Genomic DNA, 127,881 nt, shown 5'->3' on the forward strand with positions numbered 1-127,881 from the left:
AGGGCGCATAGGGCACATAGGCAGGAGGTGGGGCTGGGAAGCTCAGCCCTGCTCTAACCTCCATGTGGTCACTTTATAAGTGAAGGGCACAGTGGAATAAAGGTTCTGTGTTGGTGTGAAGACCAGGGTGGATCATATCATATCGTTTATTTGAAGCACACCTATACCACTTGAACAGGCATATATGTGTCTGTTATATGCCTTCAAGTCGATTATGACTTAGGGCGACCCTATGAATCAGTGACTTCCAAAAACATCTGTTATAAACCACCCGGTTCAGATCTTGCAAGTTCAGGTCTGCGGCTTCCTTTATGGAATCAATCCATCTTCTGTTTGGTCTTCCTCTTTTTCTACTCCCTTCTGTTTTTCCCAGCATTATTGTCTTTTCTAGTGAATCATGTCTTCTCATGATGTGTCCAAAGTGTGATAACCTCTGTTTCATCATTTGAGTTTCTAATGATAGTTCTGATTTAATTTGTTCTAACACCCAATTATTTGTCTTTTTTGCAGTCCATGGTATGCACAAAGCTCTCCTCCAACACATTTCAGATGAGTTGATTTTTCCCTTATCTACTTTTTTCACTGTCCAGCTTTCACATCCATACATAGAGATCGAGAATACCATGGTCTGAATGATCCTGACTTTAGTGTTAGGTGATACATCCTTGCACTTGAGGACCTTTTCTAATTCTCTCATAGCTATTCTCCCCAGTCCTAGCCGCTTTCTGATTTCTTGACTGTTGTCTCCATTTTGGTTAATGACTGTGCCAAGGTATTGATAATCCTTAACAAGTTCAATGTCCTCATTGTTGACTTTAAAGTTACATAAACAACTATAGTTGTTAAGGGGTGCTGGGAATTGCTGGGAATTGCTGGGAATTGCTCTGAGGGGTTTCCTAACAACTTTCAGCACCCTAAACAAACTACAGTTCCTAGGATTTTTGGGGGGAAGCCATGACTGTTCAAGTGGAAAAGAGTATTTTAAATGTATAGTGTGGATGTGACCCAGCTTCTTACAGCAATAAAAATAACCCACCTCCATTAATTCCAAGAAATCACTTTACCTCTTCTCAGGGTTCCCCAAATATTCCCTATCACCACATCAATTCCCCTTCAGTGTTTATAGCAAATCCTTACTCCCCTAATAACGGTCTTTGCTATCCATTTGTTCCCCAAAACTAGTTTTTCTGGAGTTTCCTCTGCCTCTTAACCTTTACCACTAGTGGTATGTCCCATATGGTCATGACACATGAAGCATGGAAAATGCTTCAAAAACTGAGAAAATAGGGTGGTGCAGTAAAGATGGCATTATAGAACCTGCTATCTAACTCTGTGATGAATTGTTTGTTATTGTTGTTGTCATTAGCACAGAACAATACAGAAAGATTTAGTTTTGTGGATATTGTTTACTGTTATTGGTTTTGGAAATAAATGAGAGTGAACTAAAACAACCTGAGTTAGATTAGGTTTATGGAGTTGGCTTTATAATTGAGAGAATCGTTATCTTAAAATTCTAATCTGGCTCTCCAAATCCAAATTTGTGTTATTGCAAGTACCATCACAGCCTTTCATTAACCCTGGAAGATTGATTAATGCATTGTTATAGCAAACATAGAAGAGAAATGGGACTGTGCAAGTTCAACAGGTCATTTACGACACACTTTTGTACTTACACAAGGCCACTATGACAGGGGAAGTAATCATGGGCATTTGCAGGAATTTTTCCAAGGTGGGATGGGGGCAAATAAAATAAATAGTTTAAATAAATAAATGTAAGCAACATCAGATAACTGCTCGACCATTTCTGGTAAATCTGATGACTGAGTAGCTATAAGGTACCCTGGGCCTCTGAGAAATTAGTATTCTGGGTCCACCCTTCTGTTCTTTCTTAATGTTTTTTATCTATAGATAGATCTGGCATCTAGATGATGTCTTTCCACCCACAGGAGGAACCTTTTGTTCTTTCCCTGGCTTCCTCCAGCCCTTAGTTAATTAAACAGCTACTATAATCAACTTCACAGCCCTCATCTCCACTGCATTTCCCAACACACACACATAAACACCAGGATAAACAGCACTGAAGTACTTTTCAGCAATGTCATACACTACTCTAACTCCCCCCAGCAAAACTGATACATCCCTGGTTACTGCTCATAGCCCATGCTTTCGCAGCTACAGACCCACACCTTGTAATATGGGTATGATAATTGGCACTGACAGTGTATTTTTTTAAATGTTTTCAGATTTGGGGGGGATCCATTTTTGTTTGTACATGAAATAACATTTCAAGTTGGAAAGATCACTAACTCATATCTTTGCTGCTACCCTTTTATTTTGGGTAACTTTTGCCCAGTCACAGCTGCAGTAAAATCCTGGTTATCTGACTTATACCAGAGAAAACTGGCATTTAAAAAAGGCTTCAAAATGAGCCAAGATGTTCCTTTTATACACAGGTGTATCACTCTTGCCTAACTGGTTAGATCTCCTTTCCTACATTTCAGTGACTGCTGTGATTTCATTCATTGGCTAAACACAATAAAAAACACAGAAGGGAGCTACTTTCTTGCAAAACAAATGAGCAGAGCAGCACTTGCTCACATTGGTTCCTATCTCAGGTTCTACAAGGATTTTTTCTTTTTTTAATGAAATCTAGGAATGTAGGGATGATGGCTCACCTGGGGAGGCACATGCCCATCCCACTGCTTGTGGGGGTGGAAACACACTTACTGTTGTGCTGGTTCCAGTGTGTCTCTACCTCTTTTTTCTCAAAATGGGGACACACGATGCTAGTCAAACTCTGCCTCTTTTTACTTTTAAAACCTCATTGGATCTTGAGTGCGTTTTTTTTAAAAAAAATTCAGCTTCCAGCAGATTTTGCAGCTGATTAATAGATCAACCCATTTGTCTTCCAGGTGTGCTAATGCAAACTCTTTGGTGCAGGCTTAGGCAGAGACAGTGATTGGCCTAATGCTTTGCTGTGGGCCGTCCTGAAAGGTCTGAAGTCAGCAGTGGGGGAGGGAGGTGTGGCCAGCAGAGGGCAGTGTTGCTTCAAAACACAGCCAGAAAAAACATTCTGGCTGTTTTTGAAGCGACTAGTGTACCCACAGCCTGAATGACCATGACGCTAATCTGGCATTGCCTCATTTCCTCATGGAGAGAGACATAAAACCTCTACCCCTGGAAAAAAGGAGGAGATAACCACATCACAGAATGTGAAATTGTGACCTTCTTACCAGTGATGTTTAAAGATGGGGAGACAATAGCCCTATTCATCCTTTCATTAAAACAGGTGTTGCTGAACTACAACTTCTATCAGCCCCAGCAAGCATGGCCTATGGCCAGGGATGATCAGAGGTGCACTTCGGCAAACCTGGTTCCCCAAACCTGCACTTGGTTCCCCAAACCTGCAAAAGCATGTGGGAATAACAAATGAAGGGGGAGAAAGGCCAAGCATGCTTTTCCCCACCACAAAATTCAGAACATATTGTCCATATCAACTTTGTTTGGAAAACATCTTTGATAGTTGCAGATGTCCGTACACTCCTAAATTATATGTCTGTGATGTGGAGACTAAGGGTAGAGACAATCTTACTGTTGTACTGATTCCAATGCACCTCCACTTCTCTTTTATGAAAATGGGGACACACAATGCTAGTCAAACTCCACCCCTTTTTTACTTTAAACCTTGGTTGGATCAACTTGAGTTCTTTTTTTAAAAATTCAGCTTCAGGCACATTTCACAACTGATTGATAGATCAACGCATTTGTCTTCCAGGTGTGGCCAATGGAAATGCTTTGCTGCAGGCTCAGGCAGAGACAGTGATTGGCCCAACACTTTGCTGTGGGTGGTCTTGAAATGTGTGAAGGCAGCAGTGGGGAAGGGAGGTGTGGCCAGCAAACAGCAGAGTCGTTTCAAACTGCAGCCAGAAAAACCATTCTGGCTGCTTTTCAAACTAGTGTGCCCTCTAGTTGCTTCAAAAGCAGCAAGAAAGTTTTGTCTGGCTGCAATTTCAGATGTATTTATCCACGGTTGGACGCATCTCCCTTCCACACTGGTGATTAAGACTGCCCAGAACAAAGCACTAGGCCACTCACTGTGTGTGCCTGAGCCTACAGCAAAGTGTTTTCATTGGACACATCTGGAGGGGCAGCAGGGTTGATGGCCAATCAGTTTTGAAGTCTGTGTGAAACTGACTTCAAGATAAAATGCACTCATGCTGCACCATCCAAGGTTTTGGACTAAAAGAGGGCAGAGTTTGACTAGTGTCAAATGTCCCCGTGTTCAGAAAATGGAGGTGGAGATGCACTGCAGCCAGTAAAACCGCAAGTGTTCCACTACCCTTATACTTCAAGGCTGCAAGGATAGACACCTACCATCAGTGGTTTGAAGGTCTCACTGACGTTTGTACATTTGAACACATATCTTATCATTGTCAGTCTCATTTCAATATCTATTTTGGCATATTTATTTATTGTTTAGAAAAATACATATGTATAGCAATTTCATAAAAAAAGATCAGTGGGCTTACAACAATTATACATACAATAAAAAACCACATAAAAACTAAAAACCTAAATCACTGGCTAAGTATTATAGTTTTTTTCTTAATATTTATGGATTGCTGATCTTAGTATATGCGTTTCAGTCAGGATTGACGGATTATTTTTATTGTTAATGCAATAAAAGGGAGATGATGCTTTGTTTATTTTCATTATATTTGCAAAGTAAAAAATTTATAAACAGACAAACAAAAGGTTTCCCCCACCTCCAGAGTCACCATCGCCAGTAGCTCCACCCCTAACCTTTGTTTTCTGAGTGGAAAGATCTGAATGGGGATTGTTCACATGTTTGGAAAAATGCGCAAAAGTATTCTCCCAGGGCTCTTTGCATGGAAGATTCTAAGCACATTCAGCTGAATGCGCAAAGAATCAGTCTTCAGACCTTCCTGCTCAACATGGAGCCAGCAGGGGTGGGGAGACTGGGGTGAAGGCAGCACACTCCATGCTGACTCCCACATGCTTTTGAAGGATGCCTGAATAGAACTAATCACAACCGAGCATCTTGATATTTTGAATAAATGAACTGAAACATTCATCAGCAGATGAAAGGATCAATGTCTCTGAAATGTCCTCAGTGGATTAACAGAAAAGCAGCATATCCTTTATAGAATCTTTTGGAGGAATAAGTCTTAAGGGAAGTCAGATCTTTTAGATTCCACAAGTCAAAATGTAGGTCATTATCTCAATTGGAAGTGGAGAAAATATGGAACTTGGTTTTTAAAAGTTAGATACAACAGTTAATTTGGCATGGTTATGTTGCCATGGTTATAGATTTGTGGGTTTTCAATAGTGATGGGCGAGAAATTCAATTCAGTTCACATTTTAAGCTGAATCTATCAAATCTGCACTTTCTATCAATATGAGAACCAAAACACAGTCCTCCTTTGAAATTTGTTTGCCAACCAAACAATATTTACAAAAATATGTATGTTAGATGAAAGTGTACATAAAAATGAATATATGTGTAAATAACATACAAAAATGCATTATATGATGAGGAATTGCTTGCAGAATTATGTACCTTAGTCAAAACTGCCTACAAAATTGTGTTTATTAGGAGACATTCACACTAAAATGCTGGAGAGTTTTCATGATTTTTTTTTAAAAAAAATCTCAAATTGCTGCAGAAATGTAGAGAAGTGCCTTTAAGAGTGGAAAATGAGAAACTGAGAGAACCAAAATTGACAGATCTTGCCATTCCTAGTTCTCACATAGTGTGGTACCATAAAATTTCATTGGCAATTTGTGTGCCGTATTTTACATACTAGGAAATGTGTTGGATATTTTTATTTCTTAAACAATTACACGTGGTAAGCAAAGAACAAATCTTGGTGGCTCATACTTTGCTTGAAGGAAGCCAAACCATGAGCCCGAGTCTGCATGACTTAGCTCCTGGTAACATGGCAGCAGCAGGAGCACAGGAGGGGCAAAGCCACAATTTTTATATTGGGCACCATTGTCTGTCTTAGCATTCCAAGCAAACCAGGCCATGATGGTTAGACCAAACAGCCTCACCTTCTTTGGCCATCCCCCCATCCAGACACTTGCCAAGCTACCAACACAAGAGGCAAGAGTGGGTGGAAAACAAAGGAAGCTTTGGAGAAACAAGCCATTGCATCATTGCTCATTTGCAATATGACTCATGGGGTTTAAAAAAAACAGTTAAAAGAAACCATGGCTTAATGTGTGCGTTGAGCCTCCGCTCCCCCACGAGGGCCAGGGAGGGGGAAGACATGAGTTTCAGGCGCAGAAGACCCAGGAGTTGTTGAGACTCAGCAATACGTTTGGGAGGGGGAGTGAGGTTGAGTCCGGGCTAGTTTCCATGGATGGCGCAGTCTCCAAAGAGGAGAGCGTGCCACCCCCAGACAGGTCGGATGAGCCGTTGGCAGATGTTTCAGAGCGCACGTTGACTCCCCCTTTACCAAGCGGCTCTTGGGATGCTTCAAGCGCGTCACCGCCCCATGACCTCGAGCCAGTTGCTAAGGAGACGGTTCTTTCGGACGAGCCGTTGGAAGCGCGTCCCCCATCTCCCCCTCTCTCAACGCCGCGAGAAGCGGACGGGACAGAGGCAGGACTTGCGAAGGAGTCACAGATTACGATCTAAAACTTTCCCTACTTAAGACTGCAGCTCTCTGGGTTGAGCTGCTGAGTCAATTTTCTTCACACTTTGCAGAGCATGTCCAGAGTGCAGTTAGGGAATTCTAGTGAGCTAGCCTAGAGGTTTCTATGAAGTGCACTGCTTTTGATGTATCCATTACTTTAATAAAACAAGATTTAATTGCACCTGCATCTCAGCCTCGTGAATCCTGCTCTGAACAGAACAATGTGTGAATGCAGTCAGTATTGGAAGGCAATCAATAATGTGTAATTCATTTCTTTCAACTATTCCCTCCTAATGAGCCAGTAACAGAATTAATCAGATTTCTCTAGGCAAAGAAGGGAAAAAATTTAAGTCTTCTCTCCACTGGGTGGTTCATCTCAGACCCTCCTTTGTATCATAAAACACATTTGTGGATACCATCAACCTGGAACTAACTGGTAAGAGTGGACATTGCCCTTCCATAGCTTCTCAGAGTGTTCTGTCAATTATATAGAATCCTGGATGCCTGGGCAATAGTTTCTCCTCTTTCTGGATCTCAGCTGAGTCAAAAACACTTGCAAATGTTATTTTAGTGCTATCCTGAAGCTTCTGCTGGAACCTTTTCCAGCAAATTTAGGGGGGATTGGGGGTGGGCAAAAGCCAGAGGAGAAAATCAATCTATTTCCAAAGGTAAGAGAAAAGTTGCAAAAAAATTCAGGGGGAGGGTATGCCAGGAAAAGTGAGGGATGCCATTTTTTCCCCAACCATGCATTTAGAATGACACTACATCAGTCCTTTACGGGCAACCATCTGCATGCCAGCAGTGGGTAAGGCCTCAAGCACACGTGGGTAGAGGGATGGATAGGACTCTTACTTTTGTATAGGAGGATACACTCCAGCTACAGAAAACAGGCTCCTACAGCCACAGCCACATCCCTTCATCCAGCCAAGCAAGAGGCATTATCGTAGCTCAAGGACCCACTCCAGCCAGACAAAAGCATTCAGGAAGAGTGTGGAACAGGGCCAATGATAGATGTGGCCTGGGAAAAGTCCCAAGGGCCAGATAGAGAAAGCTGGGGTGCTCAGCAGGATCCCCCAAGCCTCTGGAGAAGATTTTGAGGGTGCGCATATAGGCTGCAGGAGAGAGGAAAGGGAGTTCCCATTGCCCAAGTGGAAGTCTGTGTCGCTAGCACAGCAGTGGCACCGGATAAAGCACTGTGAGGGTGATTGTTTTAAAGTGTTTTTAGGTGTTCTTAATGTTTTTATATGTGTTTTGTTATAATTTTTAATTCTATTGTTTTGCCACTTTGTTGTTTGCCACCCTGGACTCCTTTGGGAGCAAGGGAGGAAAGCAATATTATTACTTTTACTCTTAAGGCTCATCTACATGGGAGCATTTCTTCGTAGCAAATACACCGCTTTTACCTTTGTAATAGATTTGCACCGTCCGCAATTCCTGCTCAATGTTAGCTGCCAATCTGTTTTTCCCATTCAAAGTAGGTGTTCCTCTGGGAAGGATTAATCTTGTTGTTTCCTTGTAGCCCTGCTCTCTAATTAATCATTTCCACTCCCTCTGGTTGCTAGATGACCAAGCATGCTCAGTCTGTTTTACCAGCTGCAGTAGACTCCTTAAAAAAAATCCTGGAGGTGCAAATATCTGTGTTTTCCATGCCTATGACTGGTAGGATACAACTGAAATACAAATCTTTGTTTCAGCAATGTTATGCTTTTGCATACAAGTTAGGGGGGAAATAAAATAAAGCCATCATTCACAGCAACATAAAAAAGGCCAGCAGAATGGAGGAGAGCAACCAGAAGTTGCTTGTCAGCCCACAGGAAACAAAATGAAAGAAGGGAGGAGGTGATAGTGGGTGTGGGGAGGGGAATGATTGACACAACCACCTAAAAGCATCAGAGCAAATTGTCTGCAAGCACTAGAGAAATTGAGAGTTTTTTTCTCCACTTTTCGTATTATCAGTGGATTGGGTTAGTACAGGGAACTGCATGATAGCTTCTGTTTGCTGGCAAAGTCAAGTGAACCATGCAAATGTAAAGGAGATGTGAGCAGCACCAAACACACAGTAAACCACCATGTAGATGAGCCCCTATTCTTATTTCAGCCCCAGGAAAAGGTGTTTTTGTTTTCCCAGGCATTTATGCAGCACTGATTGGATGATTTTACTCTGAATATGTTTTTAATGTGTTTATGTGTTTTTATTACTATATTAATGTTTTTTATTTTTGTAAATCACTTCAGGATTTTTAGTGGTGGGAAGAAACTCAAACTCCTCCCCCCCCTTTAAACTTGAGTCTCCATAGGCCTACTCACCCTTTTAGGTGTAAAACACTCTGGGCAGTAACAAACTGACAGGCAGACAGTGGCAGCTGGTAGCTCCAGTCAGTGGAGCAGTAGAACCTGCTCTGAGTGTTAGCACAAACTTTCAAGGAGCTGTCCAAAATGCTTCAGATATGGAGCCACCAGCCGCCAAATGAATGTTTCACAGATTGCTTCCATCCAGACAACCTGTTTATTGAGCATTCTTCCTCATTTGTTTACATAAAGTTTGTGGGAAGCTCATACAAAATTGGCTGCTTGCTGAGCATTCATTCTTTCTTGTTTGTGAGTTAGATGATGTTGCATCAAACAATTGCTATCCCACATTTTCTAATGCAGTTTTCTGTCACTTCCCTTATTGCAAATAGTCCAATTCTTGGGGTGGGGGAGCAGGCATGCTGGGCAAGAGCACCAAATCAACTTAAATTGTGCAGCCTAAATTTGTCAGTGTGTGACTCAATCTGACCTAATAATAACAAAATCTGGAAGCATTTTAAGTCTGCAATCTTTTGCATAACCTAGTAAGTCCCATTGAATTCAGTGTGCAATTGAGGTTCATAATGTTTTAAGTGTGCACCTAAAATTTACAGTGTAAATGCAACAAATAAATCTTTTGTACAGGTGCGTTCATCAGGGAGCTGCGATTGACTCCATTTCCCTGTTGAGCGTACACTCAGTATCAAGTCCAGGTTTGCTTCAGTGACATGTGTGACTGAGAGCAGAACTATATGGAATGTTTGATACAGAGTGCTGCTGAAGACATAGTGAGCTCTCCCCTATCTGCCTATTGCAGCCAAATTTCAGGCACTTCCATATAACCTGTTTATTGAGCATTCATCCTGACCTGTTTTCGGGGAGATTAGATGACACTAACTATTTAATGAACATTCATTCTGATTTGTTTGCCAGGAGGTTAGATGATGTTGCCTCAAAGCAAGTATTATCCCACACTTTCCAATGTATTTCCCCATCACTTTCCTTATCACAAAAAGTCTGATTTGGGGAAGGGGGTTTGTTGCACAAGAGTTCCCAATCACCTTTATGTGAATTTGCCAGTATGTGATTGAATCCCACCCAAATATAGTGACAGTCTGGAAATGTCACTCCTGACATCATAATGTTATATCATGTTTTACATTTCCCCACCCCTTCTCCCCATCACTGGCTGCCATTAGTGGGTGTGGGAAAATGACAGGTGTATGCCAGCCTAACATTACTGGGCTGAGGCGTGGCCGAGGAGAATTCAACACAGGATTGTCACCACTAGTGGCTGGTTCCCATTGGGACTGGTAGGGCATAATGTGGGGAGGCCAACAGTAGGTGGAGTCAGAGCCAACTCTTTCTAATTTTGTTCCCATTCTCCTCCCTGATGAGTTCTACAAGGCTAACACTGAGACTAAGGAGAAGGAACAGGTTTAGAGGAGGGCAATGGGGATGATCAGGGGACTGGAAACAAAGCCCTATGAGGAGAGACTGAAAGAACTGGGCATGTCTAGCGTAGAGAAGAGAAGACTGAGGGAAGATATGATAGCACTCTTCAAGTACTTGAAAGGTTGCCACACAGGGGAGGGCCAGGATCTCTTCTCGATCATCCCAGAGTGCAGGACACGGAAGAATGGGCTCAAGTTGCAGGAAGCCAGGTTTCGGGTGAACATGAGGAAAAACCTCCCAACTGTTAGAGCAGTATGACAATGGAACCAATTACCTAAGGAGGTGGTGGGGCCTCCAACACTGGAGGCATTCAAGAGGCAGCCGCACAGCCACCTGTCAGTTATTCTTTAAGTTGGATTCCTGCACTGAGCAGGGGGTTGGACTCGATGGCCTTATCGGCCCCTTCCAAGTCTATGATTCTATCATTCTAAGTTGACAGGAAGTGCTCTTCGCCCCACTCCCTGGAGTGGTAGGTAAGGAGTCAGGCAGATGGGGGTTGGCTGAGGGCAGACTGAGCTTGGTGGGGCAGTGCCCCATTTGCCCTAATGGACCAGCCACTACTGACTGCCACTTTCTGCAGCAGTCCTATGTCAAGCATCCTGCCTCATTCCACTGTTTCATTTTCAGATCTATGAAAGGACAAATAACCTCTTTCTCAAAGCTCTTCTGAAAAGGAGCAGCCATTGTAAAGCGTGTAGTGACACTGATGAGTGAATTCTAAATGGAATTATTTTCTCATCTCATGATGAATTCACTGCAATATAATAATAACATTTAGCACTTTCCAAGAAAAGGCTTTGTTTCTGCAAACCTCAAGTGCACCGTTTGAGGAATAGCATTATTAATGAAGTGGGGGCAGGGGGAGCTTTCATGTATACTTATAACTGAAAGCTAAGAAACACTGGATGCTGAATTGATACATTGTTTGCTTCGCCTGCTTGTGTAGCCTGTACCAATTAGATTATATGAGCGTAGCAGTCTTTTTGCATGCCTAATTCTGCAAAGGCATATACTAGAAAGGAATAGAGAAGATCCTCCAGGGAAGAAAAAAATCAATGACATAAAAGGTATAGAAAATGTGGAGCACATTCATGCAACAGATAGTAACAAACATTCTTTGTGCAGAGAATAGGTATGCATGATCAAGTATAGTCTAAAGATCCATTTTGAATTCTCTGCTCCCAAATATGATATGCTATGGATGCAGTACTGTACACACTTCCCTGGGAGTAAGCCCAACTGAACACAATGGGACTTACTTTTGAGTAAGCAGGTATAGGATACTGCTGCTGCCCATTACCACCACTGGGCAAAAAGTGTTTGAAAAGTGTTTTCATATTCTTCCTGAAAGTTACTAGTGATGGAGACAGAAACACCTCACTGGGGAGGGTATTCCACAAATAGGGAGCCACCACTGAAAAGGCCCTGTCACAGGTCGGCACCAAACCAGCTCCCTGTGGTGGGACCACCAACAAGGCCTCACTTGCCAATTGTAGGACTTTTATATGTTATTTTCACCATTTTTATGCACACTTTACCTAGTATGTGCATTATTTACACATTAGATGTCTGGAGAGCTACATTGCAAAATTCAGAGAAGTGCACATTTCAAAGGATGGCTGTGTTTTGGTTGACATATTACTTTGGAAAGTTCAAATTAGGTAGGTTTACCTTTAAAGGCAAACTGTATCAAATGTTGTCCTTTATCCCTAGTGGTATGGTATATGTTCTGCATATACCATATGCAGATTCAGTTAGTCCTAGATTCAATCCCCTGCATTAAATTGGGTAGAGCCACAATGAAGAATATCTTTTGAGTTCTTTAAACAACCTGCCTCTTCTTCTAAGAGCCTTGATGAAATGTTCTCTATTACTTAGAGACCTTTGGTGAGAGAGGAGAGGCTGTTACTCTTGAAAGACATTGATCGTCATATTTATTGCACACAAGTGTCAAGGTGCTAGAAGCATTCACAATATATCATTTTAATTTAATCATTCTTCTGCATTAAACAATCTTCTTAGAAGTTAATACCCAATTAATACCTAGCTTAAAATGCCACCATAAAAGCACAGCAGATCACTAATATTCCAGCTGAGCAACAGTCATAGCTGTTCATGATAATTAAACTTTAAATATTATTATCTGGAAGATATCAATGTTTCATTCATTTTTATGTCAGTTTATCCACTGGCACAGTGTACAAGATGTAGAATTTACAGGGCAGTGCTCACTTTGGGGCATCATAAAGGCACATGAGGACACATTAAAAGACATATGTCAAGCACATTGCAAACACTTGCTGTGAATATCAAATATAAGCACAGAGGTAATAATTAATCTGAGAAGGTAAGACTTTGTTGGTGTTTAGCAAACTCTACCATCCAAGCCACAACCTAGATAATCTGAAGTCAGGGTTGGCCCAAGACATTTTGCTGCCTGAGCTGAAGGAGAAGATGGCAGTTCCCCATTTCATGTGCAGAAGCCAACTGGATTAGCAATTGAATCTTACTTCAGCGCTTAAGGATAGCAGCCTATCTTAGGGCATGCAGGACAGGTCATGTGGCATACATATCTCTGTCCTCCAGCACCTTGTCACCACTCTCCACCCCTCAGCACCTGCTGCCTGAGGCAGCTGCCTTACTCTGCCTAATAGTAGGGCAAGCCCTGGCTGAAGAACTCAGACATAAGCAGATCGATGGCCATTAACAAAACAGGTTGCAGATAAAGATGGGAGAATTTTATAAATCCTACACTCTTCTAATATTCAGCCATGGCATACAGGATATTAGAAAGAAGTGAAATTGTTGGTGGGGAAGGTATATACAGTTCCACAGGGTATGTGGTCCCTCTCATCTGCTGGAAGTGGGGCAAGAGCAATTCCTGTTTGGGATCTTTTGTTTGTATTCCAGAAAGAAGACAGAGTTGGGGTCCTCCAGGGGGCTAGGCTTGCCTACCTTCACCTGCCCTCTCCTCTACCTAACTTCCTTCCGTTGTAAACTGATATGCTCAGGGAAGCTGACCTGCCCCTCCTTCCTTTGTCTTTTTCTTTGACTGTCCAAGGAGAGAGGAGACATCTCTGTCTTTGCTCTCTCTCTTGAGCCATGAGGGCAATACCTCCAACTTAGTTAGCTAGTTAGAACTATGTATGCCTTTCCTATCTACTATGTATTTCTATAAATCAAGTAGCCTTTTCTTATTTTACTAAGTCTTGCATCTCAGTGATTTAAATGCAGGGTTAAAGCTTGCTTCTTAGGCAAATACACACACTGGAACACACAGCTCGGACCACTTAGTTACTGTCCATATACATAACATCACCTCTTCTCCAGACACAAGCAAATCTGATAGTTGTGCATCCAAAAGTTACGTTGCACCATTTGTCCTCTGTAAATTACCAAGGTCTCAGAAGCTTAACTTGTCCTACAGGTCCAAGGAGGGAGAGCCCCAGGGAGACGGTATCTTCTTAAAGGCCTTGAATTTGAAGAAGAACTTGTAGCTAGAGCCTTTTCCCCCCACTGACTAGCGTTACTCCCATATCACTTACAGAAAGAGAGAGAAACTGGCCTTGTTCATATGAAACAATAAACCACGGTTAATGGCTTATCAGAATTAAACAGTGCCCTACTGCACACTGCTTGATCACTCCTGCTTTGGTCCAAGAGAAAAAAACAAGCCATGAATCTTGTGGCTTGTTGCTACAACCAAACCCAGGATCATGGTTTGTTTCCCTTGAAGAGGGATGAAAAGATCTGTCCATTTCAGTTCTCTCAGTTTCTCATTTTTCCAATCTTAAATTCAGTTCTCCACATTTCTGCATCAATTTGAACTCTTTTTTTAAAAAAAACCCTCATGAAAATTCTGCAGCCTTTTAGTGTGAATTTCTCAAAATAAGCACATTTTTATGTTTTGATTAATGTACACATTTTTGCAAGCAATTTCTCCTAACATAATGCATGTTGGTAATTTTCAAGTTATTCATTTTTATGCACGCTTCCCCTTAATATTTGCATTTTGGTAAACATTCTTTGGTTGGAGAACTGTACTGAAAAAATCAGACACGTTTGAAGGATGCCTGTCTTTTGTTTCTCATGTTATTTTCGAAAGTGCGAATTTGACAGAGTCAGCTTTATATGTAAACTGAATCAAATTTCTCCCCCATCCCTGCTTCCAACCAATCATGATAATGAAACCATGGTTTATTCTTGGTTTGTTGATCATGGTTTATTAGGGGAAAACAAACCTCGATACCATTTCTGATGTACCAAGAGGTCAAGGCTTCATGGCTTCTTGTTGCTCTCACTTATTTATTTGTTATTTGATTTATATCCTGCCCTTCCTCCCAGCAGGAGCCCAGGGCAGCAAACAGAAACGCTGAAAACACTTTAAAACATCATAAAAACAGACATTAAAATACATCCACTTGTGCCAGTGGATGATGAATTGAGATGATGAAGTAATTAAGTCTCCCTTACATCCAAGCTTCTTTCTCTCTTTGTAGCTCTCTTGGGGATGGCATTGACTCCTGAAGTAGCCAGTCACCAGCTATCCTGACACTGCATATATTCACAGCATGTTATTTTCACTTTGGTAATTGGCCCTAAAATGTCTGTGCTGATGACCAGAATTATTTGTTTTTGTTTAAGTCTAGAGTGAGGGTATCTTCCAAGTCAGTTGTCTGCACACTTTCCACCAATAATGGAAGAAAGCTGAAGTTTGCGTTGAGTGACTATAATGAAGAGGTAGTCAACATGATGCACCCCAGATGCTGGACTGACTGTTGGCCATGCTGCCTGGGGCTGATGGGAGTTGGAGTCCAATGAAGTTTGGAGGACACCACATTGGCAATCTCTAATAAAATGGATTGGTGTTTTGTTAGTATCTGAATATGAATAAATAATTGGCAATAACATAAAAATAGAGAACATTATAACATTATAAAAACAGACCCCTAGCAAAATCCACCATTCAGACATGCAAATTTAGACTTGTGTGTTTTTGCATTCTTACTTCTCCGTGTGAAAGATCTTCTAGTTAAGGTTTGGCATTCCTAAACTCTGGCCAGGGAGAGTTCCTATGGAAATGTAAAATATATATTGTCAATCAAATGTACTGGAACATATTGTACACAAAAATGACACTACAAGGCAGATGCTTTGGCTGATATATATTGAAATCTGTTCTAAATACTTTCATTAACTGAGGAAATTGAGAATACATTTTGAAAAGTTACTTAAAACACAGGTTTTGATAGTTTTATAGAGTTTTACAGAGAAGTTCCTTCATCTTGGGATTGTCAGACAAATATTAATTAATGCTTTCATGCAGTCCAATGTTACATGGTGCATTCATCTAGGGTATATATCCAACTGATTGTTTTGGTATAATCTAATTAAAAATTGCAGCAAATAATTAATCACACTGGATTGGAGGACCAAAACTGCTTAGCCCTCCCTTTTATGAATATTCCTTCAGTTGAAATAGCCTCAGGTACCAGAAAAGTGCAGACTACATGGGTCACAGAAAATGAAGCATATTTATATGATAAATATCACAAGCAAAAGCAGAGATGCCAACAGGATTTCCTGCACCTGGTACACTGTATGTTGATTTGGGGCCCTGCACCTCTACCCCTGCCCTGCCCCCCACAATCAATTGGCAAGAACTGCATATATTACTAGCCCACCTCACAGGGCTGTTGCAAAGATATAAGGGAGAGGGGAGGATAATACACACAGCCTTGAGCTCCTGGAAAGAAAATCTGTACACAAGTATGCAACAACAGGCAACAAATATGTGCAGTTTCACAACTGTCAGCAAAACACATATACACACACAAAACATTTTGCCAACCTTGATAAACAAAAAAGGTTTTTATGTTTGTAATTTGCTGATTTATTTTGTATTTTATAGGTTTTTGATTTTTTGTTACTGTATATTAATAAATAACAACTAGTGATGACAAGCAGGCTATAGTGGCTGTCTGGGAGACATGGAACGTTGGGGCATTGGGGGTGGACGGCATTGCAATATCACCACTTTTTCTTAGTAGGAAGGAAACATTATTTATTTCAAAGAAGTTACTTCCACGTAAACAAAACAAACCACAGCCAGACAATTGTACTTCATTCTGTAAAGGCAGCTCACTTTGAGAGTGAATGAAATAACTTGGACACAGAGGAAAAGTGCTTAAACAAGCATACCTCAGCATCCTCCTCCATCCAGCATCAGGCTAGTACCAACAACGAGCTTCTCCTGTTTTTTCTGCAGCTGGGAGGCCCCCTCCTAAGTCCCAGGTTGGGGTGGTCAGCATTCCTTTCTCTGATTGCTTAGCAACGGTAATTTAGTGATTAAGCATCATTAGCCATGGTGCTGCCTGCCTGCCGAGTGCCGGTCCCTTAGAGTTGCCTCCATGTTGTGCTTTCTAACTTTCAAAATGTCTCGTTAACTTACTTTTTTTTTAATGAAAGCTAAGACTCTGGTGCCCCTGCTAGCTTGGGGCCCATTAATGTGTACCTGCTGTATCCCATCAGCAGCCCTGAGCAAAGGGCATGGTGGAACATATACATTTTAAAACCAATGAAGACATTGCAAAATGTTCCGACAAACAAATACAAAGAAACTTCTCTAATATTGTCCATTTTCTTTGGGTCCTTCAAGACTGAATATTCTATTGCAGTGATAACAGAAATCCAAGTTTTTTGTTTTGCTGTTTCAAAATCCTAATTACTATGCTATTTAAGGGGTGAGAAAACTGTTCTGAATTATAATCTTGTTTAGGCCAGGAATTAGATCTTTCATCCATGTTCAAGTGGGAAAGGGAAGCCAGGGGAGGTACCCAGTGGTGCTGAAAGCTCCACAATCTCATACTGGGAGGTTAAATGTACAGAGTGTTTAACTGGAAGTACTTGTCTCTGTGCCTATGAGAGTACCTAGCTATATCAGCAGTGAAAGCATTGGGGAAGGAAGGGTAAAAGGAACAAACTACACATTGAGATCTAGCAACCTGAGATTTCATTCCGTCTGGAATTTCTCTCACTAGGTAAAACTGGGCACATAAACCACAGTTTACATATATAAGATATGTGCATATTTCTATGACGATTGTCATATGCTAATAGATGTGAATGTGATTTTGGACCAGATGCTTAAAGTGCCTTCATGTTCCCCAAGATTTTAGGTGGACTTCATAATTTGCTATTATTCTATTTGTTGAATTACAAAATAGTTATGTTTCATTGCCCAGACACAGACTTCATTTGATATTCACATTCCAACTGAATGTGGCACTTTGGCTTCTTAATAGAATACATAGCAAAATTGGTTCTAAATATTTTCTTTATAGTACAGTCTAAAGTTGCAATGTAGTAGTCTTTGAGGAAAAAGCTAACACAAAGCAGCTGTGCTCCAGGACTGTGAAATAGCCCAGTTGAGCTCTGGGGAAGGGGGGGAGTGCAGGCAGGGCTGGAGATTCCTTGGTAATTGCCAGGCCGTAAGTCCTCAGCTGGCAGCTTGGCTATAAATCTGCCAGGCTAGCAAGGAGGAAACAAGAGAAGGGCAGAGGCCGTTCAAAGCTTACGTGCCAAGCCAGAAATTCAGAAGAGACGTCAGTGAAGGTCCAGGTCTAGTTTGCCGAGAGATCAGTCCAAGTCAAGGTTCAGGGGATAGGAAGACACACAGTGGTCACTCCTGACATTGTAATCAGCAACAAGCTGAAGCCAAGGTTTGACTTTTAAGGAGCAGGTTTGTCAGCAGGTGTGAGCCATCAGCGTTTTGGCCTTAAGTGGACAGGCCTGCCCCTCTTCTGCCTGACCGTCTGTTGTCTATGCTCTGCAGGTGAGGGGGGAGTCTCCTGTTCACTGTCTGCGTCTGGCTGAAGGGCTTAGCTGTGTCTCGGGTGCTCTGCAGCTGAGGGGGAGAAGGAGCTGGGTTCTCAGGAGTTTCCTCCATTTCTCCTTCTGGGTCTGCTGCTTCTGGGTCTGCTGCTGTTACTCCTGAGTCATCCTCGTCTGATGAGTCCTCTGACGGGGCCATGACACTCTTGTCCTATCATAAATTGCTTGTGAAATGCTCTTAGGCTTCAAAACTGATTTGCTGGGGAGCTCCAGAGGTGTCTGTTCCAAAAGCGCAACTTCACAGTCCTGCTCGACTCAAAGACAGAGAAGTTTCTTAAACAAGTTTGATGCTGCAAACCTGTTCCTGTGTACCTGGGAATAACTTCCATGGAGGTTCCTGGCACTTCAGTGACCTTCCAGATGATCTGTTTATTCAGCATTCATCCTCATTTCTTTGCACTAAGCTTTCCCAATATTTAGACTAGGTCTGGTCTTTATTGAGCATTCATTCCAATTTTATATGCGAGACTGTTATACAACAATGAACATTCATCCTGACTGGCAAAAAAGGATGGCATAACAAATGTAAGGGGGTAGGACATAAAAGCGTATGAAATTATGCATACAGTATGGAGAAAGTGAATAGAGAGAAGTTTTCAAAGCCATCCAGTGAAGCTGAATGGTGAGAGATTCAGGGCAGACAAAAGGAAGCACTTTCTCACATAGCACAGAATTAAACTATGGAATTTGCTGCCACAAGTAGCCAATTAGATGGTTTTAAAAGAGGATTAGACAAATTAATGGCTGATAAGGCTGGTATCAATGACTACTAGTCATGATGCATATATACTACTTCTGATATCAGCATGCCCCAGAACAGGGGTGGACAGACTTTTGACTTATGGGATCTACTGTATGTGTGTGTGGCACTGTGTGCCAGAGTCTCAAGATCCATTAGCCAGAGCCAATTACAAAATGGCAGCTTGAGGGAGGACCCAGTTGCAGTTACCTGCTGTATCCCATGATGAGCCACACACAGAGGTGACTTGCTTGTACACAATTTGCACCTGACATACTAAAGATAAGAGGTTGTGACATTAAACCCTTAAAAAAATAGAGAAAGGTGTGGTTTATTTATTTATTTAATAAAATTTAAATTATGAATAAAACAATTAAAAACAAATAATTAAAAACATATTTAAAACAATTAAAACAGCTACTTACTAACAAAATTAAAACATATCAATATCTGTGTGTCTGGATAGGCTTGCCTAAACAAAAAAGCTGTAAGCAGGTACTGAAAGGAATACAGTAAAGGCACCTTCCTGATGTCAATAGGCAAGGAGTTCTAACAAGTAGATGCTGCCTCACTAAAACAACAATTTCTTACAAGTGTGAGATGCCCTGGGCTCCTACTGGGGGAAAGGGTGGGAAATAAATCTAATTATGTAAGTAAGTAAGTATTATGTGGCACCTGTGCCTGTTCTGTAGAGTGAAGTGCTCGAATGAGCATATATGGGATAAGGCAATTTCACCAGTAAACTGGTCCCAGGCTCTTAAGGGCTTTATATACTAACTGTGGGATAGTCTCCCCGAGGAGGTGCGCTTGGCACCGACATTGTTATCCTTTCGGCGCCAAGTTAAAACCTTCCTCTTTTCCGAGGCATTTTAATTTAAGTTAACTTAATTTTTAAAATGTGTTGTAACTGATTTTAGATTGTTTTATTTTTATATGTTTTGTTGTATTATATTGTGTGATTTTATTGTATTTCTTGTGTTCACCGCCCAGAGAGCTATTGCTAGTTGGGCGGTATAAAAGTCTAAAAAATAATAATAATAGTAACACCTTGAACTTGGCCTGGTAACAAATTGGCTGTTGTTGTTGTTGTTGTTGTTGTTATGTGCCTTCAAGTCGATTACGACTTATGGCAACCCTATGAATCAGCGACCTCCAAGAGCATCTATCATGAACCACCCTGATCAGATCTTGTAAGTTCAGGTCTGTGGCTTCCTTTATGGAATCAATCCATCTCTTGTTTGGTCTTCCTCTTTTTCTACTCCCTGCTGTTTTCCCCAGCATTATTGTCTTTTCTAGTAAATCATCCCTTCTCATGATGTGTCCAAAGTATGATAACCTCAGTTTCATCATTTTAGCTTATAGTGACAGTTCTGGTTTAATTTGTTCTAACACCCAATTATTTGTCTTTTTTGCAGCCCATGGTATGCACAAAGCTCTCCTCCAGCACCATATTTCAAATGAGTTGATTTTTCTCTTATCCGCTTTTTTCACTGTCCAACTAACAAATTGCAACCAGTGCAAATCTCTGAGCAGAAGTGTTATATGCTGACAGGGTCTCGCTCCTGTTAATAATTGCCGTTTCCAGGTCAAGTGCAAGGGAAGCCCCACATAGAGTGCATTTGCAGTAATCCAGTCTTGAAGTCACCAGTGCCTGAACTACTAGGGCCAAGCTGTTATAGTCCAGGAATGGTTGTAGTTGTCTCACTAGGTGCAGCTGATAAAAGGCACTTCTAGCCACTGAGTCTACCTGGGCCTTCACTGACAGAGTTGGATCCAGAAACACCCCCAGACTGTGTACCTGCTACTTCAGGGGGAGTGCAACCCTGTCCAGGATAGGCAATTGACCAATTTCTCAGACATGGGAATAGCTCACCCACAGAGCCTCCATCTTGCCAGGTTTCAAACTCAGCTTATTTTCCTTCACCCATCCCACCATTGGTTACAATGATTACATTTTTAAATATTGTTTAAGAATACCAGTAGTTGGTTTACAACAGCAGGGAAGGGCTGTTGCTCTCATGTCCTGCCTGTGAACTTCCTGAGGTATTTGGTTGGCCACTGTAGGGAGTCGGAGTAACAGAATGCTGGGCTTAGATGGGCCTTTGGTCTCTCCCAGCAGGGCTCTTCTTATGTTCCAATATTCTGGACTCTGGATTAATTGCACAAAAGCTTGTGCCTTTCCCACGGGGAAAAAATTGAATTGTGTGAGATGCATGAACAACATACGAGAACACAGGAAGAACTTGGAAAGCCACTTATCCATACTGAACTGGTGGGAATAATATCGGAAAGCCAATACACCGCCAACTGCCTATACTATATACAGGATTAGAAGGGAGAGCTCATCTCAGCATCCAGAGCTTTTCATAAGCACAAAATTGGTTTGAAATGCAATATTAAAGGAGAAGCTCAACATGTGTTTGCTCTACTGTGAAGCTTTCCTGTACCATCTAATCGCTGCCCAAATAACTCTCTTTAAAAGTTTGGTTTGTGCCCTTCATTCAAGCAGCATTATCTCGAGTAGATCTTCCTTTCCTCTGCTATTGTATTTGAGGCTCAGTCATCATCTTATGATAAAAATAAAACTTAGAATCCTCATTCTGTTATGACTATATTTTTTCTATCACTATACATTTTGATCATTTTCTCAAGGTGTTTGAAATGACAGTTTTATAGAAATGAGCGGCTGATAAATGTGCATGATGTTCCCAAAAATGAATGGGGTTGATTTTTCTCTTAATCTGAAATGCAGTTGTTGGGAAGAGAGGATCACTCTGATGCAGTCATTCTTATTTGAAGAAAATGATATATGGCATATTAAACAAGCCCACTCCAGTACATGAAGGCATCTATGGGAAATGGACTTCCAAGCATTGGCTATTTGTTTATTTAGAGCATTTGTACCCCACTCTTCAGCCAAAAAGGCTCCCGGAGTGGCTTACATAAAATCAGTTAACACCAGTCCCTGCAGGTTACAATCTGAAAGACACAACACACAAGGAAAAAGGGACAGGGAGGGAAGAAGGATAAAAGAAACTCAGATGCCAGTTAAATAGTAGCTCTTTTAATGACCAGATGGAACAGAAACAGCTCAGTAGCAGGAAGCTCCTTGGCTGAGCTGGTCTTTAGGCATAGCTGATGTAAACCTGCTTCATTTTCCTCCCACTGAAACAACCTGCAAGTTGACAATTGATTGTGGCAGCATCAGCAGACCCCAGAGGGAAACTGAGGGACTATTGACACTTCAAAGTCCATCCCATCATAGCCATTGGGTAAAGGAGTGAGATTAAGCATCTCTCTCTCTCTCCCTCTTTCTCTCTCTCTCTCTCTCTTACACACACACACACACACACACACACGCACACACACACACGGGGCCATCTGGAACAGCATTTGAGACTTTAGTAAAGGCCAGTGAAAAGATTCACAACAAGGTTCAAAGAAATGTATGTGCTTAAAATCTCCAAGATTAAATTGTGAAAAAGTTGTATATTTTAAGAAAGCTTTCTGTTTAAAGCTCTGCCTTTAGTTTTAAGGCTCATCCAGACAACTGCAAAATGTGATACACGATCGCTTTGTGTTTTCATTATTTTTCAGTCAGATATGACCTTGCGCGCTGTTGCACTTTTCCACAGGTTAAATCCGCTCCTGGCAATACTGCGATTTGCCTTTTAAAATCGGGAATCATCAGCTGTGCCTTCAGGAGCTAGGATGTAATACGGCAGACTTTACAGCTGATGGGCAGTTACTGGGCATTTCCCCGTGCCCCTTCTCCTCATTCCAGCCAATCACGTATCTGCAGTTTTGCATGTGTGCAAATATTGGGGGGAAAGCCTGGGAAAATTGAACCAATCATTGCAATGGTGGGGTGTTGGGGGGGGCTCTGCAACTACTGCGCAGATGCAAAATTCCAAGTTTATTTTTAGCCAGCCTGCGAACTGGGCGGCCGCTCTGGGTGAGATCTGCAATTATGGTTGTGTGTAAAGCCCCCCTTTTCCCGGCTAGTCTCACTGAAGTGTGGCTGGTTGGTGCAGGGAGCCGCTTTTGGATTGGGCAGGGAATGCAGGCGAAGAGCCCTGTTGCGCTGAAGCCCATCCTGGAGATGCCATAGACTGAATTTGGGCCCGTTTGCATGTGAGGCAGATGCTCTTAATATGTATAAAGGTAGAAAAGCAGGGAGCAGGAACCCCCCTTTGGGGGGGCCCTCCTTGAGCAGTGTAGTCCCTTCCTGTATTTTTGTTAGCTTGCATTTGTGGTATAGCGCAAAAGCGGCTGTATGCTTTTCTACCTTTATACATATTACCGTTTCTGGAGATACACAGGGCTGACAATTCCACTTATTTCTCCAGAAACGCAGGTAAATGGGAGGGAGGGGTGATAGTGGTTGTGACAAGGCGTTCTCGAAAATGGAAGGGCTGGGAGCAGGAACCCCCCTTGGGGGGCCCCTCCTCGAGGAGCTGCTTTTGGAAGGCAGCTGAGTCCCGGCTTTCCAGCGCAAAAAGAAGGGAGCCAGCAGTTTTGTCCCTTCACGTCCCCTCTCCTGCTCCCCAATTGGTTCTAACCCAGATAAAATGAATTATAATTGTGATGGGTAATACAGAAGAAAACATGAATTGTCCCTGGGTGGGTTCAAACCACCAACCTTTCAGTTAACAGCTGAAGACACTAACCGATTGCACCACAGAGAGACCTGCAAGTAGCAAGTGGCAAGGAACTTCTTTACAGCCACAGGGAAATTCAAACTTTTGAGCTCTAACGTTCAAGCGCATGCGCGATATTGTACGTTGCAAAGGGGGGGAAGATTACGCATCATTTTTTTGTGAACCAATTGGCTGATGGGGGTGGTTTTACAGGCGGGGCTTGGAAAAAGTGAAAAGGATGTACGGGTCTTCCTGCTGTGTGTGTGGGCACAAAAAACACGTATTTTTTAAATCGGAAAAAAGCGGGGGGGAAAGACAGTGAGGACTGTCAGATGGCAAACCGGATATGAAAAACATGGATTATCCCACTCCGTTTGGATGAGCCCATTGTAATTGTTTTTCTTTAGTTATGGTAATAACTATAGCAATGTTATCAACACAGATCAATGATTACTTGTTCTTTTAAGCAAAGGATTTATGCTTCTGGCACATGTATACTTAGCATATTTTAGACCCATTTAATTTTGTATCATGACAGCAATGGGCAGAACTAGTGAGCTAACCAGAACTAGTGAGCTAATACAGACACTCCATAGAAATCATGATATAGGACCTGACACATGGGCGGGAGGAATATTTCCCCTCTTTCTAAATGGATCCCTTAGTAGAGGAAGGCATTAATCCAGAATAAGTTTCTTAAGCAGTACCTATTGTTTTCTTGGCTCAGAATACCATTTTTTGAATGAAGTTATATGACATAAACCTTACATTTGGGCCATGCTGTTCTTGGGCAGAGCACATCATGGCAAGACGGGTTGTAGTAATGCTCGTGCCAGAACCACCAGGAGAAATCAACCAAGGACTGGAAGTGCACACTTGGCATATCTGCCACTCAAGAGCCGTGGTCCTTTTGAGGAACATAGGAAGCTGCCATATACTGAATCAGACACCAGTCCTACCTGGAGATGCCAGTGATTGAATTTGGACCTTTTACATACAAAGTGCTGCATATGCTCTGCTACTGGTCCTATGAAAGGTCCTAGAGAGTCGAGACATTCACTGAAGGTTGCCTGAGCTACGGTGAGGAGTCATTCATTGTATCATTGGTATGAGTCATTCCGTACTGAGGCCCTTTCACCATGCCTTTCACCTCACACCCTAAGGCCCAAATAGAGGACAATGTTTCAAATGTGGAGACTCTGTGTCTGTAGGGATGGGGTGAGGGTTAAACTACCAACCAGCTTCTCATATAAGATACTAGCTATGGGGCTGAAGCCAGAGGGGACACTTGTCTAGCTCCATATCCTGGACAGTCACCATTTTGCAGCCTAATTAGAGAGTGATGGGTCAAGGGACTCTCCCCAGGTAAGGACATGGCTGTGTGACATAGCAACTGAGAAGCCACACCACTGGCTACCACTGAGCTACTATCCTTCCCAATGCTGGTTCTTAGAACATTTGGATTCCACTCCAGGAATCCCAGAGAACTGCAAGATCCTGGAGAGCATGGCTGAGAAGTTGTGATCCTGGAATATCTCACATGCAAATGAGCCATCATTTATTGCTGTGAAACGCATTTTTACAAGTCTAGGTTGCATGCACTTGTCTTGAGTGAGCCTACCATAAAACAGAGTTATCAACCCATGGCTCATTTAAGCATGTTGGCAAATGACAGCCAAGCGTAGTTAAATGCAAAAACATTCTGAGAACACTAAGGCTCATGTGAATGCTACACGGAGTATTTAAAATATCCTCTGAGCAGTGCTGAATGTTAAGGTCACACTCACCAAGTGATGCTGAGAATGCATTTTGTCTGTAATGCATCTCTCTCCCCACACCCTTCAATGGTTATTTTTTTTAAAGTCAGCACAGGATTTAGTTTGGAGAAACAGCTCATTTTCATCTGAATGATGCTCCTAAGTGGAATACCACTTAGGAAGGCATGGTTAGCCATGCCCCCCCATTTTTCGGACCACATTTTGGTGTAAGGGGTTTCCATGCTGGAAACTGAAGAACATGCATATACTTTTAAACCTCCCACTATGACAGGGGATCATTTAGCCCCTTTTCCAGGGATGTAGTTGTCTAGGGTCTTGGGGAGTCTTAGACCCCTTACATTTTTGGGGAGCAGGATCCCAACAGGGTCCCTATATGACTCCAGCATCCTATGAGCCAATCAGCATGAAAAAGAAGTGTGCTGGCCCTTGAGAAGAGTCTTCTCAGTCTTGTCCTTTCCTGCTGATTGGAGCCAATCAGAGTGAAAGGAGGTGAGTCAGCCACTGAGAAGACTCTTGTCAGTAGCTAACCCTTTCCCCTTTCATGCTTATTGGCTGCTAGGGACATCTGTTGTTGTGGGAGAAGCCATTAACAAGGATCTCATTCTCAACCCAGCAGCAAAAAAGGGGTTTGTGTGACTGTGACTATCATGAAGGGATCCTGCACTTCTGAATTTGCCACTACACCACTGCCCTTTTCTCCCTAGCCCCATCATTGCCCCCCTACCTGCTGCAACTGATCAGATCTCCAGGTATGCCAGACTGCAACCAGAGGAGGGAGGCGGGAAGCAGGATCAGGGAGGGGAAGAGCAGAAGTCGTCCCAGATACTTTTACATTCCTACCTCATTGGGAGCCCTAAAGGTATAGGACTGTCCTCTCTAGCTATGAACAGGGCTGGAGAACCTGCGGCCTTTCAGATGTTGTTGGGGCTATACCTCCCATCATTCCTGACTATTGACCCTGCTGGTTGAGGCTGGTGGGAGATGGAGTCCAACAACCCCTGAAGGGCCACACAGATTCCCCATCCCTCATCTGTTGGTTTTATGCTGAGCAGTGGGCCTATGTGTTACCCAGGTATGCAAGTCAAAGGTGCAAGTCCCTTGGCTTTTTTATCCCCAAGAGTGACTATTTGACCCGTGCTGATAGCATTGCTATGGTTACTAGGTACCATGAGGCACAATCGATAATTTCACCAACTTATCTTAAAATACTCTGCTTTTCCATGGTGGTGTTTTTCAATGCAATTGTGAATCCATGCAAGCACAGAACCCCCTTGCTGAGTCTGAAGTAGTGCCCCATATGGCTAGTTAATGGGATCGATCTTGTGCGGCTTTGTGTTTGGATGCCACTGTGAACACACACGGGATGTGCTCTAAGTGTCCCTTGTGAAAGATCAGCCCAAGAGTATTTTCTCAGAAGGAAGCCCTGCTGAGTTCCACACATCTGACTTCCAAATAGGTATGCTCAGGACTGAACACTTATAACCTCCATCCAGATGGCTGGCTCATGATATCAAATATTGTTGAAGAATAGATTCCCTTTTGTAGAAACTATAGACTGCACAGACTACTCTCTCCCGCCCACTGATTGACACAGGAAGTAAAAGCATCCCAAGCAGCTTGCTTTCAAGCTGCTAAGGTTTTTCTTTATTTGAATGATCCTGGAAAACCCTGGCGTCAGGCTAGTCGAGTGATCGTCCATGGACAAAACTGTAGAACAGGTTGGGACAGAGAGGCCTATTTTAGGTTTCGCTTCATACGACAAACTGAAGAGGGGCCAAACCTCTGTGGCAAAGCACATGGGTTGCATTCAGAAGGTCCCATGTTCAATCCCTGTCCCTGACATCTCCACTTAAAAAGGATTGGACAGCAAGTAATGGCAAAGAGATCTGCTACCAGTCAAAGGAAACAATACTGGGCTAAATGGACATATAGGGTAGTATTTAATGGTAGTCCTACTCAGAGTAGACCCACTGAAGTTAATAGACATGGCTACCAGCGGTTCATTTATTTCAATGGGTCTACTCTGAGTAGGACTAGCACTTAATACTACCCACAGTCTGACTAGTTATAAGGCAGCTTCCTCCATTGTACTGCAATGCTTGCTTGCTTTGCACGTCCATATTGGGTGCTCATGTAGTGTAATGGCTAAGCGATGGTTTATATTCCACCTGACCACCTCTACCACAAACTTCCTGAGAGAGCCACCACTTCTAGGCCCCTGCCTTGTTCCTCAGTGCCAACCTACCCTAAGGATGTACCCAGGAATCTCCTGGAAGCATAATTGAGCTTTGGCCTTCAATAAGGGTGTCAGTACCTAAAGGTGATTCCCTTCCTCGGGCCTCCTGAGCTGGTAAGCTCTGAGTGTTTGGTTTGGTAAGCCGCTCTTCAGCGCTACAGTGCCTCACCTGTTTACTCTGTGCTTCTCATGTCTTCCCCCTCCATAGACACCAGTAGTGGGGAATCTGTGTGGTCCTCTAGATGTTGTTGGACCACAGTTCCCATCAGTCCCAGCCAGCAAGGCCAATAGTCAGGAATGATGAAAGCTGTAGTCCAGCAACAGGTTCCCCACCCTGACCTGCACTGAAGTTGACCTGTGTGGTCTAAGTAGATGCATTCTTGGCCAAAACCCAACTGAATCAAATGTATCACCCCGATCCTATATCAGTGCAGAGTAGCAAACTCTCCATTCCCAAGGCCAGCCAGGAAAAACAAAGAAGCCTGATCCCTCCTCCAATATGTCAGGGAAGTATTTAGGCTGCTGAAAGAGAGGCTGAGAAGATGAGCAAGGCCCTTGCTCCCCCCCCCAGGCCTCCTGATGAGCCAAATGGCACAAGGTGATTGTGTCTTGCTCTGCCACCTGTGCCAGCCCTCTGCTTACTCCTGGCAAAGGGTGTGGGCAAAGCATGCAGCAGCTTGAGGAGTGCTGTTAACACTCTTGCCACACATCTCCTTCAGTTCAAACTGAATTTGAGAAAGGAAATTCGTCTGAGGTTATGTGTCAACACGTTCCACTTGTTAGCAAACCAGTATGTTGATTAAGCTCTCACAAAGAACGGTTCACCATTGTGATGGTTTATATTCACAGTTTTTAAAAAATGGCTTCTGAACCAAAAAGATTCAGAGTGCGTACGCACATTTTATCCTAGAATCAATGGAGATGGAGTTTTTTCTATCTAGTCCAACACACATACAATCTAGACCTGTTGTATTTTTTTTTGCCCCTGAAAAGCAATTATTGACAAACTGACATAATCTAATCAAGGGGAGAGTTTTCAAACACATATTAAGTAACCACACCTACTCATCTGGATGGTAGGATCTACAATCAATCTAGATTGAAAGCAGCATGTTGAGAACAAGCACGAAGAATTCCATATTGAGAAAGACTACATTTTTGTGCTACAAATGGGTAGGTGAGTATGCAGCCTCTCATTCTAAATCAGAAGCTGTTATCAGGCAGAATATGCAAAGCAAAACTTGCACTCAACACATGCAGTCCATACCATACCAGTAGCCATGCCAAAGATGCTCTGCAAAGCTGTTGGAATTATATGCAAAAGACAATGCTGTCTTTGGAACATTTTGGATCATGATCTACTGCCATCAACACCCCCTTTTTTCCATTGGTGATTTTCCAACAAAACCAGTGAAACACACTCTGAATGCAGAATTGGAGAAGCATCTCAACATCGCTGACAACTTATTTGAACCAGTGTTCCAGCTGAAAGCTATAGTCCTTATCGATTGCACATCACAAATTGAAATGTGTCATATGAGCGTTCAAAAAAAAAACACCACCCCAAAACCACCCTTTCATCAAGCAGTAATCACAGCAGTCAGAAACTCACTGTCATGCCAGTGTGTCACTTACAAGAAATGCACATTGTCATTGACGGCTGCTACTCAGGTACATGTCAGGTCTTTGATGCAGAGCACTGACAGCATTGTATCTTAGCAATAACTCGCTGTCAAGGGCAGAGCTATAGGTTTGATTTGGACCTGGGATTTAAAAAAAAACATTTTGAACTGGCAAGCCAGAAATACAAACTGTTGCTTATTTCTGGCTTACTGCTCATGGTTGATTTGACACAAACAAACCATGATCTAAGTCTGCACACCATGACATGCCATACATGCCAAGGCTTGGTTTGTACTGCACATGATGACACCCACAAGGGCAGAGGGAAGCCATGGGGGAGGCAAGAGGCATGCTTATGATTTAGCCATAGTCTGCAACAAACTATGACTTAGTGTGGCATGCAAACCAGCCCTTTATGTCTTGGCATCACTTTCTGAGTGATGAAGCATTCTGGTGTGTGTGGGTGTGTGTTTAAGCTCACATTTTAACTAGAAAATAGAAGCACTGCTTTGAGTTAGTTTGAAACAAAACATGCAGCGCCTTTGCTCCCACTGATTGCGGGGTACAATTTAGAAAGACAGGTGCTGTATCAGAAAAAGACAATGAAGATGCCAAAAAGTATTGGGGAGTATGAACAACATCTGCAAAAGTGAACACTTTGGATGCTTTCAAGCTTCCTGCATACAGAACTTGAATACATCACTTCTTCTTGTGAGGATAAAATATGGGCGAAGAGGACCCATGTGTGCTCCTTGTGCTCTTTGGAGGAAAGGCAGCATATAAATACATTTGACTATCTATTGTTGACAAGTGTTATGTTCCAGTAACTATTTAACTAAACATCCACCTTACCAATTGGTGTTGCTCAGTTTGGATAGCAGATCAGAGTTACATGTTGAATTCTAACATTGCAATCCTATAGCAACTAATTTGGGATTAAGCCTGAAATCCTACACACGCTTGCTAAAGTGTAAACTCCATTCAGCACATTAGGACATACTTCTAAATAACACATAGGATTGCACTGCGTGTCCTATTGAACTCAGTGGGGATTGCCTCTGTGCAAGCATGCATGCAATCAGGCTGTTACTTTGCCTGGGCTCCGTAAAGTTGTCCTTGTGTACTCTTACCAATAGAAGCTGAACTAATAAAAAGGCCATGTTCCCCACTTGATCCCTCTCATAGGAAGGCCATCTTATATAGAGTCAGACCATTGCTCCATCTAGCTCAGTACTGTCTACACTGACTGGCAGCAGCTCTTCAAGATTTCACATAGGAGTCCCACCCAGCTCTACCTGGAAAAGCCAGGGACTGAACCTGGGCCCATTGGCATGCAAAGCCTGCACTCCAGCAGTGCTCTCAATTTTTCTTGATCTGTACTCTATGCTTAAAGGCTCCTTCCATCATATAATTCTGTTATCTGATACATGGACCTGAAAATCTTTCCTTTAAGAAACATGAAGCTGAACGTTTAACTGAAGTTCATTAACAAAAATGACTAAAATGTTTAGGCATTTTTAAATTCACCACCTCCCTATGATTGGAGTCAGATTGTTATGGCAGAGCAGATACTGCATGCCTCACCCCCTGGCATTTTGGAATGGGGCTGCTGGATTTATGGGCACTCTTAGGTAGATTTCACATGTTATATGCCCCAGCTTTTGTTAGCACTCTGGCACCAACGATAATCACATGGCAAGGCATTACTGTGGGGGCTATAGGTTCCAATATTTTGAATTTAGAAAGTGGAGTTTGCCATTGTTTTGAAGCAATAATTAAAAAGGACGAGGCTTCAAATGTTCAAATTGACTATTTGCATCCAAAATGGCACTTTGGGTGTTTTATGCTGCTATAAATGACGTTTAGTCTGGAATCTACCATCTACGAATGTTGATAAGGATAGACAGCAAATGGAAGAGAGTTGTTTTTAAATCAGCCATGCATGATAGTCCATGCAGCTTTTTTTTCAATCAATTTATAGACACGGGAAATGCAGAGAGAAAGAGAATATTCCATTTCTTTTTCAGATATAGATTTTATGAGGTAGAGTCAGGCACAGCTGGCAAACCTGTTTTCACATGGGAAGGAGGGAACTAACCATAAAGGAGTGGACATTTATGTGATTGAGGCATTTAAATGTGTTCTAGCTAAGGAGAGAACTGCTCAAGATGTGGCATGGGAGGGTCCTCTCCATGCCTCTTTGCTTTCTGAGCTTGATTCAAATCCAAGGCAGTCCACTGCAGAGGAAGCATTTGGGGCTGCAATATTTAATCAACTGTCATCACTGGAAGTACTGTCATTGACTTCAATAAAAGCTGAGTTCCACGCTTATCATGAGCTCTCTGGGGTCTTTGAACGTCCCCTGAGATGAAACTAGACACAGTCCCTACAGTAAATTCCGCAGGGGCATTCAGTGGAAAGTGCTGCCTCCTAGCGTCCGCTGGCTACAACTGGCACAGGCTTTCCAGGGTAGAGTTTTCCTGGCCATATAAAACAGCCAGAGACGGAGGAATCAGACCTTCTTCTTCACTCTTCTCCTGCGGTCCCTTACCTGCCCCCTTGTCTACTTCAGCTTTTTTCCCTAACGCCTGGCCCCGCCTCCCGTCCCCTGTCCAGCTTTTTGTTTTGATTGGCGGCGCTCCTTCTCTGAAGTCAGGTCCCGTGCCAGGTTTTCACTCTTGCCTCCTAGACGCTCTCTCACCGCATCTAAGGTGGATTTTGAAAGGCTCCCCGCAACAGGCGGAGGTGGAGCGCTGGCTGCCGCTTTCGACTGGCGGTGCGAACGGGCAGGTTCCGCTTGAGAGATCCTGGCTACTGCTGGTAATGGGCGGCTGTTGATGCGCTGGAAGTTGGGTCTGAAAGAAGGCAAGAAGGCGATGGGAAGGAACTGACTTGTGCCTTGCGCCCCAGGTCCCGGATTCTGTCATGTAAAGGCGCACTGAGTGCAAAAGGTGGACTTTCCAAGGTGAGTAACGTAGCCAAGGAGGTGGTCGCGCCCGTGTCAACTTTGGGAGGGAACAGGGGTGCACTCCAGGCGCTCTAACCAGGATTCCGTCTCGTTCACTTCCGAGCAAGCCAGCAAGCATAGAATCGGGTTGCCCGACCTATGAGCCAATCAGCAGCCTCGTTTCGGATCCCTCTACAGCCCTCTCCCTTTCTGCACTCTGGGGATAAAAAGAGGGATGTTTCGCTATGTGGGGTACGAAGCGCTTTGTATACTGGCTGCTATGATTTTGGAACGTCGGTCTCCTCAGTCATCCTACCATCCAAGTTGCTGATCCTGACACAATCGAGGGATTTTAGGGGAAGGATTTTAGGGGAAAGAGGGAAGGAGGATGCTTTCTCCTCAAGGCCTCTTTCTTCCCCTGAGCATGTGCAGATTTTTAAAAAGCAAAACACGTCCTTGGCCCTAACGCGCGCGTGGTGAACCTGTGTCCTCCAAGTGTTGTTGGACTGCAACTGACCATTGACCATGCTGGAGTCCAACAACATCTGCAAGGCCACAGGTTCCTCTGCCGGTGGCTGTAAGGAGGTTCAGAAAGAGAACCTTTGAAAAGCAGAAAAGGGGAAGAGCCCGTGGAAGTGGAGGAAACGGTTTTGCGTAGGCAGTCAGGGAAGCAGATTTTTGGCTAAACACAGACAAGACTTTATAACAGTCAAGGCTGATTTGACAATGGACCAGACTGCTTGGACAGTGGAGATATTTTAATTGTTAGTAGTAAATTTCTATCTCACCTTTCCTCCCAAAGGTATTGAAGAAGAGGCTAGAAAGCCATCAGAAAGCCATCAGTCATGGCTTTCTATCCTGCAGATCCTGCAATGAGCCAAGCTTTGGGCTAGATGACCTCATAAGGTTTCTTCCCACTTTGTGATTCTATGATGGGCATTGAGTCCATCGATGTCATCAAAAGGGAAGGACTTTAGGCCAGATGTCCAGGCCCCATGCAGCAGAATAAGCAGGAAGACCTCCAAAGACAGTGGAAGTCAGTACAGTAATACACATAACTACCATCTAAAGAGGATTTGGGGGAGGGGGCTATAAGACCTTTAAGTCCAGAGTCTAAAATTACTGAACTATACTCGTGTGTTTTTTAATTCTTTGATGGGGATCATATTAGCTGAACGTAGAAGGGAAACTGCATTCAACAGAGGTCACTGTTTATTATCTCTCTGGCCAAAAGGAAGCTGGACATAGTATAAAATTGCAGAGGGGCTCCTCTTGTGTTCTGGCAGCTGAGTCACTAAGCCAGGAAGCAATCAACAGCAATATCATGTCAATTTCAACCAGCAGTACAAAAAGAGCCAAGTTAAGAATGATGTAGCCATCACCTCATTTAGATGCTGCCATTCTGACACTCCACACCTGGAGAGAATTATCACACAGTGCCTTAGCTGGAGGGAGTTCTTCAGAGTTTAATTGATGCCTATTTATGGAGGGGGGTTGGAAAGACATTTTATAGATTACATTTAAGCACCAAGGTAGGTCCCTGTCTAACTTTAGTGTTCTACTCTTCCCAGATCATTCCAAAGATCTCATTGGGCCCACCTTACGTTGTGTACAAACTAATCTACATCACAGTTTGTATATCATCACACACACACCCTGCAAAAAAAGTCCTATCATACTGCAGCCTGTGCTCCACCTGAGTAAATATACTTTACTTGTACAAAGTCCCACTGGAATCTAAGGAAATGCTATGTGTGAATATCAGATTTTCCATAGCTCAGTGGTAGAGCATCTGATTTGCATGCAGAAGGTCCCAGGTTCAATTCCTGGCATCTCCAGGTAGGGCTGAGAATGCTCCGGTCTGAAATTCTGGAGAGCTGCTGCCAGTCAGTGTAGACAATACTGAGCTAGATGGACCAATGGTTAAACTTGGTATAAGGCAGTTTCCTATGGTCTTTCTAAAGCTCTCTGGGATCAGTAAAATATATTAACCTACTGATTAATTTTACAGTGTAATGTGAGATTAAGAGAGTTGAGTACTTGGGAAAGGACTATAGCTATCTTGCATGCAGAAGATCCCAGGTTCACTCCCCAGATAGGGCTTGGAATGTCCCAATCTGAAATCCTGGAAAACTGCTGCAAATCAGTGTTGACAATACTGAGGTAGATGGACCAGTGGTATGATTCAGTATAAGGCTGTGATGTAGTGGTTGGAATGCTGGACTGAGACCTGGGAGGCCAGGTTTGAAATCCCCTCTGAGCCATGACCTGGGTGACCTTGGGCTAGTCACAGTCGTATAACCGGACATACTTCACAGGGTCTTGGTGTTGATAAAGTGAGAAGGGGGAGAACCATGTATACTACCTTGAGCTCCTTGGATGAAACATGAAATATAAATTTAAATGGCAATAGGATTAGTAGTAATATAAATTTTAAATTGTAGTAGTAGTAATGATGCTGATGATAAGATGTATGTAACAGTGCTGTTCACAAATTATGCCACCCTCAAGTGTTTTCCCAATATATAGCTCTGTTCTAAGCTAGTTTATTCAAAAATGACATTCCACTTGGTTCAATGGGACAATTTCAAGTGTGCTCAGGATTACAGCCTAAGGAAAAGCTTTGAACAAGGAAAACGCTGCTACATTGTATTTTAAGGCTGTAATCTGAACCGTGCATATTTCCAGATAGAGTTGGTTAGGATTGGGTGTGAGCCTCATAATGCTGCTTGCGCACCTTCCACTGCCACAGAAGGGACATTTTCTAGAGTTACAATATCCACAAATTTTGTGTGACATGAGCATCTCAAGGGGCAGTGGATGGAGAACATTCACTCTGTAATAAATACTCTCAGGAGTAGAATGCTGGCATTTGAGAACCACAAACCAGCCCTCTCCTTCAAATATAAAAGAGAGAGAGAGAGAGAGACCAAAAACATTTTGTAAAATGGTAACCACTGTATTCTTGTGCATTTATCTGATGCTTTACATCTTCAGCTCCTGAAGTTAGTGTACTGTAGTACTAAACTGTATTGCAAATTTAGTGAAGATACTGTGAAACTGTAGCACTGTTGTAATACGTACAAACAATCCTCCATGGAAATACATTTATTTCATTTATGATTACACTGATATCCCATCTTCCTTCCCCCCAGGAGCTTAAGCCAGTGTATGTGCTGTCCCACCCCCTCCTATCCTCACAACAATCCTGTGTGGTGGGTCAGACTTAGAAAGAGTGACTGAATCTGACCTAAGAACACCCAGTGAGCTTCATGACTGAATGGGGATTTCAACATGAGTCACTCACTCCTCATGGAACATTTGCTATATGAATTCGTTCTGATCCAGCAACAGATATAACTGCTGTAGATATAAATCCTCATATAGATGTACATTCTTATTAAGGTGCTCATGTAGGCCCTGCTGAACCACCCAAATGTGTCTTTTTTGAGGCTGATTATAATACACTTCCCCATATAGGGCAACTCATTGTTGCCAAGACAGTTCAGCCTCTGAGCAAAGGATGTGGTAAAATGGCATTCAAGGTTTCTTCCAGATTAGTAAAGCAAAGTGCATCCTTGATTTCAGTTTGATTTCTCACCTTGCAAGTATGAAGCATGTGTTTAAAAATGTTCCTGAATCACACCACAAAGGCTGCCTGAATAGCAGTGAATCAACTATGTATGTCTATCTAGAAGAAATTGTCCCTGTGGGATTTCTGTATGTGTAAAGGTATGCTAGCAACCATTTCTGCCCAGGAGATGTTGATGATAGCTTAGTTTTCCATGAAGACAAGGTGAAAGTTAGGCTATCCTCAGGCTTCTAAGCCTTCAGCAAGACCACCCAAACTCTCAGCTTCTCCAAGAATTCTGGAATGTTTCTGCAATGTGGGTATTGGCAATGATTTCGATCTTGGGGAAGTGAGGCAGCAGGCATGCAGAATTATGGTTTGAGACTGCTGAAAAGGTGGTTCTAGTGTTTGATGGATTCTAGTTTCATAGAATCATAGAATAGTAGAGTTGGAAGGGACCTATAAGGCCATTGAGTCCAACCCCCTGCTCAATGCAGGAATCCAGTTTCTTTCATTACACTGCACAGAGGTGCGTGGGGTAGGAGGAGAAGACTCTATTTTGAGCCCAAACTTTGCATTACTTATTGGTGATTATGAGACCAGACCTTGCATAGTCTGTTGATACTACATGACTAAGGTTACAAGCCTAACTCAACTTACCTGGGCGTTAAGTCCCATTGGATTCAATAGGACTTACTTCTGAAAAGACATCTCTACAATTGGGTTGTTACTCTGGTAAGAGACGTAGGATGTGTTTGTGTCCCAGTCAAGGATAATATTTCATATATCTGATGAAGGTGACCACAAGTCAATGAAAAGTTATGCCAACAGTGTTTTACACTACAGTGGCTGAGACATGGCATACAAATAAGAAACCTTCATAAATACTATGTCAATAACGGCAACTACAATTTTTAAATGTTCCCTAAACATAAATGATCATAAGACTCATCTCTCTGCTGGAGACAACCATCAGCTGTACTATGAGTTCACATTTATTTACCACCAACAGCACTTTAACAAAAAAATTATTTTATTCTGTTTTGATGGTAACATCACTGGCAACTACCTCACTCTTCTTTCATCTACACACTGTAATGACCCCCAAGGTAAACAGTGCCCATTTTCATCTGTTTCATTTTCCCTTGTAGAAAGAAAGGGTGCTTCAAGATGTGATTTAGCAGCACCCAGTCATTGCTGTTCTGATTTAAACTAGAAGTGGACTAGCAACCCTGCTTCCAGACTTCTGACATACTCTGTAGCCAAGTGGGCAGTCTCCCTTTCCTCAGCCCCAAATGTTGGAAAGGGACAATTTTCATTGGGACCACTGCATAGGGATGAAAGGATTAAAAACTAACTTCCCCTGCCCCACTACACTCCAAGTCATGATTTCCCCCTGTGTCAGTGGAGAGTAGAAGATATAAATTTAATAAATAAATAAATAAAATGGGTGGGCAAATCTGTCAATTTCAGTTTTGCTCAGTTTCTTCTTTTTCCAGTCTTAAAATCAGTTCTCCTCATTTCCACATCATTTGCAATTTTTTTAAAAAGGGCTCATGAAAATTCATCAGCATTTTAGTGCACATTTCTCCTAATATACACGTGTATATACAATTTTTCCTAATATACACACTTTTTGCAAAGCAATTTTCCTTAAAACTGTGCATTTTCATGGACATTTTACCCCAGTAGATGATTTTTGTAAATGTTACTTGGCTGGAGAACTGCACTGCAAAATTCAGAGAAGTGTGAATTTCAAAGGATGGCTGTGTTTTTTTTGGCTTGCATATTGTTTTGGAAAGTGTGAGTTAGATAGATTTGCCTTTAAATGTGAACTGAATAGAGTTTCTCCCCCATCCCTAAGACAGGGATGGGGAATCTGTGGCTGTCCAGAAGTTGCTGGATTACACCTCTCATTATCCCTGACCATTGGACATCTGGAGGGACACAAGTTACCCATCCCTGGTGTAAGGCAACACTATTTAGAAAGGGAAGGGTTAAGTGATAAGAGTTGATAACCAGAGAGGCAAGACAGACCATAGAGAAGGAATTGGCTAAAGCATAACCTAGAGAATGGCTAGAGAGCTGTCTAATTGGCAGGAACAGCCAATTATACCTTCACAACTATTCCACTGAAGTTGAGTTTTCTGAGTTCGGGGGAGGGGGAGGAAGCTGAACAGGGGGAAATGAGAGGTGCATTTTTTTCACAATGTCATGCAGATGCCCCATGAAACTTGATCAAACAGAGCATGTCAATTGAACAGTAACTGCTCAGTGTAGAAGTGGCCTTAGAAAGAGAGTGATGGAATGGAATCCCTGTGAATGATGCAGATACCCTAAGCCAACGTTATCTGTCCAGGAGGAGGACAGAATATATTACTCCATTAAAACTTCCTGCACCGCTCCTCTAACCCTGAAATATTTGCTGTGCGGCATGATCCTAACCATGTTTACTCAGACGCATGTCTCACTTTGTTCAGTGAACTTACTCCTTATGAACTCATTCAAGGTTGCAGCTTTACTCTTGGCATCTTTAACACTAAAGAAACACACATCCAACAGTGGGCAAGGTCACTTCCAGTGGTCATTCCAGTATGAAGCCAGTAGCAAAGTGCTATTTTGAACATGGTGAGATTATATGTTGTCAGCAGCATCTCGGAGTTCTGAGTCATTATGTGGACTCTAATCAGTACCCTTAAGTTATCAGGCAACATTTTTGTTTCTAGTGTAATTTAACTGAATGCAGATGAGTTGAACAACATATTTTTGCCCAGAAGGATTTAACCTAAACCTCATCAGCATGTTCAGACCAACAATGCAAATATTTCCCCTTTGTACATTCCCATAATATGCAATAATTTGCTAATTATCGCCACACACACAAAACAGACTGCACACTAAAGCAAACTCCATTTTCTTAATGATAAAGCCACAGTAAATTAAGATATTGCTAGAAGCTGGCTTAATATCAAGAATTAATAAGAATATTGAAAGCAGTAAAAAGGATTATATATTTTATCTCTTGATACACAGTTCTGCTTCAGTCACCAAAAAGTCACAAACTTTTCCAAGCATCACTAGAAATCTAATTAGTTCTTTTTGCTACTTGCAGTGCAACCCTTTCCATGCTTTCTAAAAAGTAAGTCCCAGTGAGTTCAATGGGACTTACTCCCAAGAAAGTGAGCATAGGACTCTAGCCTTAATATGTTAGCTTGTCCTTTTGAAGGGTAAAACTAGATGTGAAATATGTGATCTTTCATGAAAGTTTTGAAAAGGGCTAATATCAGACAGGGGAACCTGGGAAGGATGCAGGTTTTGGGACCATAATGCTAGGGTAAAACATACAGGTATTATAGGGGAACAAATATGTTTGCCTTGTGGAGCAAATCACAGCTGGGGGAAAGATGATTTCATCCAAGGGTAAAGCATGGGGAAGCAAGTTAAAAACATCATCCTTGAGCACCATGGTCTGAATCCAAATCTCTCTCTCCCACTCACACACACACAAACACACACACCTGCTTCAGGATGGGGTTTGCCTTGTAATCCCATGGTAAAACAAAATAGTTTTTTTCCTTCAATTTTAGCAGGGAATTCTGATGCAAACCCCTTCATAATTCAGAGGAGGTTTGCATGGAATCCTCCACTAAAATAGAGGTGAAAAAAACTCCTTTCAAATTAAAAATAGCCCTCCACTGTTCTTGAACCTCCATTGTCAGAGGTTTAAAGAGCATCATAGGGCTGCTTGCAAAGGGCTTTCAAACAGTCCCATGCTGTGCTTTGAAGTCCCAATAATCAGGTCTTCAAAGTACTGTGACATCAGGTGATTGACAAGTGGGTAGCCTCACCCACTTGTGAACCTGCTAGGTAGTTCCTGCTAAAGATCTGGCCTATGGAGTCAAAAACGTTCCCCACACCTGCAGTAGACTTTGTGCACAGATCTCCCAGATAACATCTAGTTTGGCCCTCAGACTATTATTGTCATTTAATTGATATCCATCTTACTATGTTTAAAGCAGCACCTACCCTGTGGAATTCCCTCCCCTTGAATATTAGGCAGGCGCCATCTCTGCTATCTTTTTGGCACCTTTTGAAGACTTTCCTCTTTCAACAAGCCTTTTAAGTTGAGACCTATCCCAGTCTGCGTCTGTGTCAGAATTGTTTAATATGTTTTTTAATAATGTTTTTAACCCTTTTTTAAAGTTGTTTTTTTTAAAATGTTTTTAACGCTGTTTTGTTTTAATGTGTTTTAAGATCTGTTTTTATGATGTTTTAAAGTGTTTTTAGCACTTTGTTTGCCGCCCTGGGCTCCTGCTGGGATTTCAAGATTTCAAGGTCTGTTATTCTTCCTTTTGTAATCAGAGTAGGCCCGGCACCAGAGGTCTGACAGGTAGGGTTGCCAGGTCGGAGCCATCCAAAAACCTGAGAAAATGGGGGCGGGCCCTAGTGATGTCACGGGGCGGGCCCTAGTGATGTCATGGGGCAGGCTCTAATGATGTCATGGGGCAGGCCCTAGTGACATCATGGGGCGGGCCCTAGTGACATCATGGGGCGGGCCCTAGTGACATCATGGGGCGGGCCCTAGTGATATCATTAAGCATGATACATTGTATCAACCACAGTTGCTTGGAGCATGCCATTCAAAAAAAATTCTCTGGAGATTAAAATAGAAATCTTACCTAAAATAGGGTGTTCCTAGGTCCATCTGAAGTGACAAGGTCATTCTTTCTCACAAGCTTAGGGTGATGCAAAATGGAAATGGACTGCCTTCAAGTTAGTCCCAGATAGGGTCTTCATGGTAAGCAGTATTCAGACAGAGGTGGTTTACTATTGCCTTCCTCTGAGTCTGAGAGGCAGTGACTGGCCCAAGGTCACCCAGGGAGCTTCATGGCTGTGTGGGGATTCAAACCCTGGTCTGCCAGGTCACAGTTCAACACCTTTAGGGAACATTTAATCTAGCTTCCTTGCTTCTGGCAAGAAGGGTTTACGTGCCCTCAGGCCAGCCCATTATTGGAAGAAAGGAGCCTAGTGTTGCAGAGATGTTAGATGGGAGCACAGATGGATGCTCCTGAAGGCAGCAATTATAATGCGCTCTACGTGGGGTTACCCTTGAAAACGGTCCAGAAATTACAACTGATACAAAATGCGGCGGCTCGACTACTTACGAATAGTCGCCGCCGAGATCACATCACACCAGTGTTGTTCGACCTACACTGGCTACCAGTTGTTTTCCGAGCCCAATTCAAGGTGTTGGTATTGACCTTTAAATCCCTACACGGTTTCGGCCCAGTTTATCTCACGGAGCGCCTTCAACGCCACCAATTATGCCGCCCGACAAGATCGGCCACACAGGGCCTTCTCTCAATCCCGCCAACAAAAACAGCCAGATTGGCGGGTACTAGAGAGAGGGCATTCTCAGTGGCGGCCCCCACTCTTTGGAACTCCCTCCCACAAGATCTCCGGCACGCCTCTTCCCTAAATGTGTTTCGGAAAGCCTTAAAGACCTGGCTCTTTCAGCAGGCCTTCGGGGTATCCAGGGAGGGTTAATTGTTATAACTGTAATGCCTCCTGCCCAGTTTTAATATTGTTGCTGCAGATGTATTGTTTTTATATTGTATTATTATATTTTATCAATTGTATTCTAACAAATTTGTAAGTCGCCTAGAGTGGCCATCGGCCAGATAGGCGACGAAGAAATTAAATTTATTATTATTATTATTATAAACATGCTTATTAAGGAACTAAGCCCCATAGAACTCAATAGGGCTTACTTCTGAGTAGATACGGTTGCAGCCATGTTAAGGACAAGGGAGGACATTCTAGGCAAAACAGACAAATAATTGGGTGTCCGAACAAATTAAACCAGAACTATCACTAGAAGCTAAAATGATGAAACTGAGGTTATCATACTTTGGACACATAATGAGAAGACACGATTCACTAGAAAAGACAATAATGCTGGGAAAAACAGAAGGGAGTACAAAAAGAGGAAGGCCAAACAAGAGATGGATTGATGCGGTTAAAGGCACCACTGACCTATTGGCAGATAAGCTGGTGCAATTGTTTAGTATCAGGAGTCAGACAACTGTCAGAAAATCTGTAAGTGTTCTGTTCAGAAAAATTCAGTGCTGCAAATCACCCCCACCTCACCCCAGTAAAATAAAATCAGGAATCCAGGGTATATTCTCCATTTCTGTACATCACAACACCAAGATATCACTGCTTGGGAGCTCTATGAAGAGGCTATGTAGTATGCAAAAGGCTAGAATTCTCACCCTTTTAATGTGTTTGTGTAAGTGTAATACATATCAGTATATATTGATATACACATCAATATATAATGCAATATATATCACCAAATATAACACATTGATTAAAGAGATACAAAAATTTGGCATCGTTTCCAAACATAAATAGTAAAAATAAAACTACAAAAAAAGGCACCCACAGAACATACAGGTGAGGCGCGTGCGTGAGGGTGATGATCTGATGGCCCATGGGTGGGTGGAGGCGAGCGGTGGCAGCGGAGGCTAGGCTGGGCCAGCCTGGCTCTCTTAGCCCCGGCCCGGACTCGGAGCCAGTTACCCTGGGGCTCAGGCTGCTGCAGTCTCTGGTTGGGGGCAGGGGGGCCCATCGCGGCCGCTGCCGTGGGTGGAGGCGAGTGGTGGCAGTGGAGCCCAGGCTGGGCCGGCTCCCTCTTAGCCCCGGCCCAGTCCGGATTCGGAACCAGAGCCAGTTCCCCTGGGGCTCAGGCAGGCTGCAGTCTCTGGTTGGGGTGGGCATCACACGGCCGCTGCCGTGCCCAGCATCTCAAGACGAGGCCCACGCCAGCGGGTGAAGCCGGCGGCCGTCCTCCTTTCCCAAGCCTTCTGCTGAGCCTGTAGGCTGCGTCGGCCCGTCTCGGCAGCGGTTGCTAGGAGACGGATCTGACGCGGCTTGTCAGCCTCAGCAGGAGCCGTGGAGGGCAGGCCGGGCCGGCTCCTCCTTAGTCCAGCCGGTTCTCCTGCTCCGGACGGACGGCCGCTTCGCCCCTCCTGATTGGCGCCGCTGGGGGGGTGCCCATCGTGGCCGCTGCTGCCCAGCGGCGCCCACAGCAGGAGGGGTGAAGCCGGTGGCCGTCCTTTCCGGAGCAGGGGAACTGGCTCCGGGGCTAAAAAGGAGCCTGCCCGGCCTGCCCTCCACGGCTCCTGCTGAGGCTGACAAGCCGCGTTGCCCATCTCCTAGCAACCGCTGCCGAGACGGGCCGACGCGGCCTACAGGCTCAGCAGGAGGCTTGGGAAAGGACGGCCGCCGGCTTCACCCGCTGGCGTGGGCCTCATCTTGAGACGCTGGGCGCGGCAGCGGCCGTGTGATGCCCACCCCAACCAGAGACTGCAGCCTGCCTGAGCCCCAGGGGAACTGGCTCTGGTTCCGAATCCGGACCGGGCCAGGGCTAAGAGGGAGCCGGCCCAGCCTGGGCTCCACTGCCACCACTCGCCTCCACCCACGGCAACGGCCGCGATGGGCCCCCTGCCCCCAACCAGAGACTGCAGCAGCCTGAGCCCCAGGATAACTGGCACCGAGTCTGGGCCGGGGCTAAGAGAGCCAGGCTGGCCCAGCCTAGCCTCCGCTGCCACCGCTCGCCTCCACCCACCCATGGGCCATCAGATCATCACCCTCACGCACGCGCCTCACCTGTATGTTCTGTGGGTGGGTGGTGGCGGGAGCGGGCAAGGGCTGCTGCTGCTGGAGAGGTCCCTCTCCCTCACTGTGGCGGCTGCTCAAGTCCTGCCTGCCTGAGCAGCCTGAATGATAAAGAGCAGAAGTCGGCCAGCCGCAGCCCAACGTATGCGTGGTCAATCACGCATGCGTGGCTGAGGGGGCCAATGAAAACTGGAGATCCACCTTTTTAAAACAAGTATTGCCGGAGGCCGGAGACGGCCCCTTTTTCCCTGAGTCTCCGGCCGAAAACCGGAGACCTGGCAACCCTACTGACAGGTCAGACAGTGGCCAAGGGCTCCTTAAGCTGGGAGGGTGAAGCTCCCACTCCACAATGGACGCCAGCATCAGGTCGGAGGGCCCAGCAACACAACAGTGTTGCAGATTGCAGAACAGGAGCTCTACCCTACCAGGAAACACCCCCATGCATGTAGCATGGACTTAAATAGACCCACCCACTCCACCTACCTTCCATGTTGCTGCATCAGTGCACTAGTGTCCTGCATGTGCATGTCTGTCATCATCCAAGAAGGCAGCGAGGGCATCCCTGAGTGGTTGATGCCCCTGCCACCATCTTGGGTAATGGCAAGCAAGCACACACAGCATAGCTAAGGCACTGACCCGGCAACACAGGAGGCAGATGGGACAGGTCTGTTTAAGCCCACGCCACCTGCATCGGGAGGGGGTGTTGTGGAACATGATGATGCAGGCCCAGGACAGCCTGCTGCCCAAGAGCCCAGTCATGCCTGGTGCTGGCCCTGATTCTGAGCTGCTAAGTGGTTTTATTTTTATGCTGCTAGAAAGGAAAGCAGTTCAGGCTGCGTTTTACTTTTATTGATGCGTCTTAACCATTGCATTTCACTTAATATTGTATCTTATTCTTCATTTTGTGCATTGCCCAATCTAAGTAGACATTCTAATGACCTCTAGCATGGACATTTCTATAGGAAATGATTTTACAGATATTCCCTACCTATATCAGATTCCCTCCCAAAGTTGAAGATATCAAAAATGTAAAGTGCCTACATTTCTTCAGAATCATTTTCTGAAATACCAGAATGTTTTTTAAAAAAATCTAAGCCATTTAGTTGTATCGGGGAGGTATCTCTGAATATTATGACCCAGTCTACCAGGAGAGAGTCACATACTGAAGCAGAATTCCACATGGACAGTTATGGCAGAGGCATATCTGTATCCACAACATGATGTTCATTGAGCTGGCTCAAAGCATCCTTTCAGGCCATGAACTGTTGCATACAAACAGAGCAGAATTTCAGTATTATCAAATTAGATCTCTCCTGGTTTATGGCAAGTTCATGAAGGATGACAGGGCATGCTATGATTTCACTGTCAGTGCACACGTGGAGCTGAATGCACTCCTCAGCTGCTGCTGTTCAGTGATGCTCACAGAGGAAAGTGCCTATCTTTATTGCAGGCAGCATATACCTAGTAAGATCCTCCGTGGCGCAGAGTGGTAAGCGGCGGTAACACAGCAAAAGCCGAAGCTCTGCTCATGGCCGGAGTTTGATTCCAACAAAAGGAGGAAGTCGAATCTCCAGTAAAAGGGGTCGAGGTCCACTCAGCCTTCCATCCATCCGTGGTCAGTAAAATGAGTACCCGGCATATGCTGGGGGGTAAAGAAAGGCCGGGGACGGAACTGGCAATCCCACCCCATATATATGGTCTGCCTAGTAAACGTCGCAAGATGTCACCCTAAGAGTCGGAAATGACTCACACTACAAATGCGGGGACACCTTCACCATTATATACCCAGTAGGGGCAGGTCATGAGATGGGACTGCATGGTGAGGGTGCTGCAGCTGGAGAAGAGCTAATAGGGCCAGCACAGCCAATAGCATAATTTGCCTGCAACCTCATTGAGGGCTTCAAACCACTCCCCAGTTATAATTCTGCACCATGCAACCCCAGCCTGCCTCACGGCTGTGTTAGTGACTGGTAATGACTGGGCCTCCTCCCTCATCTCCCCTCCCCCTTATGTGCACTGCCATCAGGGCAGAACTGCAGGTAGCTGTCAGGGCAGCCCGAAGTACAGAGCCAAAGTTGAGAGCCTGAGCTGAAGAACTAAGCCAAGAAGAGATAGGGATAGGGAGTCAGCACCAAGGAACATGCAAAGCTTGTTCAAACATTACACTGAACACAGGTACAAATTGTCTCTACATGTGTACATAAGAACAGCCTGCTGGATCAGACCAGTGGCCCATCTAGTCCAGCATCCTGTTTCTCACAGTGGACAATCAGATGTTCATGGGAAGTCTCATACAGGGTCTGAGTGCAACAACACTCTCCCCTCCTGCAGTTTCCAGCAGCTGGTATTCAGAAGCATGCTGCCTCCAACAATGGAGGCAGAACAAGGACGTATTGGTGGTGGAGTCGCTCTATACGTGAAAGAAGGCATTGAATCCAGCAAGCTCGAAACCCCAAAAGACTCCTCCAAAGAATCGTTGTGGGTGGTGAGATATGAAATTGAGGAAGCATCCAAACTAGGAAATGTGGTAGTAATGGGTGAATTCAACTACCCGGACATAGACTGGCTGCATATGTGTTCAAGTCATGACAAAGAAGCAAAGTTTCTAGATATTCTAAATGACTATTCCCTAGACCAGTTGGTCATGGAACCGACCATAGGGATGGCAACCCTGGACTTAATCCTCAGTGTGGACCGGGACCTGGTGCGAGATGTAAGTGTTGTTGAACCGATTGGGAGCAGTGACCACAGTGCTATTAAATTAAACATACATGTAACTGGCCAATTGTCAAGAAAATCCAACACGGTCACATTTGACTTCAAAAGAGGAAACTTCACAAAAATGAGGGGATTGGTAAAAAGAAAGCTGAAAAACAAAGTCCAGAGGGTCACATCACTCGAAAATGCTTGGAAGTTGTTTAAAAACACTATATTAGAAGCTCAACTGGAGTGCATACCGCAGATCAGAAAAGGTACCGCCAGGGCCAAGAAGATGCCAGCATGGTTAACGAGCAAAGTCAAGGAAGCTCTTAGAGGCAAAAAGTCTTCCTTCAAAAAATGGAAGTCTTGTCCGAATGAAGAAAATAAAAAAGAACACAAACTCTGGCAAAAGAAATGCAAGAAGACAATAAGGGATGCTAAAAAAGAATTTGAGGAGCACATTGCTAAGAACATAAAGACCAACAACAAAAAATTCTATAAATACATTCAAAGCAGGAGACCATCTAGGGAGACGATTGGACCCTTGGATGATAAGGGAGTCAAAGGTGTACTAAAGAACGATAAGGAGATTGCAGAGAAGCTAAATGAATTCTTTGCATCTGTCTTCACAGTGGAAGATATAGGGCAGATCCCTGAACCTGAACTAACATTTGCAGGAAGGGATTCTGAGGAACTGAGACAAATAGTGGTAACGAGAGAGGAAGTTCTAAGCTTAATGGACAATATAAAAACTGACAAATCACCGGGCCTGGATGGCATCCACCCGAGAGTTCTCAAAGAACTCAAAGGTGAAATTGCTGATCTGCTAACTAAAATATGTAACTTGTCCCTTGGGTCCTCCTCCATGCCTGAGGACTGGAAAGTGGCAAATGTAACGCCAATCTTCAAAAAGGGATCCAGAGGGGATCTCGGAAATTACAGGCCAGTTAGCTTAACTTCTGTCCCTGGAAAACTGGTAGAAAGTATTATTAAAGCTAGATTAACTAAGCACATAGAAGAACAAGCCTTGCTGAAGCAGAGCCAGCATGGCTTCTGCAAGGGAAAGTCCTGTCTCAGTAACCTATTAGAATTCTTTGAGAGTGTCAACAAGCATATAGATAGAGGTGATCCAGTGGACATAGTGTACTTAGACTTTCAAAAAGCGTTTGACAAGGTACCTCACCAAAGGCTTCTGAGGAAGCTTAGCAGTCATGGAATAAGAGGAGAGGTCCTCTTGTGGATAAGGAATTGGTTAAGAAGCAGAAAGCAGAGAGTAGGAATAAACGGACAGTTCTCCCAATGGAGGGCTGTAGAAAGTGGAGTCCCTCAAGGATCGGTATTGGGACCTGTACTTTTCAACTTGTTCATTAATGACCTAGAATTAGGAGTGAGCAGTGAAGTGGCCAAGTTTGCTGACGACACTAAATTGTTCAGGGTTGTTAAAACAAAAAGGGATTGCGAAGAGCTCCAAAAAGACCTCTCCAAACTGAGTGAATGGGCAGAAAAATGGCAAATGCAATTCAATATAAACAAGTGTAAAATTATGCATATTGGAGCAAAAAATCTTAATTTCACATATACGCTCATGGGGTCTGAACTGGCGGTGACCGACCAGGAGAGAGACCTCGGGGTTGTAGTGGACAGCACGATGAAAATGTCGACCCAGTGTGCGGCAGCTGTGAAAAAGGCAAATTCCATGCTAGCGATAATTAGGAAAGGTATTGAAAATAAAACAGCCGATATCATAATGCCATTGTATAAATCTATGGTGCGGCCGCATTTGGAATACTGTGTACAGTTCTGGTCGCCTCATCTCAAAAAGGATATTATAGAGTTGGAAAAGGTTCAGAAGAGGGCAACCAGAATGATCAAGGGGATGGAGCGACTCCCTTACGAGGAAAGGTTGCAGCATTTGGGGCTTTTTAGTTTAGAGAAAAGGCGGGTCAGAGGAGACATGATAGAAGTGTATAAAATTATGCATGGCATTGAGAAAGTGGATAGAGAAAAGTTCTTCTCCCTCTCTCATAATACTAGAACTCGTGGACATTCAAAGAAGCTGAATGTTGGAAGATTCAGGACAGACAAAAGGAAGTACTTCTTTACTCAGCACATAGTTAAACTATGGAATTTGCTCCCACAAGATGCAGTAATGGCCACCAGCTTGGATGGCTTTAAAAGAAGATTAGACAAATTCATGGAGGACAGGGCTATCAATGGCTACTAGCTGTGATGGCTGTGCTGTGCCACCCTAGTCAGAGGCAGCATGCTTCTGAAAACCAGTTGCTGGAAGCCTCAGGAGGGGAGAGTGTTCTTGCACTCAGGTCTTGCTTGCGGGCTTCCCCCAGGCACCTGGTTGGCCACTGTGAGAACAGGATGCTGGACTAGATGGGCCACTGGCCTGATCCAGCAGGCTCTTCTTATGTTCTTAACAAAGCTATCAGGGTTAGAAGCACTATCCTGCATGAATTGTCTAATCCTCTTTTTAATCTATCCAAGTTGGTGGCCATCACTGCCTTCTCTAGGAGCACCGTGTGAAGAAATAATTCCTTTTGTGTGCCCTGAATCTTCCAACATTCAGCTTCATTGGATGTCCACCAGTTCTAGCATTATGAGAGAGGGAGAAAAATATTCCTCTGTCTACTTTATTTGTTGTTGTTATGTGCCTTCAAGTCAATTGAGACTTATGGCGACCCTATGAATCAGTGACCTCCAAGAGCATCTGTCATGAACCACCCTGTTCAGATCTTGTAAGTTGAGGTCTGTGGCTTCCTTATGGAATCAATCCATCTCTTGTTTGGCCTTCCTTTTTTTCTACTCTCTTCTGTTTTTCCCAGCATTATTGTCTTTTCTAGTGAATCATGTCTTCTCACGATGTGTCCAAAGTATGATAACCTCAGTTTCATCATTTTAGCTTCTAGTGATAGTTCTGGTTTAATTTGTTCTAACGCCCAATTATTTGTCTTTTTCGCAGTCCATGGTATGCACAAAGCTCTCCTCTAATACCATATTTCAAATGAGTTGATTTTTCTCTTATCCCCTTTTTTCACTGTCCAACTTTCACATCCATACATAGAAATCAGGAATACCATGGTCTGAATGATCCTCACTTTAGTGTTAAGTTTAGTGTTATACCATGCACAATTTTATACTCTTCTAGCATGTTGCCTCTTATTCACCTTTTCTCTAAACTAAAAAGCCCCAAACGTTGCAACCTTTCCTCATAGGGAAGTTCTCCATCCCCGTGATCCTTTTGGTTGCCCTTTTTGAGCCTTTTCCAACTCTGCAATATCCTTTTCGAAGTGAGCCAACCAAAACTGTACACAGTATGCCAAGTGTGGCCTCACCATAGATTTGTATAATGGCATTATGTTATCAGCAGTTTTATTTTGAATACTTTTCCTAATGACCTCTACTGTGGAATCTGCCTAATTCACAGCTGCTGCACACTGGGTCAACATCCTTCATCGAGCTATCCACTATGACTCCAAGGTCTCATTCCTGGTCAGTCACTGCCAGTTCAGACTCCATGAGCACCTAAACTACAAGTGTTTGTGTGAAAGAGTGTATGCTTGTTGATGTGTACAGCTCAACTGTTGGGTATACAGACTGTATGAACAATGGTACGAATGTACAGCTCAATTATTTGTTTAGACAGGTACACAGACTGTCCACTCATTGAATGTAATACATGAACACCCCTACAGAAACACACTAGAGCTAGGAAGACTTTGTTGTTTGGGTAGGATCCTTCCTGTCCAGGACTGCCCAAAGGAAGTTGGCCCAGAACCTGCCTCATGTTGTCAGCTAGCTATTCCAGGCGGTTGTTTTACAGATCACCACATGGAGCATCCACACACAAAAACTGATGACAACCACCAAGTAAAAAGAAAAGTCAGAACCTACAAGACAGGGATGCTGGAAGATTATTACTATTACTATTACTCCTGCTCTTCACCAGCAGGTCCGAGGGCAGGTTACAACAGTTTAAAATTCAATGTTATAAACATTTAAAACATATTACAATAACAGGAATAGGGTGGGTCCCGAAAACATACACCTCAAGTGTGAAAGGCCAGGGTACAGAGGAGTGTGTTCAGCATTTGCTGAAAACTGTGCCGTGAAGATGCCAGATGCACCGCTGAGGGGAGGGAATTCCACAATTGAAGAGCTGCTGCAGAGAATGCCCCCTCCTGGGCCACCATTCTGCACACTTGAGGGGGGACACTTCCAAAAGGGCCACCTCTGCTGAACACCCAAGAGGTCAGTAGGGAAGGAGGTGGTCTCTCAGATATTTTGGACCTAAGTCATTTAGAGCTTTAAACACTAGTGTGAGCACCTTAAATTAAACCTGGAAATGAATTGGCAACCAATGTACCCCTAAGAACTTTAAAAATGGCTGGATAATTCTACATATTCATTGTCGATTAACTCCATATGTGCTATATATTTTAGGATGATGAAGGAATCTGGCTTACCAAAAGTGAAGCAAATAACGAAATGAACTGATGTGACTTTTCTGAGATGTGTCACATTTTCCCACTTGTCAAGGGAACTATTTTTGTCAAATCACATTGATTTACTTTTGGTTAAGTATGTTTTTTCCCCACCATCTTAAGATATATTGCATTGCTTTACAATGAATAAGTGGCATTATTCCGCCACTTTAAAAGTCCCCAGTGGTAAATTCTTCTTGCAGGAGTTTCCAAGTATTACTTCTACCACATCACATGCTACAGAAGTTGTTGTTTTGTGCCTCACTTAGTCTTCTAACTTTCAGCATTAGTTGAATGGCAATCTGTTTTGTCCTCAGCAAATAATTTAAGCATTTACAAAATAGCTCCTTAAAAAACAACTACAGTTTCTATTAGACACGGAACAGAATACTAAGTACCAACGAAAACCAGAAATGCTCTCTCTGAATCTTAATAGCTGATACATTCCAGAAAACTTTAAAACTATATTTTTAAAAAACACTGTAGAGAAAAGTGTGTTTATCAGTTGAGCAAGAAGTTCCAATAGCTCTCAGTTCTCAGAGGTACCCTGAGGGACCTCATAGTGCAAATCCTGAGGGGCTGACAGACTCTCACCCAAAGCCGCTCTCTGTGAACAGTCCTGCAGATAGAAATGAAACCACTGAAGTAAGATGCCACCTAGTCCCAACCCACAGTGCTGGTCCAGGATAATACTATGGTTGATGGTATCAAATGCCCTTGAGAGGTTGAGAAGCAGCAGCGAGGTTGCACTTTCCTCCTCCTTCTCACAATCAGGGCTATCAAGGCTGATTTAGTCCCAAAATCAGCCTTGGTTTATAAATCTGTACAAGAAGAGTGCAGCTTGAAACCTTCACACTTTGAATTTTTAACGTTTAATTAATTTGTTATGTCTTGCACTTCTGGGTTTGGTTCATCACTATTCTGCATCTCTTGTGGTAGGGGCCTCCTATTTCACTTCAGTAAGTGCAAAAACCCTTCCAGGTCTTTCTTGATATGCTCTGGTTCAGTCGTTCCTAAACGGTTTCTCCTCTGGACCACTTGAAAATTACTGAGGGTCTTGATGAACTGTTTGATGATTTCTCTGCCTGTTTGGCAATTGTAATGTGCTGTGCTAGATACTAAACTATTTTTTTAAAAATAAAACTTACCACCACAGACCACCTGAATGAAGCTCATGGACCATTGCCAGCCTTCGTTGCCAGCCTCCCAGAGGTCTTCTGTATCTTTAAAAGTTGTGCAGGGGGAAGGGAGAATTTCACCTTGTGGTTTTTCCCATTACAGTGTTGCAAGAAAACCTGCACTTGGCTGAATTTTCTCTTCTCTTAAAGATGCAGGATCGTTCTCAGGCCCTGAGCCTGGTAACCCTACTGGTGGTCCTCAAACTGCACTTTGGGAACTTCTGCTCTAGTTCATTCAGTGGTGCAGTTGCAAGTATTTCATCCAGTTCCACTTTCATGGAATATTTCAGTTGTTATGTAATTGCTCCCTGGAATGTGGACGTTCTGGCCTGAGACTAAAATCATTTCCAAATGATGCCATTTTGGATTTTTGTGAAAATAAATACTCTTATTTTATAAATATAGATAATTTAAGATGCACTGCCTGGGACTTCTAAACAGGTAGACAGGGCCAGCTCTAAAGGACGGCAAGGTTGGGCCACGGCCGAGGGCCCTGTGGCCCAGAGGGACCCCTGAAGGGCCCCTCTTTAGGGTGTGGAAGTAGCACTCCCCTTCCGCAATCCGTGGCAGAATCGCTGCCACAGATAGCACCATTTGCCTATTCCCTCTCTCCACCTACCTTTCCTGTGTTTTGTTGCTGTGCGTGCAGCACTGCCCTTAACAAAGATGGCGGCCGAGGTTTCCCTAAGAGGCTGAAGCATCCGCCGCCATCTTGGTTGATGGCAGACCTGTATGTGCGTAGCTGTTTCCTATGTTGTGCAGAAGAGACCTCCTGATAAGATGGTATCTTCAAGAGGCCCTCACCTGCAGAGTGCAGTGTTTTACTGGGTATATAAGGGATAAGACGGTCTTTCAGGTATCCTGGTCCCAAGCTATATAGGGCTTTGAACGCCCAAACTAGAACCTTGAACTTGGTCCGGTAGCAAATGGGCAGCCAGTGCAATTCTTTCAGCAGCGGGGTGACATGTTGGCGATACCCTGCCCCAGTGAGCAGTCTTGCTGCCGCATTTTGCACCAGCTGCAACTTCCGGACCAACCTCAAGGGCAGCCCCACATAGAGCACATTACAGTAATCCAACCTGGAAGTTACCAGTGCATGAACAACAGTGGTCAGGCTATCCCGGTCCAGAAACAGCCGCAGCTGTCTTACCAGCCAAAGCTGGTAAAAGGCACTCCTAGCCACCGAGGTCACCTCGGCCTCTAGCGACAAAGATGGATCCAGGAGCACCCCAGACTATGAACCTGCTCTTTCAGAGGGAGTACGACCCCATCCAAAGCAGGCAACTGACCAATTATATGAACTCGGGAACCACCAACCCTCAGTGCCTCCATCTTGCTAGGATATGCTTGCTGTTATACCATGGGCAGAATTTTCTTACAGCAGCCAGATTGCTTTGTTGTTCAATGTCGTAGAGGCCAGGTTAAATTAGAGCTCTTGCTTTACTAGCCCCTAAGATTAATAATTGCTGTGGAGATAAACTGTAAGAGCAAAGCCTTTAGGTGACAGCCTTCATCCATCTGTTCTCATGAGAGTCATACAGAACTCAAGAAATCAGATCGGTAGGAGTTAAATTTAGCTGCAGCCAATAACTGAATGTCCTCAGCCAGGCCTGCAAAGTAATAGAGGGAAGACCAGCTTCCATTCTCAATAAAGCATTAGGAGCACAGCACGGAACAGAAAAATTTGTCTAAGAAATTTAGACTGAACAACTTCCAGTGGACTTAACTGAGTGCTAGCCCAGATTCGAATCCCGTACAGTAATTGTGCTAAAGGTTTAGCCTTAAAAACCTCAAGTGCTGAAGGTATGAAATTGCCACCTTTGTGTGAAAAAAATGCATTAAGACGTTACAACTCTGTAGGGCTTTTTCACCTACATATTTCTGTTGGGCTAGCCATGCCCCTGTTGATTGAAAAACTACGCCCAGGTATTTAAAAACTCTAACTTGTTCAACTGGCTGCTTGTCCAGAAACCATCTATGGGGCCTATGACGTTTAGAGAATACCATAACCTTAATTTTGTTATGATTAACCCAGAGCTTGGAAGATTACTTTTAAAAAGTAATAAATTACAGTTACAGTTACATGGCCAAAAAAGTAGTAATTACCGTTACAATTGCAATTGCTCTGAAAGTAACTGATTACTTTTCCTCCAAAGTAATCACTACAATTACATTTCAGTTACTTAAAAAAAAACCGCCTACAAGGTGCTGGCCTTGGCTGCTGCACATCTAAGTAGCCTAAAACAGCATTAAAAATAAACAAACACATACAGAGGTAGTAGAATAATTATTTTTATTCATAAGATAGCAATGGTGGTCTCTCCGCTGGTAAGGGTGGTGGGGAGGGAGGCTGAGGCCAGTACTCAGATCTTTGCACGCCAAACCAAGTGCAACCCCCCCACTCAGCCAACCAGCATAATCTCTCTCACTTAACCACATCCCAGACCCTGCCCTGCCACCAACTAAGGGACACTCACTCAAGCAAACATTTTCCCCTCAGATGCAAAAAAGTTAAAATACTGCAAATGCAGCACAGTAGCCAGACAGGGTGGTGGAGGCCCTTTGTGTGCCAAGTGCAAACACAGTATGCTCTCTCTCTCTCTCTGTCTCTCTCTCACTCTCTCTCACACACACACACACACACATTGTCATCTTTCACCTCCACAGTTCTTTATCTCCATTCTGCTGCTGCCTCCTTCTCCTCCTTTATTAAAAATAATTGTTTTCGCTACTCCACCCCGTCTCACTCTCTGCCTCCTCCCTCATCGCCTCCTGCCCATCCACAGAGCATGAGGAAAGAGCAACACTGCACAGAAGCCCAGTTTGAGGCACATGATTTTCATCCACAAATCAGAGGAGCAGAAGACTTCCCCTGCTCCCCCCCAAGTAATGCCCAAAAGTAATTCTGGAAACGTTACAATTACTCCACAAAAGTAGTAAAATTACTCCTAGTTCTATTACAATCAAAATGTAAAGGAATTACCCACTCGTTACTCAAAAAAGTAATGAATTACAAGTAATTTGTTACTTGTAACTAGTTACTTCCAAGCTCTGGATTAACCACTAAGTATTCTTTTTGGCAATAATGAGAAAATGCTCCCATCAGTCTTTTCAAGCCCGCTCTTGTTTGAGAGAGAAGCACAGCATCGTCTGCATACAATAAGACAGAGATAGTTTTTGTAGCCAGTTTGGGGGCATGAAAGTCTGGAGATGTTAGATGCTCAGCTATGTCATTAATATACAAATTGAACAATACAGGGGCGAAATGCAGCCTTGTTTAACCCCTTTTGTCACCGAGACAGAATCTGTAAGATGTCCATCTATAGTACATCTCTCTCAGATGAGAGAGCTAATTTTTCCAGTCTTGTATGAGAGATTGAATTGAGTGCTGACTTCAAGTCAATAAATGCTGCATATAATATGCCACCTGGTTTCCTTTTTGCATATTTATCAATTAAATGGTTAAGAACAAAGCAATGGTCTATAGATCTGCCCTGCCTGAATCCCGCTTGTTCGTCAGCCAAAATAGCTTCCTCAGTTATCCAATCAGTTAATTTATTATGAAGATGTTTTGCATAGAGTTTACTAATTACACATAAACTGATTGGGCGATAATTGGCTGGGTCACATTTGGATCCTTTTTTAAATATAGGAACTATTATGGCAGTTCCCCAATCCTCAGGCATTAGCCCTGTTGAGTTAATAAATGAAAATATAATTGCCAGCAGAGAAGCTCACCAGTCATCGTTAGACTTTACAGGTTCTGGTGGTAAAAAGTCAATGCCTGGTGCTTTATTGTTCTTTAGCTGTGAGATAAGGTTCTCAACTTCGGTTACAGAAACTGGCAGCCAATCCGGTAAATTTTCTGGGACATCCAGTGTTTGGTTCTCCTTAATTCCATGGTCGAGGAATAGCAATTGATAGTACTGCTTTCATTCATTGGGACCAATAACACATAATGGAACTGTACAACTGTTCTCTAAAAAAACCTCCGATATTGTATGCCAAAAAAGGCAAGTATACCTATTGTTAGAAGCTTTTATTAGGGTTTGCCAGGCAAGTTTTTCAGATTGCTGTTTTTTCCCCTTTATCAATAGTTTATACTTTTGCCTATGTGAAACATACTCAATAAGCAAGGAGCCAGAATTAGCTTTCCTATATTTACAATAGATCCTCCTCAGCTGGCTTTTAGCCTCTTTGCATTCTCCATCAAACCAGCTAGTTGTTACTAAAGTTTTTCTTAGAGTAGTATTTGTAACTTTATTGATTAAATGATCCTGTAATTTACCCATCAAAGTTTTAAATAAGTCCATAACCTCAGTAGCTGATTTGGCTGACAAGATAGTGGCATGCATGGCTTAAAAAATCCTCAGTATATAAAAGATAAGTCAAGGTTAAGTCAACTTCTGATGACCACTTAATTCTCCTATGAATAGGGTTTTCATGAGGCTGAGAGGCAGTGACTGGCCCAAGGTCACCCAGTGAGCTTCATGGCTATGTTGAGATTTGAACCCTGGTCTCCCAGGTCGTAGTCCAACACCTTAACTACTCTACCACACTGGCTCTCAATATAATTGTCTAATTTTTCCCAAATGTTATCCACTGTAGATTTTTTTGAGCTGGGTGGTATATAAACATTAACCAGTATTAGGCAGATTTCAGAAAGTACCATAAGAACCGCAGCTGCAAAGGGATTACAAGGAGTTAAAGCTGTTATTACTACCTTCATGTTAGCTGAAATAAAACAAGCTAACCCTCCACTGGCCCTCCCACCCTTAACAGAAGGAGTGGCTGCCAGAGAATAACATCTATAACCATTAAGAAATATAGTTTCATTATGCCATGTTTCTTGTAAAAGTATAACATCAAAACAGTTTATAAAATCCAAAAATTGTCATGCTGTTTTGAACGCCATCCTGCTATATTCCATTACAGCAGTTTTAATCCTAGATTATTGAAGGCTCAGCCTCCACCTTGCTCAGAAATCCTGTCTTGTCTAAAAAAACCCACATCCATTCTTTATAATAAGAACTTTCCTTTCCAAGGTATCCATGCCATTTCCAATTTCTAATGGAGGATTACCTAACTCGGATGGAGTTAGAGCTCAATAACTCAACCAATGGTTAGAGGTTATGCTGTCTAGTTTGTAACTGACTGAACCAAATTCCAAAGAAGGTTGAGTTTGCAAATCTGCATCTATAAGTCTGAATTTCTCAGGGTTAGCTTCTTTTTTAACTGCATTTAGGTGAGATTACTTTACCATGTGTAGCTTGAAAAGCAGCTGTTCCCCCTATATTTTGTGAACTATGCTGCTGTATTTGGCTCAACCTTTGCTGTAGTTTAGCTAATTTATTTGTAATTTTACATTGTTCCTTCTCATGGAGTTTGGAGAAAGAGGATAACAGTTCATCTTCTGCTGGCTAGGGCCAATCCAACAGATCTAAATCAGAGCTGCTATGGGCTGCCTTACTTGAGTGTAAATTAATTGAGTAGCCAATTTAGATTGTCTGCGTGGCCTGTGCTCCTCCAATAGCTATTGTAAGTGGTTCATCCCACTGAATGAGATCTTGAGTTCCATCTGAACAAGTGGTAGGTTTGAGTAGAGAAAACTTCCTCCCCATGACCTCCTTTTTAGAAAGAAGCAGAGGTCTTATTGCTGTAACCTCAAAATGTCGATAAGGGACACCCCTTTTTGGACTAATTAGCCTTTCTTTTTCATAAAGCTGGGACTCGTTGAGAACTAAAAGTTAAAAGAATTCTCAGAAATTGTCCATTGGTAGAAAGTCTCTTGATTGATTTTAAGTCTATGTTTTCAGAGGAAAGGCCTATCAATAATTTCAGATGTCGTTCCGCGCAGAAGATGGAACCCCAGTTAGGGAGTGGCCCCCTATAAGGAAATAGATAAACCACTACATTGCATGGTCTCAATACCAAACTGCTCGATGGAGTGAAAGATCTTACTTCCTTAGTTTCCTTGGTTTTCTTTAAGCTAACAGGGGATACATGATTAATCTCTTCCTGTACTTCCTGTGGTGGAAGGGAGATACAGGGTTACATAGCTGCCTATCAGCCAAGCTTTCCAGTTTCTTAACAATATAGTCTAATTGATTGTAAATGGTTTCAACTGTCCGACTGATCATCAAGCACATTTCCTCAAACAGTTCATTTTTCTCATCCAGTAGCCTCTGTTCAACAATTAGGGGGGAAGACATATTGCCTATTTTCCGCTCCTCTTCAGCTTCGGGGGTGTGTGTATGTGTTCGGCAGCTTCTAAGCACAAAGGATCAAAGCGATTCTGAACTGAAATTGTAAATTCACCAGGACCTGACATAACTTCCATTGATGAAAAATATTTGTCCAGTCTACTCTGCTTGATGTTTGGCAGCACAACATTTTCATCTTCATCTGAGCTCCTGGCTCTTTTCAGTTCCCTCATACTTCTGTTCCTTTTACTGCTGCCAGATACTGCTTCCCGTTTGTCTGTTATGTCAACACAAGTTGGGAGGGTTAAAAAACAGACAAACCAGAACAACAACAACTTTGGGCTAACAAAGACACACACCCGAAACAGCATCCGTTAGCACACAAAATACAGACAAAATGCTGAGAAAACTATAAAAGTATAAAAACCAGGGGTGACTCCCACACAGCTGTAAATTCTCACCCATCTACCAGCAACTGTACTGTATAAAGTCCTAAAACACTTTCTAGGTCCAAAGATAAGGAAACAAAAATTAAACATGTGCTTGATGGACAGCTGTTTCTAACAGAACAAAAAATGGCAGCAATGTAAAGCACCAGGATAATTAATTAGTGCTGTAAAAATCTAAATCAACCTGTGGAGCTCAGGACGAAGCAGCCTCTCGTGTCACCATCTTGTGTCTCATCTTGTTTCTGCATCAAAGAGAAGAAGAGTGAGATGAGCAAGGTTGCCTTACTACAGGGACCTGCCAATATCCTGTAGCATTAAGGATGTTTGGGGTTTTTTTCTTTCTTTTTAATGGGCAGATTGATTACCTGTCTAAACAAAAATCCATGTGTAAAGAGTTGGCAGTCCATTCATCTAAAATATTAGGTCTTCTCTGGGATCCTGCAACACAAAGGGCATCACCACTCATAGGAGTAGTGAGAGATCTCTGAACTTCAGTGGGAATATGAGCTACTATTGCCTTGACAACCTGAAGGATTTTGAGAGATTATAAATCAACGTGACGACAATTGTATCTTAATAGATGCCTGTGAAGGTTTCATGATTCAATCCAGTTTTATTTTCCTAGAGGAAAAATGGCTCATTTAATTAAAAACAAAACAAAACACCAGGATGTTGCCAGCTTACTAGGTTGGCATTTTCCTAATGGATCAGTTAACATTAGGATGTTAATATGTACATTGAATGAACCGATGCAAAATCATTTTGTCAGTCATAAGCAATTGGGTGTTGCAATTCCACATGCATAAAAACGGTGAAACACAAGTTCCAGCTCTTGGAAATATGTTAGCAAATATGCGTTTAGATCGGATTTCCAAGTTTTTAACAGGCGCTTCTCCTGTATTGTTAATAGTAACCTGTTCTTTATTTTTGTGCCATGTTTATTTTGTTGGGAGTGTAAATATTGGGGTCTTTTCTTGTCTTCACTGGGTGTTATGCCACTTTGAAAATTCACTTTATTTCTAGTCAGTTATTTATATATTAAGAACATTTATAACCTGCCTTCATCTCAGTGGATCCCAGGGCACAGTGCAAGATATAGAAACTACATAAAAACTGTCATAAGTCATAAAACCTAACTTTACAATAACTTAATCATAGAATAGTAGAGTTGGAAGGGGCCTATAAGGCCATCAAGTCCAACTCCCTGTTCAATGCAGGAATCCTGACGGATGGCTGTCCAGCTGCCTCTTGAATGCCTCCAGTAAATAAAATAATCTTTTTTTATTTCAAAAGTACAGAGTACAAAAATTTACAAATAAATACAAATACTAATTCAGGGGAAAGAAGAGCTAATTATAACATCCCATAAATACAATTCACTCAAGTGTTCGCCACTTTTTGGTTCCAGGGGCACCTTCGGAAATCTAATAAATTGTTGTGGATACTACAAGACACCCATTTCACAGAAAACTGGTGAAACAACAGGCACTTATACCTATACCCCCCCATTTGAAACGTGTGAAGCCCCACATACAGTTCTATGCAAGCCTTGGCAATCAGAGGATGGTTTGATGCTTACAAAGTGCTGTGCAAGGTTCTTTGCAGGTGCTCTACATTGTCAGTGTCTGCAAACCCCCTTTCCGCCTTGCTGCATCTCTTCCTGCCCCCTGCCTGTCATCATAGATAATTTGTGGTGTAGAGCAGCTGAGCATAGCTTGACCAAAATGGCCTGGCAGGCCAAATGGGGAGGTCAGCCCACAGGCTGGAGATTCTCCACTGCCGCTATAGAAAAAGGGCAGACATCTCCAGTTAGGGCTGCGAACATTTCTCTGCCTGAAACCCTGAAGAGCTGCTGCCAGTCCGTGTAGACAATACTGAAGTAGATGAACTGTTGGACTTACTTGGTATAAGGCAGCTTCCTAAAGGCAAGGCACAACAGACTGATATATTATATTCACTAATAAGCAAAAAAAACCCTTGCAGTTTAAGAACGTACCTATGGCCAACAGATATTTCTATCACGCTTTAAAAAGCAGGGAAATAGGCAGCTATAGTGAATGCACCAGGGGAGTAGGAGACCTGACCTCCTCTCAGAGATATTGTACCACCCTGCAAATTTGTAAAAATGCAAACACCATTTGGGTTCGTCAATCCACTTACTGTGTAGCTTGGAAGAATTTGGTAAGATGTGCCTCTGAGCATATTGTGAGTGGTGGCAACACCTGCCATCTCCAAAGATGGAAAATTACATCTTTGTATGTTTGTTGGTGTTCTTCTTACTTTGCTTCTTTTTTGTGTTACTACTATTTCTACAGAGAATCTAACCCAGAAAATTGTATTTCTCTCATTATTCATCTTAGAAATCTGTGACAAATTTATTTTTATTAATTTCAAAGCCTTTTTGTTGGTCAAAGTCATATGATGGTGAAGACAGCCTTTTGTGTTTCAAACTGGAGATTATGCTCTATTTCTATTTTGGGTGCATTAACACTTGCATCTGAAACTGCAGTTTGATGTAAAATCAGACTAATTACAATATGGTGCTACTTAAGCAATGCCTCTTGTTGTTACGTGCCTTCAAGTTGACTACTAGCTGTTGGGAAAAAACAACCTTGGCCTGCCCAAGATGCATGTTTTCAGCCTGCTATGCTCAAACTACTCCACTTAAGGCAAGGTGGACATGGTCAATTAAAAACATAGAGCACACCTAAAATTTTGCTAGAATATATTTCACCTCCCACTGTTCTGTCTTGTGCAAACTGAGACACTCCTCATGTCCATTGGAAACTATTTTGCAGAACAGTCAGTGCAATTATTCCACAATTGTTTTTGGAGCTTTTTTTCAGTGTTGCAAAGTGTTGCTGTACTTCACATATTCACAGAAACAGAAGCAAAAGAGAATGATTTACTATAGGAAATTTCACTAAAATTGCAAAGTAAATCAAACATATTTAAAGTGACTATCTGAACTATATCAACTGTTTTAATATTGTTGCTTCCTCACTGCTAAAACAAGATCAACACAGCATATGTCTTGTTTCTGTTATTTGGATTGATTGCAGGTGTTTTCACCACTCACCATATGCTCAGAGGCACATTACCAAATTCTTCCAAGCAACACAGGAAATGGATTGGACTGTGAAAGACCAACCCAAATTGTGTTTGCATTTTGACAAATTTGTAGGGCAGTCCAATATCTCAGAGAGGAGGTCAGGTTTCCTGCTCCCCTAGTGCATTCACTATAGCTGTCCAATTTCCCTGCTTTTTAAAGTTTAATAGAAATATCTGTTGGCTATAGGTACGCTCTTAAACCGCAACGTTTTTTGCCTATTAGTGAATTCCTCTGCTTTTTAAAGCAGGAGGTAAGAAATGGGATCCTGTGCAAGTTTGCTGAGAATGGATTGATCATTTGCATGTTTATTGAGTTCAGTGGGATTTATTCCCTTGTAATCATGCTTAGGATAGGTAAAACTGACCCTGGGGAGGGAGGGAGGGGAGGAGGAAGAAGGAAGAGTGGAGGAAAGGGAGAGGAGAGGGGAAGGAGGGGAAAGGCAGTTCTGATCATTTGCATGCTTATTGAGTTCAATGGGATTTACTCCTGTGCAATCATGCCTAGGATAGGTAAAACTGACTATTGGGGAGGTGGAGGGGAGAGTAGAGGGAAGGGGGAGAGGGGAGCAGAAGGAGGTGGAGGGGGAAGGAGGGAATTAGAAGTGGGAAGGGGTGAAGGAAAGGGAAGGAAAGGGGCATAAGGGAGGTGATGGGAGGGAGGAGGAGGGGAGGACAGGTTTGATAATTTGCATGCTTATTGAGTTCAGTGGGATTTATTCCCATGAAATCATGCTTGAAAATGAATTGGACTACTTTCAAGTCAATTCTGATGTAAGGCAACCCTATGAATAGGGTTTTCATGGTAAGCGATATTCAGATGTGGTTTACCATTGCCTTCCTCTGAGGCTGAGAGGCAGTGACTGGCCCAAGGTTACCCAGTGTGCTTCCTGGCTGTGTGGGGATTTGAACCCTGGTCTCCCAGGTTGTAGTCCTAGGATAAGTAAAACTGACCATGGGGGAGGAGGAGAAGGAGGGCAGAGGGGAGGGGAAGGCAGGAGGAGGAGGGAGGGGCTTGGAAGAGGATGGGGAGGAGAAGGGAGGGGTGAAGGAAGGGGGAGGGAAGGGGCAAGAGGGAGGGGATAGGAGAGAGGAGGAGAGGAGGGCAGGTTTGATCATTGCATGTTTTTTTTTACTTCAGTGGGATTTACTCCTGTGCAATCATGCTTAGGATAGTTGAAACTGACCTGGGGGTGTGGGGGAGGGGAGAAGGAGGGCAGGGGGAGGAAGGAAGGGGGAGGGGAGGAGATTAGGTGGGTGGGCACTGGACAGAGGGGAAGCCCCTTTCCTTTCCAAAAGGAAAACACTGTGAACAGTATCATTCTTTTTCAGGATTTCCCCCACCTTTTTATTCTATAGCAGGCACATGTAGCCTCCCACCCAAATTTAAACTAAAACTGTCCCTGGCCACATCCACACCAGAGCTTTAGTTCACTTAGACAGTCATGGCTTCTCCTAAAGAATCCTGGGAAGTGTAGTTAGTGAAGGGTGCTGAGAGTTGCTAGGAGATGCCCTGTTCATCCCACAGAGCTTCAATCAGAGCAGCTGACAGTTAAACCACTCCAGCTCTGTCGGGGAATAGTCTCCTCTCAGCACCCTTCACAAACTACACTTCCCAGGATTCTTTGGGGGAAGCCATGACTGTCTCAAGTGAAAGAAAGGTCTGGTGTGGGTGTGGCCCCCTGATTAGGCAAACCAAGCAGCTATGAGTCTGACTTTTAGAACACTGACAATTGGTTCTTACTGAGCATGCCCGACATTATCCTTCAGTTCAATGCAAAGTTTCTTAATTTAATTAAAAATCAGCCAGGCATTTTTTTAACTTTTAAACTGCAGAAGATGAAGGTCAGAGTATGGGGCAAGGTCAGTAATAGGATTACAGGTGTTCTGTGAACATGGCTGATTTTTAATTAATTTCAACAGATTATGAGAACTCTGACAGAAAAAGGTCCAAAAGGGGTCTGGTTTTTCTCTCTCTCTTTTTACACTTTGAACTCTCGATTCTCTCTGACTGTTTTGTTTATCACCATGAAAATTTAGAGGGTTGTTAAGCAAGTGTTTCTGAGTTCAGGACTATAAATTATGTAAGGTTTTGTTTTGAAATGAGTTTATGAGAAGCATCAGAATGGCATGAGTGGTATTTTCAATTTAACATTGAAGAATGCAAAAAGTCCATGCTAACTATAGTATGCAGCCACTCTCGTGGTATAATCACTTTAGTAGTCTTGGTTCCACAATTTTAATGAGTCCAAGCAAGTGTCTAATATATTCCCAGGAGCAGCTTCTGCTGCAAGTTTCCTGGAGGTATCAGGGACAGAGAGACATGAACTTCCTGAAAGTCCCACCTTTTAATATAGAAAACATTTGTTTGGCAAATGGTCTCCACACCCCTGAGCCAGTGGGTTGCTGACAAGTCCTCAGAAGGGGTGCCATCAGAAGGGCTTGTGAAAAGCTAATTAGGGAAGCTTTGCTCATCTGAGATCTCTTCTCTTTGTGCTAATTATTGTAATGGCTGTGGGAGGGATGCCAATTACCACCTCTGCAGGGTACTTTGACAGAAAATGGGGACCTTTCTTCAGAGCATTTCACAGACATTTAAGAGAGGGTGCAATCATTAGCTAGCAGGATTTACAGGGTGAAAGCAGAGGAAGCTTTGGCTGTCTAGTGACAGACGCTGATGCATAAAGGAAATGAAACATATACACATACAGACTGCTTGGATCCAACCACATTGGCAGCGTGGCTAGCTCCTACAATAGAATTTGAATCCTAGAGAAAATGGACACTAGCCAATCATGGAAATTATGTTTCAGGAATGTCCTAGTTTGTGAAAAGCCTTCTGTTCCGTTCTAACTATTTCTGTGGTATGGTTCTACAAAGAGTTTCATCACTGCTATTTATTGTGTTTTATCTAATTTGTTGGTTTTCAAAGACTGTATTATGATTGTTGCAAGGCACTCTGTGCTCTAAATTGGAGAAAGGCAGGATATAAGCCCTGGTCAGAGGCATATGCTTTTGAACACTAGAAACCGCAGGAGGGGAGAGTGCTGTTGCACTCCGGTCCTGCTTGTGGGCTTCCTATGGGCATCTGGGTGGCCACTGTGAGAACAGGGTGATAGACTAGATGGGTCATTGGCCTGATCCAGCAGGTTCTTCTTATCAATGAAAATAAAAAAAAATAGTGACTGGATGACAAATAGCAGCTGTGCCTCCTCCCGGCCCCCTAAAAACACCACAGATCTGTGGTTTCCACTGGTTACCAGTGGGCCTTCCATGCATTCAGCAGAGCTCCCGCAATGGTGGTGTCTGACAGAAGTGGATAGGCTGGGTAGATGGACACCCCCATCCAATCCAAACACGCTCTAGCATGGTGGACAAGGAGCCCAGATTGCTCTGCCCCTCAATAATGTGCTAATGGTACTTTTGTTTGAATGTTTCATTTATGTAAATATGCAACCCATTAAAACAGCAAAGCAGTCAAACATCTTTGACTCCATCCCTCTCCCATTGCTCCCTGAAAGCATCGAGCTACTCATATGTCCAGTGTGGAAATGAATGTGAATTAGCTAGTTTAGCTTTTTCAGCCATGGTTCCAAGCAAAATCACCACCAGTAAAATTCAGAGTCAATGAGTTTTCTTTTGGCTACCCAATTGTAGCCAACATGGTGACCTCCAGATGTTGTTGGTCTGCAACTTCCACCAGCCCATCCAGGGTGGATGAAGGGAATTATAGCTCACAATGATGGAAATTATAGTCCACAATATCGGGAGGGCACCACATTGGCTACCATTTTGTTTAAAATTCAGCACTGAAGGCCACTCAGCACATTTCAATTTGACTATCTAAACCAAACGTTTAAGCTTCAGTTGTCATACTTTCAACCTGTGGGGTTTCCCCTCTCCCCCCTTCTTCTCCCCACGAAATCACACACAGAGAGAAAAGGGGCTGACATTTAGTAACTTGAGTTTATTATTAGGAATCTCCAGCTGCTGAAATCTGTGTGAAACATCATTCAGACTCTGACTACCTGAAGTGCAAAAAGCCTTAAGGCAACAAGACAATTTTCTTTACTTTGTCACATTACTATGGAGAAATGATGGCATTATTGTAACCTTTTCAAGGCAGTAATATTATCAGAGAAGTATATAACTGTGGCTGGTGCTGGTGTTAAAGGGGAGATCTCAGGGGCAAGGCCCTCTCCTAATTCTGGGAAGCAGAGGTTTTCATTTTGTCATCCACTCAGCATCTGAACAATTCCACCCATCTCAATGTTAGCTGCCTTAGTTGCCTTTTTAAGCCTCTCTGTTGTTCTGGCATTGTTCACAAAAAATGAGTCCAATCACTGTGAAAATCTTATGTATAATCTGTGACAGCAGTTACATAGATGAAGTTTGTATTCATGGGAACTCTACTTATTTTCACTCATGATTTAGATAATTTTTGTCTATATTTCACCCTGTGCTAAAAGAGGTTGTTCCAAGAGTCTGCCTCCTTAATATTATTTGATGTTCAGGGGCTATAACTCAGTGATAGAATCCACATCTAAGCATGGAGCCAAAGGAGGGAAGAGCCCTGGGTTCCTGCTGGGAGGAAGGGTGGGATAAAAATTAATTAAATAATAAATAAATAAATAAATAAAATAAATAAGAGCAAACTCAGAACCAAAATCTTCATGTCAACAAGGTTCTTATGATAACCATTTGGAGTGGGAACAGGCTGCTCATAGTTCAAAAACAGGCCTTGGGTGCTCTCAGGAAGTAGCCTGGTGAGCCAGCCTTCCTGGAAGTGGCTGTTAATGCAGCCAGAAGTTGTTGACCTTACAGCAGGTGTAGGGAATCTTTGGCCCTTCAGATGTTGAACTACAACTCCAGCAAGCATGGCTAATGGCCAAGGCTGGTGGGAGTTGTAGTTCAGCAACATCTGGAAGGCCAATGTTCCTCACACCTGCCTTACAGGATGGGGTCTCAGCCTTCTGAGGCCTAGTTGGAATCTGCTGGTTTCTTGTCACTTCTGCTGTGGCAGCTCATGGAAGACCCAGCTGATACCATGAGCCCCAAAGCAGATGTTCCTGCTGTTCTTCCTCACAGACATTTGGTCCTGAAAGGCTCCATGAGGAGTGAGTAGGGCTGCCCAGCACAGTAGGTGAAAGCAATTGTGAGTTGTCTGCTGCTGCTGCTTCTCAGGAGAAAACAGCTGGCATGCATGTGTTAACTCAGAGATGGGGAAACTGGTGTCCTCCAGTTATCGTTGGACTACAATTCCCATCATCCCCAATCATTACCATGCTGGCTGATGGTAGTTGGAGTTGAACAACAGCTATAGGGCCACAGGCTCCTCATCTTGAAATGGTATACAAGGTTAGGGTTCACATACGAAAGCATTTCACTCAAATATACCTAAGCCTGCTTCTTTGAATACTGTCATATATCCATTTGGGTTCCACTTTCAGGTATGAAATGCATTTGCTAGAGGACTAGGACTTAGCGGCAAAACAACTGCTCTGTGAGACACTCTGGTCTGAATTGTATTGTATCTAGCCAAAGGAGCCCAAATGTTATGAAAGTCTATTGTTTTTGTTTTTGCATGAAACTCTGGGCCACTGATTTTGAAATGTGTGGAGAACCAAGGCTGATAGTATAGGATAGCAGTAGCCAATGTGGTGCACTGCAGATGTTGTCAGACTAGAACTCCTATCAGCCCCAGCGAGCACAGCCAATGATCAGGAATGATGCGAGTTGTAGTCCAACAACATCTGGAGGGCACCATGTTGACTACTGCTGGTATAAGATAAGAAAACCATTGAGTTAACTCAGTAAGGCCACTTCTTAAACCCCCAGTTAGGCTTAGTTGTTTCATGTCATCTTTTAACAGTTTACTTCCCATTTATTTTCATACTTACTGTGCAGCCCTTCAGAATGTCTTTTGCTGACAGTGAAAGAAAATAGATTTAACAACTAAAAGTCTGGATGGTTTGCAAGTCAGAATAGACAGGTGCAGAGAGGAGCCCTTCTAAGAATATCTTTCCACACCTGGCTGATTCGCAGAAGTCCTCTGAGGCACTGGAGTGGCAAAGCACACTCATGGTGCGAAAGAACCTTCCTTTTCTTCACTTTCTCTCTCAGGTAATACAAAGATGGCCTTGTTTTCGCCTCCATACTGAAAACCCTTTTTAAATGCTTAAAAGATTAATGAAAGCAAGGCAGCAATCCAATCCAGGAAAACAACTCATTCCGTTTTTTACATTCATTCAGAACAGATGTGCCGACTCACAGGAAAAAAGAAGACTCCCTTTTATAAAATGTTTATTTATTTATTGGATTTATATACCACCTTTTTGCCAAGGCGGTTTACAATTTTACAGTTCTCCCCACAACTCGAAAGGCTTGTTCTCCAGGCTGCAGCACTGGATTCACCTGGGAGTAACATCCCACTGAACTGAATGGAGCTTACTTCTGAGTAGACAGGTGTAGGATTGCATTATACCTTGGACTATTTTGATTTCCTACTACCCTCATTTAATGCAAATGGCATTAAGATAAAATACAAAACTTAAATTTCACATTAAACTGCTCTCTCTCCTCCAATTCACACTTTAATCACTTCTTACAGCCACCAAAAGCTAAGGGCCCATCCATACGACTGTATAATCTGTAATGTAATTGCTTTGTGTCCTCATTAATTCACCTTCGTCCATATGACATTGAAGGCTATTACAGATTTTCACGTTAACAAATCCACATTAGAAATAACCCCGAAAAAGTTTCCTAAACCGATATCAGTTGCATTAACTGCCATGGGCTTGGAGCAAAGCTGCAGACTTTCCTGCAATAGGTGGTACATAGGCATTCCTCGTCATATGCCAAGCCCCTTCTGCTGCCCCCCATCCTCTGTCTACACCTCCTCCTCCTTTCTTACAGTTCATTCCTGCTTCTGGCAATGAACTGAGGTACTTCCTCCTTCTGGCTTCTGCAACTGTATCACATTGGGGTGTTTTGTTTTTTTTAAAAAAAACCCTACTATTTTGTGATCAAACATAAAATCAAACGTTTAATGAATAATATTTCCACAAAAGCTATTTTGTGATATTACACAAACAATTCATTGAAAACACAGAGTTTAGAGAAGGTTTTTAACTGAGCTTCTTGGGGCTGATAGGGAAAAGGGAAGGGGAGAGGAGCAAGCTCTAGTACTTTAATGTGGCATTGATCTTGCAGCCCAGCCTGCAGCAGGCAAAGCCTCTCTTTTCCTGCCCAAAACAGCTGATGGGAATGGAAGGGGGAGCTAGAAATCAGGGAACGAGAGGAAGGGGATATCAGCTTCTCTCCCGCCAGGCAGCCAGATCTCTCTCTCTCTCTCTCTCTCTCTCTCTCTCTCTCTCTCTCTCTCTCTCTCTCTCTCTCTCTCTCTCTCTCTCTCTCCCCCCCCCTCTCTGTGTGTGTATGTGTGCACACACTATAAATTGTGTTCTTTTGTAAGTTGTCCAAGCCTGAAACTGTATAAACTGGGTCCTGCCTTTGCTAACTTGAAAATAAATAAATGACAATCTCTTGCTTTCTCGCATGGTGGCTGGTGGAGGATCTAATACCATTTGGGAGGAGGAGGAGGCATGAAGAGGAGATTTGGTGGATGCACTGGGCAGAAGGAAAGCCCTTTAAAAATGGTAACAGCAGGAGATAGTGGGAAACAATCTAACACAGAACGGAATTTGCATCTCAGTTCAACAAATTCAATGGAATTGGAAGTAACCATCCTTAGTGTGCACTATCTTACATGTAACAATCCAGATGTTTATTTTGCTTGCACTTGGGGGGACATTAACATTGCCCTTTTGCACATCCACAAACCTCTGCATGTGTGGGAATTTTAAAAAAGATATATATTTCTGCGCTCTTCTGAAAAAGAGTGCAAAAACCTAATGACTGTTATGGACCAATCACTGAAAAGGAGTGGACTCAGGAGAGCAGCCATTGAGTGGACTCAGGAGAGCAGCCGATGAGGTGCGCCTGGCGCCTACACTTTTATCTTTTAGGCGCCAGGTTAAAACCTTTTTATTCTCCCAGGCATTTTAACCTATTTGTGTTTTTAATCTATCTTGGTTATTTACTTGTTTAATACTGTATATTTTACTGTTTTTGTGATTTTATTGTATTTTATCCATGTTGTGCACCGCCCTGAGAGCCCTTGGGCTGTGGGCGGTATATAAATCGAACAAAATAAATAATAAATAAATAAATAAATAAAAAGCAAAAAGAAAAGAAAAAAAGCCCGCATGTATGGATGCTTGATAATTGGGTTTTCACAATAATGCGACCACAAACAGGATATGTATGGATCTCAAGGCCACCAGTTGAATATGGAAAACGCAGATTTTACGGTTAGGTATGGATGGGCCCTAAGTGAAGAATAGTTCTCCAAATCCACCCACCCTTAAAAAAAAAAAAGCCTGGTTGATTTAAACATTATGCTATAGAGGTAAGAAAAGGAAGGGGGGGAGGTGAACACCTCTTTTTTAAAAAAAAATAAAGTTCAATGGGACAATTCCAAGGGAGTGGCCATAACGCAGTGCTGGAGCACCTGTTTTGCATGCAGAAGCTTTCAGGTTCAATCCCTGGCATGCCCAGGTGGGCATGTCCCTTTCTGAAACCCTGGAGAAATGCTGCCAATCAGCGCAGACAGTACTGAGCTGGTTGGCCCAATGGTCCGACTCAGTGTATGGCAAATTCCTATGTTCCGAGATAAGTGGGTGCAGAATTGCTGCCTTGGAGTATTGATTACAGTGCTCATCTCTCTTTGAATCGCATCTCAGGAGTGATCTTACTGGATGATCTTGGGCAAACTTAACCTCTCAGACCTTCATCTGCAGGAATACATGAACACAGTAATACCTCAGTTAACGAAGCAGATGTGTTCCAAGACATTACTTCTGTAATAGGAAGTTTTGTACCAGGGGAAGGAATAACATGGAAAAAATAGGGAGAGGTTCCTGCACCACAAAAAAGGAGAGCAGTTCAACACATGTCAGCAAACCTTTTTTTCCAAAACTAACAATACACATGTCTGAAATGAAACAACCAGGTCAGGTAAGCATTGCATACAGATCACTTAAAGGCTTTGTACACTCAAGCAGGCAGGCAAGGGGTAGTCACCACCACCACCACCCTGTGATTGCGCTCTCTCTCTCTCTCTCTCACTCTCTCTCTCTCTCTCTCTCTCTGTCTCTCTCTCTCTCTCTCTGCCACCCTCCCCTACACTTGAGCAGACATGTTTGCAGTAAACAGTTCTTCCAGGGCACCCAAAGCACTATTTACTGCAGAGGTGTTTGCGCCACCTGGTAAGGAGCACCATTCCAGCCATACATGAGAGAGCTGCCTGCAGCAGTCACAGTCCAGCAGACAAGGAGCCACATTCTAACTATATCAGTGTGTGCCCACACACCACACGCACATGGCTTAGGACCACAATACCTGATGGAACGCCTCTCCCGACATGAACCCACCCGTACACTACACTCAACATCCAAGGCCCTCCTCCGGGTACCTACTCCAAGGGAAGCTTGGAGGATGGCAACAAGGGAGAGGGCCTTCTCAGTGGTGGCCCCCAAATTATGGAATGATCTATCTGATGAGGTGCGTTTGGCGCCAACACTGTTATCTTTTTAGCGCCAACACTTATCTTTTTAGCGCCAACACTTATCTTTTTAGCGCCAGGTCAAGACTTTCCTCTTCTCCCAGGCATTTTAGCATGTGTTTTTAAATTGTTTTAAAAATATTTTAAATTGTGTTTTTAAATTGTTTTTTGTGTTTTAAAATTTGTATATTTGTTTTTAATTGCTGTAAACTGCCCAGAGAGCTTTGGCTATGGGGTGGTGGTAAGTAAGTAAGTAAGTAAGTAAGTAAGTAAATAAATAAATAAATAAATAAGACTTTGTTAAAAGAAGCTTCTTTCCTGAAGGATTAAGTAACTGAGGTATTACCGTAATATTAGTTGTGTAAATGAGAAATGACTTGAGCACTTTGCAATACAGTGTTTACATATGTATCCTCAGAAGTAAGTCCTATTAGGTTCCATGGGACTTACTCCCTGGTAAGTGTACATAGGCTGCAGCCTAAGAAACACAAGCCTGAATTTCTCTTTAGCATGTGAAATTAATGCATGGTTCTTTGGATTCGGCCTCAAGTGATGAAATATCCCTGGGCTGGGGGTAGCCAGAGTTAGTTGTGTTCTTCTGTCAACTATAGCAAATCCTGCTTCTGTATGTATTTATCTGAAGTATTTATAGAATTAAATCAAGATGGCATACAAAATACAGTTATAATAAAATCAGCAAAAACATCAGTTAAAACATCAATAAATGCTGGTTGGTTAAAATAAAATTTCATATTACAAAGGCCTGTCTAAACAATACAATTCTCAGAAGACATCTGAAAGAAGGCAGGAACAGTTCCTGCTGAACCTCTACTGGAAGGGAGGTCCACAGGGCAGGGCTTGCCGTATTGAAGGCTCAGTCCCTAGTGAAGGCCAATCAAACCTCAGGGGTGTAGGGAGCCATCAGAAGTGCTCCATCAGAAGTTCTCAGTGAGCAAATAAGACCAAGTGTAGTAATAAAAATGAAGCAAGGCCACTAGGCATTTCTGGCCAGTGAATCTAGAATGGTTTTCTAGAAAGCTTTTCCAGCCATACTCAGGCTGTGTACACATGTAGTCTTTGAAATACATAAGGGTTGTTTTTTCACAGTGCGCATTTGTACACAGCAGTTTGCAGTTGAACACACCTTCATGCAATAGCATAATCTAAAGCAGCATCTACCAACAGTGTTGTCTGTACACACAGGTGGGTGTATTTTCAAATTTCTCACCATTAGTGTTTCCACAGACTTTTTTTTAAAAACCGCAGTCTTTTGAAAGAGAAGTGGTGCAAACTGATGTGTTGATATACTGATATCCAGGGCTATATATCCGCATAGCCGTATACAGAGACGGCTGAGTTTCTGTACTCCTTCCTATTTTGCCGATTATTTATTTATTTATTTATTACCTTTCTCGCAGTAGGGAGAAATAAAACATTGACATATTGAAGGAACTGGCTGAAGAACTCTCAGAACCACTGTCTATTATCTTTGCAAAATCATGGCAGACTGATGAAGTGCCAGACGACTGGAGGAGAGCTAATGTTGTCCCTATCTTCAAAAAGGGCAAAAAGGAGGAACCGGGGAACTACAGACCAGTTAGCCTAACATCAATCCCTGGAAAAACACTGGAGCAGATTATAAAGCAGTCAATCTGTAAGCACCTTGAAAACCATGCAGTTACTAGGAGCCAACATGGATTTATGAAGAACAAATACTGCCAAACTAAACTTATCTCATTTTTTGATCAGGTAACCTCCCTTGTACACTGTGGGAATGCTCTGGACATAATATATCTCGACTTCAGCAAAGCTTGTGACAAAATGCCCCATGATATTCTGATTAGCAAGCTAGCTAAATGTGGGCTGGATGGAACAACTATCAGGTGGATCCACAGGTGGATCCAGAATCGTACTCAAAGAGTGCTTATCAATGGTTCCTTCTCAAACTGGGCGGAAGTAACAAGTGGGATACCACAGGGCTCAGTCCTGGGCCCAGTGTTCTTTAACATTTTTATTAACGGCTTGGATGAGGAGGTACAGAGCATGCTTATCAAATTTGCAGATGATACAAAATTGAGGGGCATAGCTAATACCATGGAAGACAGAAACAAAATTCAAAGAGACCTTGATAGGCTGGAGCATTGGGCTGAAAACAACATAATGAAATTCAACGGGGATAAATGCAAAGTTCTACACTTAGGAAAAAGAAACCAAATGCACAGTTATAAGATGGGGGATACTTGGCTCAGTAATACGACCTGTGAGAAGGATCTTGGAATTGTCGTTGATCACAAGCTGAATATGAGCCAACAGTGTGATGTGGCTGCAAAAAAGGCAAATGCTATATTAGACTGCATTAACAGAAGTATAGTTTCAAAACCGCATGAAGTATTAGTTCACCTCTATTCAGCATTGGTTAGGCCTCATCTTGAATACTGCGTCCAGTTCTGGTCTCCGCACTTCAAGAAGGATGCAGAGAAACTGGAACAGGTTCAGAGGAGGGCAACAAGGATGATCAGGGGACTAGAAACAAAGCCCGATGAGGAGAGACTGAAAGAACTGGGCATGTTTAGCCTGGAGAAGAGAAGACTGAGGAGAGATATGATAGCACTTTTCAAGTACATGAAAGGTTGTCACCCAGAGGAGGGCCGGGATCTCTTCTCTATCGTCCCAGAGTGCAGGGCATGGAATAATGGGCTCAAGTTTCACGAAGCCAGATTTCGATTGGACATCAGGAAAAACTTCTTAACTGTTAGAGCCATATGACGATGGAACCAATTAACTAGAAAGATAGTGGGCTCTCCGACACTGGAGGCATTCAAGAGGCAGCTGGACAGCCATCTGTTGGGAATGCTTTGATTTGGATTCCTGTATTGAGCAGGGGGTTGGACTTGATGGCCTTATAGGCCCCTTCCAACTCTACTATTCTATGATTCTATGATGGGAGGGAGTGGCCCAGCCCTGCAACATCAGTAGTCTGCCCTCCTTGGAAAAAAAAAGACCTGAGAAAACGCTCTCTGTGTATACCTGTATGCAGCAAGCACTTAAGAAGTGCATTCTCGACACAAACAGATTTAAACATTCCAGCAGAATGTGCTTTGGATTGATGACGAGTGTGGGACAGGGACAACATGGGGACCACATTGTGTGTACAGCCTCCCAATGAGGCACTTGCATCAAGCACTGAATGCACATTATCATGCAGTGTGTACATGCCCTCAGGGGAAAAAACAGTCCTTGGGAACTTGGTCAGTGGGAGAACTCCAGTCTTATTATGAGGCCAGAGTGTGAGGTTTCATTTCAAAGCATTATGTTCTTGTGACATTTCACAGTTCCTGGAGAGATGTGATTCACCAACCCCCACAAGCCCAATGTGCAGTATGTATCCAGCACTAATAACTTGCTTTTCCTTAGGGTACAGAATAACTAACCTACTAGCAACCTACTCTTTTGTGTCTTTTAAATAATGAGAAAATGGGCTGTGAAAAGGGACTCACTCAACTCCTACGTTCTAGTAGAAGACATTGAGCATGTCTAAGAATTTCAGATAAGGGGGGGTCCAAATGTGCAGAAGAGGACTGGAGTGATGTGGCATAATGAGGAAGATTCTTGAATTCAAGACAGTAGTTGTGGCACTTGTCAAAAAATAAATAGACAACTACTTGATACTTTATTGATACTGTTGAATTTTTTTATTATGTTCTGAACTGTTTTTATTATATTGTTTTATTCTTGCTATGGAAGCTGCTTTGAGATCACCTGGTGATGAAAAACGGCATACAAATATACTAAATAAATAATAATAAATAAATAAACTACTGTAACGATTACTTGTCTGGAAGAACATCTGAACAGATAAGGTTTGTTGGGTGTTATCCCTGTAATAAAGAGAACATTACTTTTAATACTAATGCTAATGTGTATGATATTTACTTCACTCAATAAAGTCAAACACTGAGTGGAATTCATATATAAACTGCGGTGAGCTCCATGGAGCAAATTATAAGGAAATAATTAAATTCCTATATTCAGTAAAGTAATCACAATGTAGTAGGTTCCCTCCTCCCCAAATCTGAAGGAACAGCATTTACTGACTCCTGCCCTCACATTGTTGCATGGAAGCCCACTGGAGCTCTGAAGGATTGCACCTCGATGCCCTCAAGAATTCATAGGCTGTGTATAGATGACAGTTTAAAGTGGATTCAATGCATCCCATGGGTGCATGTTTTTCATGTTGCCCACATGATGTTGTGTCCACACGATGAAATACCAGCCCATACTACTTTCCTCACTTTAGTTCAGATTTTCCCAATCAGTAGATAGTAAGGTAAGGCCAAAAAATCGCACCTAAAATCGCATGTTACTCAATTGTGGACGTACTGAAGCGGATTCTGTGGGTGGTTTTTTTTTTTTAACATGTGTGGTGATGTTTTGCTGGGTTTATCACACACACCCTGCTTCCATTGGCAAGGCACTTCTTGGTGGGATGCTGGCAGGAGTGGGCAAGACACACACCTTTGTGGGGGGTTTTAACCTTCAGTTTTGAGCAAATCTGGTACATCAGAAAACTTGTATCTCAAAACTTTTGCCACACACACAGGTAAACAAATACCTGCACACATGCCCACAATGAACATCAGGTTTCTGGGACTCAGGGAGGTTGAGGAAGTACTAATTGAGGGAAAGGGACAACAGCACACAGTGTCAGTATATCCTATCAAACACTATCTGGAGAGGAAACACTGACATAGAGTTCAGTTGAATATGTACATGTGTGAACGAATGTGCAGAAAAGCACACAGAGGAAAATCAGACCTTCGCGACCCACATACACATGAACACTCTGATGTGTACACAGCCATAGTCCCAGCCTATCCAGTTCCCTTTCCTTTTAAGGAAAAAACAGGTAGGAGAAACAAGCTTCCAGTCTTTCAACGGGGCATTTATAATAATTTTATAAGGAAAATATATTGGATGGGCAAAGTAAGGGATCAATGGGCCTGAATTGTTCATTCTGGCCACTAGTAAATGCTGCCCATTTGGATGAAAAAAAGCCAAAGGCACCATCCAGCCCAAATTGAGCATTTTTATGTCCCACCACTGATTTCAATGGTGCTTAACTCTCAATGGCTTACAGGCTAAATCCTAAACCTACTTATCTGGGAATCAGTTCCAGGTAATCTCCATGGAATTTGCTTCTGATCAGAGATGTGTAGAATTGCATGGCTAAATGTTCAGCTCTGGCTGGATCATGTCCAATGGAACCACAGTTCACTCTGATAGACATTTAATTCATCCCAATTCCCAGTCCTCCTCAACTGTACAGTCTCTGCCCTCGCACAGAGGGGAGCTCAATGGCTGTAAGTCATTCGGGACATGTTTATTCTTTCTTTTTTGCTTCCTTCAATTTAACACAGACACATACAATGTTTAGTTCAGCCTCCAAACTGAAGGAGTACGTAAACTGATATTTGGGAACTATACGGTTGACAAAGCAGAGCCTATAGCTTTGAAGATTAACTGCTTCCAGAGCAATTTCTTATAGTAGCAAGTTGCTTTGTACCATAAAGATCATGCCAGTGATTTATTTGCTGGTTTGCACCATATTAAAAGAATGATGCATGGTGTTTAACTAGCTAAAGGTGTTTATGGCTAAAGGTTGCATTCAATCTGCTTTTCAAAATTTAAGCTCTTCTAGGAAAAGTGCCTGTACAGAGCGTACCTTCCTACTGAGGAGCCTGCTGTGTGATCTGTGCTGGCTGTGGGCTCTTTTGTACTGAAACTTGTCACAACAGAAATGGGAAGAAAAAGGGATACTCTTCCTTTTCCCTCTCTTCCCCCTCCCTTTGATCTTCTATTTGAACTCAGTTTGAATCTATTTAAGCAGCAATCTTGTAAACACACTTACCTGGTAGTGTCCGACTTAATGCAGTGAGGATTACTTCTGAGGAGACTCATATAAGATTGCATTGAGGTGTAGTTTGAAAACTTGGTTCTTTCAGCATAACTTTGGCCTAGCCAGCTGATGATGTGTTATTACCCCCCTGAGATATCTTCTGTTTCCTATGTTTCCGTTTCGTGTGTGTTTTTGTATTTGTATCTTTATATGTTGACATATACCACCTTGGGTGCTTTAGAAGATAGGAGAAACATAGGAAGTCGCCTCATGCCAGCTCAGGACATTGGTCCATCTAGCTCATTATTGTCTACAATGACTGGCAGTGGCTCTCCAGGCTTTCAGATAGGACATACTCCCAGACAGCGGTGGCTGGTGCCCATTGGGACTGGTAAGGTGGAAGTCAGGGAGGCCAACAGTAGGTGGAACCAGAGCCAATGGCAGTCAGAGTCTTCCCCTAAGTGATTGTAAGTGAGAAGGCAGGTAGATGGGGACTGGCTGAGGAGGGTACACTGAGGTTGGTGGGGCAGTGCCCCATTTGACCTAATGGACCAGCCTCCACTGTTCCTAGCCCTACCTGGAGACACCATAGATTGAACCTGGGACCTTCTGCAGGCGCTCTACTGCTGAGGTTTCCCTAATGAATAAACTGGAAAGACGGGACATAAATATCTTAACAAACTAACAAATATGGCTGTTGTGACTATCTTGGTTTTGTTATATACAGAACAAATCTGTATAACAAATAATATTACAGAGAAAACCTCGGTTATATAGTGTGGGGAACAAATTTTATTCACAAGCTAGCTGCAGTGTGCTTTCATTCATCTTTCTGCATTAATGGCTCGCACAACACACATTTGTCTCTTTGCATTTGATTGTTGCTCACTGTTACGAAACAGCCAAGGAATCAGGAGTCTCCTGATAAATGTAGGACATTTATTGTAACAGCTGAAAGGTTTCTGTTCTTTCCACTGATTATTAACTAGGAAAAACGTTCTTTCCGTGAGGTAACATAAATGAGGGTACTCTTTTCGTTGTTCTTTCATATCATACCTTTGCTATCTGATCACTATAATATTGCTAAATTATGCATGCCACAGACCTAAACAGTAGCATCGGTGGATTCAGGAATCTGCCTTATAGAGCATTACTTACTTGTTTCCATAGGCGGCTTAATTATATATAGTCAACCGCATATCAGATTTCAATACTGAACCCTTTTAGACATAGGTATGTTGCCTTTTCTGGTCAAGTGCATCTCCAAATATTCTTCCACCCATCCTGATAGGGTCTGGGCAGAGATGGACTTGCATCTAGCAAGGTGAGGCGTGTTCTGCATCAGCATGCCCATGCATTCTACTTCAGTGCTCGGTGGGGCAAAGCTTAGGAGGCTACATAAAGCCATTCCAGCCCAACCCTGTGGGGATTTTTGGACAGCTAGTAACATCAGGAAGGAAAGCACATAACTAGAGCATTGCCAATTTTTGTAGAGGATCACCCAGAACAACAGGCCTGATAGGGATCACTGGGTGCTGCTATTATACAAATGTCTATTGATCATGAGGGAAGGGTTTTGTTAAAGAGGCCTTTATATTGTGCATCTTCACAGGGGCTTTTTATATGGATCAGAGACACTTATTCAGGACATCTAATCTTTGTAAGCCACATGGACTATGCCTCAGTTGTTGCTGCTGGCACAAAAAAGGTCAGGTGTTGATGCTGGGTCTCCCATGTTAACTTATATCACAACTACAAGTGCACATGAGTGACAAGAAGGGGATTATATCTTTGGAAGGGACAGTACTTCAGTATAGAGCACGTGCTTTGAAGTTCCAGCTTCAATCCCTAATATCTCCAGTTAGAAGGATCAGATGGGAAGGTGATGGGAGTGATCTTTGCCTGGTAACCTTAAGGGCTCTTGCCTGTCACAGTAACTGAACTAAATGGTAAAGTAGTCTCATCTTGTATAAGGCAGGTTTTTGCGTTCCTTCTTCAGGGAGGAGCTTTTCCTTTGAGTTCCAGTTTGGCAGTAATATACTAAATCAGGCATAAAGAAGAGGATCCTATGCTGATGTGGCTTTAGGGACCAATCTGAAGCACTCATTCAAAACAGAGGTTTTGTAATACTAGGCTGACTTTGTAACGTTCACAGTTGGTACTGATATCATACTAGTCCGGAATTTGCCCTGATCCAAATATCATCAGTAAAAGGTATCTGCTGCTCATGAGAATAAAACAACAACAGGTTGATTGAATTCAGTATACTGTTTCTAATAGCAGCCAGCTAGATGCCTAAGTGAACAAATGAAGCTGCCTTAACCTGAGCTGGTTTAGTGGTCCACCTATTGACTGCTCCAGGGGTGAGGATCCTCTCTGGCCTGTGGGTATGGCCCACAGTCAGGTTTCAGTAAGCCTCTAGGCCACCTTGTGCACATCAGCTTTTCAGTGGAAAGCAGTTGAGAGGGGTATGATGTTGTAGAAAGTGTTCAAAAGCTGCTGATGAAAGAAGAGATGGAAATATCTCAGCAGCGAGGCAAACTTGTGTTCCTTGCAAATACACAAAAAGTTATCCATGCATTTTTTTTCATTGCATGCATACAGTTTTTGGGGTGCACTTGCATTATGAAATTTGAGGTTTCATATAGCTGTAAAGTCCAGCTTAAAGTTCAGCTGTGCATTGACATTATTTGCCTTCTGATTTGATTACTGAGTTCTTATTGCCTTTCGCACAGTCAGGATAGATAAAGGGTGCTGGAGAGCTTTTTTTAAAAAAACTGTAAAAAAAGGTCTATGGAGAAAATGGAAAGTGAAACTTGAGCAGAATTACTAATAAATAAATGTATGCATCGATTTCCATGGGGAAAAGTGGGGGGGGGAGATGTAATGGTGTGTAGGTATGGCCCTACCCAGTCCTAGAATGTGGCCCTTGATAGCTTTCCACAAGGGTCATGCAGAACCTTGGCCGCAAAATGGTTCCTCAGGCCTTGTCTGCTCTATCAGTGGCTCTCCATGGTCTCAAGCAGAGATCTTTGTTGGGGAGGGAGATAGAAAGAGGATTCCTGGAAGCATATTGCCCCAGCCAACCCTCAGCTTATCAGATGACGGTGCCAGTGTTTCCCCTCCCCATTCTCTTCCTGAGCCTTTAGACAGCTCATGACAATTTCTGTCTCATAATTTCACATTCTGGTGCAACAGGCAAGGTTTTAGTTCATGAATCAAGCTGCCTTGATTGTTTGGTGTTTTCGAAAGATGAAATAAAGTATTAGAAATTCAATAAAGAGGAAAAGCAGAAGCCAAAAGAAAATAGCGCCTTTTAACAGAAGAGTAATAACCAAGATGTAAATATTAACTCTGATGAAAAGCAGAATGGACCTGGGGCCCTTTAACTATGATTAGCTCCAGCTAGCATTATTTTGTCCACAGCTGAATAAGTCAGATTTCCTGGTTCATGTACATATTTGTGCTTGTGATGTCTCTAAAAGCAGCAATATAAGACATGAAGTAAAAAATGCATAGTATGAGGTGACCACCATATTTAAATGTTGTTGTGTGAAATGGCTAGAAGTATTTTTGAACTTTAGAGCAGATCAGATAGTCAGATACTTTTTTAAAGTTTCTGGATTACATTTAACACAACTACAGGCATATTTACAGAAGTCAAATTCAGAATTTGAAGTAAGTACTTTGTAAGCTGTCTGAGCAGACAGCATCTCACATCTGGGTGTGTGTACAGTGCATGCTACACAGCTGGTATTCAGCAAATGTCAAATGGCTAATATGTTACAAACAGTGGTACCTTTTACTCTGCCCAAATGGCACATAGAAGTGTTATCACTCTTGTGTGTGAAGAAGATAAGAGGGGATGGGAGACACGTTTGCAGTCCTACGCCATTTGGATGAATAGATGTAGTAAACACACAATCATGGGGTAATTGGGTATGGCCAATTACCTCAGCATTTCATGCAGCAATTCCTTATAACCTTGTTATCTTTTTGACTCACTTGCCCTCCATATACATCACAAAAATCAGTCCCAGATTATCCCTCCATGACCCTGAACAAGAGCCAACTTGGAGCATGTAAATGCATACTTTAACCCATGTATATTAGTTCAATTGCCAGGTGTTGCACAGATGTGTGCCAAGGTCTGTCTTATTATTAAATCATGTCCAACTTGAAACCCAAGCTGGACTACACATGTGCCTCAGAGGTGAGAATGCAGTGGCAGGATTCTGGGGGACTAGAGTGTCCCACTTCAGACGCACATGAAGAAGTAATATTTTGAATGCTTCCCTACATAAAAAGTAAAGTAGCCCAGCAGACAGAAGGCTGGGCTAGAGCCTGTTATGACAGTATTCTCCTAGCAGGGAATGTTTTTTATATAGGGGGGAGCATTTATGGTTATATTACTCATCTGCAGTTGAAAGTGGTGCAGTTCATTCTAACTCTCCTCTGGATTCTAGTATTTCATTCCCACCATATATTCAATAAATTGTTGTTATCTCTTTATTTATTTATTGCCAAATACCAGAAAAAGGTCTCAAATCCTCCAGCCCACAGCATCAACAAGATCACCATAAAATATCTAACCAGTAAATAACTACCAGTAGCCAGACTAAGTCAAATGGCTGGGAGAAATGGCTTAACTTTACTTGGCACAGAAAGGTGACAATGTTGGCACCGGGCAGACATCCTTGGAGAGCACATTCCATAAACAATAAGCCACTGCTGAAAAGGCCTTCTTTCTAGTACCCACCCTCTGCACTTCTGCCAGAGGAGTCATGCAAATGTAAGTTATCAAAGCAAGGGATTTATCAATGGAGGCTGGTGGCTGCAATGTCAATCGGGCAATTAATCCTCTCCAGGTTTTAGTCCTGACTTTCTGGGAGCTGTCCAAGATGCTGACTAAACCCCAGAGTAGATTCACTGTCCCACTGACATAGGAGCTACCAGCCTCCATTTCATGTAAATATAGGGTATACTATTTAATTCCTGAAAGTTACCATCCTCAGCAATAGCTTTTATTTGGCAGATGCTCCATGATTGTGTCTAATACTTCACCTGCATATTAACTATCTGTACCAGCTGTCTTGCCAAATTTCATTTCACTTTTTAGTCCTCCACTGGCTCCAAATACTCTGTGCATGTATCCTGTATACATGTGCTTCCCTGCTTCAAAATAGTATGCTCGCATTTCTCCCCCCCCCCCAGGCTGAATTGCACCAGCACATCTTTATAACCTCCAACATATTTTGTGCAGTGCACTGAAAGGCTAGAGGGAATGGGGGACCTTTAAATGAATCATGATTTCCAGGATCTGTGTTCTAAAGCAAAGGCTTTTAGTCTTGCTAGTAGACAGTATTAGAAATGTGTCTGGTTGCAAATTCATCCTACAAAAGTGACACAAAAAGGTCCACCAGTGAAAAACTATGGGCAGGGCATTGGCCAGGCAAGGTCAAACTGTGATATTTAGCTAAGATAGAGAGGAGAAACGTATTAAAAATAAGCATACAAAGCCCAGTTTTGCAGAACCTCTCAATGATCTCTATAGAGTCCCCTCATAAACTTCCCCATTCATTTAAGTGGAGAAGAGTGTATGTATATGCAAAGTGATGGAGGCATGGAGATGATTCCCCCATTGATATGTGTGGAAGGTCATCTGTGCATAAGAACTCGTGTGTGTGTGTGTGTGTGTGTGTGTGTGTGTGAGTGTGTGTGTAATAGAACTCACAGAGGTTTAAATCAGAGTATTTAAATAATTACAATACTACTGGTTTTGATAGCCTCAAGTAATGATGCTAAAGTTGGTTCTGTAGTGGTTAAGGTGTTGCACTATGACCTGGGAGACCAGGGTTCGAATCCCCACATAGCCATGAAGTTCACTGGGTGACTTTGGGCCAGTCACTGCCTCTCAGCCTCATGAAAACCCTATTCACAGGGTCGCCATAAATTGGAATCGACTTGAAGGCAGTACATTTACATTTTAAAACAGCCTTTATTGCATCCTTCTCATGCAGTTGTCCTTAATTTTATTCAAGATATGGGTCACTGTGTTTAGATTTTAAACAAATGGATAGCAGAAAGATTTTAGTCATGAGATTTAAATAGCATGATAGACAGAGAATGGGAAATGAATAAGTGAAATATAGATTGAATCTGAGAGGCATAGACAATTAAAGAACTTGAGTAATTCCATGTTAAAACGGGAACATGTTGCAAGATCAAGCACTTCAGGACCTTGGAGAGCAACTCAGAACAGAATTTGGAACAGCCTTTTCCAATCTGATGATCTCTAGATTTTTGAACTACAACTCCCATCATCCCTAGCCCAGTACGGTCAATGGTCAGGGATGATGTAGTTCAACAGCATCTGGAGGGCATCCAATCAAGGAAGACTGATTTGAACAACAGAACAACTGCATATTACATTAGATATGTCTTCAAATGCTTGTTGCTTTTTAAACACAAATTGCAAGTATGGAGGCCCTATTGTTGTTGTTGTTCTTGTTTGATTTATATCCTGCCCTTCCTCCCAGCAGGAGCCCAGTTCAGACTGGAAGTTCCTGATTTGGGTTGGTTGAGGGCGGTGCAACACTTATTCAAGTGAACGGGAGTTTTTTCCCATGCAAATTGAAGGTAAGGGGACCCAGTCCTGATGGGACCATAGTGGGGTATAAATGATTAAGTCCCACCCTGCCACCCCCACTAGACTCCCAATCTGGATTGGGTCCCTACACCAGCAATGTGTTTTTTTAAAAAGACCCTGTATTTAAAACAACAGCAACATAGCTCATGTAATGTGATTTCATCTTAAAAATCCAGAATTGCATGCTTAAATTAAATGCTTAGAAAAGTGGGCATATAGGTAATACATTCATCTTGTCTAGATTATCTTGTCATCCATATTAGCCAGCCAGATGGAATGGTTCATCTGTACCAATTACCTACAATACAGAGACAGAATGATGTGTGACCATCACCTTATCCAGTTTTCTTATTCCAGATCTCAATAATGTTCAATGTGTAAAATGTTCAGTGCTAGGAAGGTTTCCTCTGACCTGGAAACCTTGTCCCATAACTCCAGATACATGAGTGTTGTTCTAACAACTCACTGGTAATGGAAAAGCATTCTACACCTATTCAAAGGCATGATCCCATTCTGTCAAAGTATAAATTCAGAAAAAACACTCACAGTGAATGCATGATTTTGGAGACTGAAGTTCCACCTTCTTAAACAGATTTCTGCAGCCTAACACTGGTGAGTCACAGCAGAAATTAAGCGGTGATGCCAATTCTCCCTACTATTCTTCCTGTGGAAAATGGCATTAAGTTTATTTATCAGATTATGTTCCTATGGGTGGGAATTAACCCCTAGGAAGTATTCTCTTCTAGATTCCAGTATATTGTTGCAAAATACAAAACAGAGTTCTAGAAAATCTGCCAGCAGGAAAGGCATATTGCCTTTCTTTAGCTAGAACTATTCATTAAACTACATTAATATTCCATTTACTGTTTGAGTTCTTATATTGAAAAAAGAAATCCAGCACTTTCCGGTTTATGGGTGGGTAAACTAAAAGCAACTCTCTGCTTTAAGATCTGACCCTCTACATGTTTCAAATGACCCACTCTTCCTCGAGAGCAATTTATCCTTTTTATGATCTTCTATAAAAAGTGCTATTTCCTAAAGACAGTACTTCTCTGGAGGAAAAGCAGAACCATGCCAAACTGCTCAACTTCAATGCATCTCAAAAAGGCTTCTTTTTTTCCCAATAGTATGCTCCATGGGGACTTGTTGAGGTTTGCCTCTCAGTTTTACTTTGAATACTTGTGGTGTGGAACCTTTCTTTTGGAGACTATCTGAATCCACAACCTATAGGAATATAGTGTCAGAACTCAAGGGTACTCTGACTTCATCACCTGGGAATTGCAGGGTGGAAATTTACGCCATGCATTACCATTATCCAGCTCTGACCAAAGGAAGGAACTGCAGGTCTGCCTGACCAGCAATGCACTCTCTTACCAGCAATAGGCCAGAGCACGTCGGGTGATACTTTCTGACCTCATGGTGCTTTTTTGGCCTTCTGCCTTGCCTTGCTTTGCTTCATGTCTGCCTCATCCAAACTATACTGTTGTGCCAAGCCCAATAAAGTAATTATTTCCTTCACAGAACAAAAAGGAACTACAATACTTTGACATCATTATGTAAACACAACGCACTAAACGTCAGGATCTCAAGGATGTTGGTTATAATTTTATGCAGGAGAGCTCAATGCTTTGATCTAAAGAATCGTATTGCCTAGTCCCTCTGTCTCAAAGACTGTGCCTCAGTGTTCGGGATTCACTCATTTTTTATTCAGTTTGCCACTTCTTAATAGCTTAACAGGATGTTGATTTTAACACTTCCTAAAATCAACATCCTTAACCCAGGTATGAATTCAAGATGGGCTTACATGACCATTTTTAACATGGCAAAATCAACTCACACACAGAGAGAGCAAGAGCAGTTTTGGCATGTTGAATGGATTGTGGGATTGAATTGCACTTACAGTGTTTTGGAATATATTCAAATTGACCAAGACATGGGAACTTGTAATCTGAGTATTGACATATCTGGTAACACTAGAACAAAAAACCATTGGAAAAGTCAATTGAGGATGATTTTACCACATCCTATGAATTGGCCACTACAGGATAGGTAAATATCAACAAGTTGCTTTCTCCTGCCTCAAAATCACTTCTGTTAAATGGAAACAGTGTTGGAGAAAAGGATGACAGGTGCCTGAACTGTACATGCTATACTAATATCAAATAATCAGTGAAATATTTTTCTGAATCAGTATGTGACAAGTAAAATCATGTGGTTATGAAATCCCTACTATTTTTGAATGATCTTTCTTCTCTGAATGTCTACTGACCCCCCCCTTTTATACTCCCAAGGTGTACTGTCTAGAATAGTATAAACCATGCTCTCCATGGCTTGCCTTTCAATTTCCTTATGGCCTAACAGTTTCCTATATTTTAGGCTATAAAGAAGGTGAAAAATGAAATGTGCGTTTACAAGCTCCAGCTTGCTTTGCAACCCATGACCAATCTACTGCTGCGTAAGGCCTTTGTAAACCATTTATCCAACAAGAGGGAAGAAGCGGCCCATTAAGAATGTTGCTGGAACATGACCCCTACAGTGCTATGTTCCTCAAGAGCCAAAAATTGAGGCTGCTAAAACCTGTTTTAGGCCCCAAAGTATACTCAGTTCAACAGCAGTGAGACTGCTGTCAAAAGAGCAAACTATAGTTTTCTGCTAGAGAAAGTGCATCATTCCATAAGTGAATGCACTTATCAAAGTGGATGAGTGCAACACTGATAGTTGATTACAGCCCTTCTGGGCACACCATTCTCAAATGGATCTTTGTGCCTTTTAAAACAGGAATAGCCAACATGATGCCCTCTAGATGATGTGGACTACAACTCCCATCATCCTCAACCAACATGGCCAATTGTCAGGGATGATGGGAGTTGTAGTCCTCAAATCTAGAGACTACCATGTTGAATTGAATTGAATTCAATTCAATTCAACCATGTTGACTAATAGGTTTGCTTCTGTGTTGGAATTACAGCAAATGCGCCATTACCCACTTTCCTTTCCTCTGCTGCTTTAGGGTTCCACATGTGGCACTCACGACATGGGGCAGAGGAAGAAGACACCTAACCAAAATGCTGGTGTTAGACTGAAAGGAGTTGCAGTTGCCACTTTTTGCCATCATGTGGTGTAAAAAGCAAGAGAGTTCATTCTGGGGCACAAGGCTGATCTATAGACCCAAGAAAGTGATCATCTCATGGGATGATCTACATGCAAGGAGCATGCCATCATCATCGTCATCGTCATTAGACTTGTTAGTCACTTGTTACCCAAAAGTCTCCAAATGACTTAGAACACTTTCTTGTTAAATTGTTTTGTTTATGTTTGCCGCTCTCAACTCCTTCAGGAGGAGGGGGGAATATAAATTCAAGAAATACTAATAATAATACTGATAATGCATGTAAAAACATAGATACATTATACCATAAAAAAAGAACAACAACACCACCCATAAGAGCCACAGAAAACTCTGGCAGCACACTAATAGCAAAACAACATAATCTCAGTCTATCAAAAGCCTGAGGAGAAAAATAAATCTCTTCCTGGTGCCGAAAAGATTTCAGTGAAGGTGCCAGGCTGACCTCGCTGGGGAGAGCATTCCACGGATGGGGAGCCACATAACTGAATCCTGGGCAGGATTTTGTAATGAGGGACAGAACACAGATGCCGCTTTCTGTTGTCATGTAACCCGTATTTTATTTTTTATTATGGAAGTCTACAGTTGGGACCTCCTGACTGCAGTCTAATACAATCTATGACAGCTGTAGCCAGCATGGTGCCCTCCATATATTTTGAGCTACAACTCCCATCATTCCTAACTATTGGCCATGCCAGCTAGCTGGGGCTTATGGGAACTATAATCTATAACATCTGGAGGGCATCACACTGGCAACCTCTGATCTAAGACAAAGCTCAGAATCAAGTTGCCTAAACATCTTATTACAAATTATCATTCCTAGCCTTGTACCAATAGTAAGTGAAGGAATAGTTCTGAATATACTATGAAAGCTTTAGGGCTTGTTAGTGAACTCTCACTCCAGTGGTCTGTGTTCAACAAGAAAAAACAGCAAACTAAAGGGCAAAAAGCATATGGCTGTCTCCTGCAAAGACATACTCAGTGGGATATGTGTCATATTAGCAATAATTAGCACGCTGCATAAGCTCCTGAAGACACTAATGAACTGTGTATATAAAAAGTAATTTTTGAGGGGAAAATCTTTAAGCTTTGCTTGAAAGCAGCTTATTATAAAACATGTATTTTTAAAGTACTGTGTCTAGATTGTTCAAAAGACTGACACCTGAATGTGAAAACATGCTATGAAAAGCATTAGCTTAAGTAAGGTTTTTCTAAAACAATTTACTTCTTTAAGACGCCAGTTGAAGTAAAAGGATTAATTTACTTGCAAAACTTGTGTTGCAGTGAAGGATGAGGTTCAGAGTTGACTCTGGTATGAACGTATTAAACATAATGTAGCTACAAAGACCAGTTTGGGCATAATAGCATCTGTACAGTATGAATACATAATTGCACAGTACAGTAATTGCACTGTACAGTATGAGTACATAAATACATAATTGCATCTGTACAGTATGAGTCTCATCACACTCATGATATGTGGGAAAATGTGCCAAGCACAGGGCTTGCAAAGCACTTTGTGCAACGCTTTCCGAACACCTGATAACCAGCTGTTTGTCAGGTGTTTGGGAAGCACTGCCCAAAGCACTTTGCAAGCCCTGTGCACAGTGCTTCCCAAGCACAGGTTGGCAAAGCTGGTATCTGCAGTGATCGGTTCATGATTGAACTCTCTGCAAGAAACTTGGTCACACAGCCGATCCAGCTGATGGGCAGTGTCTTCAGCCATGCTTTCTGTAGGGGTCAGCTTTGCAATCAAGTTCCCCATGAGGAACTCTGTCGTGCAGCCAATCCAGCCATGTCTCCACTTGCCCGCACTTCATGTCACATATGACTTGTGAGCCAAACTGGGATCCGTGCCAGGCCAAATTTGTCCTGCAGGTCAGAGGTTCTCTACCCCTGCTATAGACCCTGCTATGCAGTATCGCCATCAGTTATGTGCTCACATGGATCAGGCAGAGATTATTATGTCATTATTATTATGACATTATTATTATGTTATTATTATGTCATGGATCAGGCAGAAATTATTATGGCACAAGAGCCATGCACATCAAAGCTAATCTGAAACAGCACTGATGTGCAGAAACAACCTAAAGTTCCTCGGATTGACTAAATTATCAAAAGGTTTCCCAATTATTACTAACTTCTTTTGAAACTCTGCTAAAGGTTCTTCATCATGTAAGGTTTATTCTGCCTTTTCTGTTGTGATGCCCCAGTTGTGAAATGTGTTTCTTGCAGGGTCCCACCTGACTACATCTCTCTTTAATTTTAGATGCCTAAGCAATTCTTCCTGTTCCACCGAGCCTTTCTGCTGGGTCAGTGATGATTGTTTTATTATTTAGGCTATTAGTGCACTCTATTTTCTGAACTGTTTTTATTTAAACTAGTTGCAAATATTGGGTTTTGAAATATCTTCACTTTTTAAACATTTCCTTCATATTTATAACTTGGGTGTTTTTTAATTTTTAAAAGGAAAGTAATTAATAATGTTTTGAAAATAAATAAAACTGGAAGATCTGCCACTAACTGGCATACTTTCATCTTCCAGGAGCAAGCAGCAAACAGGAGTGAAACATGCCTAGATCTAGAAAAAATGGGATATAAAGATTTTATATTTCAACTCTGAAATATCCTTGGTGATCTTCTGGAATGGAAGAACTTTGACACTGGGCACTATCAACACTAAAGAAGACACCAATCAATTTGTGTAGGCCAGAGAAGATGAATCACACAAACTTCACTCCAGAAGCCAATGTGGCTGTCAGTTCGAAAACTGTCACTGAAAACATGCTTATTACCCTGACTCTGTCCATAATTACAACCTTGACAATGCTGCTCAACTCTTCTGTCATTTCGGCAATCTGCACGACAAAGAAGCTCCACCAACCTGCAAACTACTTAATATGCTCACTGGCTGTTACAGACTTGCTTGTTGCTGTTTTGGTCATGCCGTTGAGTATTGCGTACATAGTGATGGAAAGATGGACTTTGGGATACTTCCTCTGTGAGATATGGCTGAGCATAGACATGACCTGTTGCACATGCTCAATTCTGCATCTTTGCGTCATTGCACTGGATAGATACTGGGCAATTACAGATGCGATTGAATACGCCAGGAAGAGAACCGCAAAAAGAGCTGGAGTTATGATCTGCACTGTGTGGACAATTTCCACCTTCATTTCCATGCCTCCTTTGTTTTGGAGAAACCACCACAGTAACACCAATTCCAGCGAGTGTCAGATTCAACACAACCATGTAATTTATACCATTTACTCCACGTTTGGGGCATTTTATATCCCTTTGACCCTCATACTGATTGTCTATTACAGAATTTTTCATGCTGCAAAGAGTCTTTACCAAAAACGTGGGTCGAGCCGACATCTCAGCAGCAGGAGCACTGACAGCCAAAACTCTTTTGCAAGTTGTAAGCTCACTCAAACGTTCTGTGTCTCAGACTTCCCCACATCTGACCCAACCATGGAATTTGATAGGATGCATGCTTCAGTGAAGACCTTCGACAACGATCTGGATCTAGTTGGAGACCGTCAACAGATTTCCAGTGTACGGGAGCGGAAGGCTGCTCGCATTCTTGGCCTCATTTTAGGTGCATTCATTTTGTCTTGGCTGCCATTTTTTATTAAGGAGCTGATTGTGGGCCTTCAGCTTACCACCGTATCTTCAGAAGTGGCTCATTTTCTGACATGGCTTGGTTATGTGAATTCCCTTATCAATCCTCTCTTGTATACTAGTTTTAATGAAGATTTTAAACTTGCTTTTAAAAAACTCATTAAATGTTGGGAACACTCTTAAAAATCATCCTGGACAGTTAGAATGTGACTTACTGGCCTTAAATATGAGGGAAATAACTGAACCTGGCAACCTGTTTCAGATTTTTTGTTAGTTTGTTTGGGGTTTATTTGCTCATGCAAAGGGCTTTGCTTTGCTTGTCTTTTTAACTTCATTTCTCTTTAGCCTGTAAATCTATCCTGCTGTTTTCTACCTCTCTGTATCATGAGCATATGAGTTTCTATACTATGCATTTCAAATAAATTTTGTTACACAGGCACTCTCTCTCTCTCTCTCTCTCTCTCTCTCTCTCTGACAGCACATGCAAAATAAAGAGCCCAGTTCAAAAGTTGTGTTGATGCCACTTCTACCCCCTTCCTCCCCTCTAGCTGCCTGTCAAGCATGCTCACCCTTCAGCACGGTAGCTATTATTTACAATAGAGGAGTTGGTACACCCTTCCTGTATGCTGATCCATCCTCCATTCTCCTTCACAATGGCCTAGCCTAAAAACTACTCTCATCCAGATCTGGTGGATCTCCCTGCACTGCCTCTCCTGGTAAATACTGGCTGACATGTTGTGGCGTGTGTACCTATACACGTGCATGCACACGCACAGACACACACACACACATCAGGAGCCAAAGAGGGGAAAAGGATGAACGGAGAAGGCTCCATTGAGCTCTGTGATGATCTTCTCCTACAGGCACAAATGTGCCTATGAGAGATCATACTCTACACTTCAAACAAAAAATCTAGATAAATAGACCATAAATACATATTACGACTACATAAGGCTGGGTGTTTTTTTAACATGTAGAAATGTATTTTGTGGTAATTACAGCAGACTTTAAAACCCCCAGTCATGGGAATTATAGAACAGAAGTTTGAGGATAGCAGTAGTAAGTTCCCATTTCTGTTTTGTAATTGCCATTACTTGGGTTTTCAAAGTCTTCTGGTAATGACATTTTCCCTGTAGAACCACATTTCTCTTACAGAATGAATGAGCTGCTATGCTGTATTAAAAGGCCATGAGTGATCATTATGAGATATGCTATGCAGGTTCAAAAATTGTGCTAATTGTTCTTTACAGCTGTTTCCACATCTGTGCTGAAAGCTTTACCAATTACTATGTAAACTGTAATATTCAGTCACAACATAATCTTTGATCTCTCTGTCTCTGGCATTGCTACCTCCTTTCAAATTGTTAATTAGCATCGGGCCTAAGGCTGTACATAATTAAACAAAGAAGTTGTTTATTCTTTGCCAGATGGCTTGAGATTACCCGATTAAAATATCCATGAAGCACAAAGCCCACATTTTCTAAAAAGCATGACAACAATGAATGAAGACACGTTTCTTCCTGACTGTTCCAATCCAAACCAGTGATGAAAATTAACAGTGCAAAGTGCTGTTCAGGTATAACCTCTAAGAGTCTTATCAGATCTTCAGGTAAAAGAGTGCCACTACCACATTTAGCAAGTCCTGATTCAAAGGTAATAATAGTGTAACATCTACTTTGAACATAATGGAGTGGAGAGTAGTCTTGCAGCTGGAGGAATAGTTGTGTTGCTAACCTTACAAGGCTGCATGATGTGTACCTTGGTATAGGAGTCTTCACAAGACTCATAAAAGAGGTCAAACTGAAGAGGACCCAAACTAGAATCACTGGGTTGTATTCAACTAAGTCCTAAGTTAGTCGTGTCAATTTACTTCAGTAGGTCTACTCTGAGTAGGACTAGTGTTGAATATCATCCAGTGTCTTCATGGAAGACCTCTGGGTTATGTATAACATACAAACAACTGCACATATGTTTTGCTATAAGCTGCTTTTCTGGAAAGCCCTAAATGTTACATTTCAACCCATAAATAAAAATATTACCATCCCATTTTTAGAACCTGAATGGGAAAGGAATCAGTTGGCCACTGAAAACAGGTGTCTAGTTTACCCCCTTCTTGACGTGCCATGCTAAGGGTAGAGAACCTCAGGCCGGGGAGCTGCATGTGGTCCTCCAGGCCTTTCTGTCTGGCCTCCAAGACCTCCCCAGGCCATGGCCCCTCTATCCAGGGCACACTTTCTCACTGGTGCTACTCCATGCCCTCATAGCTGGCTGAAACTGTGATAATGGTTCTTGGATGGAGAAGGAGAGAGAATGAAACCCTCTAACTTCGGTATGGCTGGAATGTAGTCTACTGTGCAAATGTAAAACTCATATATTTTGTTCCATGCACTTTTGCCTCTAATCACACCCACCACTAACATACAGCCCCTGGAAGATTGCCCACGAGGAAATATGGCCCTCAGGCTAAAAAGCCCCCTCCCCAAAGCATCTACAGCTGATACCTCTCAACTTAGCTAGGAATTAAAAGGAATGAGAAGAAAAGCCTAGAGCAGGGTAGTCCTCCAAGAGGGCTGGGCTCCTGTAGCATTAATCGCAGTGTAGAAGAGAGGATTTCAGCAGACGCACCCTCTTCTACACAGCTATTGAAGGTAGAGGACCCCTGCCCTCATTTGCATCTGGCCAGCCTATTTGTATCTGTTGTTTTCATTTTCTCTCTCTTACCTAGGCTGTGTATACACCATACATTTAAAGCACTCCTGGGATCTGTAATTTACCCCTCACAGACCTATAATTCCCAGCACCTTAAATTACCTTTCCCAGGATTCTTGGGGGGAAGTCACGTGCTTTAAATGTACTTTAAATGTATAGTGTTTACACAACCTAGCCAATTTTTGGAGCCTTTTGCTCCAATACTTTTAACAGCATAACACTTTTATGTGTTATGTGGTATGCTGCTATAACAGCATAATACTTTTAACAGCATAATTTGCAAACATGAGCAAACATGAGCAGGTGATCATTCTTATCTCCATTCCATTAAAAACTTCACCTGCTAATTTCTGGAGAACAAATTCCTGGTAAAGGTACAAGAGCAGACCAGGACAGGCTTCTCTCCCCCTGCCTCCCTCTTCATTTGGCAACCCAACTCTTAATTCAGTTGAGGAGAGGGGAACTCCAGGTTGTCACCTGGCAACCAGATTGGTGCTCGCAGTAAAAGAAATAAGCACACTTAACAGAGTTTACAAATTTTGACAATACCACTCTTAGGCTGCTTACACACAACATTTTATTCTAGAATCAATAGAGACTGAGTACAGTACTTGTTTTTTCTATGTAGTCCACACACAATCTAGCCCTACTGCATATTGTTTTGCCACTGAAAAGCACTTCTTGACAAACTGATTTCATTCCAAAAAGAAAAACTCATTGCAGATTGATTCTGCATTACCCCACAGTGTGTCCATTTGAAAGTAGATGTAGGCGGTCCCAGCAACAGAGGATGTATCTACACCTGCACAATGATGTTGTGGGTGGGCATATACTGAGATCACTTCCTTCTTCCTTCACTTGGGGCACATGTGGGGAGGAAAAAGGGTGGATAACCTAATCAAGTGTTCAAATGCTTATCAAGTAACCACACCTACCCATCTGGATGGTAGGATCACCTATCAATCTAGATTAAAAGCAGCATGTTGAGGACAAGCAAGAACAATCCTGGACTGAGAAAAACTTTCTCCCTCTTAGTCTCAGTATTGCCCCTAGGAGACCTCAACAGGGAGGAGGATGGGAACAAACTAGAAATAACTGGCTCTACCTGTCATTAGTTCTGGCTCCACCTACTGTTTGCCTTCCAGCCTTCCACCCTACCAGTCTCAATGGCCAATGACCACCACTGGTAGCTAGCTGAAAGCAGCAGCAGCAGCAGAAGAAGAAGAAATTACATAACAGAAAGACATAGACACTGCTATATTTTTATTATGATTAAAAGATCTTTGCAATGCCAGAGAGCTATGGAGTCCAATTATATAAACGACAATCAAGCTTTAGATAATAAGATTCAGATTTTTTTCCTTGAAGAAAGGAAAATATATGGATTCATCCTGAAAGGGGAAACTAACATAGAAAAAAAGTTTCCATTGATTTTGCCTAGAAAAGAGCCACTAGCCTAATACAAACACCATCCTCCATTTGTTCAGATTCAAGTGTTTATTGATGACAGACGCTTTCTAAAGCTACTGAGAATAAGCACTGGCCCTATTCAGTTGATCAGAGCAAACAATGGCAGTGTTGGTTAATATTCAGAACCCAATCAGTTGAAATGTTAACAAGAGAATCAATATATCCCTTGAAATTCATAGCCATTAAGCCCAGGATGCAAGCTGGGATTTCTTTGGAACTGGCTGAGTGATCTCACATGAATGACCTTGATTCACAACAGCTGTTGCCAAGGAAATGATGTATGCAAAATCCTCAGTATTATATACAGACTGAGTAGCTGACCTGAGCGAAGGTGGAAACAAAGGAGTGGAAATGTCCTGCCTTGGGCTAAACTCCACAGAAGATCCCAATACCCCCAGCCAGCATGGCCAATAGAGAGAAATTATAGGAGTTGTAGTCCAACAACATCTGAAGGGCCACAGGCTCCCTGTCCTTGCTCTACAGCTACAGTTTGGGGATACAAATGATGGGACTTCATCTTTCTTTCTCATTTCAAGTATGTTTGCACATGAGGACAAAATGCCACTGTAGCTGTAGCTGCTCACCAAATTTCAGTTGGACATCTGGAGAGCCCCATGTTCCCCCATTCCTGCTCCAGAGTGTTTCAGACCTCTCCACTGGGTGACCAAAGGCAAAAAAAATCCTTTACTTTTAACTGTGGCCCAGAAAATTTCAGCAGGCACTTCTCATTCCTGCATGACATGCTGCTCATGTCAACGTTCCTTCTTTGACACAACTGTACTCTTTTGTGACTTGTCACTTTATCTCTCCATACTCCTTACGATGGTTAGGAAGCCTTGTTAATTACTAGATCAGCCTTTCCCAACCAGTGTGCCTCCAGAAGTTGTTGCACCACAACTCCCATCTTCCTGACCATTGGCAATGCTGGCTGAGGCTGATGGGAGTTGTGGTCCAACAACATGTGGAGGCACACTGGTTGGGAAAGGCTGCACTAAATGAAAATCTGAAGGCCAATCTTATGCATGGTTATTTGGAAGTAACTCCCACTGAGTTCAATGGGACCTACTCCCTAATAGTGCAGTCCTATGCATGTCTACTTGAAAGTAAGCCCCATTGAGCTTGTTGGAATTTTCTCCCAGGAAGCTAGGTTGTCAGATAGATACTTATTTGCATCAGCCACTGGCTTTTGCAATGTAAGTATAAAGGAAGATGATTGAGAGTTTGGTGGCCCAGCAATTGCAAGTATGCTTGGATGAAACAGATTATCTCGACCCATTCCAATCTGGATTCAGGGCTGGTCATGGGACTGAATTGGCCTTGGTTGCCCTGATGGATGACCTTTATTGGGAAAAGGACAGGGAGTGTAAACCCTGTTATTTTTACTTGATTTCTCAGAGGCTTTTAATACCATGGACCATGGTATCCTTCCGTACCAACTTGGAGAGATGGGTATCAGAGACACTGTTTTCCAGTGGATCCCATCTCATCTACAAGGTCGGTTTCAGGAAATAGGATTGAATGATTGTCTTTGGGCCCCCTGGCAGTTGTGCTGTGAGGTGCCACAGGGTACCATCTTGTCCCTAGTGCTGTTTAACATCTATATGAAGTCATTGGGAATGGTCATTGGGAGATTTGGGGCAAGGTGTCAGCAGTATGCTGACCATACCCAGCTCCATTTGTCTGTAACATCAGAATCAAAAAATGCCTTGCAAGCCCAGGACTAGTGCCTGGACTCAGTGGTGAGCTGGATGAGGGCTAATAAACAGACTCTGAATCCTAGCAAGATAGAAGTGCTGTGGGTTGGTGGTTCCCGAGTTCAGATAATTATTGGTCAATTGCCTGCTTTGGATGGGGTAGTACTCTCTCTGGAACAGCAGATTCATAACCTGGGGGTGCTACTGGATCCATCTTTGTCACTAGAGACCCAGGTGACCTCAGTATCTAGGAGCATATTTTACTAGTTTGGGCTGATAAGACAGCTGCAGCTATTTCTAGACTAGGATAGCCGGACCACCAGCCTGGATTATTGTAATGCACTCTATGTGGGGCTGCCCTTGAGGTTGGCCTGGAAGTTGTAGCTGGTGCAAAATGCAGTAGTGGGATTGCTCACTGGGGCAGGACATTACCAACATGTCAACCCACTGCTGAAAGAATTGCACTGGCTGCCCATTAGCTACCAGGCTAAGTTCACAGTGCTGCTTTTGGGAAACCCCTATACAGCATGGAACCAGGATATCTGAAAGATTGCCTTATCCCTTATATACCCAGTCGGTCACTGCACTCTGCACATGAGGGTCTCCTGCAGATATCATCTTATCATGACGTCAGTTCCACACAACACAGGAAATGAACCTTTAGTGTTGAGAAACCTACCCTTTGGCATTCCCTCCCCTTAAATATTAGACTGGCCCTGTCTCTGTTGTCTCATAGGCGCCTATTGAAGACCTTCCTCTTTCAACAAGCCTTTTAAGTAGAGACCCTATCCCGGTCTGCATCTGTACTGAAATTGTTTTTCAAGATGTTTAAAAAGATTTTTTTAAAAATATGTTTTTAAGAGGTTTTGTTTTTAAGAGGTTTTATAGAAGTGTTTGGTGTTTTATTGCGTGATTGCTGCCCTGGGCTCCTTTGGGGAGGAAGGGTGAGATATTAAATGACTGAAATAATAAATAAAAATATGCATGAACAACTAAGCAGGTTAATGGGTACAGAATTGCTGCTTTACCTGGAAGTTAGCCCACTGTAATTCAGCAGGGTTTTCTTCTGAATAGACATGTATAGAATTGCACTGTAACTGTAATTATGACTGTAGCCTTAGAAACATTTGCTATTAAGGTTGGAGACAGGATGTTGCGTAGGAGTGGGGAACCTATGGCCCTCCAAATGTTATTGGATTCCAACTCCCATAAGCCTCAATCAGCATGGACAATTGTCAGGGATCATGGGAGTTCTAGTCCCAACAGCATTCTGGAGGACTTCAGGTTCCTCATCCCAGAGGAGCTGGCTAGAGGCCTGTGTCTCCATATCCCCTTTTCTTCAATGTTCTACCCTTGGTTACATTCTGCTGACATGAAGGAGAGGACTACTGACCTGCATGAACTGTGGAGTTATAGAGTCTGTAGACTGGGGAGGTCTACAGACTAAATTAAACTTTGGGAGGTCTACAGACTAAATTAAACAGATCTCTAGTACAATTACAAAATAGCACAAAAAATGCTTCCTTGTAATGATTTGATCATTCAGGAAAGTGACCATTATCCCATTTCTACATATAAGGAAAATGAAATCAAAAACCTTTGGTGAAATACCCAAACATCACATACCACCAGGATAAAAAGAAGAGTGGGGAAACACATGGATTCCTTGCTCATGGCTCCCCTTACAGTCCAACAGAGTATACTGCAGGTTATCATCTCTTTATTGATCTAACCACATAAGGTTATTTTGATGCTACAATGCTTCTTTCTAGTTCTTAGAAGTAGGGCTTAGCATAAATGTGATAAAAGAATACATCCCAGACTTTTTCTATGGTCTTATTTCATAGGAAAAGCATATTTTATATAGAAACATAGGAAGTTGCCTCATGTCAAATCAGACCATTGGCCCATCTAGCTCAGTATCAGGTATGCAACAGGCAGCGGCTCTCCAGGTTTTGAGAGATAGGGGACATTCCTGGAGATGCCGGGAATTGAACCTGGGACCTTCTGCATGCAAAGCAGGTACTCTACCACTGAGCTACAACCCTTTCTGTTCCCACATAAAAGCCACCTGGAACCAAGTCTTAAAATGGGAGTTCAACATGCATTCTGCTTACAGGTTGACAACAGTTCTGCACACCACACTTTGAACTTTGCTGAATATAAGTTGGCTCATGAAACAAATGTATGTTGGGCCAGCTGTATGATCAAGTTCTATGTGAGTCACAAACAGCAGTAACAGTTCTTCCCAAAGTGCTATACATTAGAAGGAAAATTGTTTTTTCCAGAAACAACAAAGTAGCAGTGAATTGTTTTTGTTCATCATAGTCCTCATAATACAATGATCCCCAAGAAAAAAAAACTAGGATGTCGATAACTTCCACAATCACTTTATTCAACATTTCAAAAGAAAAAAAAACTTGAAAAATTCCATCTAAAATCTGATATTAATTAGAACTTTTAAAATAATAAACACAAGTATCTGAAGAATGATACAGAGTGTAAACAAACATTTTTATTGCATCTGGAGAAGTTTTTTTTTTAAGTCTTTATTTATATTGTGCAAAGTGACTGCTACAGATGTTGCCTCAATAACACATTCTTTCCCCATTGCTGTCTTTATGCTCAATGCTGATATGCACCTTAGTATGCTGAAGAACAAGGAATGTATTCCTTGCAGGAATGAAGAAAAACCAGAATGGTTATCAGCACAAAGCAAAGAGTCTAGCTATTGTATACTGAATGTCACTAATCATGCATGCGCATGCACACACACACACACACACACAAATGGCAGGAAATATATGGACTATCTATTCTTTAAGGAAGGACATGCCTTCCTTGGAGAAATAATGGATGATACCCAATTATCATTAAATTGTGCTCGAAGTGGGCCCATGGAAACTGAGTCCCTTGATTTCAAGGAGTCTGCTCTGAGTATGATTGAGTTGGATACTAACCAATATATTTGTTTTTAAAAATGTATATACCACTTACTGGAACAAAAGACCTCTAAGTAGTTTCCAGTAGCACTTTATTTTATTTGCATTGTTTCTATCCCACCCAATGACACCCAGTTCCATGGGTGGCTTACGACAAAAATAGTTCAAGAATCATCACTAAAATCAACAAATCATAATGCAGCATAATACATAAAGCAGAGAGTAAAAATCAACAAAACACATAATCAGGCAATCACACATTTAACAGAGTAAGGCAGTGTCCATGCCATACATTTAAAGCACATTTTTCTGCCCAAAGAATCCTGGGAACTGTAGGTTGTTATGGGTGATAGAAACTGTCGCTTTGTGGGAGTAAACTACAGTTCCCAGGATTCAGGGGGGTGCTTTAAATGTATGGTGTGTGCACAGCCTAAAGCTTTTTTTAAAAAAGCAGTACGGGCCTGGGGGAAAAAAAGGTCTTCTCTCCTAGTGCCAACACAGTCACAAAGCAGGTTCCAGGGGAGCCTCTCTGGGCAGAGCATTCCACAATTGGGATGCCACCACTCAGAAGGCTCTCAATAGTAGCCTCCTGCCATACCTTACTTGTAGGGGCACCCAGAGCCTCTAAAGAAGAGCCAGGGTCCAGATAGGTTCATATGGGAGGAGGTAGTCCTTCTCATTTCCTGGTCCTAAATCATAAAGGGCCTGAAAGGTCAAAACCAAAAGGTCTTAATTAGGCCTAGAAATGGACTAGAAACCAAAGTGCTTGGAATTGTAGCTCTGTTAGGGGTCTCCTAACCGCTCTCAGCACCCTCAACAAACTACAGCTCCCAGAATTCTTCAGGGTATGCTATGACTGTTAAAGTGGTATAAGAATGCTTTAAATATATGGTGAAATGTCATTTTCTCTACGCCTGCTGGCAATTGCCATTGTGATGAGTTGTGGAAACTCATCAACGTGATGGGCCTGAATTTGCTTGGCACGTTGTATTATACAACTGAACGGCACAGAATGCCAGTTCCTGTGGCACATGTAACATCCAGACTGGCTCTAAAATCAAGGTAATTTTCATTCTACTCTGAAAATTCTGAAACAAGAAAACCCAATTCCCAGTTATAAACTGTAACACAGTGCACATCCATGTTTCACTTATTCAAAACCATGCTTGGTAATCCTAAAATATTTTCAAATTCCTCTGAATTCATCCCCCCCCCATCTTCCACACAAAAACCGGAAACAATGACTAATTGATTATAAGGTAAATTGGTTTTCTGGAATGGCCATATTTTCCAGTGGTTCACAGAAATTTGTTGTGGCAGTTTTGAAATTCATATGCAGCAACTCCGACATGACAATCTCATCATAGAGGACATTTCCATACAAGGATCTTGAAGGTAGGATCAAATAATTAGGAATGTAGGGAACCTAGGAAGCTCCCTTATACCTAGTCAACTCAGTGTGGTCTACTCTGACTGACAGATAAAGCTTGACCAGATCATCTCCAGAGTGTTCAACACACAATGGTTTCAGAAGCAAAAACAATTTCCACAGCATGACATGAAAGAAATCTTGAATCTTTACAATGAAAACAGATGCCCTGTGGACTTTTCTTAGCTTCAGGCTAAGAACACACTTCCTTTCTGAGCACTCCTTCTGTTACATGTAGTAGGCAGACAGAATGTCAACATGCATACATTTTCATTCAATTTCCTTGTTAAAAGGTAAACGAACCTGTAATCAGTTTCACCACTAGATGGTGGTCTAAAACTAGCAATAAGCCAATTTAAAATGCCTCAACTGTAAGATGGATAAAACAAAATTACTGTTGAGTAGCCTCATGCCCACCAAATAGCGGGAATGGGAACAGAATAGTGGCCATAAAGTTGGGCTTCACTGAGCACACAGCAAGATCTTTTAAAAATTGGTAATTTATTTGCTTTATTTTCTTCTTCATTTTCTTTTAATAACATATTAATATTCTCTGCTGATTATGGGCTATGTTTAGTTCTTTTGTTTCTTTCTCTTTTCACATTAAATCTTTAGCCGTCATGTCATTTTGTCTTTATAACAGTGCCAAGATTCATCCTTTTTTCCTACTGATTCTACAAAAATGTTTGTGCAAACATTCTTGTATCATTATTGTAAGACTTTACTCATTATTCCCCACCTCCATCCATGATACCTTCCAGATGTGAGGAAGGGCAGTAGTGGATGCCTTCCCTCAGAAGGTCCCAGGTTCAATCCCTGATGTCTCAAGTAGGGAAGTTTTTTCAGCTGGAGGCCACATTCCCTCCTGGGCAGCCTTCCACAGACTACAGGTCAGTGGTGGGTGGGGCCAGAAGCAAAAGTGGGTAGAGCAAGGGAAATATATTTGGCCTTTCTACAGTCGGCTAATTTCTACACACACTTCTTTCTCTTCTCCATCCAGGCAAGCAAGAGACATGATCACAGTTCAAGGACACATTCCAGTCAGGAAAAAACCTGCAAGGAGGCTGTGAAGCCACGCCAGGGAGCGGCTTGCCCTGGGGAGGGAAGGTGTGGCTGGAGAGTCACAAGGGTCAGATTTGGCCCCTGGGTCTGAGTTTCCCCATCCCTGAGTTAAAAGGTTCAGGTAGACTCTGTCTGAGACCCTGGAGAGCTCCTATTGCTTGTTGACAATACTGGGCTCAGTAAAGCACTATCTCAAGGCTTTTGGTCTTCTTATGATGGCAGGATGTGCTCCCCTTATAGTAGGTCGGGGAGGGGGATCCAGGTGGCTCCCATTAGCACCATAGAGGGCAGAGGGAGATACGGTGTGGAGGGACAGTGATGTTATTGGGTGAGAGGGATATTCAACAGGATGTTGGTTGCCCCCAAACTGTATCTCCACGTAAATAACCTGGATAGCCACGGTGTCAGTCCCCCTGGGTTGAAACTGCTGCTCATGAATGCCAGGTCAGTGAATGGTAAAACAACGGCCATCCAGGACCTGATCCTGGATGAGCTCACTGACCTGGCTTGTATTACTGAGACCTGGTTGGACGAAGCTGGGGGGGTTAATCTCTCTCAGCTCTGCCCATCAGGTTTCTCGGTGCAGCAGCAGGCGAGACCTGGGGTGTGTGGAGGAGGAGTCGCAGTGATCTACCGAGATACCATCTCCCTGACCAGGTGCCCTGTCCCACAGTATTCTGGTTTCAAGTGTGAGTTTTTGTAGCTGAGTGGCCAGGACAGAATAGGGATTCTGTTGGTGTACCGCCCACCCTGCTGCTCAACAGTCTCCCTTCCTGAGCTAGCCGGGGTGGTCTTGGGGTTATTGTTGGAGTCCCCGCGGCTTATGGTGCTGGGGGACTTCAACATCCATGCCAAGGCCACCCTATCGGGAGTGGCTCAGGACTTCATGGCCTCCATGACAACCATGGTCTGTCCCAAGTAGTAACTGGCCCCACTCATGTTGCTGGTCACACTCTGGATCTTGTTTTCTGTATGGAGAAGGATGATGGTGATCTTGGTGTGGAGGATCTTTCGTTGACTCCTTTGTCATGGACAGATCACTACCTGGTTGGGTTTAGACTCACTGGGACTCAGAACCTCTGCAAGGGTGGGAGACCGATTAGGATGGTCCACCCCAGGAGCCTGATGGACCCAGATAGGTTCCTGAGGGCTCTTGGGGATTTTCCTGCCACCTTGGCAGGCGATCCTGTTGAAGCCCTGGTTGACCTCTGGAATGAGGAAATGGCCAGGGCGGTGGACACAATCACTCCTGAGCATCTCCTCTCGCGTAGTGGAGCCAAACCTGCTCCTTGGTTTACCAAGGAGCTGGCGGTGATGAAGCAAATAAGACGGAGACTAGAGCGACGCTGGCGGAAGACTCAGAGCGAGTATGACCGAACACGAGTTAGAGCCTATTTGAAGGCCTACTCCTTGGCAGTATGGACAGCAAAGAAATCTTTTTTCTCGGCTGCCATTGCATCTGCAGGGAGTCGTTCAGCGGAGCTGTTTCGAGTGGTTAGGGGTCTTTTACATTCGGGCCACCGAGAGGGTAATATACACCACTCAACAGCCCACTGTCAAGAGTTTGCACAACATTTTGCTGATAAAGTCACTCAGATTCGCTCTAACTTAGACGCTAGGATTGATACAGTCTCAGGGGATGTAACTTTGGCCCCTGCCTGTCCATTATTGATGGATTCCTTTCAATTCGTACAGCCTGAGGATGTGGACAGGATCCATGGAGAGGTGAGAGCCACCACATGTCTGCTGGACCCTTGCCCTTCCTGGCTTATAAAAAAGGCCAGAGAGGGACTGGCTGAGTGGGTGAAAGGAGTGGTCAACGCCTCCTTACAACAAGGCAGAATTCCAATGTGCCTAAAGGAGGCAGTTGTGAGACCTTTGTTGAAAAAGCCCTCTCTGGACCCCTTAAACATGGATAACTACAGGCCAGTGTCCAATATTCCATTCTTGGGTAAGGTAACAGAGCGTGTGGTGGCCTCTCAGCTCCAGGGATTCCTGGATGAAATGGAGTATCTAGATCCATTTCAATCTGGTTTCAGGCCTGGGTATGGGACGGAGATGGCTTTGGTCGCCTTGGTGGACGACCTACGCAGAGAACTGGACAGGGGAAGTGTGTCTCGTTGGTTCTGCTGGACCTCTCAGCGGCTTTCGATACCATCAACCATGGTATCCTCCTGGACCGTCTAGCTAGGATGGGACTTGGGGGCACTGTTTTGCAGTGGCTCCGATCCTTCCTGGAGGGGTGAACCCAGAAGGTGGCATTGGGGGACTCCTGTTCTACTCTTCGGCTGCTGGCCTGTGGAGTCCCTCAGGGCTCAGTTTTGTCCCCTATGTTATTTAACATCTACATGAAACCGCTGGGAGAGGTTGTTCGGGCGTTTGGCGTTCGGTGCCACCAGTATGCTGATGACACCCAACTCTATTTCTCCTTTCCACCTTCTTCCAAGGAAGCTGTCTTGGTTTTAAACCGGTGTCTGGTGTCAGTGGTGGATTGGATGAGGGTGAACAAATTGAAGCTTAATCCAGACAAGACAGAGGTGCTCCTGGTCAGTCATAAGGCAGATCAGGGAATAGGGATACAGCCTGTGCTGGATGGGTTTATACTCCCCCTAAAGACACAGGTTCGCAGTTTGGGTGTCCTCCTGGACTCAGGTTTAAATTTGGATTCCCAGGTTTCTGCAGTAGCCAGGAGGGCTTTTGCACATTTGAGATTAGTGCGCCAACTGCACCCGTTCCTTGACCTGTCTGATTTGACCACGGTGACACATGCCTTAGTCACATCCCATTCAGATTACTGTAACGTGCTCTACGTGGGGCTGCCTCTGAAGACTGCTCGGAAACTTCAGTTGGTACAATGTGCTGCAGCCAGGATGTTAACTGGGGCTGATTACAGGGACCATACAACTCCCCTGTTAAAAAAGCTCCACTGGCTGCCAGTTTGTTTCTGGACACAATTCAAAGTGCTGGTGCTGACCTATAAAGCCCTATACGGCTTGGGTCCAGGCTATTTGTCAGATCACATTGCCCTCTATGTGCCTGCCTGGACCCTGAGATCTTCAGGAGAGGCCCTTCTTTCAATACCTACATCCGCACAAGTACAACTAGTGGGAATATGAGATAGGGCCTTCTCGGTGGTGGCCCCTAGGCTTTGGAATTCCCTCCCTAGGGAGATAAGAATGACCCCTTCCCTGCAGTCCTTTCGCCAACAGTTAAAAACTTTCTTATTTCAGCAAGCCTTTGATTCCGAAGGCAGCCAAGGATAGGCCCAAAAGGATGTTATATTGTTCTTGCCAGTTTATTTTTTAATTATTCTGATTTTATGACTATGTTTTTTAATTATTAGAAACAGTTTAATGCTATTTTAAACTAGAGTTCATTTTTTAATTATATCTGTTTATACTTATTCATTTATGCATTATATGCTTTTATTTTTGATAGGTTTTTAATTGTATGTGTCTTTTATCTGGAAGCCGCCATGAGTTCCAATTTGGAAAAACTGTGGGGTATAAATAAAAATAATAATTAATAATACTTTAGATGTTCACATGATTTCTTGATCTGGCTCTGCATTTTGACCTTGCCCACATTCACACCATATAATTCTTCCACTATTATTCCATGTGAACAATCATGGCTTCCCTCAAAGAATCCTGGGAAGTGTAGCTTGTGAAGGGGTGTTGTTAAGAGACTGCTATTCTCCTCACAGAGCTACAATTGCCAGAGTGGTTTAATAGTCAGTCCTTCTTCCCAGATTCAATACATATGTTGATGCACTATTCACAGCCCAGAGTCCATACACTGTTCCTGGCAATGTCTTCCCAGGATCAAGTTGTATCTGTTTGTACTACTCCTTCATAGCTGAGAGCATCTTCAACTACATTCTGCTTTCTAGGTTTATATTGAATTGTGAATGTGTATTCAGAGACTTGTGGATCCATCTCCACAGATGACCTTTTGGGTTGTGAGTAGCCACTGTGAATCACTGTGGTCTGTATATACTGTGAATTATGTACCCAGTAAGTAGGGCCACTATGTTTTGAGACCTTCTAAAAAACTTAAAAATTCCAGTTCTTCTGCTGAATACCTAGTTTCTTTCTCATTTAAATTCTGTCCACCAAAGGCTACCAGTCTGTGTCTTTCTGCTCACCTATTTGTTTTAATGCAAATCTCAAGGCAACCTGTAAGGCATCACAGGTTTCAATAAATGGTCAGAAAGAACCTCTGAATATAAGAATTCAAAAATTACACAGATTCCCCTTCAGTGACTCAGATTTTCTTTGGTGCTCTGTTTCCCACACAGATGTGTACTTTGCTAGCTGATATAATAATGCTACCCTCTCTTTGAAATCTTTTACAAATCTATAGAATTCACAGAGACCGAGGAACCTTTGGACCTCTTCCAAAGCTGCAGACATCTTTCGTGTTTTACTTAGATCTAATTTGGAGAGATGGAGCTCCACCCCTTCCTCACTGACAGTATGTCCCAGAATATGAAACAACTTTGAGTGCCAGTGTAATGTAGTGGTTAGAGTGTTGGACTACGACCTGGGAGACCAGGGTTTGAATCCCCACACAGCCATGAAGCTCACTGGGTGTACTTGGGCCAGTCACTGCCTCTCAGCCTCAGAGGAAGGCAATGGTAAACCACCTCTGAATACCGTTTACCATGAAAACCCTATTCATAGGGTCATCATAAGTTGGGATTGACTTGAAGGCAGTCCCTTTCCAATTTTTTTGTTGCAAATACTAGTTTGAGTATTTGTTCCATGCAAGTTTTAATTCAGACACCTTTGATAGTTTTAGAATTCTTTCCAGATGCAGAAAATGTCCTCCCAAGTTTTATAAAACAAATTAAATTATCTAAATAGGAAAGAGTGCCTTCAGTTTTCAACAGTTTAGTGAAGTCAGTAACAACCCTTTGAAAGGTATTTGGAGCATTCATAATCCCAAAGGGCATTCTGCAGAACTAAAAGAGTCCACAGGGTGTGACAAAGGCAGTTTCCACCCTGACTTCTGGTGTCATTGGGATTTGATGATATCCAGATACCAAATCAAAATGACTTTGCTCCAGACATTTTGTCAAATGTGTTTACCATGTTTAGAAGTGGGTAGCTGCCTGAAATAGTTGTTTATTTAGCCATCTGTAGTCAACACTTATTGTCAGATCTCCACTGGGCTTCTTTACAAATACCTTCAAAGGTATTAGTGCATCGTGTCTAGACTTCACCACTTTATTCTGTTCCACTACATACTGCAGCTCTTTCTCATTCCTATGTTGACATGGCAGAGGTCTCCCTACAGCCTGGATTGCTGCCTCCCAAGTCAGAAGAGGTAATATTTCTTCTTAAATTGCAGTATTCATAAATGGGTAAAATACTCCAGGTGAAATCTGACCAAAACAGAACAAAGCAGTACCATCACTTCTCATGATCTGGATTCTGTACTTACATTGATGCAACCTAGAATTGCATTAGCCTTTTTAGCCACCACATCGCCCAGCTGATTCATGCTTAAATAAACAGAAGCAACATGTTTTGGTAGCTACAAATATAACTTGATAGTTTGTCTTCTTGGATTAAGTACCAGCCATAAGCCTATCAATGGCTATTAACCCTGATGACTATGTTCTACCTCCACTGTTGGAGGCAGTATGCTTCTGAATACTAGTTGCTGGAAACCACAAAAGCGGAGGATGCTGTTGCCCTCAAGTCCTGCTTCCCATAGGCATCTGTTTGATCACTATGAGAACAATATGCTGGGCTAGATAAGCTAATGGCCAGATCCAGCAGGCTCTTCTTATGTTCTTAAGGGCATGCCCTTCTTAGTGAAATAAGCATACTGTGAACACCTTGAGGAAGCATGTTACTGGCCTCACAGATTCTTCCTTGAGGCCTATCCCAATATATATTTTTGTCTTTAATCCTTAATAAACAGAGAAGCCAAATTGTATTATTCCACTAAGTTCCATCCTATGACCCATTCAGTTCCCATCTGAGGGTTATTTTCTTTCTTCAAATAATAGTCATTATTATCCAATACTATTGGGGCACATGATGCCTTACAGTAATATAGGCAAAAACAAACAGTTACCTTTCTCCTACTTCCTAATAGGAGTTTACAACTTAAAATTGTCAATGAGGGTAAGAACGGAGGGGGGAGAGGAGAGACAAGGGTATGTAGATATAAATGTGTGCAAATGTAATTATGTATATTTAAAGCTTTGATATAGTTGGGGGTGAAGATTAAGAGGACAGGTGAAAAGCCACAAATATTTATTTAAGATATATATATTAGCTTTTCAGGTAAACCTCACAGTTTACACAGAAACGTCAAAAATGAATAATAAAACAGTGAAGACAAACTACAAAGAAAATGGTTTTTGAAAACTATATCTAGATGAGGCCAAGACAGTCTTCATAGCCCTGTGATGGCATTTGAGGGAGGGAGAGGCCACCTCAGCTGGCATGTTGGGGGCTAGGTGGTAGACAACTCTCCTCCCCTCAGGGCAAGATGGAAAATGTGGGTTTTAAGGAAGGATTTGAAGGAAGAAAGTGAGGAGGTAGCACCACATACATATTCAGAGAAGGAGTTCATGCATAGGGGGAGGAAAGAAGAATGGGCAGAATTGTTTAAGGGACCATGCTTTAGTCAGCTGGGGGGGGGTAGAGTTGAAGGAATAGATGTCATGGGCAGGGATATAACGAGTGGTATTCAATGCTAGGCCTGCACAGAGTAGACCCACTGAAGTTAATGGACATGACTAACTTAGGTTCATTAATTTCAATGAGTCTACTGAGTAGGGCAAGACCGAGGTGCTGCTTGTGGGAGACAAGAGGTTAGGTGATATAGACCTGGTGTTTAATGGGGTAAGATTGCCCCTGAAGGACGAGGTCCGCAGCCTCGGGGTCATTTTAGACTCCCAGCTGTCCATGGAGGCTCAGGTGATGGCAGTGAGCCGGGCAGCTTGGTATCAATTACATCTAATACAGAGGCTGCGTCCCTACCTTCCTGTCCATCTGCTCCCTCGAGTGGTACATGCCCTGGTCTCCTCTCGCTTAGACTACTGTAATGCGCTCTACATTGGGTTACCCTTGAAAACGGTCCGGAAACTACAGCTGGTACAGAATGCGGCGGCACATTTGATTAAGAACAGCCGTCGCCGTGATCATATCACTCCGGTGTTAGGAGATCTACACTGGCTACCAGTTGTTTACCGGGCCCAATTCAAGGTGTTGGTATTAACCTTTAAAGCCCTATACGGTTTCGGCCCAGTTTATTTGAAGGAGCGCCTCCAGCATCACCAAATATGCCGCCTGACGAGATCAGCCTCACAAGACCTTCTCTTGGTCCCACCAGTTAGAACAGCTAGGCTGGTGCAGACCAGAGAGAGGGCATTTTCGATTGTGGCTCCCACCCTCTGGAATTCCTTGCCCTATGACCTTCGCCATGCCCCCTCCCTGACAAGTTTTCGTCAAGCCTTGAAGACCTGGCTATTCAGGCAGGCCTACAAGATTTCAGGGGCGGATTAGTTTTACTTGTTATAAAAGTGGGTGGTTTTAGATTAATTATAGATTGGGCTTTTGACTTATATGTTGTATTTTACTCTTTTATGTACGTCGCCTAGAGTGGCCGTTAACTCGGCCAGATAGGCGACTCAAAAATAAAATTTTATTATTATTATTATTATTATAGGGCTTAGTTGGATACAACCCACTGAAAAACAGATTAAAGCAAGACCACAGGGAGCTCTGAAGAGAGGGACAAGGACTTTTTTTTTATTTGGGAAGCCACTGAAGAGATCTGAAGAGGGACCTCACACGTAGTAATATTAACCATTATTTTAACTGAAAGGTTGGAGAAAATGGGTGGGATTCTGCAATATTGTACAGGGAAAAGAGACAATTGGCAGTGACTGAATTCAGGAAGTGAAGCAGAGAAAAGAACTGAAAACAAGGCCAAGGCTGCATTTCTTGTAAACGATGCAAATGGGGTGATGTTGTTGGCAGATATGGAGAAGAAGGCTTGAGGGGGGAAGATAAGTAGTTCAGTATGGTCATGGACATACTGAGTTGGAAACAGATAGATATTTCCAAAAGGGAGGTAAAGGTACAGAACTGGACAGACAAGAGGCTTTGGGGAAAAGATATAGTTGGGTATGATCAGCAGATCCAAATCCAGTACTTCTTCCTGACCCTCAGGATGAAGCTAGTAACCTAGAAAAATATTATTAGGCACAGGCCAAGAGAATGAGTTTTTCCCTTCTAAGTGAAAATTTTTGATTTCTAAAAATTATTAGTCAATGAGATATGTTGTAAAACAGGTGAAGACAAGAAAATATGATAGCCTTCTAGGAGAGTCATGTTATTACAACACCACTTTTTAGGTAAACAAAGAAATGTGGATGTATATGACTCACATTCTTTTAAATACACCAGGTATTTCATCCCAATGAAAGCAGTAATGTCAGTGTGATATCTATGTTTTCTGTATGCATGCTTTGATGGAGGATTTATATCTTTTTCATATCCCAGGATTATGTTAAGTCAGCAGCTTTGAAATCCCATCTACCTATGCTGATCTGGATAAACTAGATCCTTGGAGATGTTCCAGGGCACAGAAATGTAATATGTGACCAGGGAATTCTTAAATAGATCTGAGGATATGTTCATATGATTGGCTCTCAGAAACAGTCACCAAAAAACAGTGTGTGTAATAGGATCCTAGAGGATAGGTGTCAAACAAAATGCCCTGAGGTGTTATCATACCCTCAGGTTCCCAGTAATGCCCATGGAACCCTACAGCGCTCAAGACAATTCAAACGTTGTTGAGGACAATGCTTTTACTAAACCAAATGTGTTGACTTATAGGAAAGTAACATAGGTGTTTGCTTTGCTGAGCACGGAATTTGGCCCTCTGACCCATTTGAGTTTTCCCAAGAGTCATATTGTAGCATGAACTTTCATAGACAATAGCCTACAGGTGCAAGACTCAAGTGTCTGCTGAAAAGAGAAAATATGTTTCTAAAATGACAACACCCAAACTCAAATACAAAATAATTAGTTGTAAGAAAAACCTAAAAAATTATGAAGTTTCCTTTTAATTGACTTTTTTTTTTGCAGTGAGAATCATTCTTTTCCGTGTCAACTACCGCTGAAATAATATAATTCAAGAATCCAAAAATCCTAAAATATGTAACTGGCTTTTAAAAAAAGAAAAGAATGCAACATATTCCCCCACAGTTCAATTAACCTGGAATTAAAAGAAAAACTGAAGTGAAAAATTATTTCCAACCATTATAACATCCTTTTTCTTGGAGAAGATATTTATACATTAATTCACACTTTACATACACAATAAACAAGGGATTGGTTATCATGCAGAATTCTAAATTTGGTTCCTAGAAGAACTTTGGTTCCTAGAAGAAATAATGAAGCATATTTATCTGCTTCACTCAATGTGTGATGAAGTAAAGAGGAAATAAAACAGCAGGATACTTCATAGGATGTTAGCTGAAGCTTTTTTTTCCTATAAGAAAAGTTATGATCTTGCACAATATTGCTACAAAAGCAAAAGCAAAAAAATATATTCGGTGCCATCTGGGTCCATTCATAGAGGTCTTAAGATTTATGATAGTAGCAGGTACTGCAGTGACAATCTGTGTGATTCTCTATCTTTGTGCTTTCATGATTTGGAATGGGAGCCTTGAGAAAAGAAAAATAGACAATAAAATTATATGTATTAACTGCAAAAATTAGAGTCACCTTAAAGCTTTCTTTTCCCACTTAAAATAAAACCTCCCTTCAGCTATGTAAAGCTGACAACACTGTGTTTACCATGCTCTTTCTTTTATATTTTGATTTCTTTTAATGAAGTTTATGATATTGTTTTAGTTACAATGTACATTTCCTTGATATGTTATGTGAAGAGTGATGTATGAATCTTTTTATGAATAAATAAAAATAAATAGCAACTGGGAATTATTATCTAGACCCACTCTACAGTCATTTTCATCTGCAGTTATAAGTAGAGATAATCCTAAGGATCCTTCAACTGCACAGTTAGTTTCATACACCCAAAGAGACTTTGCACTTGCATTTCTTTAACAGCAGTTGCCCATCTGCATGGCAAACATGTTGCAATCTAGCTGAAACATGTCAACTAACTAACTTAACCTGTGGAAAAATGTGGCTGAGGTCAATCCAAAAGCAAGCTGTGAGACAGTATGAACAACTCTCCTGTTCAAAGGGGGGACACCCCACCCTGGGCTAGCAGCATAAGCCCTTGGGGTCCACTTAAAAATTCTCTTTTACTCCCAGGATATATAGATAATTAATGTAATGGACAAAACATACACCAATATAAATTTAGTCTAGAAATCAGAAATAAGTTTCTAGTGATGAACACAGTGAACTTCAGAAGGGGAAATTTCCCCAGAACTATTTGGATAGCAAATCACTTTATGCACTTTAATCAATGCAATCCTAAGCATGTAGATCTCAGTAAGTATAATGAGGCTTATTCCGTGCTTAAGTGTAGACAAGACTGCAACCTTGTTAATGTGAGATCATATTTAGGGTACATGTTATAAATATAGTGTCTAAGAAGAGAAAATATTTAAGAACTATTTGTTAGATTTACAGTGCTGTTCTAGACAGGTCTACTCAAAAGTAAATACAATTGAGTTTAATAGGACTTGCTCTGGAGAAAAAGGATAGGATTGCTGCCTTAGGGAGCACTCTAACTTGCATTTACAAGGGGAGTTGGATGTGGTGGATCTCCAGCTGACCTGGCTGGGTCCTGGGCTCAGCCAGGCTATGCTGGCATACATCCCTTAGCTTGGCTCAGGCGGGACCCAGCCAGCTCAGCCTAGACCAGCACAAATGGAGCCAGCTTAAGTCAGCGTAAGGCCTGGAAAGGGGGTGTGTCAGGGGAAGTGCCAAGGTGAAGGGACTTAGGCCACATTCAAGTAGTTTTTGGAGCACTCCTGCAGGTCCCAATCCAAGCAAAAGTTACACCGGGAAAAAGGCTGGTCTAAGAAAAGAAACACAACAGAAGTCAATGGAGAAAGCTTACTCCCCAGTAGGGATATTTGGGACAGCAGGCTTTTATTTTCTGGCCCCTGCGCTCAACTCCCAGCTGAGCCAGCATTCAGCCAACCCAGAGGCTCCTGTACGGTAACTGAATGCAGTGGAACTTTGCACCAATTTCTCTTGCTTCAGCACAAATTATGCTGACTTCCCCTGAGTTGGATTGCTCTGCCCATTTCTACTTTTCACCTAGGAGTTTCAAAGAAATTGCTAATCACATTAAACTAAAATAACAGAAATACGACTACAAAAAAAAGCAGAAAACTGCAGCCTCAAACTCTAAAGGTATCCTGAAACATGCAGCAAAGAAGCATCTTCTCCTGCCTTCTGTTTAGGGTCCCTTCTTCCACCCTTTGTCCAAGGCTGGGACTTAGAAGTAGAGAGTTGCAGTTTTCATCCACACAGTCCTCATGCATGTCTGTGTATTCCAATGTTATTCCAGGGTGAGGACGGAAAGGTAAATGAGCAGCTAGCCAAACCCTTATTGCATAGATGTGTGTAATAGCCCCATTACCTGTTTGAAGGATCTTGCTACGCAACAAGTTGCTTCTGATGTAATGTTCTTTGGGACTGGCATTGTCTTCTTTGACCTCATGGGAGTGGGATAAGCCCTTGAGAAACAACATCCTACACACTGATAAACAGGCCGCCCATTGAACAGCTCTGTCATGCGTGTGTTCAAGCTTAGTTTACATTCAGGGCAACCTTTGAGACACATAAAAAGAATATATTAAGGAATCAATGCAGTTTTAGGCTCCACTTGTACTTTCACATTCCAAAATATGGTGGGCTAGGCAGCATATGGGCCAGTGAGGAGGGGTAGAAAGGAATTCTGTCTTGAGCTGAACTGGTAACATGGACATCTCAATGTGCACCATCAATTCGTGAACATTCACAGCTAACAGACTTATCGAAGATGAAATGGTCTACAGCAGGGCAAAGGATCCTACAGCCCTTCAGATATTATTGAATTACCATTCCAGTCATCGCTGATCATTGGCCACGCTGGCTGGAGCTGATGGGAGTTGAAGTCCAACAGCATCTGGAGGGCCACTGGAGGGTCCACAGGAAACAAGATAAGCTTTATGATCTGATCTGATTTGGCCCTCTTTTACCAAATGATTTGGAACTATCTAAGGCTTGCTGAGATTGATCACCTCAAGCCCCAAAGGAAACCCCCCTCCCCACTTCCCCCCACTTCTCTCTCTTAAAAAAAAACTGTATTCAGTATCATGCAATTAATATTAAGAAACCCTCCTGTACTTTGCTTAAGTGACTTTATCAGCCAAAAGGTAGCTTAGGCAAAATGGTTAAATATTCAGTGGGAGCTATTCCCATGGTGTTCTGAAGTGGGGTTTTCAAGAGAGAACATATAATCACACCTCTTGGGCTCACAGGACTGGGGAAAGAAACCATTTGGGGGGGGAAATACCAGTTTAAAGTATTGAGTCATACTGCGAACCAAAAAAAGCTGATTATTTAAAATCACAAGTCAAGCGGGCAATTAAGGGCTTACTTACATACTGCAGAATATATGCCTCAGCTGATGATTAGATTATTAATAAGTAGTATGGTAAATCAACTTTTGATGTCAGTGGGGCTTAAACAGATACAAGCTGTTCATTTCCTACATCTGGAGATGCTGACAATTTTTAAAAATAATATTAACTCAAAAAATATTATGAAAAAGCCACCCCACTAAAATACTGTCAGTGTTATAGTAATTTAGTTAATGGCATGACCACTCATCTTTAATCTATTTTTATGTTATTTACATTAATAGTAATACATATTATTAACCAATACAATTAATCTAAAACAAGGTATCATATGTATATTAATTTCTTTATTCCACACCTGTGCAACTTTTTCCTTAGCTGCTATTTGTTTTATTGTATCATAATCATATATACCCCACACTTCAGAAAAACTTCCAATAAATGCAAATACAATTATACAAAGATAATCAAAACAGATTAAAAAATAATAAAATTAGCAACAGACAAAAGAGCTGCACAAAAGCAGACACTGGGCATAAAACACATGATTAAAATGCCTGAGAGAAGGAAAAGCTCTTTTCCTGGCTCTGAAATTACATCAAGGTAGGTGCTAAGTGCTGTGAGCCTCCCTTGTCAGAGTATTCCATAATAAGGGCACCACCAGAGAAAAAGCCAATTTTCTGTAGTCACTAGCCACTGTATCGGTGACACAGCAGAAATATTGGAAGAAGGGCTTCTGAAGAATATCTGAAGGCACTAGTAGGCTCACATTGAGAAAGGTGGTTCAATAGGCTAAATAATACTAATATCCAGGTATCTGTTTGAGCTTTTATCTTTCCATTTATGCACATACATTCCTCTTAGCAAGCAGGTCTTTTATTTGGATCCAAGTCTGATGTTTCATCTTTCTAATCCAAATAGCTAGAATGTATCCTGGAAGTCACACTTTGAAAGACTGTTGATGACAGAATTTTAACTCTCTTTCTCTCTCTCTCCTTTTTTACAGTGATATCAAATGAAACCTAGCCACCAAAATACCAATATTTTTCTAGAAATTATCAAAGGAAAAAACTAATCAATGTATTATCCTGTTCATAAATGTTTGGAATGAAGATAGGATATGGACAATATAGAAAAGTATACACATGAAACAGCAGTGTGTTTTCTTTCATTTTTAATATGTCATATTGCCTTAAGGTTATGAAAAAAATCCTTTTATCTTTCTGCATTAACTTGTGAATGAGATACCCCCTCTGCTGTGTGTGTGTGTGTGTGTGTGTGTGTGTGTGTGTGTGTGTGTGTGTGTGTGTGTGTGTGAGAGAGAGAGAGAGAGAGAGAGAGAGAGAGAGAGAGAGAGAGAGAGAGAGAGAGAGAGAGAGAGAGAGAGAGAGAGAGACGGGGGGGATGGAGAATCTGTCAATTTTAGTTCTCTCAGTTATGCCAGGCTCAGGGGGGTTGGATGCAGTGAATCTCCAGGTGAGCTGGCAGGGCCTTGGCTCAGCTGGGCTACGTACCAGCATAAGACCCTCAGCCTGTCTCAACCAGGCCAGACAGCTGAGCTGGGATCCAGCCAGCTCAGCTGAGACTGGCTCAAGTGGAGCCAGTAGTAGGAGGGGCCAAGGTGAGGGGTGTGAGGCCACATCCAACTCATGTTTGGAGCACTCCTGCAGGTCCCAATCGAGGCAAAAGTTATGCCAGGCAAAAGGTCGGTCTAAGAAAATAATTGAAATAGAAGTCAATGGAGAGGGCTTACTCCCCAGTAGGGGTATCTGGAAGCAGGCTTTTACTTTCTGGTCCCTGCACTCAGCTCCCGGTTGAGCCAGTGATCAGCCAACCTAGAGGCTCCTGAATGACAATTGAATGCAGTGGAACTTTACGCCAGCTTCTTTTTCTCTACCACAACGTACACCAGCTCTGCCCTGCAATTTGAAGTTTTTTTTAAAATCCTCATGAAAATTCTTCAGCATTTTAGTGCAAATTTCTCCTAATAAAATATGTTAGTATAGACAGTTTTAACTAATGTATACATTTTTGCAAGCAAATTCTTGTCATATAATGCATTTTGTATGTTATTTTCACTCATATATGCATCTTTTATGCATACTTTCCCTTAACATATGCATTTTTGTAAACACTGGTTGGTGAATTGCATTGCAAAATTCGAATAAGTGTGCATTTCAAAGGATGACTGTGTTTCAGTTCTCATATTGTTTTGGAAAGTTCAGATTTTATATATTCATCTTGAAGCGTGAACTGAATCAATTTCTCATCCATTCGTATTGTGTATGTGCATACACAAACACACATACACATACATACTATACAAACATACCACACTCCCAAATTACAAGTTTCTGTAATACGCAGTAGAATACTCCTTAAATCCAATCCTTAAATCAGAGGTAACAGTACTAACATTTTTAGTGGAGTAATGTACAAACTGTTATCCAGCCAGACATGCTAGGAGTGATAGCCGAATCTTTTGCATCCTACTCAGAAGTAAGCTCCACTGATTTCCATCAGAGTGTACTCTTGAGTAATGCTGCAATCCTTACTAGGCATCATTAAGCATCATTAAACACCCATTTACTTCAGATTAAATATGCAGAGGACTCAGATATTAGGCTGCAATCCTAGACACACACTTACCTGGAAATAAGTCTCACTGAACTCAAGGGGGCTTACTTCTGAGTAGACATGTATAGGATTGCAAAATTATTCCTCTTTTTAAAGTTTTAAATGTAATGATGCAACCCAGCAAACTGCCACATAGTTTACCTAGAACTGTACACAAGCAACTGAGAGAGAGAGAGAGAGAGAGAGAGAGAGAGAGAGAGAGAGAGAGAGAGAGAGAGAGACTTTGCAACTTCTGTTAAAGAAAAAGAATGATAACACTTTCTTTTATTTTTATTTCCGTTTTCCATGCCAGGAAATGGCATTTCTGATCATGGCACACAGATGGGGGAGGCTTAACTGGTAGATTTTATTTATCCAGATCACTGTGTCTTCTTTTATTTCAAATATTAAATGTATCTCACCTTGTGCGATAATCTCTCCATCTGGCAATGAATGAAGAATATTCAGGGATACAGACAATATGGCAAAAGTGACAGCTGCATATTTTCCATAGTAATCCATGACCCTCCTGCAAAAGAGAGAAAAACAAATGAATTTCCCCTCCAGTACTAAGCAGGTTTATGTGGAAATATGTACACTTTATATCAGTTAAAGAGGCTAGGAACTCAGCTTTAATGGTATTCTTACATTCTCTCCATGGAGCAGACACAGAGCGAAGGACTGAAGGGGAATTGTTGCAGGGGAGCAGCCCATCCACTGACAGAATTTAAAAATGACTGAAGAGGCTAGCTACTGATGTATTTGAATTGTGCTTTCTGAATGTAGTGTTGGATAAAATTGTGGTTAGTATTTTAAAATAACAATGCTGTTTTAACGTACTAAGTAGGTACAGATATATCATTACAGTGATGTCATTCTGGCCAAAATGTTGGGGTGTGTGTAGAGTAAGGATAAAGAGCCTGGTGCCCTACTCCTACTCCCATCAGTCATAGTCAGCAGGGCTAACGCTCAGGGCTGATGTGAGTTGTAGATCAACAATATCTGGACCTTAGTGGAGTCCCCACTAGTTACAGAGTGGCTAATCTGTGGTCCTCCAGTCTAGTGTGTTACAAGGTTAGCTGTTCCTAAATTAGAGGGTGTTCTACTAGGGCACTCTTAATGGTTTAGCTTACATAAACTTATGTAAGCCAAAACATCCTATTGGCTCAGACAGACGAAATTAAAATCTTTAAACTTGGTAAGGAGCTGATGTTACTACAGATTAGTTCACATATTACAGAAATTAGCAGGCATGTATATATATACTGTGTACACTACAGGGTTGCTGTAATATATGAGAACCATGTTCACCAGTTATTGTACACCACTGTTCTTCAACCTTCGGTCCCCAGTTGTTGCTGGACTACAAATCCCATCATCTCTGACCATCGGCTAAGCTGGCTGAGGATGATGGGAGTTGTAGTCCAACAACATCTGGGGGCCAAAGTTTAAAGAACAGTGTTGTACATATTATGGTTCATGATGGATGTGGACCAAGAGCCATAGATATATGTAGCATACACACAATTTAGAAAGAGATAACACTCGCTTCTTATAAGAAATACCCCACATAAACTTGATATACAGGCATATACCCGCTATCTCTGTACCACATGAAGAGGCCCTAAGTAATAGCCAAATGTAAAATCCCCCCCATGGGTGTGTTTCGGTGTAAACACCTAGACTGCAGACAGAGGAAAATGCATAAAATCATTACAACATATTCATGTAGATTTTGCAGGAGCAAGCTACAATCTAGCATCCTGCTCATGTATTATATTTCCTGCAAAATCTACATTAATATTCCATGTAGGAGCTAGGATCTGAAAAACCACAAACGGTAGTTCTACATGCCCAATGGGGCATTGATGCCAGATGAGGCAAAGGGGTAGCAGTCACATATGCCATACACACACAAAAAGGTATAGGAGTTGGATTTTTTTATATTAAAAAAGTGCCAAAAATGTCACTATGTACATGCAAAAGCCCTTGAGCACACTTAAAAGTAGTCTGTTGATCCCCGCAATACATTACAGGTTAGATTCAACTAAATCCTACTCACTGAAATTAATGAACCTGAGGTAGTCATGTCCATTCACTTCAACAAGCTACTCTGAGTAGGAGTAGCATTGAATACCACCCAACATTTTCCATTATAATATAATATAAACATTATATTATTTATCAGACACTATTTGTTATGTTTATAAATTTATTTTAAAAGAACAATTCTGATGAGCAACAGTCAGTTATTTGTATGTGAAGATTTCTAGAAAATGAGCATTGAAAAGGAGAGGATTGCCTTAGGCTGTAGTTCCTATGAACACACTTACCCATTGAAGTAAGTAAGACCCATTTAACACGATGGGATTTCAGAGTAGTCCTGTGTGGGATTGTACTGCAAGCCTTTGCAGACATTATTATTACTAATTCAGTTTATATCTTGCCCTTGCTCCTGAAGGAGCCCAGGGCGGCAAACACATCAATAATAAAACATTTTCAAAGCATTCTAAAACAGAAACATTGTAAAAACAGTTTTAAATGATCCAGGAAAAATGCTATTAAGGTAATAGGAATTTTTCTCCCTTGATTTCAGTGAGAGATCAAAACTGTGTAATTTTGAGAATATATACATATCCCTTTCTCATTTAAATGCTCACTAGTAGGACCATTTCACACATTACACAGGAGCAAGCCTGGATTTGCCATCAAGTCTACACTTGACACATAGCTGCAACAATCCCCAGCCGATTTGATACCTGTGTTTGTTGCATTCACACTTTACATGTTTAGATGTAAAATAAAATGTGTGAAGAAGCCCTGAAATATTAAAGGATGTGAGGGTTATCACTAGCCACAATCCATCCAAAGTTACTGACCTTTTCTGATCTTTTGCCCTGATCCAGAAAACTATTACTTGCATCCAAGGAACTGTAGGTTGGAGTGTTTCATGTGCAACGGGGCTTTTTTATCCTCTTCCTGTTGCAGCCTTTTGCACCTCCCAAGAACTTGCTCCTCAGAAAGAGCCGGGGAACTCCTCAGAATTGTGTGCAATAAAGCACAGGACTGCAACTGAGTGATAGCAATCTGCAGAAATTTTTTGTAAAACAAGGTGCCTTCTATTTGCACATAGAGGTTTTGGATCTGAGCTGATGAAAGTAAGATAAGACTGCACACCCACTGGTGTACTCACAGTTATGTGGAATAGGCCACACAATAGGATCCAAATGAGGAAATGCATGTGGTTATACCTGTGTTGTTATGCCTACCCTTGGAAGCAGTCTTTCACACTACCACCTCCAAAACAGCAAAATGTTACACCCCTGCAGCAGCAAACACAACATTTGGAAGGGAAAAAAAGATTTATCCACTTTAGGTTTTTTCTAAACCATGATTCCACTTCAAAGACTGAGATGCAATGCACATCCAAAAAGTTTATCACTATTTGGCTGACACAAGGTTGTGTCTTCAACAAATGATCCCGATGCTTCTTACAACACAATCCTATACATGTTATTCACTATTAGATACCACTGAGTTCTATGGGGGTTTATTAACAGGTAAGTGGGTATAGGATTGCAGAGTCAGTCTAGCAAGTGAATCACAGTATATTGTCCTTTTACAAAGATTAAAGAAAATAGATTATATGAGATTTCAAATAAATAAACACATCTATACAATTTTAACAAATAATATTACCCTTCTTTTTTCCAAACGAGGCCAGTTGATTAAGGGTCTGAAAAAGGGTTATGAAACTTAGCTGTAGCTTGTCTGTCAATGCTAGGAAGGAATAAACCCTCTGCTTTTCTTTTATACCAGCAAAATTAGTTGTATCTTCCATCTAGATTTAAGCCAATGGATCAACTGTAATTTCTGCTCATTGGCTAACTACTGCTTGATGTAATTACTGTTCCACCATACTGATGTTATCTCTTCCTTGACTCTTAAACAGATCACTTTCTGCATTGTAATATTAAAGAAAGGTTAGATGGTGGGTACACAGATCAGGGATGTTTACCTTGTAGTCTTCTCTTGCATTGTCAGCTACAGTTTACTGCCATTTTCAGTAATTGCAGTCATTAAAAAAACAACAAAGACCACAGCGACTTGACCAGATTTCCTACCAGCTTTTAAAATGTCATAGGGGAAGAATTTTTATTCTCTGTAGCCCCTTTCCATATTTCTAAAACTAGATTAACAGTAGGAAACTGGAAAATATGACTAATGACACTGATAAAAATTATCAGCATATACACCATCCCCTTTAAATTTACCTTGTTTCCACTCAGACTGCAACATTTTCTCTCCATGTTTATTTGCACTTACCTTTCTTCATTCAGAGATAACCCACATTTCAAAAGGACCTGTGCAAATGGCCACAGACCCCACAATATGCAGGCTGTGTTACAAATCCCACAATGGACCACAGCAAAGTAATGTTCCCAGTCTCTTAACCATGGTTATGACAAAGGAATTGACCCATGCATTTCCATGCTCCTTTTCTCCACTTCTTTCCTGCCCATCCAATGTGATTTTGATTTGCAGCTGCTAACCTTGGTTACAATGGACATTCTGGTTGGCATTAATGCACCTGTAATACAATGTACATGTAATGATAAACCACAAGGCCTGGAAGGGGTCATTTGCACTAGAGAAAAGAGGAATGTATGGTAGGAAATGTGTGAGCCTTAGTTCCCCCTTTCAGTCTTTTAACCAAGAGACTGTGGTCCCATTTACTTTTCATTCTGCCACTCAAAGATAGATAACAACAATATTTGCATAAAATTACCATTGCACTAAAGCACCCAATGAGAAGAGGCACCAGCAGCGTGGTTTTGCATCAAGATATCTATTCAGGAGTGATATGGAGTTTTCATTAAATGCTACTCTTGTGCAAAAAGATAAGAAAAGAGTGGTTTGGTGGCACAGAAACAGCAGGCTTGCTTTTCTTCCTGCACACTGACTTGAGGGGAAAAAATCAAGCTGGAAGAAGCTGGAAGGTGCATAAAGAAGTGCCCAAGACTGCCGCAACTGATATATAATGCAATGAAATTTGCAAGCACCTGCTAAGGCAAAAACACACTTTGTACCAGTTTAAAGAACTAAAGACCACAGATAAAAAACAGAGAGAGGACAGGAGAAGCTGAAACAGCACACATAATGAAGTGCTATGTACAAGGTAATCCCATATTATGGATGGTAGATTGCATAAAAACGGGTTACTGCAAATACTCCCTAAATAAATGCTGGCTTGATCATAAAGAGGATTTCTCTCTCTCTATTTTTAGGCCAATCTGATCCAGTGGACTGCTCCATTATTTTCAATGGAGGTAACAGAATGTATGTCTGTGCGCATTCCTTTGCATGTGCAGAACTGCTCTCTCTTCGCTCAAATTAATGGAGGTGCTTGTATGCAGCTCTACATACAAGAAGGAGCACTTGAGGAGTTCAGGATCAACATCTGTTTCTGGAACAAGAAATGTCAAGCTATTTTCTCTGCATATTGTAAAAACAAAACTCGTATATTAAATCTGTAATGTGTGCATGTGTTTTGAAAAACTCCACAAAAACATTTTGTTACTCCTTTCCATTAGAACTGACCCAACTATACAATTACTGCAGGGGAGTAGCCAATGCAGTGCCCTCCATATGTTGTGGGACTACAATTTCCAGTAGTCCAGTCAACATAGCCAATAGTCAAGGATTATGAGATTCATGAACCAACCACATCTGGTGGGTACTACACTGGCTACTCCTGGATTATATCACTGTGATTATTTCATCAGCCACAGATTTTTAAATGTAGACATTTAACTAGATTTTGGTTGAAATGGTTTCTTGTGAAAAGATGTTCAGAACTAGTGGCATCTACATGCATTTCTCATTCAGACAATGCATTTATTGACATGGATCCAGAGTATCCCTTCCATGACTCTTTCCATTCACAGAAGGGTTGGTGATTGATCCAGTAGAGGCTGCCTCTCACAGAAGGGTGGGGGGAGGCCATATGCATTGATTCCTCCTTCCCCCTGTAGCCTCCTCTGCCACCTCTCACACTATTCCAGAGGGTCCTCCAAATGGGTCTGCAGGGGGAAACTGCATTCCCCAAATCTGTGAGTAGGAGATTCCATGAGTGGAGCTCCACTCCCAGGATATCTGGATTCAAACCATTAGGTTGTATTCAATATAGTGCTAAGGAGAAAGTTCCATCAGTGGAATGTTCTCCCCCTCTCCTCCCCCATGCACCCCCTAAATCTGTTCTGGGGTTTTCCCCAACCCCCAGCACAAATTTGGGGGTGGCACAGGGTACACACAGAGGGGGGAAACCCCTTGCACTAGCACTAATATTTGTGCTAGTGCTTTTATTTAGTTGAATACCACCCATTATCTATATGAAAGCATTAGACAAGTAAGACAAATATTAATCATTCAGTCAGAAAAGACAGGGCTATATGTAGGGTATAATTCCACATATAGGTACACACATGCAAGTCCCACAGATTTTTGTGTGTCATGTTATCTGGCTTCAACCCCCCCCCCTTTGGATCAGAAGAAAGAAGTGGAGGAGGTATTGCCCAGGGAGCCATCATTCCCCATTCCAGGACCTTCTAGATTTATCTGACTCCTCAGACTCAAAGGGACTCCTCCCCCAACGCAGACCTCTCCACTCCTGCACCATAGGAGCCAACAGCTGCAGAATCCGACAATGGTCCTTTAAGAAACATTGACAGCTTCTCTGAAGGGGTGGGGCTAACAGCAAGTCCAAATCAGTGAGTCTTCAGGAGACCACTGCATAGCTCTTCTTGGATGAGTTCCAGCCAGTACTCGCCATAGTGATCTGTCCAGGGTCCTGATAGACTATTCTGTATCTTGCCTATTGTGATCATGAGTCTACTTGCTCTTCCAGTAACTGCCACTGCTTCAAACTAGCCTCCCCTGGGAGCTTTGAGCTGAGGTACAACGTGACAGCTTGCAGCCTAAGGAAACAATTTTTAAAGAAAGTTGAAGGTAGCATGATCAAGGTATTGTTACCTGTGGTGCACATACTCATTTTTGTCTAGTCAAACAAGTTTCCCACACAATAGCAAGACAAAAGAAAGGTGTTTGTACACCACAGGCAATTATTCCTTTTTTCTGGTCTCTCAAAAATTATTATTTTTCTCTAGGCTTTGTCTTTGTAAAGGCTAAAACATGTAGGTGACTATGCTTATCTTGGCAAAGCACAACTCACCAACCTGCACGTAGAAACAGGCTACCAGACATAATAGTAAAAAACCTTGTGTCTCTGCATTTGCCGATAATATACTCCTTTGACTACCAAATCCTAGGAACAGGCAACAGACAGTTTCACAGACTTGGCTTGCTTATGAACATCACTATAAAATATGGTTGTGATATTAATCCAAAATGTCTAAGTCTCATTCAGTGAGGCTATGATGGCTCTGTAGTATGCAAGCACACAACTGGCTTTCTCCACAGAACAGTGTCCTAAAGCCTCCAGGTATATCTTGCTGATTCTAATTAGTTCATTAAAATTGAGTTTTGGCTGCTTTGTGTAATTAGATAATTTGCTTATTTAGAGTTTCTTTTAAGAGATTTTTTTAGCCCATCACAAAAAGGGGCTACTCTGAATTTGGGCTAGATACAAGTGCAACTCATGCTCTGGACAGCAATCAACCCCACAGCCAAACTACCATTTATGCAGATTTATGGCTGGAAAATTCAAGTCAAATGACACATTTGTGTCTATGCCTATCATCACTTGTCCTAATTTTCTCCCTTATTTATGGTATACTTGAAAAACATAATTATCCTTTTAAACATATTTTGCTACTCGTTCTTCATTTTTGTGTTACTCAGTCTTCATTGTTGAGGAAACAATTCAAAAATTAATGCAATTTCATAAAATTCACTTTCTCCCACTTATTGTATGCTTTTTCCCTTTCCTCCCTCCCCAAGTTAGTTAAAAAGCTGCATATTGTTGGAAAACATATTTTCTGTACCTTACAATAAACCTATGTGTGAAGAACATTTTGGACCATAAGAAATTTTTATACCAAGTGTACATTCAATGATATTAAAGACAGATGTTTGTGTTAGAATAAATTATAAGCATAATAAGAGTCAAAGTTAACCACATTTACAATTCATTGATTTTAGTGGGAAAGAGTTAAATACATGCTTAATTTTTTTTCCCTTTAAAAATCAGCAGGGCTCAAAGTGCTTAATTTTAAGTGAAGAGCACCTAGTGGTTATACTCTTGACATTTTGTTACTCTCTTTGCTATAATAACTTCACAATTTCATTTTAGAATTATTTATTGCTTTCTCCATTTTATTCCAAAAATCCACTTATGAATGAGGAATGTTATGTATCTAGCTTTTCATTTGCACTCCTAGTGATTTTGTTTTTCCCTGCTCAATGAATGTAATACTCTATTCAAATCAATATTCTTGTAACAGGCACTATACCTGCAGTTTTCAATCAGTGACAGAACAGTGGGGGAGTTCAACTCTCTCAAGGCTTCTAGCTTACAGTATTAATTAGGTGGAAAATACAAGGGAATATATCTGTGAACAAATAATGCTGCAGTAAAAATGCCATAGCAGAGACCATTTTTATGTCCTATGTATATTTTTATGTTTTTACTCATGAAAGAAAATCTATTCAAGGCCAAATAAAAGACATTTGGAATAAAGAAATATTTTAAGGCACTACTCACTATTTATCCTATCAGCAAGTATTTATAATAATTTTAATAGGCTATGGAAAGCTGTGATCCAAGAGTTCTGGAATCCCAGCTCAACCTTGCGCTCACAGGACAGCCAGCACTCACTTTCCATAGTTGTAAAATGGGAAGAAGGATGAGCCACCTCCCAGGGTTCTTGAGAGTCTGTTTAGAAATTATGAAGAATTATAGCAGGAATTTGGAGCTTGTGCCCCTCCAGATGTTGTTGGACTCCCACCAGCTCTAGCTTACATGGCCAACGTCAGAGATAATGGGAGTTGAAGCCCAACAACATCTGGAGGGCCACAGGTTCCCCATTCCTGAATCACAGCAACCATGAGAAAGTAGCTGGGAAATCCTTCTACACAGACATTCTATGAAGAAAGCATACAGTATAATGAAGCTTTGTATGTGGATTCCCCAAACTACATAGAGACTTTCCATGCTATGCCAGTGTGTCAGACACTCATGAATATCCAGTCTGATGTGGAGAGACTCCATGCAGGAGACCTGCCCCCAAGGAAAAGCTGCTATCTGACTTTTGTTACACATGCTTGCATGTGTAAGGTATGGTTAAGGCCCTAAGGGAAAGTTTCAGAGCATAGCACACTCAGACAGGCAATGTCCAGAGAGCAAGGGTCTCTGACAGACAGAAGACAGGTGACAGGGCAACAAACACTAGTAGAAAGGTGGATTGTTTTTATCTTTAATTCCATATTTTAACCCACCCTGGGACCTCTGGGTGAAGGGCAAGTAATAAATGCGGATGATGAAATTGATGATATTGTTGTTGATGATGATGATAATGATAATATATGGGGATAGGGAGAAATTTGATTCAGTTTGCATTTAAAGCCAAATTTATCAAATTCACTTTCCAAAACAATATGAAAACTGAAACACAGCCATCCCTTGAAATTCGAACATCTGAATGTTTGTGATGCAGTTCACCAACCAAGCAATGTTAGCAAAAAGTCATATATAAGGAAAAAGTGTGCACAAAATGAATATATTGGTGAAAATAACATACAAAATGCATTATAACAGGATAGACTGCTTGCAAAATTGTGTACATTAGTCAAAACTGCATAAAAATGTATTTACTAAGAGAAATTCACATTAAAATGCTGGATTTTCATGAGGATTTTTTTTTTAAAAAAAGGAAATTGCTGCAGAAATGTGGAGAACTGTATTTAAGATTAGAAAAATGGAAAAAACTGAGGGAACTGAAATGGACAGAACATTTCATCCCTACTCACAAATAAACAAAACTGCTGGAAAGCAAGATACTTGTCATGGTGAAAGTAGTAGGAGGGGTGTGTGTGCCAGAGGTTGCAACAGGGAAAGAGAGGCACACACTCATGCTCACTATTAAAATGTACCATCTTCTGCTATGCTACTTGAATGGCCACTGTATGCCATGTGTGCTCAGCTTCGGAGGGGGGGAAACAGGTAAGCAGAAAATACAAAACCATGTAAAAGCAGCAGACATGCTCACAGAATTCCTGGAAACTCTGCCACTGCACACCTACCAGGGTCTGTGCTGCTGATGTCCAGTCCATGCTTCTTACACAGAGGGAGCCAAATGAACTGAGGGCCATGTGGCCCACAGGGAGATAATCTAGAACACTCCCCAGGGACACAACGCACATGATGATTCAAATCCCACCCCACCAGCAATCCTAATGGTACAACCAGCAACAGAGGTATTAATTGCAGAGGATTTTTTTCAAGTGGACGGCAAAAATTGTATTTAAAGTAATTTCACAAAGGATTAAATAACACCTATATCAAACAGTTTCATAATATGTAACATTGTTTATTGCTCAGGGGAGATCGAGATAAAGCTTCTGACACATGCACTCGCTTACTTTTAATTTTATTATTACATTTATATCCCACCTTTCGGCCAAGGAGGCCTACGTGGTTCCCCCCCTCCATTTCATTCACAGAACCCTGTGAGGTAGGTAGACAGTGACTGCCCCAAGGTCACCCAGTGAGCTTCATGGCTGACCTTTCCACGGAAGTACGTAAATTTCTGAATCCCTAGTCGTTTAACATCTGCCCTAGA

General features: G+C 42.2%; 2 protein-coding genes across 2 annotated transcripts; one reads left to right on the forward strand and one right to left on the reverse strand.

Moving 5' to 3' along the window:
• The first annotated feature begins 31,992 nt into the window (after positions 1 to 31,992).
• Positions 31,993 to 90,757, forward strand: HTR1E (5-hydroxytryptamine receptor 1E). Its single transcript, XM_061626257.1, has 2 exons — positions 31,993 to 32,280; positions 89,496 to 90,757. Exon 2 carries the CDS (start codon positions 89,669 to 89,671, stop codon positions 90,755 to 90,757), a length of 1,089 nt encoding a protein of 362 aa, XP_061482241.1. The 5' UTR covers positions 31,993 to 32,280; positions 89,496 to 89,668.
• Positions 90,758 to 111,497: 20,740 nt separating this feature from the next.
• CGA (glycoprotein hormones, alpha polypeptide) lies at positions 111,498 to 117,604 on the reverse strand. Its single transcript, XM_061626259.1, has 3 exons — positions 117,505 to 117,604; positions 113,482 to 113,672; positions 111,498 to 111,581 (listed from the first exon to the last, which is right to left on the reverse strand). The coding sequence occupies exons 1-3, from the start codon at positions 117,602 to 117,604 to the stop codon at positions 111,498 to 111,500; spliced, it is 375 nt and encodes a 124-aa protein (XP_061482243.1).
• Positions 117,605 to 127,881: the final 10,277 nt, after the last annotated feature.

Source organism: Rhineura floridana, chromosome 4, assembly GCF_030035675.1.
Source record: "Rhineura floridana isolate rRhiFlo1 chromosome 4, rRhiFlo1.hap2, whole genome shotgun sequence".
Taxonomy (NCBI): domain Eukaryota; kingdom Metazoa; phylum Chordata; class Lepidosauria; order Squamata; family Rhineuridae; genus Rhineura; species Rhineura floridana.

Coding starts and splice junctions, on each gene's coding strand:
- CGA (XM_061626259.1), bottom strand. CDS start 117,604: ATGGATTACTATGGAAAATATGCAGCTGTCACTTTTGCCATATTGTCT. Junction 113,673..117,504: donor TGGAGAGATTATCGCACAAG/GTGAGATACATT, acceptor TGTGTCTCAAAG/GTTGCCCTGAATGTAAACTA. Junction 111,582..113,481: donor TAGCAAGATCCTTCAAACAG/GTAATGGGGCTA, acceptor TCTTTTCTCAAG/GCTCCCATTCCAAATCATGA.
- HTR1E (XM_061626257.1), top strand. CDS start 89,669: ATGAATCACACAAACTTCACTCCAGAAGCCAATGTGGCTGTCAGTTCG.